The sequence below is a fragment of the Heloderma suspectum genome, chromosome 1 (assembly GCF_057233095.1).
Source record: "Heloderma suspectum isolate Gila_16-S chromosome 1, 16-S_ref, whole genome shotgun sequence".
Taxonomy (NCBI): Eukaryota; Metazoa; Chordata; class Lepidosauria; order Squamata; family Helodermatidae; genus Heloderma; species Heloderma suspectum.
Window position 1 is genome coordinate 82,120,882 of NC_139458.1, and position 128,259 is coordinate 82,249,140.

The window sequence follows — 128,259 nt, forward strand, 5'->3', positions numbered from 1 at the left end:
TGTTTACAACATGGTGACTGCTTCTAAATGTATCAGGGGATATGCACAACAGTGAGAAGTGAGAAAAATGGAGGTGAAGAAAAATGGAGTAGAGGATACCCCTTGGAAAAGGGCGACAGTTAGGAGAAGAACCAGATGCCACTCTGCACCAGTGGAAGCAGTGGAGCTGTGGAAATGATTCCAGGTACTTGAGGATGAGACTGGAGGACAGCCTGCAGAAGAAGAATCACAGGGGAACCTACATGAGAGTGAGCAAGAGGCTGAAGGTCAGTCAAACAGAGGCGATGAAACCCAGGCCTACAACAAGAAGAAGAGTGGTAGTAGTGGGAGACTCCCTGCTGCATGGGATCGAGACCCAAGTATGTCGCGAAGACCCGTGGACTCGCCAGGTATGTTGTCTCCCGGGAGGACGGATTAGAGACATGACTGAAAGGTTTTCTGCACTCATAAAGCCCACTGACAGGTATCCCTTTCTTCTCATCCATGTGGGAACAAATGATACCACCAAGCAGAGCTACGAAGAAATCACGTCAGACTTTGAAGCTTTGGCGAGGAAACTCAAGAACTTTGGGGCCCACAGTTTTCTCATCCATCCTTCCAGTAGTTAGAAGAGGGATAGAAAGGGAATGAAAAATACTCAGGGTGAATGACTGGCTACGAAGGTGGTGCTGATGAGAGAGATTTGGATTCTGGGACTACGAGCTATACTTCCTGGAAGATGGACTGTTGGCAAGGGACGGGTTGCACCTCACAAAGGATGGGAAGAATGTGTTTGGCCACAGCATGAAGAACTTAACCAGAAGGGCTTTAAACTGAATCCTACGGGGAAGGGAGATGTAAAGTTGGGGGTAACAATGGATGTAGGCTCATGCACCACAACGGAGAGAACAGCTCTAATAGCACTCAGTAATAGTCTTCAGACACATGTAGGGAGAAAGCCAGACTATGAAGCACATGGTCTTCGATGTCTACATACTGATGCCCAGAGTATGGGAAACAAACAGAACGAACTTGAACTCTTAATAAAGGAGGGAAATAATGACTTGATAGGTATAACTGAGACTTGGTGGGATGACTCTCATGACTGGAATACAGCAATTGAAGGATATAACTTGTTCAAAAAGAACAGGAGGAACAGAAAGGGAGGTGGGGTTGCACTGTATGTGAAAAATACATATCTCTGCACAGAAATACAGGAGGATGAGCTTGGTAGCCCCATCAAGAGCATCTGGACCAAAATAAACAGAGCAAAGAATAAAAGGAACATGGTGGTCGGAGTCCACTACTGGCTACCCAATCAAGGAGAAGATGAGGATGAAACTTTTGAAAAGCAAATAGCCAATGTTTTAAGGAAGCAAGATGTAGTAGTAATGGGGGAACTTCAATTTCCCCGATATTTGTTGGGAGACAAATTCTGCAAAACATGGCCCCTCCAGGAAATTCCTGACTTGTGTGGCAGATAACTTCCCCCTACAGAAGGTAAAGGAAGGCACTAGAGGATCGGCTATCCTTGACTTGATCCTAACCAATAGAGATGACTTGGTGGATAAAGTAGCAGTTACAGGAACTCTGGGGGAAAGCGACCATGTTGTACTTCAGTTCTTGGTTCTAAGGGAAGCAAAAGCCGAGTGTAGTCAAACGCGTACCCTGGATTTTAGGAAAGCCGATTTTAATAAACTCAGAACAATGATCAGTCAGGTCCCATGGCAAGCAACTCTTAACGAGAAAAGGAGTCCACGATGGGTGGGAGCTTTTAAAAAAGGAATTTCTCAAGGCACAATCACAAACCATTCCCACAAGAAGAAAAGGTGGAAGACAACAGAAGAAGCCAATGTGGCTTCACAAAAAGCTTAGAGATGACCTGAAAACAAAAAAGGACACATATAGGAAGTGGAAAGAAGGCCAAGCAACAAAGGAAGAGTACAGGCAGATAGCACAGAATTGCAGGGATGGCGTCAGGAAGGCTAAAGCTGAGAACGAGCTGAGGTTAGAGGGGGATGGCTTTCTTCAGCTACATGCATAGTAAAAGGTAGAGGAAAGAAATGGTGGTTCAGCTATTAAATAAGGATGGCAAAACGATAACAGATAACAAAGAAAAGGCAGAGGTGCTCAATTCCTACTTTGGCTCAGTCTTCTCCCAAAAGAGGGTCTATGAGCTCCCTGGCAAAGGTGAAGTACAGGCTGAAGGGGCAGGATTGCAGCTTGAGATCGATAGGCATATGGTCAAGGAACACCTAATTACTTTGAATGAGTTGAAATCCCCAGGGCCAGATGAACTGTATCCTAGAGTAATAAAGGAACTGGCAGAAGAACTCTCAGAACCGCTGTCTATTCTCTTTGAGAAATCATGGAGGACGAGTGAAGTGCCAGATGACTGGAGGAGGGCTAATGTGGTCCCTATCTTCAAAAAGGGTAAAAAGGAAGAACCTGGGAACTACAGACTGGTCAGTCTGACATCAATCCCTGGGAAAATTCTGGAGCAGATGATAAAGCAATCAGTTTGTAAGCACCTTGAAAACAATGCAGTGATGACTCGAAGCCAACATGGATTTGTCAAGAACAAGTCCTGCCAAATCTGATCTCATTTTTTGATCAAGTTACCTCCCTTGTGGACTGTGGGAATGCTGTAGACATCATATACCTCGACTTCAGCAAAGCTTTCGACAAAGTGCCCCATGATATCCTGATGAGCAAACTAGCTCAAAGTGGACTAGATGAAACAACGATCCGGTGGATCCACAGTTGGCTAAAGAATCAAACTCAAAGAGTGCTTATCAATGGGACCTTCTCAAACTGGGGAGAGGTAACGAGTGGGGTACCGCAGGGCTCAGTTCTGGGCCCAGTGCTCTTCAACATTTTTATTAATGACTTGGAGGAGGAGGTGCAGGGAATGCTGATCAAATTTGCAGATGACACAAAATCGGGCCGGATAGCGAATACCTTGGAAGACAGAAACAAAATTCAAAGTGATCTTGATAGGCTGGGGTGCTGGACAGAAAACAACAGAATGACATTTAATAGGGATAAATGCCAAGTTCTGCACCTAGGAAAAAGAAACCAAATACACAGTTACAAAATGGGGGATACGTGGCTCAACAACACTACAAGAGAGAAGGATCTTGGAATTGTTGTCGATCACAAGCTGAATATGAGCCAACAATGTGATGTGGCTGCAAAAAAGGCAATTGCTCTTTTGGGCTGCATTAATAGAAGCATACCTTCCAAATCCAGGGAAGTACTAGTACCCCTCTACTCAGCACTGGTTAGGCCTCATCTGGAGTACTGTGTCCAGTTCTGGGCACCACACTTTAAGAAGGAGGCAGACAAACTGGAGAGGGTTCAGAGGAGGGCAACAAAGATGATCAGGGGACTGGAAACAAAGCCCTATGAGGAGAGACTGAAAGAACTGGGCATGTTCAGCCTTGAGAAGAGAAGACTGAGGGGAGATATGATAGCGCTCTTCAAGTACTTGAAAGGTTGTCACAGAGAGGAATGCCAGGATCTCTTCTCGATCAGCCCAGAGTGCAGGACACGGAATAATGGGCTCAAGTGACAGGAAGTCAGATTCTGGCTGAACATCAGGAAAAGCGTCCTGACTGTTAGAGCAATACGACAATGGAACCAATTACCTAGGGAGGTAGTGGGCTCTCCCACACTGGAGGCGTTCAAGAGGAGGCTGGACAGCCATCTGTCAGGGATGCTCTGACTTGGATTCCTGCATTGAGCAGGGGGCTGGACTCGATGGCCTTGTAGGTCCCTTCCAACCCTACTATTCTATGATTCTAAATCAATAATCTGAAAAATTTGCTTATTTGGCCAAAACAGGTTGTAAACATGAGAATTGTAGAGATATAGCAAAAACAATAACCCCTATTATGTGGCCAGATACTACCAACAACTAGTTTACAACTGGCTCATTATAAATGCACAAAAAGCAACTACATGGTAAATGGACATTGGTTGGCACCCAGCCAGTATCAATCCAATACACAAAAGCTACTCACTAAAATGCACACCTCAATATATTTTCAGGCAATAGCCAAGCTCTGGAGAGAAATTCTGTGGGAAATCATACTGGACCACAGACACTTGAGGTCTAATCCCTTCCCAACCATATATATTTGGATTGCCTTGGGCAAGTCAGATTCTCTTGGGCTCAGTTCCCCACTGGGTTGCTGGGAAGATGAATGAGAATTACTGTAAAGCACCGTGGTTACACAACGAGAAATTGTAAGTAATTAATTTCCCCATTCAACATTAATTCAGATTAACTTGGACCAACACAAGTATAATATGTATGTTGCAACATTGCGGCAGCGCAGCATGGCTAGAGAGCAACTCACAAAATGAGCACAGTAGAACAATCCACATGGTACTACATATATCCATCAGTAAACAGAACCCAATGTATTTAGGGCCCTAACTGGCTTTTCACTAGGGAAATGTATGGAATGAAGGTTCAACTTCAAACACAAGAGAGTGTCAAGGAAAAGACACTGTTTGTGCAAAGCCAACAGAGCAAGCAGATTGAATGTTAGGATTTGCTTTTCTTGATAAAGCAGACAACATTGAACTTGCTTGTGTATACTTTATTAACGGTAGAATTGTGGATCTGAGGTCTTATGTCTGCAACCTTCATGTACAGGTGTGTGAGCAGTTGCCACAATCATCCTCAAGCTACATATTTTACACACACATACCTCTCCAAACTGTTTTTTTAACAAGCAGTTAGCAGCTCTGCATGACGTATCTACTTCTACACTGTAACCCGTCAGGCTAAGGTGAAGGAATCAAATGCAGCCTTGCGTAAAGAACAAGTAAACACAACACCCCTCCCTCTGTATTCAAGTCCAGTGTGTCAGGAAGAAGGGTAAATTTTGAATAAATTTTCAGAGAGTTGTACATTGTCATTTTTCAATATGAAGCATCAAAGTTAAGTATAGCCCAGCACTAGCAGGGAGTCTCGGATTCTCATAATCAAGAAACACCTCAAGGAAGTAGCAAAGATGGCAAACAATGTTAAAAAGAGACAATCTAAGGAAGGGTGATTTTCAGTGTTAATGTTCTTCTGTTTTCTACTATGAAATGCAGAGACATAGTAAAAGCTCCCCCCACCCACAATTAAGTTAATGACGTGAATGAAACCTTTCAACATTTGATTCTCTCACCAGCAATCTGAAGTGATCCAATTCAGCAAGTGGTGGTTGCTGCTGCTGCTCATTGAACACATGGTCTTCATATTAGTTGATATGAGCTTTTGATTTGCCTTAACTGATCTCTGCCTGATGAAGGTTCTATAAAACCTAAATGGAACTACAGGGAAGACACACATATTTGTCTTATTTGCACGTCTGAACTCCAACTAGCAGTTTTTAACTTAATAGTTACAGTCTGAAACCCCTTCAAATACCATCCCCTGCTGCCTACCTGGAGTTGTCTGATAAAGGAAAAAGTTGAGTTCTCCTTGGCTGGGAGTGGGCCAGGAAGCTTTAGTGGTTATAACAGTACTTACACCATTTTACTCCAGCATAAGACAACGGAGAGCCAAAGATGATCTTATACCAGATCCAATTATTAGTTGATTTTAAAATCAAACCTTTGAATATAACTGGCATAAAAACTGCCCACATGATCTGGCTGAAACACAGGATTGACGCTTGCATGTGTTACCACTGCAGTGTGGTCTTTTGAGAGCTGCCACATCTCAGGTGACACGCAAGCAGACCCAGAACAGCCTGGCACTGGATCAATTAGAAATACATTTTGATAGTGCTAAAATAATACTTAGTGAAGGACTTCTCCCAAGAAAAACTTCTGGCCTATTAGGCAGAGCCTATACCCCAATCTCTGCAAACTGTTGGTGCTGGGAATCCAGCCACAGTCTTGGCTAAATAAACGTCACTGTTCCCTTCCTTGCTTTCTACACTTCTAAACAACCCAGTATGTTTCATAGCATAGAATAGTAGAATAGTAGGGTTGGAAGGGGTCTACAAGGCCATCTAGTCCAACCCCCAAGGGTTTCTTGACCCTAAAGTTGCCTTCTCACAAACACAAAGAGAGCACATTCAGACGTCCCAAAATTGTTTAAATACCATCACTTAAAAGAATGACAGTCACGTCCCCACCTCCACCTCCACCACCTCGGCCACTGTGCTAAAACCAACCCCCTCCTGAATAATGAACATGTCACTGGAGGAGCCCTGCTCCTGCACAATGATACATTCTTCCTCAGTGTCCGAGAGAGCGATCTCAATGACATCCTTGCATTGGGCAGAACTCTGCTGTGAAGCAATGCAGTGCCCGTTGCTGGTGATGAGGAGTTCCGCTTTCTTGCCAGGCATGGCCACATCTACAGAGTGCATCACCAGCACTGTAGGCTGCTCTGAAGCTGGCAGCTCCTGCAGGCCTTTTGCTCCAGGTTTGGATAGATCCCTGTCTAGCTTTCCTTTGTGCTCAAGCTGGTGACGTCGCAGGCTCTGGGGAAGGGTATAGCCCATGCCGCAAATGGTGCACTGGTGGGGCTTGTCGCCATGGTGGGCTTTCTGGTGGCGCCGCAGCTTTGTGGCTAGAGGATAAGATTTGGGGCACAACTGGCAGCGGAAAGGCCGCTCCCCTGTGTGCAGACGCTCATGAGCTCGCAATGTGTGGGGGTCACGCAGGGCTTTCCCACAGACTGTGCACAGATGAGCTTCACCCGTGTGGGAGATCAGGTGGCGACGCAGCTCGGGGCGCTGGGGGAAGGCATCCCCACAGAAGTGGCAGCGGTAAGGGCGTTCCCCTGTATGCAGCCGAAGATGCCCACGCAGATTGCCTTGCTGGCGGAAAGATTTGGGACAGTAGGGGCAAGTGTAGGGACGTTCCCCAGTGTGGAGCCGCATATGGTTGCGCAGTGACCCAGGGTTGGCCAGGTGCCGCCCGCAGATCATACACTGGCAGGTGGCTGTGGCAGAAGGGCTGGGCTCCTTGGTCTGGTGCGTTTTGCGATGGATACGAAGGGAGGGACGGCGGGCAAAGGATTTCCCACAATCTGGGCAGGCAAAAGGCCGCTGGCCTGTGTGCAGCACCTGGTGTTCCTGAAGGTCACGTTTGGTGCCATAAGTCTTGTGGCACTGGGGGCAGGGGAAAGGCCGCACCCCTCTGTGGCCCAATATGTGTGCTTTGAAGCTTTCTTCTGAGCTATAGCTCTTGCCACATTCTGTGCACAGGAAGGGTTTGTGATCAGTGTGGACAAACTGATGTTTCTTCAGGTGGCAAAGCTGCAGGAAAGCCTTGCCGCACTCCTCACAACGGTATCGTCGCGTACTGCCTGCCTCCCTGAGCTGTGGAGTGCTGCCAGTTTGGCTACGAGGCGGTTCCTCCGGTCTGGGACTCTCCCCCTGCTTGTCCACACAGTCCCTGGCTGTGGACATGACACTGGGGACTTCCTCAGCACAAGATTGAACCTTCAGCACCAGCGTCTTGTTGGCCAAGCGAGCACCGAGGCAGATTGCACTGGCCTGGATTGGCTGTGAACAAGGTTCAGTCAATTTCGTCTCTGCAAATGTCTCGTTCACTTGTTCTGCCTGACCATCCTTTTTGCCTCCATCATCCTCAACTGCAGAGCAGCTCACAAGGGGATGGCTCTCTCCAGTTTGTGCCGTGGCCTCCCTCAGGGACCAATTTTCATTCCTTTTCTTGTGATTGTCGTCCAATCCAAGGGGCAGTTTGGTTGGCAGCTTCTCATCTCGCATGGAAACACAATGGGTTCTGGCTTTCTGCTCCCCAACATTGGGAATATCAGGAGCACCTGGAGATATGAACCAGTAACTATTAGCTCCCTTAACAAGACAACAAGGTAATTACTGACACTTAAAAGTAAAACCACTTGTGTTTCCATGCAGTGCTCCCCTCCATCATGAACACAGATATCTGGCTCAGTGCAGAGGCTCAAGAACCACGTCACCAAAGCAATGCTTTGGAGAATGTCAACAAAGCTAGTCTTGGGCTATTCTGCTTCAATTACCTTGACATTTTAGGACTCTAGGGGGAATATTTCAGCATCTGCTACAAGGTCTTTTCTGGAAGGACTGTTTTGCCCATTCCTACATATATGCACTCTTGGGATCATGAGGATAAAGTGCTACAGTGACAGTTGCATTCTAACAATCCTTTAATGAAGATTGGATTTCTCCAAAGAGCTCTACTACAGAATTTAGAATGTGTAGAAAGAGTGTTGAAATGTGCTCTATCTTTCATAAGCTTTGTTGGGGGTTTTGGTGTCTGTATTTTTTTAAAAAGGCAAAAACAGTTGTACCAAACCAACTTAATCAAAAAGTTGTAGTAATCCTCCCCCCCCCCCAATCACAATAAGTACAGCACTCTTGATCCCACCTCAGAACATGCTTAAAGACAGTCCCCACTCAGCCACGAAAATCACTGGGGTGAGTTTGGGCTAGTCACTGACTGTCAGCCTAATCTACCTCACAGGGTTGTTGTGAGGATAAAATGAAGAGGAGGATCATGTATGCCGCCTTGGGTTCCTTGGAAGAAAAGGTGGGATATAAATGTAGCAAATTTCTTGCTTAAAGGACTCATGCATTTTCATTACCAGAAGTTTGTGTAGTCATTTTTTTAAAAGCACAAAATGTCCTACTTCTGATTCTGCCAAAATGATTACTTTGTTTCCAGGACTCCAGATACAGTACCTGCAAAGGAATCATCTTCATTTCCATCTTGGGAAGCATCTCCTTGCTGTGCCAGCACCTCTATTTCTACACCTGTGGTCTCAGTCATGGCCTCCACTAGCGGGTCCTGCAGCTTTCCCCCCTTTGTAACAAGGACCCCATCTGACATTCTTGCTGGTGCTTTCTTTTCCAGGCAGGCGGGACTGGCCTGGGGCTCTGTGTTTAACCAGTACAGTAATTCAGTGCCAGCAGCAATGGGGCAGCATACTCGGATGTGGAGTTCCCCACTGATCCATATGAATGCCACATTTGCCTCAGCTTCATCCCGGCTGTGCTTCACCAGGCTGTAAAATACATCATGTTAAGTGTCAGTAGCCAATTTGAGTCCAGTCAAAAGTACAGCATTCTCCCAGAGGGATGAGGCACTGCACAGATCTGTTGCATGCCTGTGAGTGAAAAGAACTGCAGTCTGATCTAGCAACAAACAGGTCTGCAGTTTCTGGCGTTTTATTGAATAAGCCACTGGAAAACCCAGTTCAGAAGACTTTTTCTGATGTTACCTTACTAGGAACATAGGAAGCTAACTTGTGGTGAGTCAGACCTTTGGTCCAACTAGCTCAATATTGTCTGCACTGACTGGCAGCGACTCTCCAAGGTTTCAGACTTTCTTTCCCACTCCCATCTGGAGATACCAGGCATTGAACCTGGGACCTTATGCATGCAAAGCAAAGCAGTGTCTAATATTTTAATCCCCTTTCAGATATTGATAATCCTGGATATCAGTGAAGATAGAGAGTCCTCAGGGATTAGTGATAAAGAAGATTAATTATCAAGAAGAAACAGGTGTAGGTGTGTGTGTGCGTGTGTGTACTTTCCTGAAATGTGTTTGCAGAATCAAGCAGGGAACAAAATAGCACACTGTTAGCTAATAAAAAATAAGCTTGGATAGTACCCATGCCAATGAAAAGTACCAATTTAGGGTGTAAAAGACTTGTGACTGTTTCAGTCTTTGCAGTTTAAGGTCACAAGCAGGTATTTTAATCAGCAAAATATTGCTGGTTCATCACCTTGTTGGCCATATCTCCCTGCGCAATGGCAAAATTATATTTAGATTTACTATCCCATTGTTAGGAAGAGGGCCAAGACAGAATTATTTAGGAGAGCTTTTCTAAGTAGACTGGTATTTTATTGCTAGCTGACAAAATTTTGATTTTATTTTTAAAATATTGTTATTGTTTTTTATGAACTTATGCAATTTTGCTTTTCTTCGATGTATGTTTGTTTGTTTTAAAGTGTGATCTGCTTTGAATTTCCTTTCCAGATGGAAACATGGAATATACATTTTCTAATAAATTAGTAGAGAAGCTTTTGCTCATATTACAGCTTTTGCCTCATTACAGAGCTGTTTCAATAGTACAACCTGAGGCATCAAAAAGGCTTATGTTTCAGCTCTCCCCTTAATGCGACGAGAGGTAGAACTGTGTGTTGCCGTACAAAAATCCTCCTAAGGAGAACTTGGCCATCCTTGGGATGTGGGCTCATGCTTCAAATTCATGTTCTGCTCCAAGAAAACCCAAGCCCAAAGTTTGCACTGCCTTATGTTGCATAACTGCATTATATTTTGGTAATAATGTAGGGAAGCAAAGCAGGATGGATAGAGCATAGAGAGCATGAGTGTGGACAGGGAGTACCAGAGAAGGAAAGAAAAAGGAAGCTACAAAGGGAACTGAAACTTAACTTTTCCTGACTACAACCCCCCACCCCACCCCAATTGTTTCTCTTAATAATCAGGAAGGCTAGAAACATTTTAAAAATGAAAACTGAAATTCTCAGGATGCCAATTCTTCGGCAAGTACTTGATTCTTTGCTTGGACACAACAGCTTTGCTTTATAGTTACGCCTTATCCTAAAGACAGAAAATGAAACACCTACTGATTATATAGTTTCAGATGTGGAGCCAGTGAAAGGATGCTGAAGGGAATGTGTGTTACAGGACTACCTAAGTCATTTTCATGGAAAATATAAGCTGACAAACTTAGAAGAGAGGGCTGAGAAATTTGCTACTTCTCTCTAGCGGCAATCATTCTTCCCTAACCTAACACCAAGCATGAGTGGAAGCAAGTGGGTGAATGGGACTGAGGAACTGCCCTCTCAAGGTTTCTTCACAATGACCACTGTTGCACAGCAAAGCATGAGATTTCGTTTCCTGTATAGCATCCATTGCACCAAAGTTGTTTTCAGATGAGAATTTCTGGCCTTCCCTTAACTGGGAAATACAGAGAAGTTGGTAAATGCAACATTTGCTAAAGGCTTTGAAATGAGAAATGTTATTGCTGTTGATTCCAGCAGCCAGGTTGAGGGACATGTTCCATTCTTTCCAGCTCCCTGCCCCTCTGTAGATCCCTGCCTCAACTACTTGTATTTGAGAATGTTCCATGAGCCCTGTTATTTTTCCTTCATTATGGCATTATTTTGAGACATTAATGAAGCATGTGTACTTCTCTCCTGAAGGGCAGAGCAATCCCTGGGAGAATGTCCTAGGGACCACAGGATATAGCAAACTTCCTCTCCTACGGCTGTAGGCACTATAACTGGGAGAGGGGATCTGAATGGGGATTTTTCTCCTCCTGCCCCTTGTAGCTGCCATGGTAAGCTCCACCATAGCTTCTCTCTCCAAGATTGCTGTTGTGATCCTGGAAGAGGTTTGAGGAGGATAGGGAGAAGGCAGGATGGTGGGCTGGAAGGGAACAGAGAGGATGGGGTCTGTGGGATCCACTAGGCCAAACCTCCAGGTAAGCCAGCAAGCTGAGTGGGCTCAGGAGCCCATCCGGCTAAATACAGATGACAGGAGGAACAAGAGGAACAGAGATTTCACCTCTGTCATTCCTCCTGCCCTAAATGGCAGGGCATAGGATAGCTGACAAACTGCTCCGTCTAAACAGCGGCAACCCCTTAGGATCAGACTCCAAGGGTGCAATCCTATGCAGATAGGCGGCCGCCTCCAAACTTGGAGGCGACCGCCTATCCAATGCAGGGCAGAAGCACAGAGGGGATTTTTGGCTAGACAGCCGATTGCGGCTATCTAGCTGCGGAAAGGCTGAGTGGGGGAGGAGGCTGCTGTATGACACACTGGATGTGTCGTACAGGCATTTCCGCTCTCCCCACCCTGGAACGCCCCCCCGCCACACCTCCTTTTGGCTGCTCTGCGCTCCTCTTGCGAGCGTGGAGGACAGGGCAGTTCCATGCTGCCTCAGAGGCAGCGCAGAAGTGGGGGGAGGTCGGTTCTCCGGGAACCAACCTCAAGAGCGTGGGCTCCGAGGTCGGTTCTTGGATAACACGATAACCTATGGCCGTCTAGCCACTGACTAGTGGCCATAGGATTGCTCCCTTAATCATTTTGATCTGTGAAATTACTAGGGCTGGTAACCTCTTAACAGTTCTGTCAAACACTGTCAATAGGAGCGTCACCCAATTAATGCAGCCAATGAAGTGGACAATGTCCATGAAAGCTTATCCCCGTGCAAAATGGGTAGTCCTTAAGGTGCCACAAGACTCATTGTTATATTTGCTGTAAGAGCTACCCCTCTGGAAACTGAACCAATTAAAGAACTCTTAGTTGATGAATCAGATGACTTTTTATTAAGTCTGCATAAATTTCTGTATGAATAAAACAATCATAAAAATCAGACATTTTTTTCTTCACTTTTTGATGAAGCATGTATGTGTTGGTGCATGCACTACCTTAGAAGAGGCATTATCTCCCATATGAGAGGGAGAAGGAGGAATGCTTCTTCTAAGATGCGGCCTGGCATCTATGATGTACTTCAGTAAAAACATTAATTATTTTAATATATCTGCTGCCTGATTAATCAGGGGCACCTTTTTCATCTACCTAAATATTTTAAATCAGGGAGGGAGCAATCCTATGGCCACTAGGCACTGTCTAGAGGGCCATAGGATTTTTTGGTTTCTGGGAACCAAGGTTGGAGCCAGGGCTCTGACTTCAGTTCCCAGAAACTGCACTCCCCACCCCCTCATAGCCAGCACGATTCTCTCCACACCGGCTGTCTCCACACTCAAAAACAAAGCAGGAGATAGGGAAAAGGGGATGGCCCCAGGGGAAGGGAGGAGACTGTAGAAGTTGCATTATGCAGCTTCCTATGCACCGCATGGCCTCCCCAACTCCTGCTCCGAAGCTCCCCCGCTGGCTAGACAGGCAAAATTGTCTGCCTAGCCAAAAATGCACGGCGGGTGAAGCATGGAGGTGAGGATCACCTCTGTACTCCAGCTGCCCTGCACTGAACAGTCGTCAACCTCTGAGTTCAGAGGCTGACTATCTCCATAGGATTGCGCCCTTAATCACATTGACCAACTAAACACTGCAGCCCTAATTTCTACTGCAGTCAATCAATAGGTAAAACATTGCATATATTTTCAGGTAATTATTATTTTCACAGTTTAAATTGAAGAACGTAGGAAAAACCACTAAACCATTCAGGTATGACCTCAATCATATCCCTTATGAATATACAGTGGAGGTGAGGAATAGATTTAAGGCATTAGACCTGATAGACAGAGTGCCTGAGGAACTATGGACGGAGGTCCGTAACATTGTTCAGGAGGCAGCAACTCAATCCATCCCAAAGAAAAAGAAGTGCAAGAAAGCCAAGTGGCTGTCTGATGAGGCTTTACAAGTAGCTGAGGAAAGAAGGGAAGCGAAAAGCAAGGGAGAAAGGGGAAGATATATCCAACTGAATGCAGAGTTCCAGAGAATAGCAAGGAGAGACAAGAAGGCCTTCGTAAATGAACAATGCAAAGAAATCGAGGAAAACAACAGAATGGGAAAGACTAGAGATCTCTTCAAGAAAATCGGAGATCTCAAGGGAACGTTTTGTGCAAAGATGGGCATGATAAAGGACAAAGAAGGCAGGGACCTAACAGAAGCAGATGAGATTAAGAAGAGGTGGAAAGAATACACAGAAGAACTATACAGGAAAGATCTTAATGTCCCTGATAGCCATGATAGTGCGGTCACTGAACTTGAGCCGGACATCCTAGAGACTGAAGTCAAGTGGGCCTTAGGAAGCATTAGTAACAACAAAGCTAGCGGAGATGACAGTATTCCAGCTGAGCTATTTAAAATCCTAAAAGATGATGCTGTTAAAGTGCTGCATTCAATATGCCAACAAATTTGGAACACTCAACAATGGCCGCAAGACTGGAAAAGGTCAGTTTACATTCCAATTCCAAAGAAGGGTAACGCCAAAGAGTGTTCAAACTACCACACAATTGCGCTCATTTCACATGCCAGCAACGTGATGCTCAAAATCCTACAAGCTAGGTTTCAGCAGTATGCGAATCGAGAACTACCGGAAGTACAAGCTGGGTTTCGAAGAGGAAGAGGAACTAGAGATCAAATCGCCAACATTCGCTGCATCACGGAGAAAGCAAGAGAATTCCAGAAAAACGTCTATTTCTGCTTCATTGACTACGCTAAAGCCTTTGATTGTGTGGATCACAACAAACTGTGGCAAATTCTTAAAGTGATGGGAGTACCAGACCACCTTACCTGTCTCCTGAGAAACCTGTACAAGGGTCAAGAAGTAACAGTAAGAACCAGACAGGGAACAACCTAGTGGTTCAAAATTGGGAAAGGAGTACGACAAGGCTGCATATTGTCACCGGGCTTATTTAACTTATATGCAGAGACCCATCTGCATACCCATCTTATATATCTAGACCCATTTCAGTCGGGCTTCAGGCCTGGGCATGGGACAGAAACGGCCTTGGTCGCCTTGGTAGATGATATGAGGAGGGCTCTGGATAGGGGTGAATGCTCCTTCCTTGTTCTCCTCGACCTCCTGGAGTGGTTGGGCATTGGGGACACCGTATTGCAGTGGTTCCGGTCCTTCCTCTCCGGCAGGTACCAGAGGATAGCACTGGGAGAGGAGGTTTCGGACCCGTGGCCACTTACTTGTGGGGTGCCACAGGGTTCCATCCTCTCCCCGATGCTATTTAACATCTATGTGAAGCCGCTGGGGGCTATCATCAGGAGGTTTGGGGTGCAGTGTCATCAATATGCGGATGACATGCAGCTCTACCTCTCATTCAAATCTTCACCAAGGTTGGCCGTAGAATCCCTGTCCAAATGTCTAGAGATGGTGAGTGGCTGGATGGGGAGGAATAGGCTGAAGCTGAACCCTGACAAGACCGAGGTACTTTTGGTGGGAGACAAGAGGAGGCTGGGGGATGTTGACCTGGTGTTGAATGGGGTACGGCTAGCCTTGAAAGACCAGGTCCGCAGCCTGGGGGTCATTTTGGACTCCCAGCTGTCCATGGAGGCTCAGGTGTCAGCTGTGAGCCGGACAGCGCTGTATCAACTCCATCTGATACAGCGGCTGCACCCCTTCCTTCCCGACCATCTGCTCCCATCGGTAGTACATGCCCTGGTCTCCTCTCGTTTAGACTACTGTAATGCGCTCTACGTGGGGTCACCCTTGAAGACGGTTCGGAAACTGCAGCTGGTACAGAACGCGGCGGCTCGCCTGATTAAAGGCAGCCGCCAGCGAGATCACATCACTCCAGTGCTGAAGGAGTTGCACTGGTTACCAGTTGTTTTCCGGGCCAAATTCAAGGTGTTGCTTTTGACCTTTAAAACCCTATATGGTTCCGGCCCAGCCTATCTTAAGGAGCGCCTCCAGCAGCACCAGACAGGCCGCTTAACAAGATCAGCCTCGGATGGCCTTCTCTCTGTCCCATCAGCCAGGACAGCTAGACTGGTGGGGACGAGGGAGAGGGCCTTTTCTGTGGTGGCCCCCACTCTGTGGAACTCCCTCCCTAGGGAACTCCGTCATGCCCCCTCTTTAATGAGCTTCCGTCGTGCATTAAGAACGTTGTTGTTCAGGCAGGCATTTGGGGTGGGTTAGGGTATTTTAGAAAATGTTTTTATTGTAGAATTTTGTTTTAAACTGTTTTTATTGTATGTTGTACATCACCCGGAGTGGCTGGGTGGCCAGCCAGATGGGCGATTAATAAATTTAATAATAAATATATAAATAAATATGCAGAGTACATCATGAGAAGTGCCGGGTTGGATGAATCACAGGTCGGAATTAAGATTGCTGGGAGAATTATCAACAACCTCCGATATGCAGACGATACCACCCTAATGGCAGAAAGCGAAGAGGATCTAAAGAGCCTCTTGTTGAGGGTGAAAGAGGAGAGTGCAAAAGCTGGTTTGAAACTCAACATTAAAAAAACTAAGATCATGGCATCTGGCCCCATCACTTCCTGGCATATAGAAGGGGAAGAAATGGAAGCAGTGACAGATTTTACTTTCCTGGGCTCCAAGATCACTGCAGACGGTAGCTGTAGCCATGAAATTAAAAGACGCTTGCTCCTTGGGAGGAAAGCTATGGCAAACCTAGACAGCGTAGTAAGAAGCAGAGACATCACCTTGCCGACAAAGGTCCGTCTAATCAAAGCTATGGTTTTCCCAGTAGTAATGTATGGCTGTGAGAGCTGGACTATAAGGAAGGCTACACGCTGAAGAATTCATGCTTTCGAACTGTGGTGCTGGAGAAGACTCTTACAAGTCCCCTGGACTGCAAGGAGGTCAAATCAGTCCATCCTAAAGGAAATCAACCCTGAGTGCTCATTGGAAGGACAGATACTGAAGCTGAAGCTCCAATATTTTGGCCACCTAATGCAAAGAGAAAACTCTCTGGAAAAGACCCTGATGCTGGGAAAGACTGAAGGCAAAAGGAGAAGGGGACGGCAGAGGATGAGATGGCTAGACAGCATCACCAATGCAATGAATATGGACTTGAGCACGCTCCGGGAGAGAGCACAGGACAGGAAGGCCTGGCGTGCTATGTTCCATGGGGTCACGTAGAGTCGGACACGACTGAACAACAAAATTATTTTCACAGAACCTTATCCCGTGGGCCGTGGATTTAAAGTCTCCAGCATGAGAGGAAGAAGTCCACTTACAAAGAGTCAGAGCCACATTACAGCTTCTGCACGTAAGATAACCTAGGCACATATGGAACTCACCCTACAGCAGGCACTGTGGCACCTGCAGACACCAGTGCACCCTCAGACACCTTTCCTGGTGCCCGCTGAGGTGCCCTACACCACCCTCTTTTAATTTAAGAAAAATGTAACAAATTTTCTTACTGGCGGCCGAGATCACTTCAAAGTAAAGTGAGGGGCTCTAGCTGCTCCCATCTTCTTTTCCCACAAATGCCTCTGGGCCACACGTGAGGCTTAGAGACATTCTTAAGACTTGAAGATGGCAGGTGGCTGCAGGTTGATGCTTTCATCTGCAGCATGTCCATTTTGAGGCGGTGCCCAGGAGAGTTTCTCAAATTGTCAGATGTGCTCACGAGTCCAAAAAGCTTGCTTATCATTGCTCTACAGCATTCTCTCACCACACCCTCATCTTATTTGTTGGCCTACCCTGTACCTGCTTTTCTTCAGCATCAGGAAAAAGTTGCAACATGAGAAAAATTCAATAGCAGAGCTGATTAGCTCCTAGTGGTGACTGTGAGAAAGTGTAGAAAGCTAGCTGCCATTATAGCAGCTGAATTTCTACATCTGCAGCAAAACTGTTTACTGAGTAAATAGCACCCATTTATCACTGGCTGCCATACTAAAACCTACAAATCCTCCCATGCTACTTCAGACTTTATTAAACACACACAAATATTAAAATGGCCAGAAATGTTATCCCACCTTCTCAAGATACAGAGTAGTAAGAACTATATGCCAGAGCAGCAGCAGACTTAAACACACTTGACTGCAAGTTGGTTGCCTTGCAGAAAAACAGTCATCTGATTGCTCTGTCCACATTCATTTTTCAGATGTGTGAGAAGAAAGTCACTCCCATCATCATATGCTGAAAACTGATCTGGCCACATGAAGGAACAATCAGATGATCACTGCACTACAGAACTTGCAGTAATGAACACTGAAATTGCTGTGTGGCCCAGTCTCATTTTCAAAAGAAATGGCCCTATGTTGTTGAAGCAAAAACATAAAGGGTTTTGGTGGGGTAAATACTAAGGCCTGATATACATGATTTGTGTAATTTGGTTGAGAAGGTTGTAAAGAAGATTGCAAGTTACCCATGTGTTTCTCCTGTTCTTACCTCCTCCAGCTGGATATCCTGTCACAAGCACAAGCCTCTTTCCAGCAAGCTGATGGAAATTTCTAAAAAGGAGAGCAAGGAGAGTCCCATTGAGAGAGGTTGTGCAGTTGCCATGGGCAGATCTTATGCCAAGAATTATTGAGCTATCTGTCTCTTTTATCTGAGGATCACTTACACAATCAAGGTGGCATATTAAAAGTGAGGGTGGCAGACTTATGAAGACTCAGGGCCAAAGTACATATGCTATGTAGGTGGAGGGACGGGGACACCTCTTTCAGCCTAAAGGCTGGATTCAATTTCAGAGAAGCTTTTGGGGGCTGCATTTTGGTGGTAGGTGGGGCTAAAGGCAAAGCAGCAGAGCCAAAGGCAAAAGGAGCGGGGCCCAAATACCAAAAATAACAGCATACTGTAGCTTGAAGCTCTAACTGCCAATAATTAAGCCTTAGGAAAGGCAGTTCAACCTTTCAGAATAAGGGAAAAACTGCACAAAGGCAGGGAAACCACTAAATGATTGATAGTTGGAGGAAAGGGGCCAGGGCTACCTGGGGAACCCCAAAGGGCCAGATTGGGAGCCCAAGAGGGATGGATTTGGCCCTCCTAATTAGTACAATAGGAGGACAACAGGTACTCCTATTCTACTCAAAACAGTTCTGGAAGTGGGATTTTGATGTAAACTCAAGGTAACAGTCATTGGTGGCTTGACACAATTGCTGCAACTCAACCCATGTTTAGAAGAGTTGCCACAAATATGGTAAAGGCAGACTACTGTTTCTCACACCACTGCTGCCTGTAAAGTCACTGCAAGGTAACTGCAACTATGCGTTAAAGTGTTCACCTGTAGCACCTGACAACGCAGCAAGACAAGTTGCACAACTACCAGCTAGCCCACATTTTTATTCAATTGTGGGAAATGCTTGCCTCACTAGATCGTTGGGTGATGCAGAAGACTGACTCCCCCCACCCTTTAAGCAGCCAGTGTGATATCGAAGAGAGCCAATGTGCAGTAGTGGATAGACAATTGGGAGACCAAGAGTTAAAATCTTGCTCAGGTAATAAAGCTCAGTAGGTGCCCCTGAGCAAGATTTTATCTTTCAATGTCACATACCTCACAGAACTGCTGTGTGGATAAAAAAGTGACTGAATTTAAGTTGTCTTAAGCAGTAAGTGGTCAGTGGGAATATATACAAACAAACTGAGGGGACATCATGCCACAAATGGGCATTTTAATCCATGAAATGGACTGAAACAAGTGAGTGTACCAAGTGAGGGCTGAGTTCCAAGCATGATGGAGCAGATATATGACAACTACACTAATGGGGTGGTGGTGGTAAAAACTGACCTCAATCCAGACTGCCACATAGATCAAGGGTGTACAACCTTATCAGTTCTGAGGGCTGCATGTGATGCTGGCTCAGGGGGTCACACACGAGCATGAAGCCTCGCATGTATACGCATGCGCACATCCCAGCGATCCTGAATCAGATAATTCTTTCCTCACTGCTAGCACTGAATGAGGATCTCTGGGAAAGGTCCGTGGAGAGAAGAGTCTCTACTCCTTCCCCTATAGATCCTAATACAGATCACTCTTTCCTTTTTGCTGCTACCAGTGAGGAAACAGCAATCCCTAACATAATTTCTGGCGGAGAGAATTCAGCAGAAGGGGGGAGGGAAGGCATCATTGGGGGCTGCAATTAAGGCCTTGAGGATCGCATGCTGTCCCAAGGCTGTGGGTTGTGCTCCCCTGAGTTAGACAGACAAAAGAGGCAAAGGAAAGTGCAGCACCAGAACCAAATGTATGTACACATGTGCGCACGCATGAAAATAAAAGCCCGCTGGATCAGGCCAAAAGGTCCATCTAGTCTAGCATCCTGTTTCCCACAATGGCTAACAGGATGTCTATGGGAAGCCCACAAGCAATAGCTCACTTCTGCTGTGCTTCCCCAGTAGGTGATATGCAGTGGCACACTGCTTTGGACCTTGGCTTGCACATACCCTCTTGTGACATCATTGGTGCTGTGGTGCCCTTTTTTTCCTCCCATGAAGTACAGAACTCTGTGCCTCTCTCTGCACAGAAAGCAACTGGCTGGTACTTGCAAGCGATGCCTGAGTGACTCTTTCCCACCCCTCTTGCAGCCTGGGAAGGGGCTTGGCCAGTACTTGCAGGAGCCAGCTCCTGCTCCTGCAAGTGCCGGCCAAGTCAAGGCTCCTTCTTGCCCTGCCGACGTCCTGATACTGCAAGCCACATTCTGAGTGGTGCAGGGCAATCCTTCTGCAGGCTGGACTGGACTCCACTGCAGGCCAGAGGTTGCCCTCCCCTGCCCTAAAGGGTACCAGTCAGAATTGGCCAGAAGCAGTAGACTGCCCAAATGAAATCACAGAGGCCATGGCCCGGATACCTTGAATAGCTACACCAAAGACAGAACTTGGCAAATCAGGAAAGCAGAGTTTGCTTACCCAACACAGCTTTCCCCAACCCGGTGCCCTCCAGATATTTTGGACTACAACTTTTATCATTCTCAGCTGGCATGTGTTAGCTAGGAATGATGGGAATTGCAGTCCAACACATCTGGAGACCACCAGGTTGAGGAAGGCTGGGCTACCATGACAAGTTGTGCCTGCTAGCACCCCATTTTAGAAGCAGAGAGGGATCAGATGTCGAGACTTTTACTTCCACCTGATCGACCCATGACGCGAGTTGAGAGAAACGAGAGCCCTCACAGCGGCTTCAGTGCTCTGGAGGCCTGCACCGCCTAGTCTCGCCTGTCGCTCACCGCCAAGGAAGCGGCTTCCTCCTGCTCCTCTTCCTGCGGCCCAAGCAGGCGCAGCAGCATCCCTGGCTGCAGGGCACGCTCCACGCACCACACTCCCAGTCCACTCTCGGCGGACTGGGAAGGGCCCAGGGCCAGGCCCCGCGGGAGGCGCCACGCAGGGCAGCGGAACCAACACCCGTGCACGTCTGGAGGCCGACCTGCAAGGGGAGAAAAGCCAAAAGACAATCAGAGAGCCGACGAGGAGCGCTGCCGCCGCCAGCCCACCCCCGGACCGCTATGAGTCCCCTCACCGTGGCTGGGGGTCGGCTCCATAACGGCTCCCGCTCCTGGACTATTCTTAGGGAGCGGAACGTTCTGCTCAGCGAGCCTCTGTCGCGCCCGGACGGATTTTCCATTCTCACACCAGAGTCGAAAGGAGGCGGGAAAGTGTTTCCATGGAGACCAATCCACTTTCCGGTTCAGAGACGGATGTTTGCAAAGGGGTTTGACAGGCGGGAGCGGCTGCTGGCAATTGAGGGAGCGTTTGAGGAGCGGACGGCACAGTAACTCCGTATTGGGTGCGTGTTAACGGCGTCAGAAGCGGGGTAGCGTTTCCCTCATGACCTAAATAACGCGGTAAGACACCCAGCCCTTGAGGTAGTCGCTGTCCTCGTCGGCGAGCGCCACTTTGAGGGGAGGAGCTTTTGGGGGCGGGGGGGGTTATTCCTGTTTCTTCACGGAAGGGGGCCTAGTATCGGAGTTCGGGAGGGCGCATGCGTCGGGGCTGGGCTTAGCGTGGCGTACTATTGGGTTGGGCTTGGTTGGAGGGTCTCACGTTAAGGGGCCGAATGCGCAGGGCTGTTGGATCGGGCGGCTGTGTCTGTCCTCCCCCCATATAAGTGGATGTCACTGTACTCCGGATTGCCAGGTGCAGACCTTCCCTCGTTTTCGGGCGATCCCCTCCTCAAGCCGCCCCCGTGTGGTCCATTGTTCAGGAGAGTCCGCTCCGCTTTGCGGGGAGGCTTTTGGGGGAGGGGGGCTGCACGCAAGTGGCTGTAGGGAAGAGGGTTGGGTAACTTTACTTCCATGAACTTCATTTAGGCTTACAAAAAACAAGCAGCACTGTTGGCTGTAGAAAAAAATCTAAAATCTACATAGTGCAACCTCTTTATTAGGCCAACTCAAAGATCACAGAAAATGTGCAAGTCTCAGAGATCTCCAGATCTCTTCATCGGGCACAGTGTTAGAAAAAGTGAAAAGATATGGAAATCTTGAAAACGTGCACATATTTTGGGTGATCTTTTGAGTTGGCCTCATAAAGGTTTTACACCATATTAATTTAGGCTGCAATCCTATACACACTTACCTGGAGCTTACTTCTGAGTAGACATGGTCATTGTGTCGTGTCCAGACCAAACTCTGCTCCGCCAAAATGTAGCCACCGCCACACTGCCGAGCTGCGGTTCGACCAGGTGGTAGAAGGATTAGCTGGCGCAATGCACCGTTACCAGCTACGTACTGACCTTGGGGTCTAAACCCTTGTCTCTAAAGCAGCAATCCTATGCACACTCACTTGGAAGTAACTGCCATTGGAGAAAGTGGATCTTATTCCTGAGTAAGCGCACAATGTAGAGAATCGAGCTGCATGGGTTGCGTAGAAAGGAACTTTTGCGTGATGAGGTTTCTCCTACTACAATGTTGCAGTGAGAGAAGAAGCAGCTCTAGAATTTCCTCCATTTATGCAACTTTTAAAGTTACAGGACCCCCTCAGGGTCTGAATAAGGTCATTCTAACTTAATACTAGTTCACATCAATCAACTTGGTGTTCTGTTTTATCCTATTTTGATCAAGGCAATTCTACCATGATTCTGTGGTAAATATACCCCCGCACCTACTTGAGGCTACTGTGTGAACCTTTGTGGCCCAGTCACGAGAAAGTAAGGCTTTGTAATGTCCATAACTAAGATTAAAGAGTGGGAGTTAAATGGTGTGTAGATTTCTGGAGGAAGTAGTGGTAGGTGGCAGGGGCTCAGTAAAATGCACATGCATGCACTAACTCTCATTACTTGTTTGAGGGGGGAAATTGTTAGGCTGTGTGTTCATGTCCATAAGTACAGCATCAAATGAAACTAAGATGGAGCCTTTTAAGGAAGTATTATTGATTTCTGAAGAAGATTCGGAAGCAGGAAATATGATAGGAATGCCAAATGTCCATTTTTATGGCAGTGTCTGCCTTGAGATAATGAGCAAGAGAAGTCAGAGAAGCCTGTTAGAATTCTCATGTCCATTGGGTTTTCAAGAAAAAATCAAAATGAAGCAGAAAGCCAAAAATATTCTGGGAGTAATGGTAGACATGTGAGTTACAAATGTGGCATACTTTTCTTTAAAAAAAAAATCAGGCTGGATTTGCTGTGACACCTCCAGACTTGCTGCATAGGCTGAAACAGTGGAAAACCTCAGTAGGCTCAGAGGAGTTTGGTTTACATTCTGGCAGAAAAGGTGTGGTATGTTTTTAGGCCTGTCACCTGACTCAATTCTAGGCATTCAGCAGATTGTGTTGTATAGGGAGTGGATCCTGTTTTACTTAAGCTGGGGAAAGGGGAGCTGAGGGAGGAACTATCTTAGCTTAACTCTTTTGCTTTTTCCTTGAGGTGTACCATACTGCTGACAGGGTAAGCATAATGGCTGCCTTTCTGTACAACATCTAATACTGTGTGAAGAGAAAATTCAGTGCATTTGGTAATTACTGCAACGTTGGAGGTTCAAACATCTGTAGCTGATAATGTCACATTGAGTCAGTAGAGTTGATGATATTAAAAAAAGTAGAAGTTTCCTTTATCTTGAGCTAATGGCACTCATCTCACTCCACCAGCTGTAAAAACTACAGTTTATTGAAACTTTCCCTCAAACCTCCTGCGGTTAATATCTTCAGAGGGTCTCTTTTCCACATATCATCCTTCAATGCACCAGTCTGGTGCAAGTCATTTTAAGTTGTGGCACTGTCTATGGAATAGTCTCACTAGGGTGACTTGCTAGAGTTAGTAAAACTGAAAAGGAAATAAATTGGTAAGAAACTAATATTTTAAAGTAGACATTTGCGAACTGCTACTTTTGAAGTTTCATGATTGGTCTTACACTCTCAGTTGTTCTATGATTTTTTATTTTGTTACATTTATATAGAAATATACATTTGTTTCAAATGTGAAGCGGTGTATAAATATTGTTAATAATAAATACATAAAATATATATTTTACCATTGTGATGTCATTTAATTATGTTACCTCCTAATGCAGGGGTGGGCAGAAAGTAGCTCTCTAGATATTTTGGATTTCAACTCCCAGAATTCCTGGCCATTTATTTAGAGAGCAATCTTATGCCTCCCAGACAGCATCGGTTGCGGAGTGAGGATTGAATTGTTCAATTTCCTGGCTCCAGTCTCAGAGCCAGGAAATGGTGCTCCCCACCCCATCATAGCCAGCGTGAAGAAAACCACACCAGCTACCTCTCTGCTCTCGGAAAACAGAGCCCCGAGATGGGGAAAAGGGGGTGTTCCCGGGGGAAGGGAGGAGACCAGGGCAGTGGCCGTATAACATTTCCTGTAGTTGCCCCAGCCTCCTTCCCTCCACCTCCGAGGTGCTGCTGCTAGATGGACGAAATCTCCCATCTAGCAGAAATGCAGGGTGGCTGGAGCATGGAGCCTCCACTCTCCTCCTGCCCTGCATTGGATACTCGGCAGCCTCCAAGTTCAAAGGCTGCCAACTATCTGGATAGGATTGTGCCTTAATATATAAATAGGTTATTGGGGTGATTTACAGTACAATCTGTGCATGTCTGCTCAGAAGTAAGTGCTATTGAGTTTGATGGAACTTACTCCCAGGTAAAGGTATACAGTAGAGGTCCCCAACCTTTTTGGACTTGTGGGCACATTTGGGAATTCAAGAAACTGCTGTGGGCACCACCACAAAATGGCTCCGACAGAGGATGTGGTTAGTCACGTAATGGCTGCTGTGGAGGCCTGGCTAGTTAAAGGACAAGTAATTCACCCAAGAAACTGAGTACAAGAAGAGAAAGGGTCTGAATTCTGAAGCCAATCCACATATTTGACCCTACAGAAGCACAACAAAATACCTGTTTAAGGTTGCAATCCTATGCATGCTTACATAGAACCCAATGGGAGTTACTTCTGAGTAGACCTACACAGGATTGTACTGCTCATCCTGTACCCACACACACCCTTTCCTCAGTCTCAAAAGGTAAGAGTTTCCCTACTTTGACCCCAGGCTCAGCCACTTCGTTCCCCATTCTGTGTGTGTGAAGAATGAGAGAAGGGGCTGGGAAGGGGAGGAGAGAGAGAGAGAGCAAGGATAGGGGCTGGGAGCAAGATAAAGAGGTGCAAGCAGAGAAAGAGTGAAGCTAGAGGCTAGGAGCGTGGAGAAACAGCCAGGTAAAGAGGTGTGGGGAGAGAGAGAGAGCAAGGCTAGGGACTGGTACAATGGAGAGAAAGAGTGAGGAAAAGGTTGGGGGAGAGAAATAGTGAGGCTAGAGGCTAGGGTTGGAGAGAGAGAGCTTGGATAGAAAGGTCTGTGTGGTGAAAGATAATTGAGCAGTCCAGGAAGCACCTCTTTCATTCTCTTCCTGCTTGCCAAGCAGCTAATTGGCAGCAGGTTCTGGAAGAGGAACATTTTTCTTAAAAAATCCCCTAACATTTTTAAAGTTTTCTAAAATTTAAAATCAATTTTTGAAGGGGGGCAGGGAGTAGAAAGCTTTGTGGGCACCACTGGAGGTTAGTGCCCATGCAGGCACTCCGTTGAGGACCACTGGATAGGATTGCAGCCTTAGAATATTAAAATCATTAAAGCATATTGTACACTATTTCAGGATTATTATTTTTGTTGCAGAAAAGTAAATTATAAATACTAGAGGTAAATGAAAGCATTTAATATTTAAGATAATGTATCTTTTTCACTGAGCTAATTCTAACTTTAGGGCCTCTTTATAATCCTCTTTTAAGCAGGATGAGTCTAAGGTGAGTTGCAGTATTTGGAACAATATTATTTGGGGGTAATAGTACAGATGTATACCCTTGCTGATTTTTATACAGTGCCTTGTATAAGTATTCATTCCGCTTTGACTTTTCCACATTTTGTTGTGTGACAACCTGGAATGAAAATGGATTTAATTAGGATTTCCTGTCACTAATCTACACAAAATAATCCATAATGTCAGAGCGGGGGGAAAACCTACATATTTTACAAAATGATTTACAGATAAAAAACTGAAAAGTCTTGATTACAGAAGTGTTCACCCCATTTGCTGTGATACCTCTAAATAATTTCTGGAGCAACCAGCGGCCTTCAGAAGTCACATAATTAATTGAATGGAGTCTACCTGTGTGTAATTCAAGTGTCACATGATCTCCGAATAAATACACCTTTCTGGTGTAAATAAAAATACTTTCTGGAAAGCCCCAGGGTATGGTGGAGAGGTTATCTAAACAAACAGCATCATGAAGACCAAGAAGCTATCAAAACAAGTCTCGGATAAAGTTCTGGAGAAGCACGAATCCAGGTTGGATTATTAAAAAAAATTCCCAAACTATGAACATCCCCCAGAGCACCATTAAATCCATTATTACAAAATGGAAAGAATATGGCACAACGGTGTGTCAGGAGCTCCCTAGCTGCCTCTTGCAGTCCCCTCCAATAGCCAACTCGGGACACAGACGACGAGGATTCTTTCCAAGGCTTTATTTCTTTATTAGTTTATGACTCTTACAGATACTAATCACTAGCGACTAAGTAAGGAACTGCACTGGGGATAGATAGCAGAGTAGCCTAAGCTCCAGTTAAGGCAGTTGGTCCCCATTTGAAAGAGAACCGCGGGAAGACACTGAACTTACGGTCTATGGAGAGATCCTCCCTCTTTCCCTTGGGTCCTTGGGACGCGACCGTTGTTTGATCGCCAAATGAGCGGAGCGCCTCGTTTTGGCACCCTCCATCTGTTGTCGCTCCCTGCATCTGCGCCGAGTGTCCAGCAAGCCCCCCTCCAGCACTGTCACTGCCAGGGTCACTATCTCTCTCAGGAATGCTGGCAGGAGGAATCTCTGCCAGCTGCTGTGCTTGTGAGAGATGAGCGAGCTCCTCTCCCACGGATTGCTGTTCTTCCTCAGAATCAGAACTGCTCTGGGGCTCTATGGGCTCAGTTTCCACCCTGACACTGTGACTCTGCCTAAAGAAGGCCATCCACCAAAACTCAGTGACCAGGTAAGGAGGGCATTAGTCAGAGAAGCAACCGATAGGGCAATGGTAACTCTGAAGGAGCTGGAGAGATCCACAGCTGTGATGGGAGAAACCGTCCACGGGACAACTATCGCCCGGATGATCCACAAAGCTGGGCTTTATGGAAGAGTGGCGAGAAGAAAGCCATTGCTGAAAACCATATCAAATGTCATTTAGATTTTGCCAAAGGACACGTGGGAAACACAGCAAACATGTGGGAAAAGGTTCTCTGGTCCGCTGAGACCAAAAGTGAACTTTTTGGCCTTACTGCAAAATGCTAGATGTGGCACAAAGCCAATAGTGCTTATCACCCTGAGAACACCATCTCCATGATTAAGTGTGGTAGTGGCAGCATCACGTTGTGGGGATGCTTTTCATCAGCAGGGGCTGGGAAACTGGCCAGGATTGAGGTCAAGATGGATGGAGCCAAATCCAGGGCAATTCTACAGGAAAACCCATTGCAGTCTGCAAGGGGACTGGGACAAAGGTTCACCTTCCAGCAGGACAATGACCCTAAACACACAGCCAAAGTTAAACTGGAGTGGTTTAAAAACGAGAACCTGAATGTCTTAGAATGGCCTAGTCAAAGCCCAGACCCCAACCCTATCGAGAATCTGTGGCAAGACTTGAAAATTGCTATTCACCAACGGTTCCCATCCAACCTGACAGACCTTGAGCAATTTTGCCAAGATGAATGGGCAAAAATTTACAAAGCTGGTAGAGACTTACCCCAAAAGACTCACAGCTGTAATTGCTGCCAAAGGTGCTTCTACCAAGTATTGACTCAGGGGGGTGAATACTTATGCAACCAACAAATTTGAGTTTGTTTTTGTTTAACTTCTATGCCACAATAAAAATATTTTATACCTTCAAAGTGTTAAGCGTGTTGCGTAAATCAAATGGTAAACATGCCACTTAAATCCATTTTAATTCCAGATTGTAACTATCAAATGTGGAAAAGTCAAAGGGGGGTGGATACTTGTGTAAGGTCCTGTATGTGTTTGTTTAAACCAAAGTTGTTGTATGTCTTTTCAGCACAGCATAGGTTAGGAAAGGACCTTCTTTAAAGAATGCAACAAATTAATGAATGTTAGAGATTAAGGGAACAATCCTGTCGGGATAGGTGGCTGCCTCTGAACTCCGAGGCGACCGCCTATCCAATGCAGGGCAGATGGATCACGGAGGGGATCTTCTCCTCCGCTCTCCAGCCGCCCTGCATTTGCGGCTAGACAGCCAATTTTGCCTGTCTAGTCTCACGCCATCAGAGCGGGGGTGGCAGGGAGGCTGGACAATGCATAGGAAGTGTCCGCACTCCCCTCTCTGCCCCTAGGAACACCCCCTTTTGCCTTGCTCTGTACTGCTCTTTTGAGCGTGGAGCCCAGGGACAATCTATGCCACCTACAAGGGGGCAGGGGAGGGGGCAGGGAGGTGGTTTTCCAGGAACCAACCTCAGAGCATGGGCTTCAAGGTTAGTTCCCGGCAACCAAACAATCCTATGGCCGTCTAGCCGCTGTCTAGCGGTCATAGGATTGTGCCTTTAGGGACTGTTCAGATGTAAAGCCGAATTGCGGTTTGTTGCAATGGCGGCTTCCCAACATGATGGCTAGAGGATGATAGGAGTTGTAGTCCAACAGAACTAGAGAACACCAGGTGGGGGAAGGCTGTGCTATGAGAATAAGGCCTTATTTGCAGGCCTATTTGGATCAAATGACAAACTAGTTTACTGGAAACTAGAATTGGAAGTTACCACTCACTGTGCCCAAAGGGACGAGAACGTGGAAGTTTAAGGCTTCTCAGGGATCGTTCTTGTAATGCCAAACCATGATTTGGTATTGGGTCAGAACAGCCATTTAAAAATAATAGAAAATCCCAATGAGGTTTGTCATTTGGGGATAAGAAATGCAGAAACACAACAAACTGGATATGGGATATACAAGGAGCTTAAATTATGTTTGACTGTGAGTGCTGAGTATTATGAGTTAGAGGAGCTTTGTGCAACTCTTCTTTATGCTGCTGGCTTTTGTGCAAAAATACTCAGTCCTGAATCAGTTTTTTAAAGACTATTTTAATAGATTTTATTTTATAATATAGCGAAAAGAAAAGATGAAGACTTACAAATAGTTTTTAATTCTGTTTGTCCCCAAATGGAGAACAGGCATCGTTAAAAGATCAGTGGTAAGACTGGATATTTTATAATATCATAGGAATAATTCACATATGCAGGTACCGACCTGACTCGCTGCTGAAAATATTTATTTATTTTATTACATTTATACCCCGCCTTTTTTCCTCCTTAAGGAACCCAAGGTGGCGTACATAGTCCTCCTCCTCCTCCATTTTATCCTCACAACAACAACCCTGTGAGGTGGGTTGGGCTGAGAGTCTGTGACTGGCCCAAAGTCACCCAGTGAGCTTCCATGGCCGAGTGGGGACTAGAACCTAGATCTCCCAGCTGGGGTGATATGAATCTTTGCCTCTAGCATTCATCTGTGGTGGACATTTGATTGATGTTGTAAGCCATTAGGTGAGGAATATATGTGATTGAATTCACCCATAAAGCTCTACAACCAAATACCAAATCAGTTTTGTCCACCTGAATGCCCAATAATACTCCACATTCTCTCTCGTCCACTAGTTTAACAGTTTCTGTGTTCAACAACAAGTTTTGATCAACAAGATTCTTCCTTTTCTACATGGTATGCTGAAGGGTTTCATCCTCTTGACAGAGTATCAGTAGCATCTCTGCCTTAATGACTGAGATAAGGATCTCAATTCTATAAGTGCTCTGCCAGTGCAAATCTGGGGAAATGGTAGTTCCCAAGCGTTGCAGCAATCTAGTTGCATTCAGTGAATTGACAGTATTTGGAACCACTTGCTAAAAGTAAGTTGGGGGCTGTCTGCATCTTGCTGCCAAGAATATTGGTTTTTTACTAGATAATTTATCTAGTATAAAGAGAATACAGTGCAGGATCTAGAGTTGTTTCAACGGGATTGAGTCACTGCAAATGCTGGTTAAGGTTTCCATAGAAACTGAGTATATTGCTAAAGGCAGATGGTTGGCTGCAATTTAAGCATGGTTACAGCATTAGCTAATAACTCTGAGAAGCAAAGTGTCCTGCTCTTTGCCCCCACTGAGGTCAGGCCTCTCTTCCAGTGTTTGAGAGTGGAGCAAAGAGTAGCTGAAGTTGACTTCACAGATTTTCCAGGCTTGAATACTTTCTGATCTGTCTTGAAGATTGTCTGCCCATATATGTCGTGTTTTGCCTGGTTACAGGAATGCAACTTGGCTTGTTGCACAATAAGCTTACAGCCATCTGGAGAGTAAAGACAATGAAAGACTGTATATAAGCTTTAAGGAGATATGAAGAGGTCTTGTGCAAATCACAGCTCCCTTCAACAGTCAGAGTTTGGACAAGCACCCAAGGATTCAATGAAAATTTGGTGAAATGCCCAGAGATTCTCCTGATGAAGCATGAATAACATTCAGTGGCACCTTACCTGCCCATGTCTTTATGGAACTGCTAATATGAATCTCTGATATCAGCTGTAGCCTTGGCTCTATCCACATTGTCTTTCTGCCATATGTCACTTTAGGGCTGATGTTTCGCACTGGCTGTTTTCTGAAAAATTCTCTAGTTTCATGACGGAATTGCACTCATGTCCTGCCTCCTGAGAAAGATAATTAACCACATATTTGAAGCCACTAGAGAAGTTAATTATTGACAACAGTGGTGTACCTTTAGTGGTGCTAACTCTAGTCATGCATGTATTATAGTGAATATCCCAAATGCAGAAAATCTTGCCAGTCTCAAGGGAATGGTGAAAATTTGTCATTGTGAAGCTCCAAAAGTACTGGGCTAGTAATGGAATTTCTCTCAAACACCCGAACTATTTGGCTGCTTTTACTGTGGAATTGTTACTGTATGGCCTTCCTGTAATGTAGCATCCTTGGGTTGGAGAATCTGCCCCCCTCAGAGTTACTGCTACTAGTGCTGTGAAAAGTCCCTATGTGTAAGAGTCCTTATCTGGCCTGATAAGCTTTTGGGGGAAGTGATATCTGGGAATTCCTCCAGTGTAAGGCATCATGGCCTGTTGCTGTTGCCAATTCTGCCAAGGCATCACAGGAAATGGGAGCTGTTAAATCAATGTGTCAGAGGGTTGGTGTGATTGTTGCCTTTCTCCGTTTCGGTGTGACCGCTACAAAGAGAAAGCAACCAGGCCACATCTGCACACGAGGGGAAAATGAGTGCAGTGCAACCCCAGTCAAAGCCTTGTTGTCTCCAGTCCCCTCTCATCTTAGATATAAGGGGAGGGTTTCCTGGGCAGGACATCTGTGGCAGTATATAAAGGGAGCAGCTTTGGGGGATACCATTGAAAGTGACTAGTTATGTGTTTGCTGATCTGTGAATCTCTGCAGTCTTCCTTTTAGGGTTTGTACGTGAGTAGCTAAAGCTTGAGAACCATGGAGCAGTACCCAGATCTGCAGGAAGACCTGAGTCTTGAGGATACCAATGAATCTCTTAATCAGCTCAAATTGGCTTCTCTAGATGATAAGAATTGGCCACCAGATGAAGTGCCTGTTTTTCCAAAGTCGGGTGAGTCTTTTTGCTAGTAATGAAAGCTGCAGTAGGGGTGGGGGAAGAGAGAAGGGCCCGTATCCTCTTTCAAAGGGATCCATATCCTGCAGCACTAATCATGGACTCCTTTTAAAATGTTCCCAGAGGGCTTTCTTGGTCTCCTAAATCTTGGGATGTGGGGTTGGGGTGCCTCTTACCTAAATGGCTTGATGATTGCTAGAACACTTCAGGCTGTATGTGCCAAAGAAAGATCTGTCTAACAGTTTAGTGTAGGTGTCAGGGTGTTGTAATTAGTGAATTTGGAATTTTGTAGTGGAGAATTTTAGATCCTTGATTACTTTCTACTAACAGTGTTTTTATACAGTTAAGGCAAACAAGTTGTCAAATGTACTTGCACAATTGCTTTCAAAACATGTCCTTGCTGTTCTGAAATATCAAATAAACATTTGCTAGGTATCACTTTTCTTTCTGTATTCATGATCCACCTGCTCCTTTCTTTTTGCTTCTATACCTTCCTTTAGCTGTTTTGAGATTTTTGGTTTTTCTGTTAGTTGCATTTTTCCTCCTCTTTTTGTGTAGATGACACCAAGGGCTCCCCTGACTCTGTCACTCACTTGCGGTGGGATGACCCATACTATGACATCGCTAGGCACCAGATTGTGGAAGTAGCAGGTAATGGTTTCTTTTCACCTCGTTGTCTTCCAATACAAAAGCATTTTGATATGGCTTAATGACTTGGAATAAAAAAGAATCTATTTTGGACCAACTGGTAGTGGTCAAACAATAACTTGTTTCTCATAGTAGTTATTGGAGATGCTTTTCCTTAGAAAATAGTTGTAATTCTGCACAGGCACAAAAAGCATTATCAGGTCTTATGGACAAAGGCTATGATCCAGGGGTGCGTAAACTTAACATCCTTGTTCCAGTTATAGTTACTGACAGCTGCTTGAAGGAACTGCTGCACTCCAAACTTACAAACTGCTTTATAAACTTCTGAGTTAGGTGCCACAACTGCATTATGAATAAATGGTGACTAGAGTATTGGACTTTAATTAAGGAGACCCAAGTTCAAATGCCTCTTCTGCCATGAAGCCCCCTGGGTGTCTCTTCACTGTCTCTAAAGTTATCCTACCTCACGTTGTTGTGAGAATAAATTGGGCATGGGGTGTGGGGAGAAACATGCATCTCACCCTGAGTTCACTGAAGGAAGGGGGGAATAAAAATGAAATAAATCAAAATAGCATGTGTACACCAGGAAGCATCTTTAACATATTTAAGAAGGTGTCGTGTCAAATTCCCATACTTCTTTAAATTTAAAATTTGGTTGTGAAATGGGGTAGAGCCTCCTATTTCAAGTGAAGCTTACCAAATGGTTGTAACGGAAATGCAGTGGGAACACACAGAATCCTGGATCATATCCAAGCTCTGTTTGTTGTTCTTCATATGGGATTCGATTCTTGTCTGAGTCTAGATCAAAACCATGGTGAACATAATTAATGCATTAATATGGTACAGTCTGATGTGCATTGCTCAGAACTCATTTTGCCCTGGGTTAGGAGAGTGTAGATATAATTGTCATTAGTGGCAAATGTCAAGCAGTTTTAATCCAGGATATACAGGCATCCATAGGAATCTATATGTAAATGGAATGCACTCTAGTTCTCTTGTTCATTGTTTAATTCTAGACAGTTCATTGATTTTGTTGTTCAGAAGATACTACGTTTAGTTGAACTCCACTTTGTAGAATACCTGTGGTAATGTTGTTGGGTTTTTTAAAATTCATTCACTAAGATGTGTTTGTGCAGCCACAGAAACCTTGACATCTACTTTAGTATATTGGGGAAAAATTCCCCAAATTTGGGCATTACAATAAACAAGACGATCCTCCCACCGCAACACTGAAGCTATCTGATACACACTTCTCTAGAAGCAAGTCCCATTGAACTCAGTGGGGCTTTCTCCTGGGTAGACATGTATAGGGTTGCACTGTGAATGCTCTTGGCTTGTATAACCCCATTTACAGAATATGATTTGCCAGGAAAGTTATTATATTCTTGAGATACTGAGAAAATAAAAATAAAAATAGGACCAAACCATACCAAAAAAAAAAAAGGGGGGGAAACATCCAAAGATGCTGTAGAATATTATATTTATTCTCAAAAATTGCTTGATGCCCTTTATAGGTCTTCTACAAGGGTTGTTCCTCTCTTTCCAGCTTTTTGAGGGGAGAGTAAGTTTCCTTTCTTTCACTTTGGCAGATGGACAGAAACCTATTCCTTCACAGGACTGAAAAAGGAAAATCCCCTTGGAAGAGAGCAGTAAAGTGGAATGTGCTTTGAGTTTGTTTTTTTTAGAATAAGTAGTAACATCACTGAAATTGTTCAGTGAAACTACCTAAAGTTTATTTGGCAACTGTTGCTGTAGCTGGTCAGGCTGGAATCTCCCAACTGTTCTGAGCCAGAGCAAGTACCTTAACTCTCTGAACAAATCATTATAGCTTTGTGTTTGCCTGTCCAGGCTGTAGAGGCAATCCTCCTATGGAACATCTTGTAGTAAGGAATCAAACCACAACTGGAAATGCCAGCTATGTAGACTTGCAAGGAAAGAGTTAAGCCTTTTGGAGTTTCACTGATAACTAGACTGCAGAGCTGACATTCCTGGTTTCTCCCATGTGGCTGCTTCATATACATTCCTTCATTCAGTAGCTATTTGTGAACTGCAGACAAACGTGGGTGACCACAGACAGGAATGTGGTGTGTTAATGATTGCTGGCAGAACTGCCTGAAACTGGGGGCATGAATGAAAACTGGGAATTTATTTAGCACCTCTGTCCATTGGCCATTGTGCCAGGCATTACAGCAGTTCCTTGGCTACACAAACCCTTGTCCCCTATGCATGCTGGCAAGTACTCCTAGTCACTGAGGAACGTAAGTGAAGGCTGGGTTATGTCTAGAAAGTACGTGGTAGCTGGGAGGGGAGAAATTAAAATGACAGTTATGTGGCTGAAGCAGCATTTGGTGTGGTATTATCCCTTGGTAGTAATATTTGTTTTGGGTCCTAAAACTGCTGAAGAATCTGGAGTTGCTCTGTGCAGTAAGTACTGTGATCAGGGTAGCCCAAGGAATGATTCAGTCCTCTGGGGCAAAATACCTCTAAACAGCTTTTCTGTGTAGTTTTGATTTGTAGTGTGTGTGACCTGAGAAGTCCTCCAGCATAGGGAGTATCTGCTCTCTCCATGCAGATATGTTGGGGATATATTTCCATTCTCTGGGATGATGAATGGATATCAAACAGTTCCATCAAACAAAGATCTCCAGTGTTCATTGACTAATTGGATTCAAACAAAAAATATCCTCTGGTACGCATTGTATTTAATGTATAATAATAGCTGTATTCCTGACATCCTAGGATTACAGCCAATTGGCAGAACACATGGATGAGCTTCATTGAAAACTAGCCAGTTCTAGCAGCATTGCATGTCTATATACTGTGGGGATTAAATAATGTACTAATGTATCAAAATAAATACCCTTCCATACTACTATTATCATTAGGTTGTTGTTGTTGTTTTGGTTGATATTTATTTGTTTATTTATTTATTTATTTTGAAGTGCTTTCCCTTGTGGACTATATAGTATTTGACTCATTCATTTGACTTAGTATATTATGGGGGGAGTCTAGCATAGTAAAAAGATCAATACCTTTCATGTGACCTCTTTCTTTCTTTCTTTCTTTCTTTCTTTCTTTCTTTCTTTTGAAAGCATGACTTACTTCACTCTGGACCGTACCATTGACTTTCTCCCGATGCTTTTGTCATTTTCCCACAGGTAACTCCCTAGATTTGTCTAATATCTATCACCCAGGTAGATATTAGAGAAATGTGTTAGTGTAGTTGACTTCTGACATGTAGGTGATGGACAAACCTTGAGGAGCTTAAAAGCTCTTTTCTGCAGGCTCCTTCAGCTGTTAAGATGGCTCTGCAAACTACCAGTGCACAATACCACTAGTGTACGTAGTATCTAGTGAATCAGTTCAGTAGTCTTATCGGAAAAGGGAGTGAAAAAGCTTTGCCTTGTATCTGGTGCTTGTGTAGGCAATCACTGCCTTCTCCTCCTCCCAAATCCTCTTGAGAGAGTCAGGGCCCCCTCCTGAACAGTGGGGACTGTGTCATATGAGGATGCAATGTGTATTGAGTTGAATCACCTAAAATCAGGCAGAGGTGTCTTGTGCCAGTGGTGCTCCTGACCTCTTGGACAGGGTTTTGGGGACATGCAGTGGGATGGAGGGGAAGAGAAAGATCAGTTGTGTGAGATGCCTTCCATATACGTAACATTGGACACAATCCTTGAATGCAGCATGGAGATGGAATTTTAAATCTGGAGGCTCTTTGTTTTTCTGCCACAATAGAGGCACGCTGGCAAGGGATATCTGGGATTGCATATATGTTACAATAACCTCCACTTTTAGCAATCGACTGTCTACATAAGTGTGCTTGTCCTGATCAGGCAGGACTAGGGCAGGGCAGTGTTGGTAGGTTGGATTACTATGATATAGATTGAAGGATCTCTGATGCACTTTTCTGCTGGCAGGTGGATTGAATCTCTTCAATCTATAATAGACTCTGTATATTCAGTTACTGAATCAGTTGCTAGAAAGTGTCTAAAACCAAAATAGTACTCCATGTTGCAATCACAGGATCATGCTTCCAAAGCTCCAGTGGGATATGTATCAATTTAGAAAATTCAGAATTGGAACACAATAAGTACCTTAGTGATTTTATTGGAGGGCAGACTGTGCTAGAGCCATAGTGCTGTTTATAGGGAGCCTTTTTTCATATTTGAAAAATCCGGCCATACAGTAACCCTAGTGCTGAGGGTTAAAGTGAACCTTTTTTTTAACCACATATATTGATGACTAGTGTAAACTTCTTGGGTGCAGTGATAACTCTGCGTATCCAGCCTTTGAGTCAGTTCCTGCTGCAATTTATTTGTAATACAACTAAATGAAATGGCTGTTTAGAAACGATTTGATTAGATGCAGTCTCCGGCTGTATACAGTCATCCATATCCACAATGCATTTCAAGGCTGACTCTGTTCCTACTCTTTTCAGATGGCAACCTGGGTGTCTGCTACTGAATGACAGTTTGCACAATGGAAGCAGAAGGTTTTTTAAAATCCTCTAGCTGGCTATGGTGCTTCCTTGTTGAATCAGGAACTGTTGTCCAAGATCTTTGGGAAAACATCAATCTTTGGGAAAACATGGTATTGTCTGATACCAAGCAGTTTCGTAACTTTGGTTTCAAAGAAGATCAAAATGCCATATCTTTCTTGCCCCAAGTTATTATCCAGGTGGCATGTTGTAGGCCTGGGTTGGACAACTTGAGGCATTCCAGATATTTTGGCCTACAACCCCCATCTGCCCTAGCCAGCAGTGGTGAAGGATAATAGGAGTTATAGGCCAAAACATATGGAGAGTCATAGGTTGCCCACCCCCGTAGTAGGCCATGCTGAATTTAACCTTACGCGCCAGTTTTATCTCCATAGGTTTTGGACCCTCAATATTCTTTGATTATTTCAGGGAGCTTGGGATTCAGGAACTATGAAGGTTGCTCGAGTATCATGTGCTAGGGAGCACTAATACAATATATGTTGGATCCCTACTTTAGTGTGACTCAGCCCACAATTTCTATGTGCAGAAATCAGAACAAAGGTTGTTTGCCTTCTCCCCTCCTCAAAGTTTTCTGTCACTTTGGTTGGGTATAGCCACTGCCTTTAGCATACAGCTACACTCACCCATATTCTAAATGCTTTGTTAGAAGCCATTCACCTACAGGGTTCAGGTTTGTGTCTCTAAAGTTCTGTCCGTGCTACCTTATTGTGATAGCTGGCTTTTGACAAAGTGTAGATGTCTCCATTGCAAATTGCTTTATGTGCAGTGGCTAAATCTCCATAATTGTAGAGTAAAACATAAGGCTAGGACAGCTTAAACAACAAATTGCAAGGACACGCAGACTTAAGTAATTTCTTTCTTTGGTGACCAACATTGTAGCTTGAATGCAGACCTGTAACCTCAGAAATAAAGGATTCTATAGTCCCACAACACATTTGTTATTTAGAGTAGTGGTCTCCAAAGTGGGGTGTGCAAGACAATCCATTGGAGTGCATGAACCGCCTGATAGTTGAGCAGCCTCCTGCTGCCCTGACAAACTGCCATTGTGTGCAATGATGGTGGCGGCAGAGGCAGCAGGATGGGATAGGAGCCGAGAGGGAAGCTCTATGGCATTTCTCTCTTGGCTCCAGTCCTAGCCTGCCTCTGCCACGGCTGAGAGCAACTGTGCCAGTCTCTGCCAGGCATGACAGAGGAAGGCACAGTTACTTGCTCTGCCATGGCACTGGAGCAGCTGCCATCCTGCCAAAGGAGAGCAAATTTGCTGACCTTTTCTGTGATGACAAGTGGCTGTCAGAAGTACCCTGCCTAGCAGATATTTTTGAAAGAATAAACACACTTAACCTGTCCCGTCAAGGTAAAGGTGTCGTTTTAACAATGAGTGAGAAAGTAACTGCTTTTCAAAAGAAACTCGTGCTATGGAGAGACCATTTTGAAAATGGATGTTTGGAAATGGTTCCATCAGTGTGTGATTTTGTTGCTGAAAACCATGTAAGTGTGTCACCTATAAAAACTCTCATATTTGCACACACTTAAAAAACATGGAAACTGAATTTTCTAACCTGTTTAAAGATCTTCCAAATAAAGAGTTCCAGTGGGTTTTGAACCCATTTGTTAAAAATATAAAAATGAAATGCAACACCTTTCAATAAGTTTGCAAGAACAACTGATTGACATCAGGAAGATGGAAGTTTACTAGCTGAATTTCAACAAAAAACCTTTGCATAATTGGTAGATAGGATTGAAAAATGAGTATCATGATTAGTAAGCGCAGCCAACGATGCACTTCTTCCATTTGGACCGACATACAGTATCTTTGTGAGGTGTCTTTTTCAGCTATGATAGCAATTAAAACCAAGTATTGAAATAAACTGAACTTAGAACCAGACCTTTGAATCACTGTATCACAAAATGTTAAACCAAGATTTTCAAAAATAATGAAGCATCTTCAATCACATTGCTCTCACTAAAAAAATATTATTCTTAATTTTTTTTAGTGAGAGCAAAAAAGCTTTTTATACCTTTAATAAATAAAATAAATTATTTTTAAAATGTTTATATTATATTTACCTCATCCTTTTTAATTTCTGTTTTTGTGTATATTTTATAATGTACGTAATATATTAGCACAGTAGCACATGTATATAATTTATAAATAAATATAGATATATTGGAAGTGTGTGCTCAAAAATTTTTTACTGATGGGATGCATGATCAAAAAAGTTTGGAGACCACTGATTCAGAGAACCCATTTGAGATTTGCAAATGATTAAACGCAGCTATGTTTTATCAGTATAGATATGTATGAAAAATTTCCCCCCAAATTCTTCACATAGCTCAGTTACAGCACAATCCTATGAATGTCTACTCAGAAGTAAGTCTTAAATGCAATGGGGTTTACTCCCGGGTAAGACTGTAGCCAATTTTATTCACACTTACCTGGGAGTAAGTCCCATTGAACTCAGTGGAGCTTACTTCTGAGTAGTTATGCATAGGTTTGCACTGTAAGCGTTATCTGCCTCATTTTCACATTTAAGTGTTCTACATAGCTGTATTATAAATCTTGTAAAAGCGTTACCTTTTGCTAGCTTTTATCACAAAGCATAATTTAGGTTATCAGGTCTGCATTTCCTTGCCTTTTAATTTTTTCTTAATAGGATTTTATATTGTCTATTAACAATAAGTTCGCTAGGTGACATACAGAAAAAACCCTAAAACCATAGCATATAAAAAATACAAAACAAACATAAAATGGAAAACAGCAGCAAAATAAGATCAGGAACAGAAGTGCCCATGGTCTAAAAAGCACTAAAACATGTTTTTAAAACTGAAAAATGTGGGGACAATAAAAAGGTCTTCATCTGGTGGTGAAAAGACCACAATGTAGGTGCCAGGCAATTCTCTCTGGCTTTTTGGCTTTTATGTGCAGGGTTACACCATTAGGTTGGGGTAACAACGTGAGCTTTTTGCTATGAATTTCTCTGCTTTTTGAAGTATGAGATATCAATGTCATGTGAACACATTACACTCAACTGTTTCCAGTTGATATGTGCTGGTGAATGAGAAGTATTGTGCTGCACTGTAATGTGCTGTCAGTGAAACATTTTTACTTTCACTCTCCTCCAAGGTTTTCCCTTGACATTCTTACTCTCTCCTCTAGTTGCTCAGCAGGAAATTAATTTATTCCTTATGAGGACAGGTTACAAGGTTTGGGGCTTTTTAGTTTAGAAAAAAGTGAGTAAGCAGTGGGGAGGAAGTGATAGAGCTGTATAAAATTACGCATGATGTGGAGAAAGTGGATAGGAAGAAAGCTTTCTTCCTCTCTCAACATCCTGGAGTCATCCCATGAAGCTGAATGGTGGGAGATTCAGGATAGATAAAAGGTATACTTCTTCACACAGTGCATAGTTAAAGTATGGAATTCACTGTCTCAAGATACAGTGATGACCACCAACTTGGACAGTTTTAAAAGGGAATTGTACAAATTCAGGAAGAATAAGACTATCAACAGCCGCTAGTCATAATGTCTATATATTACCTCCAGTATCAAAGGCAGTATGCTTCTCAATACCAGTTGCTGGGGAACATGAGCGGGAGGGAGCTCTTGCACACATGTACTGCTTACAGGCTTCCCATAGGCAACTTGTTTGCCACTGCATGAGATGTGATTTTTGCCCTGTTCATATGTCTTCCACTATTTAGTAGAAGGTTATCTCCATCAAAAAACTACTTTTTTAAAGTGTGCGTGTGAGAAAAGACTATGGCTAACAAGGTGTATTTTTCATTGTAATCTTAAATTGTGTACCATGTACTTCAAAAAATTCTACCAGAACAAACGAAGGTGCACTCAAAGAAATCCTATTCAGGCTTTGGGTTGGTTTAAATAGTAATGTAGAAGTCTAAGAATTCAGTGTGATTTTAAAGTTCAGTTATTTCAGTGGTTGCTGGATAATTGTCATGCTGCACTCCAGCATTAGAACTAGGGAAAGGTGAACCAGGCAGTTTCTTAGCCTTTCTTTCTGCGTTCCTGCAGTAGCTCCTCCAGGGAAGCCACCACTGAGTAGAGGGCATGGACTCTCTTCAAGATGTGTAACCATGTGTTGTACTAGGACTTTAGAACCTTCTAGGGCATTCCTTTGGAGATGTCAGTCCCTTTTCCTCTAGTATAGCATGTTTACTTTTGTGTAATTGATACAGGAACTTCTCCTCCTACTTCTGCCTGGATACCCTGCTGTGTTTGCTGGCTTTCAGGATATTGACCCAGTAATGAGAGATTTAATGTTTGGTTCTGCTGAGGAAGAGGCAGATCTGCCCACAGAAGTTTAAGATGTATGTTTGCACATACAAACATGGTCCGTGGCCTGTCAGCAACCGGGCCGCAGGGGTGTGTGAAACCCCCTCACCTTGGGTCCATGGGCGGGGGGAGGTGATCCGTCCCTCCCCCCCCGAATCCTTGCTGGCCGGCTCTGGCTGCTGGCGGACTTCTGGCCACTGGGACACAAATGGCGTCCGTTATGTGGACGCCACTTGCGTCCCTGTTCTACAAGTAATAGGCTATGTAAATCTTTACGTAGACAATTACTGCAAAGAATAGGGACACAAATGGCGTCTGCATAGCGGACACCGTTTGTGTCCCAGCGGACGGAAGTCCACCAGTGGAACCCCCCCCCCCCCGGTCCATGGAAAAATTGGACCAGTCCCTGGCACTAGAAAGGTTGGGGACCACTGATCTAGAGCATCCTGTTTTCTATATTTGGGGAGCAATGAAGGGCCTTGAAATGGATATATGAACATAAGTCTAAACACTTGTTTCCATCTTTTGCTTTCTAATTGAAATCCAGCTCACTAAAAACAGCCTGACTTAGTAAGGCCATTCTGGTGGCTTGTTCTAATACCCTTATATTGAAGTGCCTCAGAGTCAGAAAAAGTTGCACCTTAACTCAGGCAGAAAGTTGTTGTTTCTGTTTAGTATGAGAAAACATCTGTACAATAAAGAAGCAGTTCTTCCAGGGAAGCCACCTCTGAGCAGAGCCTAGGTTGTAGCGGTGTCTGGAAAAGGGTGCACTTCTGGATTTCTCGGGCTAACAGTTTTTGCTAACAAAACAAAGACAGACCAGTTCTAGCTCTCTGTGTGACATGTCTCTCTGTTTGTGTTTGTACACTGTTTCTCCACTTTCTTCAGCTCAGTCCTTAGGATTGTTCTGGTTAAGGACTTGACTTACTGTGGCATAATGTAATTTTCTTTCTGTTCCTGCAGGGCAGGGTGCATTTCATGGGGTTCAGCCAGGTAGGTGGAGTACTTAGTACTCTTGTCGTTGGCACTTCAGATCATGGCATTCTTTAGCATGAGTGTGGACTGTGGCTGGGTTATCTCACGGGAGCCCAAATTCTGCTAAGCTGAGGGCTGCATCTCAAAACCTCAAAGTCACACTGTGCATTATGCCAAGTAGATTGCAGTTATGCTTCTCTTTTAAACCGATGGTACAGCCATCTTATGGGGCTTGGAAATTCCCTCTGTGTGGACTTCAGCTTGCAGGCTTCACTTTGAGTGCCCAAGTTCTCATTTGTTGGCATCAGTCTTCCTCCTTTTTTTCTTGGATGGCAGTGGGTGCACTATCCATCAGGAAACAAGTCTTCCAGGCAATCATTACTGTTAACTTTCCCACTTTGAATGGGTGATTTTCTTCTACAGCTAAGAATTCACAGGATATCTGACGACTGTGACATACTATTTATCTTAATTTGAAGCTATGGAGGATGGGGCTGCGCTTGTGTTATTTCTGCAATGAGATTATGTTTAGTAAAGCAAACAAGAGTTTTGGGGAACTTGGAATTCTTCATCCTCTGTGACTGGGCAGTAGCCGAAGCCCTTTGCAGAACAGCCTATGCAAGTGCCGATGATTGCAATTGTCTTTCAAATCTGCTTCAGATTGATTCATTCCATGGGTCTTCCATTCTTCATTTCTTCTTGCCTATGTCACTGGCCTATTATATTTACAGATCATGTCTATGATTCTAGGTTTATTCTTACCTTCTGATTTAGATGCAGTTACTGGGTTACATATAAATTTAAAACATTGGCTGTTACCATCTTTTAATGTTTAAATGTAGCCATTACCGCTTAGCTTCCTCAGGCATGTCAGTATATGCTCCCAGAAGCCCTGTGGCCAGGGTAGGAGTGGGGAAGAAGCACATTGAGCTGTGAAGTACTTTTAATTTTTTCCTAGCCTTGTTTGTAATGGCAAGATTGTGGCCACAGCCTAATCATACCCTTATACCTCCAAAAATATAAATACCCAGAGAGGTGCTGGCTTCCCAAAGATGCCTTAACAATTGCCATGAAGTCACTGAACTTGCTGATTGTCATTGTTTGCAGTTTCCTGTCTGTTTAGGTGTTACACCTCGGGTCATTTCAGTGTCCAATTTTAGGACTGTGCCATCAAAGGGAAGGGACAGCTTTCTCCGTTCAATCCAGAGAGGTGATTTATTGTGATACTGATCACGCAGTTCTGCATTCTGAGATCTTCTCTGAGGAGATGCTTTAAAACAGTGTATTGCTTCTTTCCTCACTTAGGTCTACTTCAAATGTTTTTTCTACTTGGAAAGAATCTTTGCTACAGGAAGTGTGGTTGGCTTGCTAACCCAAAATATTCTCAAAAGAAAAAAAAAACTTGTGCTGCACTTCAAACAATGTGATATATGCATATTTGCCTAGATGGAAAGAGTTTTTTTAAAGAAAAAGCACGCTTTGTATTGTAAGCGAGGGTGTATGATAACTTTTTGCTCTATAATAGTGGAACATTTCTAATTTAATAGTCTTGATTTGCAATAAAAAGGTGTTTTCTCTTTAGATTTTTATAGAAGCTGGATACCTGGCTGTGTGATTCAGTGTCTGCCAGATATTATCAAACAGTTTATTACACATTGGACATTGTGCTCAAATTCCAAGTAAGCTGGGCAGCTTCCAGATAACACACTGAAAAGTGTTTCAGTTTATTTGAATGCAGTCGTATAGACATTTATTAGCTTTGCAGGTCTACCTGGTGCAACAGGGCCACATTTATTTTTATTTTTAAAATATATTTTTGTTTTATCTTTATAAATGAAATAAACAATACCAAAAATACCAACAAGCTGATCAATACTACAATTTCCCAGCAATACAATATTCTAATGAGGACACCACAATAACAAAAAGAAAAGGAACAGGAAAAGGAAAGGAAGTAGAGAAAAAGAAAAGAAAATTCTTTCCCCTTCCCTCCCCCTCTCCCTCCCCTTTAAAGGATTAGTTTAAACTCCAATACCCCCCCGGCCTTCGATGCCATTCTATTTTAAAAACTATATGTATAACCTTAACAATCTTACAGTTTAATAAACAACCTTACATTTCAATATCATATCATCAATCTTATATCAAAGAAACAGGTCTACAGTTCATTCCCAGTAACTAATAATAATAATAATAATAGAAGAAGAAGAAGAAGAAATATAGTGTTATATAATAGTAAAACTTAAAATAAACCTTCAGCAATCAGTACTATATTTTATACTAGATGTATAAGTACATATGCACAATACACCCTCAAGCAATAAATTTAAATACAGCATATCATATGTATTTTGAAATGAAAAGAAAAAGAAAAGCAAGAACAAAAAGAAAAGCAAGAAAAGAAGAAAGATAAAAGAGATTAAACAAATATATGCATAATCAGTTATCTTCTGACCTAACCTGGATCATGTAGACTAAACACAAACAGTTAACAAAGCTTGTTTAAAGATTCCAGTTCATGGGGTTGTAACAGAAATCTCACACATTTTTATGTTCAGCCATGCCTCCGCCATTTCATGATCTAGAAACTTCTTCATCTGACCTTCAGACACAATACACAGTGTAGCAGGATATTTTAAGTAATATTGTAAGTTCATTTTTTTTGCCATATTTTTTGCTTTAGTAAATTGCCTTCTTTTATTCGCCAGCTCTTTGATGTAGTCTGGGAATAACATAACTCTATCTTGTTTCCAGGAAAGGCTTCCACCCTCTCTTGCCAAACGCAGGATATAATTCTTTGTGGAGACTTTTGCAAATTGGACTATGATGGAGTAGTCAGTCCCTTTCGCATTTGGCACACAAAATGCCTGCTCAATATCAAGTAAATAATCAGATGGGATAGGGAGTATCTCATGCAAAAGTTTATCCACAAAAATAGGCAATTTTACATCATTAGACAGATTTTTAATCCCAATAATACGTACATTGGATCTTCACGTGAAGGCCTCCAGTTGAGAAATTCTGTCAGAGACATTTTTAAAACAAACTTGTGTCGTAGTTTCATTCCCTGCCACTCGGTCTTCTAGCTTGTTAATTTTCATCTCCATTTTTTGCCATGACCTATTAATTAGATCCACAGCTCCTTGCAAGGTGGTGATGGAATTTTGGATTAAATCCAGCCTTTTGGCTTGCTCCGTAAATTGTGAAGATAAAGTCTTTATCAGAGTGAATAATTCCTCTATATCTTCCGTTTTTGAAACTTTTGACACAGGAGGTACGAGGGCTGTTGGCGGTGATGCCAGCCCCTTTCTTCTCCTCGATGTAGTCATGTTTCTCTCAAACAGATCCTGCAGGTCCTCAGATGTTCTCAAATATTGTTAATATTTCTTAAATCATCCCTCAGGAGTTGTTGATATTTCATATATTATTATGGAACACGTCAGCACTGTTTTCTCCTATGAGATAGGAGTTTCAGAACAGCTTTTTGCGTTGGTAAAGCTCTGGGGAGATAATCCTGGAATCTAGCCCCCCCACTATCTCGTGGGGGGTACGTTTCTCCAAGATGTTATCCAGAATGCTGCCTTGTCCCCGCTTTTAATTCCAGGGGGGAGATGAAAAGGTTTTCAAACCTTTTAAAAAGCTGTTTGAGAAAGCTCCCACAGAGCCCATGGGAAGCTGCCAGAGTGACATTGGTTCCAACCAGAAGTCCAGGGCCACATTTATTTATTACATTTCTGTACTGCCCAATGTCTGAATCTCTCTGGGTGGTTCACAACAATTAAAATCATAAATACAAGATGATAAAATATAATATAAAAGTTTAAAATTACATTATACAAAAATAAAAATATTAACTGAAGCTAGTAGCAGTGCAAAGATTTAAAATACTGTACCAGATTTAAAACAGAAACTGAAAAAGCTAAAAACCTTATAAATGCCCAGTGGAGTTTCTAATGGATATTTTATTTTTGCAGTTCAGCAGCCAGAGGTAGCTTCATCTGGAGTTTAAGCATCTGCCTTCATGTTTATTAGAGCACATATGCTTTGGGACTAAGGGAATTGAATAATAGCTTACTGTTGGTTGCATGCTGAATACTCCCTACACTGACAGGTGGGAATAGATCTAGCTGTGCCATACAGGAATATCCATTAGTATTAGGGCTCATATTTGCGTATAATGGACTATACTCAAATATGCTACTTGGGCTATAGCAGGCATTTGGGGTGGGTTAGGGTATTTTAGAAAATGTTTTTATTGTAGAATTTTATTGTTTTAAACTGTTTTATTGTATGCTGTACATCGCCCAGAGTGGCTGGGTGACCAGCCAGATGGGCGATTAATAAATTTAATAATAATAATAATAATAATCCACAGACTAAGGCAGTATAGAAATGCACCTTGTTGGAAGGTACTAAGGGGCCTTCCTCTCCTGATTTGAAAGGGTGCGTGGGACACTGTACAGGTAACAAGGAAGTTGTGGAGGCAAATATAATTATAAACAGATTTTAATTGTGCAGAGCCTTCTAAATGCTGGGGAACTGGATTTGCCCTGAAGTTGAGAACTCTGATTATCAAAGAAGATAGGTAAAAATGGGATAGTTTAGTCAATTGGCACTGAAATACCTCAGTTACTAAAGGAATCTGCCAATTCAGTGTCATCTTTGTTGGTTCCCACTTGTCAGTTCCAACTCCAGACCTTGGAGTGAAACTATAGTTGTACTAGTGCAAATCCCGTGTTGCAGTGGGGGCTAGTAGCCCGAGAATGATTGGATAAAAATATGTTTGCCCATTTCCTTTGTGACTGGAACAACTTTACACTTTTAAAATTAATGTACTACAAATAAACCAGTGAAGGTGAAAACAAAAAAATACGTTCTTTTTAAAAAGATCTTTTACCATTTCCTGAAGTTTGAGGTTGAAAATACATGAGGCAAGATTTCTATCTCTTCTCCCTCTGATGTCCTTTCAGCTCTTTCTCCTCAGCTTCTCTTCCTCCTCTAACACCAACTGACTCTTCTTCAGCCCCTTTCCCAACATTCTGTGCCTGTCATTTCATTGGCCCAGCACTCTAAGACCTCCCAGGAGGCAGTGTTATTACACTGTGTCACATGTTACATTACATGCACAGTGTGTGGCATCTGCATTAATCTCTCCCTTGCCTCATTCCTCTCCCTTCTCCTTTCCCGAGCAGCCCAAAGCTCAAGCTTTGAACTTTTTTGAAGTTTCAAAATTTTCTGCACATCTATACTGCACAAGCTTTAGTTTAAAACAAAAATGAGCAAAATCGGTTTGGTAGATCTCTAGTTGTAAGCCTTACACTGCCATATTCTTATATAAGGTATGCTGCATTCTGTTGACACCAGTAGCTGGTATCTTGAAGATCCATCGAGAAAGCTCCATCAGCTTACTGCTGTTCTAAAGCAGTAGATGTACGCATAGTTTGATTTTGTGTTTAGCGATGTTCCCACTGTTCCATGCTTTTGTGCTACCATGTTTTGAAAGTCATTTTCTTTAAAAAATGACTGCAAAGGACTTGAACTATTATAGAATGTTGCATTAGTGCAGTTGAGTACTGTAATTCCACACCAGAGGCCACATCCCGATTCTATTTCTAGTTCCAATCTCAGAAATTCACATTGTCCAGGACAGCTGCTTTACAAAAGGCAGATGATGTTCATGCTGCATTTCTTAGTCGAAAGCTGTGTTTATAGAGCCAACAGGTACTGCCATTCAGATCTTGGCCGAATGGGCGGTGTGATCTGTAATATTTCCTGACAACGCTTTTGACAGGGGCCTTCTCTCACAATATTTTGCAGTTTCTGGCCATAGGTATATTGTGCCATTCTACACAGTTGAGAAGTATTTCTGCCTGCATAGAAAGAGATGCAAGGCTGCAAAAGATCACATAGGAATTCTTGCATTAGCTACAAAATTGAGACACACCCAATTAACAGCTAATAGCATCTGCAATCTACTCCAGTGCATACACTGGATGTGCGTACACACTGTTTATGGCCATTGCATTTATAGGAAGCTGTCTGGAAGTCCCTTTGTTAGGTATTTTATTTATTTTTGGGCAACCATGGGATAAACTGTTCGATGTTGATTTTGTGACCTGGCTGTAGTTGTGTATAGTGATTCCAGATGTCCTCTGCATTGCTCGCCTGGTTTTATGTCTCTGGTGGGTGCTCTGTTGTCCTGCAGTGTCTTCTACCTTCGCATGCTTCAGATATGTTCATGTGATGGTATATCTCCCTTGCACCCCCATGGCATTTACCTGGCTGACCTTCCTACCTTTAAGCATGTCCTTGACTTCTGTCATGCAGCTGTTCGCATATTGGTATTTATGGACTGAGTCATTTCTATAGCTATATTATGTGTGTGTGTTGGAAGGAAGTTGGTGGGTGAGAGGGAAAATAGACAAGGGAAAAAAACCTGTTGTCACAGTTAGGGATTTTAGGGGCAAGGGGTGAGTTGTATATTACGTATCTAATTACCACTCTCTGTTTCTATGCTGTGTAGATTGTAGCTCTTTTTCTCTATGTGTAAATGCCATCATCATATACACTGATATTGAACTCAGTTTTCCAATTGCTGATCCTTACGTAGCCAAAATGACACCATCCATGCTCAAACAGGAGGTATCAGCAGGATTGTGCATGCTCAGTGGGTGTGGAATGCTGTCTGAAAAAAAAACATGAAATGGGGGGGAGGGAATGGAATGGCTAGAAACATGAACCAGGAGAATTCCACATTACCCAGCATTTTGTTGCACATCCCAGTTGTACTTGCTATTTGCATCAGCTGTTTACATAATCATTTTATTTCCATTCACTCCATCTTTAGCTTTCCTCCTCCTCCCAAAGTTGGTAGAATTTTCCAATGGCTTTTACATTAAGCAGTTTCCTGCTTGCTCACTGGCCCTGATAATCAGTACATTGCTGGAGGCCTGAGAGCGTAGTGTGAGGGTGAGTATCTTTGTGAGGGAGTTTGGAGTTCCTGAGGCGTTACTAAGTAAAACATCTAAAGATCTATCCGCTCCTTGTAATTATTTCACCTTTTGTGGAAGCATCTCTGTTTGGTGGATTATGTTTATAGTTCTCATTTCATTGTTTCATTTTATTAGATTTATATTCTACCTTTCCTCCAAGGAACCCAGGGTGGCTACATAGCCCTGTCTCCCTTCCCTTATATCCTCCCAACAACCCTGTGGGGTAGGCTAGATTGAGAGTGTGTAACTGGGCCATGGTTACTCAGGGAGCTTCTTGACTGTCTGGGGAGTTGAACCTGGGTCTCCTTGGTCCTAGTCTGACACTCTAAACATTATGCCACCATGGCTGTCAGTTACATTCTGCATTAGATTTGCCTTCATTAGCCATGGGTAAGTTTCATTTGCCATCTAGTAAAAAGTTGTTTACTCAACAAGCTTCACGTGCTACTTGTTCTTTTGAGTGTGGTGGAAGACAGAATCCTGAAATTGTCTTGCGTATTTAAAAAAGAGACAGAACTCTTTATCCTTCCGAGAGCAGAGTAATTGTATAGTGGGTAACTGAAGGTAAACCATGCTGAAGTAGGTAGCCTCCATCATTAATGAGCTGTCTTTGTGGCAGGAAAACTGCTTTCCTTAAACTTCTGTGTATAACCTTATGATGATGATCAAACACCAGAGTCTTGTGGCAACTTAAAGACTAGCAGAGCACAATCTAGTCCTTCCCTCCTGTGCAGAAATGTACATCTTTGTACTCAGAGGAGAGGGTACAGAATTCCTCTCTCTTGTGCATTGATTTGCATGTGTGAGAGATGGATTCTAAGAGGAGCTTCCTTGGATCGAAGTGTATTATGTGATAAGAGCTCATTTTGTCAAATGAGCTGCTTGGTAATTAATTCCAGTGAGAAGCCCAAGATCAATTAGAGTGCAGTCACAACCTGTTTTCCCTGTACAATTTTATTTTACTTATAAAATGTAGAGCTCATCTTCTCATAAGTTTGACCAGGTGGCAAGACCTGTTTTTGGGATCTCCTACTGTCAAATCAATGTTACTGCCGTTAGCCATAGGCAACAGCAAAGGCTTCTACTGATGTTATATGTTTCATATTAGGGGTAATCCCATAGTAATCAGATAACCAGAAGAAACTCATGCTTAGGCATCTATTGGGCTGTCGTGTGGTAGGAACTAGTGTGGTAGGAACTATATTGTCCCAGACCTACTTTGTACAGTGTTAAAGCAGGTATGTTAGGTCATCTAACGTTTGAGGCTGGGGAAGAAATTACAGATTATTTTACAAAGTACATGTTGTATTGGCTTGCTATAGCTACTTCTCATAGCTGGTTTGGTTTTTAGTCCATAATTCCTGAGGTGAGTTCTTAATTGTGTATTTTTTGTATTTTGTTTGCTTTGCTTTCCAGTGGATTTTCTAACACCCCCACCCCCTGGCTGCAGTATACTGGGACAACAGTTGCAAATGGATACACTGGGGGGAAACTATGGACAAGAACAGTGCTCTGTAAATGAATCAGTGACTTCTTCTTTTGCCATCTGTGGGGGAAATGGTTTTTTTTTGCCTTGGAATTGCAAACCTCAGCAGTGTTCACCACAATGTCTCCTTCTCTGGGTGTATTTTAGGCTGCATTTTACTTAAGAGAGCCAAATCAAATTGTCTTCTCATGAACAAGGGGTATCATGGTCTCCCATCATATTTTTAAAAAGGATTCCTCAGTCTTCTCCATCTCTTCCCCTCAGGACCCTTGGATCCTCTCATATCACAGCTTTCTTTAAAATGGAGCCATGGGGGCTCCGTGTGGCAGTGTTGATTTTTATGAAGAGCCAAGCTCTTTGAACTTTCCATTAGCATGACCTTGGAACATTCCACAAAGCTTGCTCCATTACTCACCTATTGTGGAGGCTCCTTGCTTTGTCCTTCAGCCTTCTGTGACATTACATTTTTGTCTTCAGGTGATGACAAGTATGGACGGAAAGTAATTCTTTTCAGTGCCTGCCGGATGCCTCCCAGCTATCAGCTTGATCATGTGAAACTGCTGAGGTGAGTGCTGCTCTAGGGAGCCATCTGATTTGGTGAAGTTTAGTCCTATGATTTCCCCCTGAAATTTCAAACTTACAGATGGCAATGTTTTTTCACTGGCTGTATAATTCCTTAAGCCTGCTGGTCAAGGTTGCCTCTCATCTATCCCACTTCCTTCAGGACCCATATCCAATATCTGTATGCTTGCAATAGCTAGATTTTCCTTGTGCTGACTGCAGGAGGCAAAAAAACCCAAATATTTCAAGCCGGGTGGTTAGCTATGTCCATCTCTCATCAGCTATTTGAAGTATACATTGGACCAGTATGTGGAGAGTGACTACACCCTAGTCTATCTGCACCATGGCCTGACCAGTGAGAACAAACCATCTCTGAGCTGGCTGCGGGATGCCTACCGGGAATTTGACCGCAAGTAAGTGGCTGTGCCTGTCAGTTGTGGAGGAGCTGAGATGCTTTGGGTAAGGACTCAAAACTGTAATGTGGTCTAACATAGATTGTGCAAAGGATGACATATCATTGTAGCATTTGGGGGTGAGAGGTTTGAGCTGGCTTCTCATCTTTCTGACAGCAAGTTCTCTCTTGTCTTTCTTCTTTAGATACAAAAAGAACATCAAAGCATTGTACATTGTGCACCCAACCATGTTCATCAAGACACTTCTGATTCTTTTCAAGCCCTTGATCAGGTAGAAAGCTGTGATGGTGTTTTGCTCTGTGGTTGGATGCACTGTGCTGTGGGAAGGATGGGCTTCTTCAGGAGCTAAGCAGACTGAACAGTGTGACATCTGAAAGTAGGCTTCTAGTAATTTGTGTGTAAGCTTAATGTGATGACAACATCTGAGAGCACCTTTTATTTTATTACCTTTGTATTCTTGCCTTTCCTCCAAGAGGGTTGGGGCAGCATACATTGTTTTCTCCCAATTTTATTCTCACAACAACCCTGTGAGATAGGTTAGATTGATAGTGACTGACCCATAGTCACTAAGTGGGAATTTTTACCCATATCTCCCTTGTTTAATTTCAACACTCTAGTCCACGGATGGGGAATGTGTGGCCCTCCAGTTGTTGCTGGACTGCAACTCCAATCAGCCCTCACCATTGGCAGTGTTGCCTAGGACTGATGGGAGTTGCAGCCCAACAACTTCTGGTGGAGCCGTTCCCCACCACTCTAGCCACTACACTATATTGGCTCTAATTTGAGTATGGTGAGAACTCAGCATGGTAGAATTTGTTCATTGCAAGGATGTGCATATATGTCCTATTTTGTGTACTCTTCTGTCTTTTTTAGACAGTTATTGCTCATTGATGTCCTGTGTTTCCATCATAATTCACAAGCTTCCCTCCATTTTTCATTCCAACTTATGCTTTCGATGTCCACATTGTCTTGCATTATGTAGTCCTCAAAAGCGGGAGGAATGAGGGTGCCATATTCTTGCATATCCTTGAACTTTCTACTGGCAGAACTTGTCCTACAGACCATTAGCTCAGAGATGAGAAGAATCGGTCTCATAGCTTGCCCCTTCCTTCATTCTTTTCATGGTCAAGTAGAGAATTTGGCTTGATGAATGTTGTGTTTTGACGTACACTGAATAACTGTCCCTGCCTTGTAGGGATCACAAGTTCCCAGCTTTTGTTGATCCTGTGCTTGCGTTGTTTGTGCAAGTGTCCCTTAGTTGGCTGGTAGCCCAGGCTTGCTGCAGAGATTTCCTGGCCTCTGTCACAAAATGAGGGGGAAAGAATGAAGAACATAAAGTGCTGTGTGGTGTTAGCAAAATCCTCAAACTGCAGCGCCATCTTTATAAAAAGGAGTAACTAGCAGCCCATTGCCTAGTCTAAGGATGGGCTATTCCAGTCATATAAATATTGCTACTTTTGCAGAGGGAACTGGAGGTTTCACCTTTCAGCTGCTGCCTAAGGGCTTCTTTACAGTTCCCAGCATAATTTTGGCCTCTTCATCTCACGTCTACCATCCTTCCTTGGACCTGCTATCGCTGTCCCTACTCCAACCTAATTTCTTATGTACTGGTTCATCATTTGTCTTGCAGCTTCAAGTTTGGGCGGAAGATTTTCTATGCAAACTACCTGAGTGACTTGGAGGAGCATGTGAAGCTGGAACAGCTGGGGATCCCAAGCCAGGTGCTAAAGTGAGAGCATGCTGTTTGCTTACTCTTAGCTTTCTTGGAGGAGGCTGCCCCAAAGGAAGCTGGGTGAGAGGAGAGGAAGTCGGGGGTGGTGGGTGGTGGGGGCAGCGGAAGGACATTTGGTATAATGCCATGAGCTTCTGGGATCTTAGCAAAAGTCAAGTTCCTTCCTGTTCATGTTTTGCTTCTGTTTCCTACTATCTTTGTGTTGGCTGCTTTCTCAGAGAGATCTATCTCTTTTCACACCTTTTAGCTGCTGCTTGGGAGCCAACTCTGTTAATTCCCTGAATCAGGGTTCTGTGTTGCTGCTGCTGGAATGGCCCTCACTATTTATGGTGCCACCTCTAGTGCTCAACAGGCCAGCCCTGCTTACTCAAAGTACACACTCAAGCCCTTAGCCCAGTTTCTGTCCTCCCAGTCTCTCTATGTGCTCTGTGTTCCCTCCTTTCAAAGACTGAGCCTCTTGCCTTCATGGTCTATTATTAGCTTCCTCAGTAGTGTGTAGTGGATACTAGGCTGTAATTGTTGGGGATGTTAGTGTAGGGACTTGCCAGGACCTCTGGGGCTTGGGTTCAGTGGGCACCAGCTAAGGGGACAGTGGGCAGCAGCTAAGCACTTTCAGTGTAGGATAGGTTGACTCCATACATACAGTACATGTCTCTTTCTCCAACTGTAGATATGATGAATATCTGAGATCACTGCAAAAGCCCTCCCAAGCGCCTCAGAAAGTAACACCACCCCGCCCGCCCCTGCCAAACCAACAGTTTGGAGTTTCTCTCCAGTAGTGAGTATTCCCCTCTCTTTATTTCAGTTGGTGGTCCAGCAATGCCTATACTCTTATCTGTGGATAGTTCTGGAAATGGTTTCCAGTAGAATCTACAGCTGTGCTTAGTTTTCTTCTGCCAGTTTGAGCTGCCAAGATGAGGCCCAGAGAGATGTTGGAGTTTAGGTCAGGTTCAAAGATGCCTTTAGATTACTTTTCCCAGATGCTATAGTTCTCACATGACTTTGAGAGCCCTGCTGCCCAGGGTCTGAGGCCTTGCTTGCTGCAACATTTAGGCCAGGGATCCGGAACCCCTTTTGGCCTGACGGCCAAATTTCACTTCAGAGAAACTCTCGGGGGCTGCATTCTAGTGGTGGTTGGGACCGAAGGTAAAAGATGTGGGACCACAATACCAGCATATTGTAGCTTAAAGTTCTTACTGCCAATAACTAAGCCTTAGAGAGGATTTAAATTGTTTAGAATGGGGAAAAAAACTGCACAAACACTGGGAAATCACCAAACGATTGGTGGTTGGGGGAAAGGGAGTGGGGCCAGGGGAAGGGGTGTAGTCTTCGATGGAACCCTGGAGAGCTGGATTGGGACCCCTGTTGGATTAGATTTGGCCTCCAGGCCTGAGGTCTACACATTTGATTTATATTAAATAAGTTGTAGAGAAGAAACCAGGGGGATCTAAGCTTCTCCTTTCTTAACAGCTTAAGGGAGAAGAGTTCAGACCAGAATCCCATACCACTGGTGGTCAGGGAGACCATTGCCTATCTACAGGAGCATGGTGAGTGAGCTCAGAAAATCCCTGTTTTGACTTGTCTTGTGCCAACTCCAACCCCCACCCCCACCCCCACAGCACCATTCTGTATTGAATGAGTTCAGACTTCTTCGGATGAGTTAGCAGCATCCTGCTTAAGCTCATTCTCTTCCCCAGTCTACATTTTAGTATTTTTCTTCAGATTGGAAGCAAGTCTTCAGAAAGTCAGAGCAAAACTGAGCAACAGGGAGCTGAACCGCTGTAGGCATCCTGCTACCCACGAGCCCCAAATGCCTTCAGCATAGCTCTTCCTAAACATTCCTCTGTGGAACACTTCCTGGAACAGTGGGAGAAATTGCCATTCTCTCACTTCACTGTGCTTCAACTGCCTGGAAATGCTCGCAGTTCTTAGGGTTACTGAATGCTTTGGTTGCTCATGTCTCCAATGATAGATCTGCTCTGAGCTCTTTTTTCTTTCCTTCTGCTCCCAGCTCTTACCACGCAGGGGATTTTCCGGCGATCAGCAAACACACAGACGGTTAGAGAGGTTCAGCAGAAATACAATATGGGTATGTGCCTGCTTTGTCTTCCATATTTCTGCTTAAACTACTCCCCTCCATCTTCCCACTATTCCTTTTCCTTTCCTTTTTGTCTAGGTCTTAAATCTGCCCTTGGCACATAGAACTTCTGTCAAACCACAAGATGTTTTATCTTTGAATAGGTCTTTGTTTGGAACTTGGCTGGAAACCAACCAGTTTATTCCCTTTGACATAAACCTGTTCCAGTCTAGATCTCCACCCACTGGGTAAAGGAACTGGCTTAGCCTGCGATGGCAGTTGTATTTGACCAGGGTATAACATATATCTCATCCTCTGAGGTGTGTCTCTCCACCTCCCTATCATTTCCTAGTATTGTTTGGGTGGTTCTCCAAAGGATTCTAGTAATTGCTGGTTTGGAGGAGGATTGAGTGCCACTGATTCTCTTGTTCTGATTGTGTGTGTGTTATCTGCCCCTGCCATGTTTCCATCTCATAGTCTTTGGATTAGTGCCTTACCCTGTCTGGTGGAGGAAGTGCAGCCCTTCCACAGCCATTTTGTGCTCTGGTGGTGGCTCTGAACCAGTCTACTCTGTCTTACTCAGGGCTGCCCGTGGACTTCTTTCAGTATGAGGATGTGCACCTCCCTGCTGTGATTCTCAAGACCTTCTTGCGGGACCTGCCTGAGCCTCTCCTCACCTATGGTCTCTACAATGATGTTGTCAATTTCTACAGTGAGTGGCTACTAAGGCCTGATCCCATAGCAGGAAACCCCTCCAGATTTGCCCCACCCATACTAAAAGTTTGGCTCTGTTACTGTTACCCAAGGCAGTATAATGGAGCTCCTGCTGCCTGGCAGATTGCACCCCCTCTGCAAGCCATTTCTCCCCATGCAAGCTAGAATCTTGTTTCCTGGTGCACATGCCTTACTGGTTTTCCTTTCAGGTGTGGAGGAAGAAAAGCGTGTAGATATTGTTCGCAAAACACTCCAGACTGTTCCAGAGGAAAACTATCAAGTGCTTTGTTCACTGATGTCCTTCCTTGGGCAGGTGAGATCCCTCAAACCACTTCTTCACACAGTGCATGCTTTAATTTTTCAAATTTACTCCCACAAGATGTGGAGATGGCAACTGGCTTAGATAGCTTTAAAGTGTGTCTACAAAAATTCATGGAGGATGTCTATCAATGGCTATTAACCATAACAATTAAATGGAACCTCCATGTTCAGAGGCAGTGTACATCTGGATACTAGATTCTGGGGGCAACCAATTGGGGGATGGGATTACCTTGAGTCTCCTAGGAATGTAGCTACAGCTCTGGGAAGTAGATATAACGTATGTTTGATAGAAAATCAACTTCCAATGTGTAAATGCAGTATCCTACCACCATATTTTGAAAAAAATCAGATAGGTTACCAACAGGAAGAAGTAAGGATGCTGTGGGCTATTTAGGTGTTAGGTATATGTTAACCCAGGGTTGATATATCATGGTGGTCTGGAAGAAAGAACATAAGCTAGTACAGAGTGTCTATTACAGGACTTGCACAAGGACCACTTTGCGGTCTGTTCAGACTGGCACTTTCCATACATGCTGTCCACCTTACTTCCAAATCTGTGGTTTAAGGAGTGATTCTGGACTGTGGCAATCCGTCTTGAGATTGTCTGCATTATCTGAGTTTCATTTTTGATAGCGAAATCATAATACTATATATTTATCTATTTCTCACATTTGAATTCTGTGTTCTTCCAAGAACCTCATGGTGGCATTCATGAGGCTTCTCCCATTTTATCCACACAACAACCCTGTCTTTTATGTGAGACAGTGTATGAGATAGACTGGCACATGGTCCCAAACTCTTAACTACTATACAACACCAAATGTATTGGTTTTGCTTTGGCTTATGAATTTTGTGGAATACATAATATACAAGTGAATAAAGAAAAGAGAAAGGAACTTTAGCACTGTGAGATGGAGGGCATCCCAGAGCAGAATAAGAAAAGAAGAAAAGAAAATTCTGATCTGGTTCACGGTGCAGCTCATTGTGATTTATTTAGCCACAATGAGCTGTGGGGCCCTTGGGCTCCACTTTGCATATCCAACCCCAGCTTAGGGGTTGTTGTGTCATGTGAACCCGAGGAGCTCATATGACACAACCTTTGCATAACCTATAGTCTGTTCTAGGGTTATGCATAACCCTCACACAGCCCACACTTGCCAGGTTCACATGACATGACAACCCCAGAGTGGGGGTTGGGTATGCAAAATGGTGTCTGCACGCACCCTATGTGTGCTGCAGCCTCACCCTGGGTTAAATAACCCACAGTGGACTGTCATGTGAACCAGCCCTTTGTCTCCTTTTGGGAGGCCTTTTTCTTATGTTCTTGAATGCCCTCATCTACTGAGAGAGATAAACATGACAGCCAAGCGTCTGTGGCTTTTAACATTGATCACCATTTACTCTGTCATATAGTAATTTTGTTATTTTGCTCCCCAAAATCTTGGAACCTAAATGACAAAACAAAGAGTAGGTGAAAAGTAGGTTTATGCCATTAAGCAATGGAAGAAAATAGTTGTGGGCTATGTTTTCCAGCCTGTGAAACAGCAAGAATTCTTGTCTCCATGTTTCAGTGTCTTATCTGCAAGCATACTCTTCATGTGTGGCTTGCTTGGGATCTCCTGTTGTGCTTTGAGGATATAATCCTAGGATTTCCCATAGGTAGAATATAGACTTCACTAGGTGGTAACTGGAAAAGACAGAATCAAAGCCCTGTTTATCTTTAAAGTGACTGGAGTCTTTTCATTCTTCCTCCTTCTATTGCATGTAGGTTTCTGCTAACAGTGACATCAACAAGATGACCAATGCTAACCTGGCAGTAGTTTTTGGCCCAAACCTGCTGTGGGCCAAAGATGCAGCCATAACCCTCAAAGCCATCAATCCTATCAACACCTTCACCAAATTCCTACTGGACAACCAGAGGGAGATTTTCCAGAACCTGGAGGCTTGATCTAGAGCCTGCCTGTGCTAGCACACCCTGTGTCCGCTGTGATCATCTCCTTCCCTCTCCTTCCCCATCCCACTTTTCCCATCTATCTTGTTATGGAGCCGTGGCCAAGTCTAGGGAAGCTCCAGGTGATGAGCAGAGTGAAAGAGGGCTTGGGGATGTTGCAGGTGTGTGTGTGTGTGTGTGTGTGTGTCTGTGTGAGGGAGGGAGGGAGGGAGGGAGGATCATGTGGGGTGGGAAGCAGGCCTCCCCACCTCTAAAAATGCCTTGGCGGTCCTGTCTGTCTGGGATCTTAGTGACCAGACTGCTCTTAAATGCTTAAGTTCCCTTCCATTCCCAAGTTGTTCCCATTAAAATGCCTCTCCTTGGACCCCGGTACAATTCCCACCTATTGGTGCCTGTGTGATCTGGACTAATAAATGTTGCTGCAGTGGCCATTTGGCAGGGAGGAATCTGCTTCAGTTTCTCTTCTCTGGCCAGGGTTGGGTCTCCACATGTACCTAAGTTCAGGCAGTTCTGAGTATCCCTCTTTTGGAAGGCAGTGACTTCTGAACAGAACCAGCCTTCTACCCTTGATGGAAGAATTGACTTGCAGTTCTAGGGCAAAGCTAACCCATAAGAGAAGATTGCACTGTCCTGAGAGTGCTCACTTTTCTTAACAGTGCTTAGAGAGTTATTTGTACATTTCAAGGAGTTCTGGCAGTTGTTGTAGGTACTGTTAGAATTTCCCTGCTACTATAAGGTTATCTCCCTCCAATATTATGGAACCCACTTACTTCTTTGCAGTGCCCTCCTGCAGTAGACTGTCTCTGCCAGCAGGGTTTCTCTCCCAAACTGACCTTGTCAGTGAGCCTTTCTCTTTTAATTGGGAACAGCGTTGTTTTTGTTTGGTTTGGCAGGGGGGAGGGGCTTTCCCCTGACCTGCAAGTTAGTAGGGATCATACAGGGGTTGTCTGCTGTTCTGATATTAGATCCCCAAACTGTCAAAGCCCAGATTAACTCTTGCCCATTCCCGTGACTGAAGCACAGGTACTGTATGTGCAGACAGGCATCTCTGTTCCTCACTGCAGCTATCTACCTATTGGGATTAGAGACCTCAAGCAAAAGGCTGATTGCTGAGGCCAAACTTTATACAGGAACCACCCTACCCTATATGCTGGGCTTTCTTGTGCCAAAGTTGGGGGAGGGTGAGCTTTCTTATTCAAATACTCTACCTTCAACTCCTTATTGGGCTCAAACAGTTCTCTGACATTGCCAGAACAGCTGTGATACACCCTTGATTTCCTTGGAACATGGAGGTATGAAGTATTGCTGTCCCTTTCTGTAACCTAAGGATTATTCTAGCCCTTCAGAATAGCTAGCTCGTTTTTTGCCCATCTGAACTGTTTTAGACCAGGGAGCTGAGCCAGTCTGGGCTCTAAACCAGGCTCAGTCATTGCCCAAGCACAGGTGTTCTAAGCCAACCTCGTTTTTATAAAATAGCAGTTTCCTTTTGGACCCTTGCTTTTAAATAAAATGGTAAGGGTACATCTTAATGACGTCTTACTCCCAACTGTCTTATGGTTATTTTGTCCACATCCAGCTCATAAGCTGACCCTGTAGAAGAGCAGGTTCAGAGTTCACAGACTTCTAGAGAAGTCAGCGGTGGTTTTTACACCTGCCCGGAACCTGTACCCTCCTATCCCAATGAGGTTACAGGGAAGATAGCAAGAAGGTGTTTTGTAAGTGCATAATTGGCCTACTGTTTTAAAAGCTGAATAAAGGCTGTGCTGTGGTTTGAAATGACAAATGGTCAGTGAGCACCAGCAAGTACACATGCCCATCGCTCAGCCATGTCCAGTGAATTGGCTCTAGCCATTGCTGTGGTAGTATTTGGAAGGATTCCAGAAACAATCTTGAGATGACTGGGGATGGCAAACCAAGGTGTTTGAAACGGAACGGTGAGCAAGTTGGAGAAAGATCATCATCCTGCATAAGGATCAGTCTCTGTGCTGTAGACAGTGGTAAATCCGACAGAATAGAATCTTAATTTCAAGCCTGGAACAACACATGCTGCTCTTGAGAGGTGGTGGTGCTGGAATTCTGATTCCAGCATCAGCTGAGTCATGAGGACTTTTCACCAGAAATGCTAATTGAGGAAGTGAAAGGTTATGGGATCATCATGAGCCCTTGCCTTCTAGTGTCTCTTGCACATAATACAATTTAGCATGGGGAAATGAGGAGCGGCCTGTTGATGAACCTGCACCCTCATTGGCCTCATTGCTTCACATTTTAGAAGCCCATGAGCCTGTTGGGGTGCCTTGCTGACAGCCACTGTCTAATCTGTCTTTTGTGGTGTACCACGGTGAATAGAGGCTAGGTTCTGATTCCAAGTTAGTTAGTTTGCTTGTTCTTGTTCAAAGTTCCCAAGCAGAAAGGAGAAGCAACTGGATTTCATGGAAATAGAAAAGCAGAGGCCCAGGAACTTGAGGAGCTGGGCTGCAGGTTCAGCCACTACACTCAAATGCTAACTCTGGACTTGTTTCAGGATTAAGGCTGGTGTAGCCCTGAAAGGAAGTCTCAGGTCAGGCAGGGAGTAAGCCGAGTGTTTTAGGTAAGGATTGCCATAACTGTGCAGTTACACTTCCATAAATTGCACACACTTCAAACTCTTGAGTGTGACTTTTTTCTACTGCCACATTGCAACACTCTGCATTGCTAGGAACTGCACACAAGGAAAGTGCACCCACAAAACCAACGTAAATAGCTCCGTTACTTTCCTCACTTTGCTGGAACTGCCAGGCAGTCTGGAACATATGATTGCTTTGCCTCGTTATTTTTTTCTTCTCATTTTGCCTTTTCCAAATCTATTACCACTGTGGCTGATCTGTGGAGCTGTGCTGGACCCGACTCCACCTTAAGAGTGAAGTCCGGGTCTTTGCCAGTTAGCTTTGCAAACATTCCCTTCCAAGTTTCGATTGCTGATGTGTGCTGTCTGAGTTAGGGTGGTAGGCATCTAAGCAGGCAGCTAAAATCACTAGAGGATCAGCATGTCATGGGACCAGTTACATCCTTCCTGCCTCTTGTCAAAGAGGCTGATAGCTGGTTGGATGGTCATGGCTACACATTCTGTCCCTCTGTGCCCTTCCAGTGGTACACCTGTCTGAGGCCCCCTTGCTGCTTGGCTTCCATGTTAGATATTGACCACAATGCTTCTGTGGGTGGAGCACTCAATCTCCACTTATCCCTTGCTTGCCTGATAAAGCCTGTTGGTGTCTTAGAACCCCCTAAACACATTCTGTGCCCTCAGCTCTAGCAGTCAGTCTTGTGTCTGTACTGAGAATAGCTTTTGGGTGATGCTGAGGATGCCTTATGGTAACTCTTTGCTGACTCGACAGAGATCTTTTATGGCCAAATGACCCTGGTTGCTTGCTCTGTTTCCGGGGTCCTGATGCACGGATTACAGCTTTGCTTTTTGTTGCTGTTATTTCCTGTGTTTTCATGACTGATGTTTGTTGGGAGCAGGGCTGGGGTTTTTACTGTGACATTAATTCACACACCCATGTTTATTTCCTTCTAATGGTACCAATCTTGTATCTCACAGTTTGCACTTTTTGTACTTCAATAAAACCCAAAGCCAATATCAGATCTTGGTGTATTTCTCCAACTTGTTTTGGAACTAGTTTGCAAGAGAAACTGGATAGTATTATGCACCTGGCTCCTGCTCAAGCATACAGTACATGGTGAAATGCAAATTTAATCTGCTTCAGGAAAAGATTGTTTGTTCATCCTTGAGCTTATTACACTGCCTTTGTCCAGTGTAGTACTAGCTAGTTGGTGTTGTCGTTCAGTCGTGTCCGACTCTTCGTGACCCCATGGACCATAGCACGCCAGGCCTTCCTGTCCTGCACTCTCTCCCAGAGTGTGCTCAAGTTCATTACTAGCTGGTACAGAGCTATAACTTGGTGGGGGTGGCATTGGCCTGCACCAGACCCCCCCCCTTGCATCATTGCCCTGCCCCCCCCCATTTTGTCTTTCTCCATGCCCCCAGCAAGAACCTGGCTTTACACAGCGTACTATGGGGGTGGTGTGCTTATCTAGCAGAACTGTCGCTTCATAGCTGCCTCTGCTATAGTTCATATAGTTTATTTAAAGCATCAGGTTTATAATCTAGAAGACATGACAAGAGGGAGGGAGGGAGGAAGAAAAGCGCAAACTCAAGCACTAGTTCTTGAGAAGCCAGTGGCAAGAATGTTGGACTGGGAGCTGGGAGATCTGGGTTCTAGCCCCCACTCAGCCATGGAAGCTCACTGGGTGACTTTGGGCCAGTCATAGACTCTCAGCCCAACCTACCTCACAGGGTTGTTGTGAGGATAAAACAGAGAGGAGGAGGATCATGTAAGCTACCTTGGGTTCCTTGCAAGAGGAAAAAAGGCGGGATATAAATGCAATAAATAAATAAGTTCCTAGTTACATTTTCCTTATAGGTGTTCTTTTTGGCAGGGAATAGCAAAGTAAGCTTGCTGCAGCCATTCCTTCTCTGTCCAACTTATGGGAACAGGTTGATGCTCTTCCTAGGAGCCAGGGGGTGCAGTCTCCCAGTGGTCCTTGGTTCCCTGGCTGATGGATGAGACTAGGCTGAATCACTGAAGAGCTCAGTGATTGCTAAATTCTCCGGCCTGGGCTCTTGGCAGTGATGCCATTGGGCCTCCAAAGAGGAAGCTGGGGAGGGTCCAGCTTCTTAAGATAAAAACTGCGGCACCGGCCTCTCCCCATGCAATATGAAGAGATGTCCCTACTTGGGTAGAGGGAGGATACTTGTTACAGGGCAGTGTGGGAGACACAAATTGAGCTGGGGTTTAGATGTGGCTCACAAGCTGCCAGTTCCTTGTCTCTACCAAGCGCATTAATAAGAGCTATAAATAATTTTTTTTCTAATCCAACCAGGCTCAGACTTACAGTTAAGCACACAGGCTATGAAGGTTATTTGTAATATGGGATTGCATCACTCTTTGTGTAAGAATGAAGATAGTAATTATACTGGTTTGGAAATATGCCCTCTTCCCAAGAAATACGAGTAGCTAGTTTAAAATGATACATACTTGAATGTAAGCCACAGATCTTGGGTGGGCCCCTCAATAATGGGGATCTAGTGCCATTCTGAATATATTTGAATTACTAGAGCACAACATGCAAGGATGTTTACATGAAATAGGCTCAGATAGTTGGTTATTTGATAGATATGAACAATTTATAAGTTTGTCTAAATGTACTCTGCAAATCTCATTTTTGAACAGGATAAGATTATTTAATGCCCTTGTTTTCCAGCAAACCTACAGATGTATTGAGTAGTCTTTGTGTTTCTTAGAGCTGTCCTCTGCCTGCACTATAGGTCTCACTTTTATATCTTTCCCCTTCAAAAAGCAACAACCTTAAAATAATGAGAGAAGAAAATGGTGATGACATTGTTGATACAACCCACCTGGGGTTGGTTTGAGCCCCTGGTGGGTCATGACTCCACTGATTGGAAGTCCAGTGGTGTACAGCTCTTAACAAATAATGATACATTGTCCATCTATAAAAGTAACCAAGAAAAGAAAAGGCTCAGTTTAATTTGACATTCCTCCCAATTCTGACTTTCTACCCAAGGGCTGTGCTACTACTAGTTAGTATGCCAGCTACATAGATAACGTAGTGGCTATGATCCAAATAAAATTATTCATGCTTAAGCCCCATGGAAATTAGTGGGACAATTTAGTTCTGACTAATGTGCCCTATTTCAATAGGATGTGTTTCACCCATTCATATGATCTGAATGGTATCAAGTAAGCCACTGTAAGTGTCCAAGCAAATAAAATCCACACTATATAGAATTTCAGGGCCTTGATAACACACAGTTAAGGGTTTTGCAGAAATGTGCAAAGACCTCTTGCCACAGCTCTCTGACTTGGGTATGAACTTTATAGTGGATTAAAAGTCTGAAATGGGTGGGTGTGAGGTAGAAGTTAAGAATCCTGTCATAAATAAGGTCTGCTAGTTTTCCCCTGGATAAGGATAAAAGTGACTGGATTACCAAACTGGCTGCTGTATTAGGTAATTCTCTCAAGGTCATGCCCTTCCTGGCACAGTTGAGCTTTAAACAAGTACTACCTAAAGCAGTATGGGGCCGCGGTGGCTTAGTGGTTAAGATTCTGAACTGCAGACTGGAAGGTTGGCAGGTCAGCAGTTCAAGACCTGAGTGCCGTGTGACAGAGTGAGCTCCCGTCTTCAGTCCCAGCTTCTGCCAACCTAGCAGTTCGAAAGCAAGAAATTGCAAGTAGATAAATAGGTACCACCTCAGCGGGAAAGGTAACAGCGTTCCGTGCACCTCGGTGTTCAGTCATGCGGGCCACATGACCACGGAAGCATCTTTGGACAGCGCTGGCTCTTCGGCTTAGAAATGGGGATGAGCACCGCACCCTAGAGTCGGACACGACTGGTTGGGGACACCTTTACCTTACCTAAAGCAAACCTATGTGCTGATTTGCTTCCTCTTTAATAGCTGGTCCTGGGACCTGGCAATTGTTCTTCACACTTGTTCACCAGAGCAAAAGAATGTATTCTGCTACTACTAATACTGTGACCTCTATGGAGACATAGAGCTGCAAGCTCGAGGCTGTGTCACCTGGCCCAATATGAAGACACTACAGTGTTCCACCTTCAGGTGTGCTTGGGTTCCAAGAGAGAGAAAACAACCCAAAAAGTGTCACTGTCCACTCCCAAGTAACAGTGTATTGAAACCATGCCAGTCAGATGTTTGTTTGCACAAATTGCAGCAACACAAGCATTTTACAGTCCCTTTCCTGATCATAGGCAGGCATGAAGTTAATAATGCTCAGTTTACTTAGTAGGTAGCTCTACACCTTGCCTGCTCTAAGCTATAGTGCTTGTGTGACCTCTCACTGACTCCCTTTCTTTCCCCTCTCTCAACCGTAGGTGCACACTGTGGCAAGGAGCTATTTAAGAAGTATTGCTGTTCGTGGCCCTAGAAACAGCACACTCTAAATGTGTTCATGAAGCAAATTTTCTGAGCCTTTCCATGTAGTCAGTTTATTGCACAATACACTTGTAGTCTTCTCCAAGCTTCTGGTAGTGCATCCATTACTAATGTGGCTGTGTGAGAGTTGCCAAGCTGTAATGGAGATTTGATTAAATAAGCAATCCAATTATTTTAATTTGTCCTGCCCTTCTACAAAAATACAGTCAGGGCCAGAAATATTGGAACAAGGATAACTGTTTTGGCAGTTGGCCTCTGTACACCACCACATTGAAGTTGAAAGGAAACACACCCAGATGGGAGCAAAGTCAGGACTTTCAGCTGTAATTCAAGGGGTTTGACATAAGTGAGGCACTAACCATTCAGGAAGGACAGCCAGTGGCATACACACACACCCATCGTTAGTGTCTCATAAGTAATGGAACAAACCAACATTTCAAACTTAAGGATCACCTTTAATACCTGGATGAAAATCCTTTGCAGTCAATGACTGCCTGAAGTCTGGAACCCATGGACATGACCAAATGCTGAGTTTCCTCCCTTGAGATGCTTTGCCAGGCCTTTACTGCAGCTGCCTTCAGCTGCTGCTTGTTTGTGGGTCTTTCTGCCTTCAGTCTTGCCTTCAGTAAGTGAAAAGCATATTCTATTGGGTTGGGTTCAGGTGACTGACTTGGCCAGTGAAGAACATCCCACTTCTTTGCCTTGAGAAACTCTGGGGTAGCTTTTGCTGTATGTTTTGGATCATTATCCATCCACAATATGAAGCGGCGTCCTATCAGTTTGGCAGCATTTGGCTGAATCTGAGCAGAAAGTATAGCCCTATACACCTCAGAATTCATCCTGCTGCTTTTATCAGCAGTCAGGTCATCAATAAACACCAGTGACCCGGTTCCATTAGCAGCCATACATGCCCATGCCATAACACTGCCTCCACCATGTTTGACAGATGATATGGCATGCTTTGGACCATGAGCTGTTCCTTTCCTTCTCCATACTTTTCTCTTCCTATCATTCTGGTACAAGTTAATCTTGGTTTCATCAGTCCAAAGAATCTTATTCCACAACTGGGCAGGCTTTTTTAGGTGTTTCCTGGCAAAGGCTAATCTGGCCTTTCGGATCTTGAGCGTTACCAGTGGTTTGCATGTTGTTGTGAAGCCTCTGAAATTACATTCATAAAGCCGTCTCTTGACTGTAGATGTTGACAATGACATGCCTACCTCCGCAGGAGCATTCTTGACCTAGTAGTTGTGAAAGTGTTCCTCTTCACCATGAGCAAAATTCTGCGGTCATCCACTTTAGTTGTCTTCCGTGGTCTTCCAGGCCTTTTGCTGTTGCTGAGCTTGCCAGTTAATTCCTTCTTTTTCAGGATGTTCCAAACTGCTGTGTTGGCCACTCCCAATGTTTTTGCTATCTCTCTGATAGGTTTGTTTCCTCAGCCTAATGATGGCCTCCTTCATTCACATGGACACTTCTTTGGGCCTCATGTTGGGGGTTCCAGTGAACAGCTGCCAAATGCAAATGTAACACTCAGAACCACCTCCAGGCCTTTTATCTGCTTGACTGGTCATGGGGTACCCAGGAAACAGGCCACACCTGGCCATGCAGCTGCTTGTCAGCCATTCGTTCCATTACTTATGAGCCACCAATGACGGGTGTGTGTGCATGCCACTGGCTGTACTTCCTGAATGGGTAGTGCCCCACTTTTGTCAAACCCCTTGAATTACAGCTGAAAGTCCTGACTTTGCTCCCATTTGGGTGTGTTTCCTTTCAACTTCAATGTGGTGGTGTACATAGGCCAACTGCCAAAACAGTTATCCTAGTTCCAATATTTCTGGCCCTGACTGTAAATGGCACTCAAGGCAGTTTTAATGAACTCCCCTAGCCACACCATTTTGTGAACTTTTAAATAATGTTTTAGGGTTTTAAAAATTCTTGTTTCGTTCTCAAGTGTAAATACCACAAAAGCTACTCTTCTCTCCCAAGTAGATGGTTGCATATTTCTCTCCTGTTCTGGATCACCACCTACCCACATTTTTATTGAAAAGAGTGTGACTAGTAGCAAATTGTCTTTCATTCTGTGGATGTGGTACTTATATAGCAAGTTTAAAAGGTGATCTTGGATTAGGTTATCTTTCCTCTGGTAGCAACATTTTTAGGTTAGAGCAGTGCTCCTCCATAGCCACCAATGTAGCTCATGGGAGACAAAAAAAACCCTTCAGGCATTAGAGAGTAGTAACCATGGAAGGGGATGTAGAGCTGGCTGCACCACCAACCTCTCTGTGTCAACAGGGAAGATCTGTAGAGACACTAACCATGTTCGGCTGAATGCAGTTAGCTTCTCTTCAGTTCTTCCCTATCAACACAGGGAGGTGGGGAGTGGAGCTGCCCCATGCAACCCCTCCATGGTTACTATTCTTTAATGGAGAAAGTCGTAGAGCTACAGTGGCTGTAACAGAGAAAGGCAGGCTGCTTACCTTTAACTGAAGTTCTTTGAGAGGTCATCTGTGCATTCACGCATGTGGGAAACTTCTATACCTGAGGAACGTTTTTGGCGGGAACCCTCCCCCACCGTCCTACTGTGCATGTCTGAGCAGATTCCCGCCTATATCCACAGTTCCTTGGGACTGCAGAAATATAGTCTCTGATCCGAGGATTCCTTGGTATCAATATCAAGAAGATACCGACGCCAAAGAGGGGACAGTGGGTGGGTTGTGTGAATGCACAAATGACCACTCAAAGAACAACAGGTAAGCAACCTGTCTTTCTTCGAGTGGTCTCTGTGCATCACACATATAGGCAATTAACAAGCCAATTTACTGGAGGAGGGTAGGTGTCCTATTGGAGCACAGAGGAGGGTACCAGTCTTCCACATGCACAGTCTGATCGAGCATGCAAGTCCAACTTACAGTGTTTCACAAACATCGATGGGGTAGACCATGTTGCAGCCTAGCAAAGGTCCTTTAGAGCTACCCCCCTCCCAAAGGCTGTTGATATTGCCATAGCTCGAGTTGAATGCGCTCAGATTCTATGCAAAGGCTCTAGACTAAGCGGTTTGTACGCCAGTGTGATGGTCAGCACTACCCAAGCAGCCAGTCTCTTGGATGATACAGGGAGTCCTTTATTAACTCTTGCATACCACACTATCCAATTTTCTGAATGCTTCAGTCCTAGCTCTGTAAAAAGCCAGAGCCCTTCGGACATCAAGGTGGAACATCAAGGTTATGCAAACATTTCTCCACGTCCAAAGATGGTGACTGGAAGAATGCCAGAATCAAGATAGGTTCATTAAGATGAAATTCCAAGACTACCTTAGGAAGGATGGCAAAGTCTGGTCAAAGGACCACCTTATTCTTGTGAAAAACTGTAAAAGAAGTGTTCATATGGAGGCGGCACAACTCACTCTCCTTCCTAGCTAATGTGATAGCCGCTAAGAAAGCTACCTTCCATGACAGTAGCCAAAGGTCAATATTGGCCAGGGGTTCAAAAGGTCTTGATGAAAGAGCTCACAATACTGGTGAGAGATTCTGTTGCGGGGTTAAATCCTTCACTGGAGGGACCAAATTCCATAATTCATGCAGAAATTGCTTGGTAAGAGGATGGGTGAACACCGAATACCCCTGCACCTGTCCCCTCATCGCTGATACAGCAGCAGTATAAACTCTAACCAAGAAATACTTCAGACCTTTTTCAAACAAATAGTGGAAGAACAATAGGATGTCCGAGGCTGAACTTGAGGAAGGCAGAAAACCCCTAGAAGCAGCAAAATCCTCAAACCTTGTCCATTTACTACGATACGATTGTTGCGTAGATGGTTTTCTCGCAGCATCCAATACCTGCTGTACCTGCGATGGTATGAGTGAGCTGCCCTCCCTTACTGAATTCTCCATGCCGTTAACTTCAGAGTGTGTAGATCTGGGTGTCAGATCCATCCTCAAACCTGAGAGATTAAATTCTTCTGGAGTGGAAGATGGAGAAAATCTCCTCCGGCCATCTTGGACAGAATTGTGAACAGTTGGCTCGGCCACCAAGGGGCGATCAATAGACAGTTGGTCTTCTCTGCCTTGATCTTTGCTATCACCTTTGGTAGCAGAGGAAATGGGGAACAGAAATAGAACAGTACTCCACTCCACTGCAGGAGAAAAGTGTCTCCCAATGACAGGTCTACAGACAGCTGACCCCACTGTTGGAACAGGTGACGTAAGACGAAGGAGACATCTCCCACTCGTGAGATGTTTGGTAAGTTCAACAGAGAGCATCTGTCAAAGTGTTATCCACCCTTGCAATATGAAGCGAGGACAAAGTGGATGTTCCTCAGAATAATCCAATCGAAAATTTTCAGAGTGAGACCCATGAGTTTGGACAAATGGGTGCCCCCTTGTTTGTTTAGATGCCAGAGAATGGAGGTGTTGTCCGTCAAAATTTGGACTTGTCTGCCCCATAGATAGGTGTCAAAAGCCCTTAAGGCCTTCCACACTGCCAGTAACTCCAGAAAAATGTGAGCCCGTCATTCTGCTCCCGACGATTGGCTCTGTTTCTGTAGTGGCCCACGGTGGGCTCCCCAACTGAGAAGAGAGGTATCTGTGATGAGCACCCGAGATGGGGGTGGCTGGGCAAACAGAATACCCTGACTGAGATTTCTGGGATCAATCCACCGATGGAGAGAGGAGGCAACATGTTCTGGGATCTGGAGCCGGGTTCGATGAGTCTCATTGTGAAAGACTCGGATAAACCAATTTTGTAATGGCCACATCCACAAGTGAGCCCACTGACACAGTTGCTGCCATGTGCCCTAAGATACATTGAATTGTGTGAGCTGACACATGCTGATGCTGGTAAAGAACAGTCGCCAAAGAAATCAACTGATGTACTCAGTCCCAAGCGCGACCCTTCTTCGAGGCCAGGAGTGCTCCAATAAAGGAGATAACCTGAGTGGGGACTAAAGTCAACTTCTCCTCATTGATGCAAAGGCCGAACACTACGAAAAGATTCTGGATGACTACGATGGCCCGATCCAGGGACTCTTTGGAAGAGGCTATGAGGAGCCAGTCGTCCAAATACAGATAGAGCTTGATGCCCTTGAGATGGAGGTGCGCACAAACAACTGTGATGCATTTCATGAACACCTTCAGGGCGGTTGCTAGCCTGAAAGACAGGACGTGGAACTGGAACGTGTCGGGTCCAGTCGCAAAACATGGGTACTTCTGATACGACTCCTTGATGCCAATATGGAAATAGGCGTCTTTAAGATCCACCACCGCAAACCAGGGCGCAAACCAGACGCCCTTCCAGAGGAGAGGGAGGATTGATGCCAGTGTAGTCATTCTGAATCTCTTGGGCATGATAAACTCATTCAAAAATCTTAGATCTAAAATTAGACACAGCCCTCCTTCTCTCTTGGGAACCATAAAATATCAGGAGAAGCTCCTGTCCTTCTGAGCATGAGAAACGTGTCAAATAGCACCCTTCCTGAGAAGCGACTTCATCTCGAGATGTAACAGTTCCAACGGTGAAATTCGAACTATTCCCACAGGAGGGGGGGACATCGAATTCAATCTTGTACCCTTGGTGCACCATCGCCAGCACCCAAGAATCCAATGTTAGCACCTGCCACGCTGGGAGTAAGAAAAGAGAGACGAAGAACAAGGCAGGTGGAGAGGGGATGGCACTCAACCTCTCCAAGTCAAAGACGCCGCTTGGAAGAAGTGTCAGGTTTTGCACAGCATTGACAGAATTTAGAGGAAGTATACTGTTTCCTCTGTTGCTGCTGCTGCAGTTGGTATCAAGGGGCACGGTCTGTCGATTACCTCTGGAAATATGGCTGATGTCTTACAGGCCCAGGCATTGGTTTAGACAGTTGTTGCTGTGGCTGTCCTATGCCCATCTTCTTCGCTGTTGATCTCACGTTCTGAAATGAATCCATCCGGTTGTCCATTTCAGAATTAAATAGGCCATCACCATCAAAAGGTAGGTCTTCTATTTTAGACCTGGCCTCTGATGTTAGTCCAGCCAAACAGAGCCATGCATGTCGATGTAAGGCTACAGGGCGTACCATGGATTTTGCGTTACTATCAGCCTTGTGACGGGTGATATTAATTTGCTGACGAAATGTTTGACTGCTTCTGCTTGCAACATTCTGGCCAGCTCCCTCTGGTCTTCCAGTAGGTTAAGTACATAACAAGTCCATCTTTTCCCATAAAGACAATTGGTACCGCAACATCATTGCCCGATAATTTGCAAGACGAAGCCCTAATTCTGTGGAAGGATAGAGTCTATGTCCCATCAGATCTAGTCTGCGCCCTTATCCACTGGGGAAGCATGCAGCTTCTGGGAACGACCCTGAGCTGCCTCAACAATTATTGAATTCGGGCATGGATAAGAAAAAAAAAAGCTGAGTCTTTTTCTTACACTTTATACATTGATTCGAGGTGCTTCAAGGTGGGGGCCATCAAAGATGGAGTATTCCAAGTTTGCTTTACAGTCAGGAGGAGTGTGGGAAGAGATGGAATCGCCACCAGTACAGAGGTCTCCATATACAAGGCATCAAAAACTGGGTCTTGAATATGTTCTGTAGGTTGCTATACATCAACTTCAAGTGACTGCGCCATCCGTAACACCTGCTCTGAAAAATGAGCCATATCTTCTGAGGGGGAGGCTCTGTCTCGAATGCCAACAACTTTGTCTGGTGATGAGATAGACGGAGACACGGAAGAATAGGATGAGGAGTCTGATAATCTTCCATAGACTCCTGAAAAATATCTCTTTGGGGTGTTTTTTTCAACTGTGCACATGGTATCGGGACTTATCCAAGGAGGACGAGTGTGGAGGGACTGGAGGTGGCAGTAAAAATATATCGTGATCAGGAGGGCACAAGACTGTAGCTGAAGGGCCAGTTCTGTACTGAGGAGAAATCGCTCCTAACAATCTGGTTCGATCACAGGATAGATTGTAATCTTGACGCAGTCACCAATCTTCGCATTGGTAGGGTCTTGGTGGTGGCATGGACCAGGCAGAAAGTCCATCCCAATCTCAATGCCGATCCGAGTATTCATCCTCATGATACCTTAGTGGTGATTGGTATCAAGAAGCAGGATCCCTGGTGAGAGCAGATTGAGGCTGTCTGTACTGAGGGGAGTGTGGTTCACGATCCCGGATGCTTGTCGACGGAGATTGCGAGCATCAGTCCCAAGGAATGGAATCAGCTTGGTATCGTACAGGAGAAATATCCCTGATCTTGCCTTCGGAGGCTGTAGAAAGAAGTTCCAAAGGAACCGTGGTTGTTGGTACTGACGAAAGCCTTGGAATTGGTGAATTCAGACGAGGGGGAGGAGGAGGAATGTCTGACTCCAAAACTCTTGGAAGAGTCTTTTTAAGTTCCTTCCTCTTCTTTCTCTTTGGCCCAGCTTCTGACATCAGCTTATAATGTTTAGCCTTTTTTGTAATCATTTTGGCTATTGTAAAAGCCAAAGAACGACCCAGTGTTGGAGAATCCGTTCTCCCCACCTCCGAAGTTGACTGAGGGTGGTGAAACTGTGACTGATTGCAGCATCCCAGTCCTCTCAGAAGCACTCAATTACGGATGAGACTTTCGGGTATCCACTGATTCCAACGCCCTTTTCCACAAAATGGCCTTTAATCTGTCCACGCGATTTTTATAGGCTTCTTTGGAGAAGGACTGGTGATGATGGCATGTTTCTACAACATGAGATTCCCCAAGGCACAGGAGGCACAACAAGTGTCCATCAGAAGGGGGAAGTTTAGCACCACAGTGGATGCACTTTCTGAAGGGGGCTTTTAATGCCATACGCTGAAGAAAGAGAAAAACTAACAACCACTTTTTTTTTTTTAAGATAACAAGAACAAGAAAAAAGATGAAGAAAACACCCCCAGCACTAAGTCACACAGAAAAATTTTGCAGACAACATTCCTGAAGAGGCAGCTGTGATGGCAGTTGAAAAGGAACTGAGGAGATAGGCGGGAACCCACTCAGACATGTGCAGTGGGACGTTTGGGGAGGGTTCCCGCCAGAAAATTCCTCAAGTATAGAAGTTTCCTGAATGGGACTCCGCGCAGGCGCAGAGCCCATATGTGTGTGTGTGACGCACAGAGACCACGAAGAAGAGCCTAGGCCAATTGCTTCTCTACCTCATATTTACACCTTTTATAGTGGTGTGTGTATGTCTCTCTCTCTCTCTCTCTCTCAGAACATACATGTGCTGCACTTTCATGGTAGTTCTAGTACACAAGATACTAAGCCTATAGTCCTAAACATGCTTATTTGAGAAGTGCCCCACTTAGCTCATAGGGTCATACTTCTGAGCAAACATACATAGCAGTGAGCTGTTAAAAGGTAGCATATAAAGCAGCACTTAGAAATAGCAGCTGAAGAGCTGATTTTTCACTTTTTTAGCAGCTGTACTACTTGTCCTGTTAAAATTTGACTCCTTAGTAGGAAAGATGATGATCACACACATACAGGGTGAACTGAGGGACTCTGGCTGACAGCTGAATTAAGAGTAACATACATAAAAGTTTTATTTGAAATTATATGAATACATGTAGAAGTATTCTGAAAACTATTACCAAATAAATGTAATTCAAGACCCTTCTCCCTTCAACCAAAGCATTTGTAAGTTGCCAGTTTATGTATAAGTTCTTATTTATAGCAGTACATTGCAAAGTAGGTGGTCATTAAAACAGCTTCCTTTGAAAGTCTGCAACAGCTGAATCTATCCCATAGCAGGACTGATCTAGGCTAGTAAATTAACATATTAAGTAGGACTTAAGGAATAATTTACTCTGAGAATGAGCAAAAGTGCCAAGACTCAGAAAATCACATAGAAAGTAGTATGTATTTTGGTGTAGGTAAAACCCAGCAGCTCAGCACATTCAGTATCTATTGTAAATGAATAGCAACAGCAGTACCTCCATGGTAGTTCTATTCCTCAAAGCAGACGTTGTGACCTTGGTCTAAAATTGTACTGACAATAGGCAATCTGAACAAGAAATAACTGTAGCTAACTTCCCTTAAGCATCATAGCATTTCATTGTGAAGGTAAGAACTAGAAAGAGGTAGTGCCGTGATACAGGAAGAATCATCAACAGGAAGGTGCACAAAAACAACAACCCAGTAACTTAGCAAGCTCTACATAGTTGGCAGGTAGAGAGGCAAAATGATTATCACAGCAGGATCATGACTTCTGCAAGCAATTTACTTACCAGGAGGCTGCTGGCTGTCCCATGCAGTCATTTACCTGAACATGCTCTCCTGTACGGCATTATTGTTAATGCTGTAATGCTAACCTGTTTAGACAAGGAGGGCTGGCTCTACATCAGCACTGTCCCTAACCTTGGACAAATAATTTGACACCTCATGGGTAACAAAAGGAATACCAATCTCCTTGTATCCACATTCCAGACTGATGAGAAGGATAAAGGGTTTGGCAGGTACTTTGGGACTATGGCCCTAGATCATGCAGACATCTTAACTAAGGTTTGTGGTATTACTCTCTGGCAGATTCACTGGAGGTTTCTAAGGTAGTTTTGATGTCAATATCACTCCTGGCAGAAAACAACTACCAAGTAATAATTTAGGTCACAAGTGGATTTGATTGTGTTTTTCATGACCAATGGCATGTAATGGTATCTCCACTAACTGCTTTGAATACAAATTTCAAATGCCACTTTTGAATCTACATAAATAAGCATCTCACAATTTCGGTTAATAATGGAAAACATCAGCATGCTAGAAGGTAAGAATTTTAACCTTCAGCTCATTTCTATGCAGCAGCACGGGTTAGAAAGCTCCAGAGGCTACATGGTTATACAACTGCTGTCATTTATTTAAACCCCCCACCCTGCCCAACCTTTTTATCTTAAAGAAGAGAGGTGTGTAATTCAGGAAGTTAACATCTCACTATCTTAACCAGGAAACCGTAAAGGTCTTTCAGGCATAAAAGGCCCATAGTCATAAGAAATAATGTCAAAGATAACGGAATCAAATATAACAGAGGAACAGGGAGGGGATAAAGAGGGTCTTTTTTTCTCAGCATCTTACAGTGCAATCTTAAATGTGTTTACTCAGACATAACTTCTACAGAGTTTAATGAGATTTACTCCCAAGAAAGTTTGCACAGGATTGCAGCCTCAGCTTGGTTTTTGATAGCAAAAAGGAAGGAGTTGTGCCCAGAGTCCTGCTAATCCCTGAGCTCATGCTTAGTGTCTTGTCTCTTCCCTTCCCCATATTTGGTGAAGGACACAAAGCAGGCAGATCAAACACACAGCAATGCCAGCCAACCATTGCTCAATGGCTAGGTCATTACAAAAATAAACTTTTAGCCAATCAAAACCCAGCCGATTAAAACAAGTACCACAAACCTCTTAAAGTGTGCTTCTATGAATAAGCTACTTTCTAGCTGACTGCAGATCACAGAGAGCTTATTTTACAAGCCTGTCAGAACCCAGCTTTTTAGAAATTTCCTGCAAGTTCACTGTACCAACATGTGCATTTTATTTATGATATCCATGGACCCAAACAGGGTGTAATGGAAATCAACTCAGTCCTCAGAAGAGATCATTTACTAGAATAACCATATCTGTTTCTGAAAATACATGTTATGGTTTACCCTGGAGGATGAGCGGGGGTGGGGAGAGAAGAGAACAGGGGTTTTTGGTACAGAACTCTTGCAGTGACAAAGGACAGAGCAGCCTATATGGCTGCATAACAAAGTGAAAACATCACATACAATTTCTTTAAATATAGGTTTCCTTTAGAGTAATAAATATTTCTTGTTTATTTTATTATAGAGCAGCAACATCTAGGGGAGATAACTTTGGACTAAGGACCCCTAATTTAATAACCCTAGAGAATTAGGATTCCAAATTCATATTTACAACTACAGATGGTAAGCAGAGCCTGTGAACTCTGAATCTTCTCCAAATGCCACAGACCTGTGGCCTTGGGGATGTAATGTTTTGACATACTCTCTGTTGGCAGGTAATACATGAAAAGCACTACTTTCAGCATTCTGTGGATTACTTCCCAATTGCGCATCAGGTAGGGAGGCTGGGCCCCTCACTTCCTATTTCCCACACATAGATGTGCAATATTGTTTGTCTTGTTTAGGGTGCCAAAGGTGACCATTGGCTCCTTGCCTAATGTCTTAACTGAACTTACTAAGAGAGGCCAATTCTGCAAAGTGGTATTTTGAACTCATACTAGCAGAATCTGTCCAATGCTCCCAAGACGGTTATGTACAGTTCTTTCTGCTTGGTGGTATTGTAGATCCAAGTGAAAGGAATGACCTCTGGAAACCAGATCCTACAATCTTGTTGACAGAGGAAGCAGTAATTTAGTCTCAGATGAGAGAATGAAAGGGGAAAATGTGTGATCTTGTTTCCTAATGCACTGTATTACATATGAACTTTCCACTTTCTAGGAGGAAAGTGAATTACATCCATCCCAAGGCCAAGTTCAAAGAAATATACACCATAGTTTCTGCATCTGACAGAGCAAAGCAATCAGTGCCTACTAAATGGGTGGTGGTGGTGTGGGACAGAAGATGACACTAAGGAAAGAAAGGCAGGATATATGGGCTTTCTTTTTCCAGGTGTACAAGAGGAAGTTCAATGCTGCTGTCAGAGGGGCTCAGCTTTACTGTAAAGTCTCTACAAAGGCATCAAATTCTTTGACATTTTTCTCATGGACAGCCAGTTTCTCCGGCAGTGAGTCCTGTGAAAACAAAGAAAAATTCTGAGCAGCTATTTCAGGCTGATCTAAAGGCAGCTTTGAATCAATAGATGGGTTCAAAAAACCATTCCTATTAATCTATGTAATGCTCTCAAGCTCAGTACCCAGATCTCCAAACCTGTGTGCAGAACATTCTCAGAAAGGAGCAAAATACTGTAAACAAAATATCATCTGGCTAAGGCTTGGTCCTGGAGTTGTGTGTGAGAGAAAAGGAACAACAGGTGCATGAGATCTTGGTCTCTGAAGTTTCCTGAAACAATAACCATCAGCCAGCTGCTAAGAGACAGGTAGGAAAAAACAGTAAGATAGGGAACGTTAAAGACCTTATATTCAGATACAGCTCCAGAAAGAAACAGAGTGAAAAGGAGAGTGCTGTCCTGGGTGAAAGACAGGAACAAACTGAAGGAGGGGCCCAAGATCACTAGCACTAAAGATCCTAGTCATATGATCCCTCCCTTTCCTGGGTGATGAGGAAGACTTAAGCTATTGCTAGATGCCTCCTCGCACCAAACTAGGAAAGATATGTTTACTTGACCATTCGTTGGTTCACATGTAACAGCAAGCCAGAGCATGGCTCTGTTGAATCCTGGGTTGTCGTTACATGCAATCCCGAAACTATTATTACATTTCTATACCGCCCAATAACCAAAGCTCTCTGGGCAGTTTACAAAGATTACAAACTTGGGTTGTTAACCACAAACAATCCAGGAAAAGAAACCATCATTTGTTGTTGGGTTGTTTTAATGTCCTCAGGTATTGGATCTTGTCCAGAAAATCCATTCAAATCACCCTCCTAGGGTGTTTTAACCTTTCAGATTCAAAGCCAAAAGCAAGCTATTTAGTTCACATGTAATGGAGTGTGTGGTGGTGGTAACTGGGGGTGGGGGGAGAAACAGATGTCCTGTCCTGCAACTTCAATGTGTCCTCCACCACAGGAGAAAAGAAATGCCAAAAAATTGAAGGGGAAAAGATTGCAGACCTTATTGTCTGTATACAGTGCTATCTGTCATATGATATACTTATCAAAGGCAAGAATACAATGCTGCTTACCCCAAAGAGCTTACAACCGAAAATAAACAATGGAGGGAGGGAGAATGTGGTCTGAGAAGAGAGCCTAGAGGCTCCATGTACATGTTTGTATGTAGGGGAAAGCAAAGGAGAATGGGAGGAGTTGTGATAGGTTGCAAGATATTGGGCGGGGGCGGGGGGCTGAGGATGATACAATTGGAAGTTACAAGCAATGAAATAATGGGTAATGAAGGGTAATAGGGTAATGAAGAGTTTGTACTGGATGTGGAAGGGGATAAAAATCAGTGGAAGGATCTTAGAACCAATATTGCCTAGTCTAAGTGACAGGAGAGGTGAATGATTTTGGCAGCAGAGTTTTGGCCAGGGTTGGGCGAGAGAGAAGAAGGATGCTGTAGCCAGGGAGATCACGAAAGCAGGAACCACACTTTTAGTTGAGGGTACGAAGGGGAACAGAGAGATTTTTGCAATATTATGAAGGGAGAGACATTGCAAGGTGGCAACTGACAGAGCTGGCAAAGGAGAGAGAAGAATCAAAGTTAAAAGCTAAGTTGAGTAGTGTCAACACTAAAATGGAGAAGCAGCTGTCAGTTTCACCCTCTGCAGCAAATCCAGCTAAAGTTCCAACTTAGTGAACCTGACATGAAGATTCTTCATCAGTACCATCTTGAAACTAATCAGTTTTACAAATCCCCTCCAAGTCCCCTCTTTGGCTAGTTCTCTCTTTTCAGGATGAGTACTGTTGATAAGGACACAACATGGTATTGACATGCTGGAGTGGGGGTGAGGATCAAGTTGTGTTGTTGCTTATCTAATAGGTGCCTGGGATGCTCATGCAACCACTTCCTAGCACTTCCATAGCACTCTAAACTGCCATGTCCCTAGTAGCTGGGAAAAGAATAGCATTTTAGCAAGACTAAAATAATGTGATTTGAGTGCTGGGAAAATATAGTCCCCAAACAGAAGCAATTCCTTGTGAGAAGGTAACTGGATCCTGCACAACAAGTGAGCAATAACTGTGTTTCTGCTGTTCTACAAACTGGTAACCTGGAAAGGCCCTTACTGTTTGAGATAACCAGGGCTATGAACATGGCAGGCACCATGATGGAATGCAAACTAACAGCTTCTTCCTGTACCGTAAGTTAGAAATCTGACTTAAAATCTCAGTCAAGGCCAAGCACTCTTAGGATGAAGGGAAGTCCTGCATCTATAAGGTCCTAGGAGTGTATCACGTTTCTAATGCAGAACAAGGATACACTTCACAAGGTAACAGCCAAACCAAAAATGTCCTTGGCAGCTGTTGTAGCCATACTTCACGAGAATATTATCCTGTACTAGGCCTGTTTCTGCTTTATTTGAAAGGTTTGGGGCCAAAGGCATAGAAACACTGATGACATTTCATGGTATTTTTATGTACCACTTCAGAGTGTTTTAAGTATTTCACATATGTTATCTCAGGAATCCCTACAACAGTCCTGTAAGGTAGATAAAAATTACTATTCCCGCACTATGTGTGTATTGGGGTGGGGTAGGGTAAAGATGAGAGACAGTAGTTTGCCTAAGGTCATCTACTTTCAGAGCACCTGCAAGAGACAGGATTTGAAGTGGGGACTCCCTGGTTTACAGCTCAGTCTCTTTACTATGCTATCATAGCTTTCTATCATATTAGAGAGGTCCTCTCAAATTAGGCTGGTTTGCATAAGTTGAGCATGGAAGGTTCCTCATAGGATCCCTACGTCCCTCACAAATTGAAATCCCATTTTCACATACCAGATCTTCTGCCATGGATTGAGCCCCAATGTCAATGGAGAGGCTGCTGAGCTGAGGAGGATTCTGAAATTCACGGTAGAATGTGCCCAGGTCCATTGGGAGGATGTCATCTTTAGAAAATGCCGGTTTCTAGAATTAAAGGGACAGATGTCAATCAGCTCTACATAGATAACCAACAATTTTGTATTATCAATAACAGCATATAATTGAGCATCACTTTCATTTTTCTCTGATAAAAACTGGTCATTTGCCTGTTCTCTGAAGTGTGTGCACATCTCCATTAAAGAATACCTTAGACAATGCTCTTTGTTTGTGCCACAATATAATCTGTGCAATGGGGATAATCTGTTGAAATTAATTTGGTGAAAGGTCCTACTTTCAGGCAGAAGCCTGTGCTAGACAGCCTTTGTTGTAGTCCCACAAGTCTACAATTGTTTCAGATCCCTCAAAAGTTCCATTGCTTTGGACTTCTTGTTTCTTTCTAGTGCAAAGAAAGAAGCTCAGTCTCTCAATATTTGGGGGGCCATGTCAGTGTATTTCTGGGTCTTTTAAAGGAATATTCAGAGAGATTGGTCCCATATTGGTTCTTAAAGACACCTTTGTTCAAGGAATTTTATCGATATTCATTGTCAATTTAGCATTTAGATTCTTCTTCAGACACTGATGCTTTAGCAGAAAGATTTGTATATGGGTTTATGGACTTACAAAATCTACCATAACAAAATCGTCATGGATGTTCCCACTGCTGCTGCCACTGGAATCCACTGAGTGTAAACTGCCCTGGAGGGGGGACTCAACTTCTGGAGAGTCAGGAGGATTCACCTGTTGAATAAATCCAAGTGTCAGACCAACATACCCAAATACTGATATGAGGAAGTTAAGCAGATGTGAGAAGCTAGCTTTTCAGTCAGAAAACACAGGCATGCTAATGCCTGGATTAGGAAATTCAGTGCTGGGAAGGCAGGACTGAGAAGTGTTGGCAGTACATACCATGGGGTCATTCTCTTCCAGCTCAAAGTGCTTGGGAGCAAACATAGCAAAAGGAATGTCCAAACTGGCCATTGTCACCTAAAGAGGTTCAAAAGACAAAATCTAGTTGTATGTTCTCTTTCTGCCTAGCATGCAACATGCCACTGCAAATCTAGGCTAGGATCCCTGAAACTTGTCAACCCAAGTTCAGAAATAAGAGAAATCTAAATGCTGCATAATGTTATGCAGATTGCAGCCAACATGGCCTATTGTTTTCTGCCTTCTGTGTCAAGTGACAGGAAATTTCTTGTGCTCTTTCTTTCCTGACGAAACAGCACACCATGAAACCATGGCAGGACAATGAACTTAAATTACCTGGTTGATGGGTTTGTTGACAAAGGCCCCCACCTTCCGGACAAAAATGGTCTCCAAGAGATCATGTGGGGACCCACTCTTTCCTTCACTGCTGTTAGATATCGTTTCTGTGTCCTCACTAAGAGATCAAAGAGAGAGAGAGGAGTGATTTAATTTACTCATCAATTTCTACACTAGCAGTGGGGTGAACCACTGCTGCATCAGTGTATATTCTATTATTATTATTATTACAACCACTACCACTACTTCTACTTACTTACTTATTTATTTATTTATAAACTGCCTTTTACTGGAGGTATACAAGGCAACTTACACCACAACTAAATTCATTTAGATTGTAAATGTGAATAAGGGATAGACCCAGTTCATATGTAACAACCAATCACAGGTTAATTAACTCATGGTTGGTTGTGGCTGTGCACAAGTGAGAGCGCTGCCTCCCACCCTCTCACTGCTTCCACTTTGCATCTGGTTTGGCAAGCAACCTAGGAAAGCCCTGTTCCTAGATTGCTTGCTGCAATCCCTAAACCCAGCACTGTTGGTTGTTGAGGCAGAAATAACACAGACTTTTAACCCAACAACAAACCATGGAGTGCAAAGTGGAAGCAGCGAGCAGGTGGGAAGTAGCATGGTCACCTGTGGCCCCTTTAATCCATGGATTAATAAACAACCTATGGGTTGTCATTACATGCAAGCTAGGCCATTGTCTTATTACTCATCTTTGTAAATCACTCTGGGAGCCTTGTTTGTCTAAAGAGCAGAGTAAAAAAAACTTTAAATAATAAATAATCATAGCAAAGTCTTTCAAAAATGTGTTTTGAGGTTACTTGAAGCTGCCTGGAGGTTAGACTTGATGGTCTTATAGGCCCCTTCCAATCCTATTCTATGATTTGTATCCTGGAAGATGGCATATAAATAATTGTAATAAATACATACATAATAATTCATGATTTATTCCTGTCAAATGTGATACATTTGTTCATCTAGATTTGTACATCATATTTATTCATGCCATATATAAGCAAATAAAAACCAGGGTTACTTTCTCTAAGCTTATAGAAGCTTTTTAATTTTAAAAAGAACTGGAACGTACTAACATCAAGAAACTGAACTTAGCACCAACATTAGGTGGACCGGTGTTAAACAGTTTTACAGCTTTACAATGGAAGACAAACTGTTTGTACTATTAGTTTCAGCTGCGGACTAGATAGCTCAAGGCCAGTTGCCTGTCCTAAATCTGGCCCTGGAATTGCACATCCCCAGGACAAGTAGCCATGTCACACTTAGAGAATACTATCACTTTCCCGGTGAATTAATCTGCAAAAGGCAATCTTCGTTCTGGACCCAAGTCCATGTGACAAGTATTGGGCTTACCCCTAAGACAAGCTGTGCCAAGGGGAAACAAAATGCAATTTGAGTGAAGCAGCTCACTCTTGTTAGAAGCTGAAACAATGCTTTAGCACCTGCGTCCAGTCATTTTACAGAAACTGGACTTCACTACCAATACTACAACCTTTTGTTTGACTTCTCATATGTGTTGCCAATGAAGTGTCACAAGGTGGAGATGACAACAAGACTAGCTAAATCAGTTTTTCTCAGAGTATGAAATTAACCTCCTAAAGTGGCACAGGCAACTGCATGGCAAGTCCCAAACTGCCCCATAGCCAAGACTTCCTTTCCCTCCCTATCCTCCCACCTGGCTTTTTGTAGTGTTCTTGATACAGTCAAGAGGTTGTCAAACTAGGCAAAAACTGCCAAACCATATGGCTTATGTAGACATTTGGGAGGCTTACACCATTTTGTCTTGATCTGGGAAGGCTTGCTATGACAAATGTCAAGAACCATATATCAAAAGTTCTCTTTTTTATCATGTAAATAGGAACCTGGCAATCAGTGTGCCATGTAAGCCTGGGAGTGTAATTAGAAGAGATTCACTTAAGCAACAGACCTTAAGAAATCAAATGGCTAAGAAAAATCCAAAGCACAGGGAAAAAAAGAGCTGACCAAAACTGGCAGTTATACAATCTTACCAAATTACACTCTGAGCACTTATGCTTCTAATTGGTGCAGAAACTGGTAAACGTTCTCCAAAGACCAAAATAATAGTAACCTTTAGATACTGCTGCATCACTAATAATGAAAGTGACAATAATTAAGGACTGATTGATGTTGTTAAGTTACTGAATCTCAGCATATATTATTCACACCCTCTGTGTGTGTAGAGGTATTTTATTATGAAAAAGTTGTATAATTCCTAGAGATGTTAAGCTCCTCTAATGATCTTTGTAACTCCCTCTTCCCAAAATTACTGGTCAATGTAAGAAAGCAGGTTATATCCATGTAAATTAATTTCCATTTTTAAAACCTGTAGCAAGAACATGAGACACAATGGCGGAATGGAATACCTACCTACTAGATGGAGTAACTGCAGAGTAGTGGCCCCCATCCAAAGGGATGCATGTTACCATTCTCTCATGATCGGCTTGAGTGCCATGTATTGGTTGGTTTGGAATCAAAGGCACTCCTCCCTCCTTCCCTGGAACAACCAACTGAAGTAGAAAGAGATGTCCAAATAAGACATTTTAGTATTTGTTAAAAACAAAACAAAACACTGCACCAGAGGAAACGCTTGATTCTGCTATTTTGTCACAAGGGTTGGTTCACTCTTGATGATAGGTAACTGACAGCTGGGCTACATGTCATACTAATGATATGAGAAGCAGCCTGATTCTGCCTGTTAAAAACCTTGAAGGCTTCCTACCACCAGTCAAAGAAAGCTGGAGAGGATCACAGTCAAATGTATAGGAAAATTGAGAGGGGAAGAAATAGAGGAAATCAGAAGCCAAGGTGAGAGGTCACTCGCAACGAACAACTGACAGAGAAAGCAGGACAGTAGCTCCACATTCCCCTGTGTTTGACTGATACCCTCCAGTTTTCTTTGCGTGTTGGCAGAGAGCCTTCAGAGTTCTTAACAGGCAGAGCTGTGCTGCTGCTGACAATGTTAGCATAACGTAGCTCAGCTCCCATTGTATCCTACAAGTAAAACAGCAATCTTTGGATTGTGGCAAGGGGGAAGGAAGACTAGTGAGAAATCTTCTTAATTATTATTTTGTCTTGACTTTAATTTATTTGGATTTGTATCCTGCTCCATCATCAGGGACATATAAACAATGTAGAATGACATCAAGGCACACCCACAACGTAATCTAAATATGATTAAAATCCATACAACTCCTTTCCCAGGCACCATCTAAAATACGTTTATTTATTTGTTACATGCATATCCTGCTTTTCCTCCAAGGAGCTCAAGGTGGCATACATGATCCTCCTCTTCTCCATTTTATTCTCATGACAATCCTATGAGGTAGGTTAGGCTGAGAGTCAGTGATTGGGGTCGCATGATCATGGAGGGGGAAATTAGCCATGATGGCTTATTTCTCCTGCTGCACATGCCGGTTACGTTCCAGGGGAATTTGCATAATTACCCTTGCCAGCATGGCTTGCCGTGTCATGTGAACTCAACAAGAGTGCCTTGTTGCTGTGGTTAATAAGCCACCCAGAACCCATGGGCTGTTGTAGGGTTCTGGGCTGGCTTATTAACCACAGCAACAAGCCACCCTCGCCTGGTCTGCATGACACGACAAGCTGTGCTGGCGAGGGTAATTATGCAAATCCCCCTGACACGTGCAGTGGGGGAAATAAACTACCGTGGCTTGTTTTCCCCTCCCTGATTGTACGAACATGCCCAGTGACTGGCCCAAAGTCATCAAGTGAGCTTCATGGCAGAGTGGGGACTTGAACCTAGACCTCGAGTCCCAGTCCAGTACTCTAACCACAATTAAGCAAAACAATCTCACAGCAGTTCCATAAAATGTTCAGACTTGGTGGTGAGTATCCAAAAAGAACAAATCAAATTCTATAATTCTGAGATGCCTACTGAAAATAAATCTCCAATTCCCCATCTTAAAGGGTAGACTCACAGAGGTAATTTACAAAGAAATGCTCTTAGTATGACATCATCAGAGAAGACAGAGAAATAACTTGCTCTACCTTTGTGACAGTGCAATTATGTGCATGTGAATAAATCTCAACTCCGTTTATTTCCTGCATAGTCACCCATAAAAAGAATGCCCATTAAAACTGCACTTAATGTGAATCCAAAGCAGTATGAGATTAGCTTTTCTTGGTAATATTAGAGGTGTCCACCAACCTGCAGATTTGACTCGGACCTCAATTCGGAAAATGGCCCAGTTCTGCCTGAACCAGTTCAGAGGCCAAAACCAAGCTGAGATTCAGAAATCTGAAGCTTCATGCCTCCCACTGGCTATCACTGGGACTGGCCCATGATAGTATTACACTAGTGCTTTATAATCTGTACTGGCTGCCAGTCCATTTCTGCGCCCAATTCAAAATGCTGGTATTAACCTACAAAGCCATAAATGGCTTGGGACAGGGTAACCTGAAAAAGCATCTGTTTCCATATATATATGGAATATATATATATATATATATATATATATATATGGAAAGATATATGGAAAGATATATGTATCTGCCAAGACTCAAAAGATCATCTTCAGCAGTTTAAGGCTTTTTTTGTAGTGAAACCTGATGGCATTGGAAGAATGGCCATCTCGTGGTCCCATCTTTGCCCTCCCCCCAAGCACAATGATTGAAGCCTCTAGTAAAATGTGTTCTAGGATTAGAAGGGGGACCTCTCAATCACTCAACCACTCTCCCTCTGTTCATTGGTGTTTTAGAAAAATGGGACACAAAAGACGCTTTTTGGAGAGGAGGCATAATATCTGCATCCCCAAGCACAAATTGGTAACAAAGCCCCGTTGTGGCTCAGCTGGTTCTGGTGGCTTCAGAAGGAAGCCCTCTTCACCTACAGAAGCTTGCTTTGCCTCTGAAGGGGCCCAATTCTGCTTGGGCTTTGTCTGAAACAGGTACACATCCCTACCTAACATCATGATCTTTTCTAACTATAAGCCTAGCTCCTTTGCCAGTGTGATGTGAATGGGTAGAGGAGCATGTCAAGAGTTGTAAGGAATAGTGTTAGCTATGCATGAGATGCCTCAGCCCTCTAAGAATACCTGGTGAGGATGTGCAGCACTCAAGCCGCCAGCAAAGACTACTGGGTAGCCCAGGTCAGCTGATCCAACTCCCAGGGCTGCAGGCTGATAAGGAAGACGAGAGCTGGAGAGCTAAGAAAATGAGAGCGGGGGGAGGGAAAGGGAGAGAAATGGAAAACCCCACACAGTCTGAATAATTTTCAGAATTATTGGACAAGGCCAGGAAAAGAAATCAGATTTGAAGTATAAAACAGTAGACTGGAACTGTGGTTACTGGATTCTAACACATATATACACACACGCTTGCAAAATTCATCTATCCATCACGTACTTTTTTTTAGAAGAAGAAACGGCCCCACTGAGTATAATGGAAGAATTTACTTCCAAGTAGAGTTTAGGATACTAAGGACCAATTCCCAAAACTGGATTTTGCTTTAAAAATGGCACATAACCACTTATAAATGATGGAAAACGCCTTAATGTAGTTTGAAGGATAGCACAAAGGCGGCTACAGCTTGCCCATAACATCCCAGACAATGGAGCACTCACTTGAAAACTACAGGAAACTAAGGTAAATAGCAGAAGGCATTTCCCATTGAAGGGCAAGGACCTTGCATGGGTCTACTGCATGTTCCCCAGATTTTCCGGACCTTCCTAAATGTCAAGGACTTCATTTTTCAAAAGCTGAATGTTATCCTGTTCTCACTCTTTCCAAGAACTCACCAATTCTTTATAAATGTTTATCAGTGAACTTCTCCTATGGAGCATTTTCCCTAACTGAAGAGACATCATCCCTTTCCCTTCATTACACTCACTGTTATTTATAGGTACATTATCGTATCCACACCCTCTTGTACAGACATTATCAGATTGAAAGACAGACTAGATTCCAAACAGCATCATCATGTGCAGCAGGGCTTTGAGGCTCCCTCTCCTAATTGTAGTCCTTGCACAGTCCAACAAGTCATTCCAAGAACTTGGGAGATATCTGCGATTCAGGAGCTGGGATGAGAACAGAAAACTGGGGAAGGCCAGAAACACATGTGGAAGCATTTGTGTGTGTGTGTGGCTATTTGGATCCAGCTATGGTCTGCTGTGATCTAACAGAAGATTTAAATGTCTCCCTGATCTCTCCTTTCCTCAGGCTCTACAATTCCCACTGAATCAAATTACCATGGCTTATGACAATGTTTTCCATTTTAAAAAATAAAGTTTAACTCACTGCTGACTTAAAAAGATCAACAAAAGAAACTTTACAGGGGTGAATGCCAATAAAACGGTAAAGGTAAAGGTGTCCCCAACCAGCCGTTTCTGACTCTAGGGTGCAGTGCTCATCCCCGTTTCTAAGCCGAAGAGCCAGCGCTGTCCGAAGACACTTCCGTGGTCATGTGGCCGGCATGACTGAACACTGAGGTGCACGGAACACTGTTACCTTTCCCACCGAGGCGGTACCTATTTATCTACTTGCAATTTCTTGCTTTCAAACTACTAGGTTGGCAGAAGCTGGGACTGAAGACGGGAGCTCACTCCGTCATGTAGCACTCGGGTCTCGAACTGAAGAAATATATTTTTTCTTAGTCCAGTTTAGTTCTACCTCTCAGCAAATTTTATCTGGAAAAACAGTATGTGAACAACTGCAAAAGAGAACTCTGATCTAGATGGTTTTGATTTTTATTTTAAATGCTAATGGGGATTTTTACTATGAGTAGACCTCCTGTATACAAAAGATATTTGAGAAACTGATGGTAAAAATTATTCAGGGTAGTTGGTGATTAATAAATACCTAGACTTTAATCAGGGTTATGTTTTGCCAAATCCAGCAAAGTTAGATGCAATTTCACGGTTAAATGCTTAAGCACATACTTAGATGTGTAAGTCCCACTGACTGAATAGAACTTAGGCACAAATAATTTTCACTGGACTGCACTCATGATATTTGACTATATTAATAATTGTCATATTTATTTTAATTTTTTTCCAATTTAGCAGTTTTTGGAATTTTATGTTTACTTTGTTTTTTAATGGTTTGTTTCTTACGTGTTCTATAATTGATACCAACTGTATAAATGAACAGAGATAAGGGGACTTTCAGACGTCAGCTGGTGCCACCAAGTCTGTTTTGTTGTCCTCCTCTCACATCTTTGGTGGAACATACTTTAAAACCTTTTGTCTGAAGAGAGCTTCAGTGGTGATAAAGCATCATTAAGTCTGTTGTAGACAATCTGTTGCTTTCTTCCGCCATCTGTGGTAGAACCTAGCTTAAGAGGTCTGCCTTTTTAGGGTGGACGCCAAAGCGGAGATGCCCTTTGAGGTGGCATGAGGGCAGGGCCACTCAGTATGCCATATTGAATTCTGCCTTGAGGAAAGCTATGGCAAACCTAGACAGCATAGTAAGAAGCAGAGACATCACCTTGCCGACAATGGTCCGTCTAATCAAAGCTATGGTTTTCCTAGTAGCAACGTATGGCTGTGAGAGCTGGACTATAAGGAAGGCTGAGTGCTGAAGAATTGATGCTTTCGAACTGTGGTGCTGGAGAAGACTCCTACAAGTCCCCTGGACTGCAAGGAGGTCAAAGCAGTCCATCCTAAAGGAAATCAACCCTGAGTGCTCATTGGAAGGACAGATACTGAAGCTGAAGCTCCAATATTTTGGCCACCTAATGTGAAGAGAAAAGTCACTGGAAAAGACCCTGATCCTGGGAAAGTTTGAAGGCAAAAGGAGAAGGGGACGGCAGAGGATGAGATGGCTAGATAGCATCACTGATGCAATGAATATGAACTTGAGCACACTCCGGGAGAGAGTGGAGGACAGGAAGGCCTGGCGTGCTATGGTCCATGGGGTCACGAAGAGTCGGACACGACTTAACGACTGAACAACAACAACAACAACAATTATTTATTAATTATATTTTTAATCTGCCTAATACCCAATGTTTGTACTCCTTCAATTGCAAGTGAAGGACTACTGGGCAGCAGAAGTGACTAGGGCCACTGTCTTGCTGGGCCATCAACTGAACCTGCAGCAGCTGCACTAAGAGTAGAAGGATGTGAGGATTTATCATTTCATTACAGGGTTTTTGTGCTATTTTGTGCAGCCATGTAAATGTAATAACCTAATCTAGTACGCTCAGTGAGCACAGACATGGCCAAATTTGCTGACAACACCAAATAATTTAATGTCGTTAAAACATAAATGGATTCTGAAAAGGTTTAAAAGGATCTCTCCAAACTCTCTTTATAGTCAGGGCTATAAGAAGTGGGAAAGGTTTGTGCGGATATCAACTGTGAATTTGGTAAGTTCACAGAAAAATGCAACCTGAATGAATTTCTCCCCCATCCCTATCCAGAGCATAAGAAAATGTGTATGTCACATGGAAGGAGGGCTGCATGGGGAATATGGGAGGCATGCATAGACCTCCCCTTTCCAGCAATGGCTCTGTGTACTGCCTGCATGCACACACATTCATGTGTACATTGTAGGCAGGAGAAGGAGACACAAGGTTCCTATTGGGCCCTGTGGGAATCTTCCATAAAAGAGCATTTTGCCAAAACCTGGGGTCATAGAGATTACTGGATTTTGAAATGAAACATGATGGTGCTTGGAAATGAAAAGTTGTATGAGAATAGAAAAGAACAGTTCTAGGACATTTAAATGTGAAAAGATGCATCTTTGTGTAGGGGAATGTATACATAAAGTTAATATGTCTCAAATTCTTGCTACCAGATACCCTAAAAGTGGTTGGCTTGCTAGAAAAACAAGTATATCCATTGTCCAGTTTTGGGGAATATGAAATCTGATAAGTTTTCTTAGGTTAACATTCACTCTGTCAAGCAATGTGATGAGCAGGAATGTGCATTCAGCAAAAGTGTACGAACTGGAATTCTGAGAATCTCATTAAGAAAGGTAATTTGTTGTCTTTATAGTGGCAGGGATGACCATAAATGGGTTGGAGCATAGGGCCATCTATGCACCGTGCAACTCCCCCTTCCCTTCATCACTCCTCTTTTCCACACCCAAACAGATATCTGTATCTATCTCTAATATTACATGAATGGATATCTGCTCATGCAATGGGAGTTTCCCTTTAGAACAGATTGTGGTGGGCTGGAGGGGATTTGATCTGCTAATGGTAGTGTCCATTCTGCTGGTGGAAGCACACTGGATACAGTCCGTAATTTATTTGAACAAACTATTCTAAGCATGACATCTCTTTTCAGGGCAGCGGGAGTACAGAATATATGTGGGTGTGACAATGGCCCTTCAAAGGTGAAAAATCTTGTTTAATCCCTTCACCATGGCCAGCTCAACAAAACATTACAGCAATTTCCAGAAAAAGTTATTTTCCACAAGGCAATCAGGACTTTCCTAAAAGTTTTCCCTGGATCTTCTTAACAGCAAGCGAGCATTACTCCTTTGCAAATTCCCTGTTCCGTGATGAAACAATAAATGCAATAACTTTAGAAACAATATTTTCTTTTCTTTCTTTCGCTTTCTGGAACGTTATCAAGAATTGAAAAGATGTTGCAAACCTCTAAGTAGAACAAACCCAAAGGCCTGCTTCATTATAGGCTAACCAGCCTCATAGGGATAAAGTTAAAGCAACATTATTTATGACTTACTGCAAAAACATTTTTTTGTCATGTACTTTCTGGTTTTTAAATTTGTTAGGCCATGCACACTTTTCTACAATGAACTCACTTTATGCGAAAAGGCCAGCCCCATCATAGGGCCCTTCAAGGTATCCATCACCACAGGAGGAGGGGTCTGAAAATGTGCTTTAGTGACAGTAAACACACACTAAATAAAGACAAAGACACACAAAAGAAAACACAAAAGGAAGAGAAAGAAAAGGTCTTCAGAAAGAAAAACTGAAGAGAGTTGGATGAACTGAATGCTGATGAGAAAAGTCTGAGGTCAGAGTTATTAGAAATGTTCCTGCATGTCAAGTGTCACAGAATTGCAGGAGCACTGCATAATTTATAAAGGATTTAAAATGTCAGGGAAACTGTTATCCACTTCACATTGAACTGATCCCAGTTATAGTTTGCATCAAAGAATTCATTGCAGATCAGACATAACCAACGACCCGAGACTCTGTTCCAAATTAAGCTGTATTTGGAGTTATTGACCTTACCAATGACTAGGCTGAATGCTTACTGGTGACAACTGAGGGGGCAGGCGGGGGGAGAGCCATATAAAGTGGAGCTCACTCAAAGCCCTCATACATCCCACTGATCAAAAACATATCCATTTGCACTAGGTTTAAAGGTAATGTGCACGTTTTAGAGAGTCTGGCTGCACTAGCCTTTCATTTCTCAACTGGTTTTGTTGAATATTCCCATTCTGAAATTTATCTTATCCTATGGTTACAGAACAGAAACCGAAAAGCCATGTTTCTTCAAACTTAAATTGCTTGAGATCACAGCAGTACTAGATTCAAAACTTTTAAGGTCAGGTTTGTTTTGCGATATTTTAATTAACTATCAAGAAAGTCTATAAGGCAGACTTTCACATCCACATCAGGTAGTCCACATCAGGTAGTCCCCTGCTGAACTGGTGCTTAAAGCTAAATCTTGCTCCAGCACCTGCTACACAGATACAGGAGCTCTATGACTGCCTTTTACATTTGTCCAAGAATGCTCCAAAACTACAAAATGGGAACCGGACACTAATACTCTGATCCAGAGTGAGGCAGAAGACTGTATGCCCCTTTCCTCTTGTCTAAGATTAAGATATGACCATCAGCGTTTTCACAGAACTGTGTGCATCCTAAGTGCTACATGACTTCTTCTGTCCCAACAGCATCCATTTGCAATTGCATCAGGGAAGATCTGCACTCAGAAAGTTGTTTCTACATCAGGACTACTCTTGTTGAATTGGTGTTTAAAACTAAATCTTGCTCTAACACTTGCTACACAGAAACAGGCACTCTTTGACTGTCTTTAAATTTGTTCAGTTTTGCACAGCCATTGGCCTGAATATGCAAAGGCTTTTAGAAGGTACAGAGAAAAGAAACTGATCCATCCTTAAATATTTGACAATTGCTAGGTATAGAGGATTTTTAAAAATTCCAGCTGAATGGGGAAAAAGTGAATAATCTGAAATCAGTAGATCATAAGAAAGATTGATTTAGATCCTAAACTGTATTCTGTGAGACCCATGCCAAATTGTTGTTTTACGTATAAAACAGGCATAATTGTTTGTAGTGGTAAAATATATGAACAAGGAAATATAACCCCATAGGCACCCATAGGCACACACACTGGAAGCCCACAACTATTTAGTTTTCAGCAACATTCATTTCTGTATTCGTCTTACAGACTGCAAAATTTTCAATAACAAAAGTGGCTGTCAGTGATTGTACACTGCCTCTCTCTCAAAGAGGCATGCTGGGAAACTTCTAAAATTGACTCTAAACATTACTTACCTGGGATGGCGGAGAAGTAGAGAAAGAGGTGGTGCATGCTTCTTGGGAGTCTTCCACTGATGGGTATGCTACTGCATTTTCCTCACCAGCTGTTCTGTAACAAAACGAGGGGATAAATTTCAAAATGGGGATGTTCAATAAAACATAGATATGAAAACTGACATAGACACTGCAGGAAGAAACCAGGACATTTGAGTGGAGTTGAAAGGAGAATTATGAAGGAACTCTAACTCTTTCCTTACAAGGGCTGGAGGAAGCACTACTACGGTGGATTAAGTCTTTTTGGATTTGATTTGTCCTGGAGAAGTATGAAACATTACTCTTATACTTAGGGTTTTTTGGTAGGAAGACTCTTTTGATAAATCTGGTCTATGCTACTAGCTGCAGTGAAGTAGTTGTAGTGATGCTCACAAAAGCCAATTCTAAGCACTTTGGTATTGCTTGCACTACAACTATTAAGAAAACGCTAAGGAAGGAAAACTGACTTAAAAAGAAACAACTTGTATAGCAGAGGTATCATACATTAACATATATGAAAATATATTAAAAATTTGGAATCATGCATGCTTTCTCACGTTGACACATGAGCATGAAACACTAAAATGGATGCTTGAAAGACACTTGTGTTTTTTTCCCCCTCCTGCATGTAATTTCATGTAGCATGAAGCATTTTCATTCTGCATAATGTATAATCAGGAAAAACATCAACAATACAAAGGAGACTTCTCAATGTGTGAACTTTGAGAATTCTCTGGGCCACATTCCATCCACCCACTTCTCAGAATAGGAAATACAGGCTTTTTTTATGAAGAAAGTGAGCAGGACTCGCATCCTTTTCTCCACCCAGCAGTGCATGCTGTAAAGGCTCTATATTTGGGAATAACTGCCTTTACCTATTATTGGTGATTCCTGTTTCCTCACCTGTAATTGCAGGGGTGCATGGGTGAGGAGCTGGGATAGGGACGGTCCACAAAGTGATCAATGATAATCCCCATGATAGGTGGGGTCCTCTCAAACTGCCTGCAATGCAACAAGCAAATGGTGTTATTCATAAGACTGTTTTCCCTCCTCTGCTGCAACCCCAGTTCTGGCAGCCAGGGTGCATCAGCTAATGGAGAGCAGAGCATCGCCACAATTCAACCCTGCAACTCCACATACGAACAAGGAATTTGGTGTTCAGGAGTATGACTCAGGGCTACAAAGTAACACCACTCTTCAAAATCCCAAACCCCCAGGATTGTGGGCTCAAGAAGTGGAATGTTTCCTGGAAAAGGTGGTTTAGTTTAACTATGATATCCTCACCTGGTAGACATGAAAGCTAGGTTGATTCTGTAGGCACAGGACAAAGTGATGGTGCCTAATGGCGTACCCACTGTCCCAACACGGACTGTCTGAAATCCTATAGAGGCAGAAGAGAAATTGGGAATGTCACAATAATTTTATTTTAAAAAATTAAAATGTATTTTAAAAATTGTCAGCAACAAAGATCAAGGCTGTTTTGCTATTTTCCTGTACTTGGATGACCGTTCCTGTCAAAGTTCTCTCATTAGTCTTCCAACCAGCAACAGTGGGATGATAACAATATGTTCTCCTGCAGCATACCTGATCTCAGTCACACGTCTTACTAATAAATCTTTATTATATAACCAGCATCTTGTTTTATTATTTTACTTAATTTGCTACTCCATAATTCTTTATTTACTCTTTCTATTTCCTCGATTACCTTTATTTATTTATTTTTTATGTTACTGGTATATGGTTTGTCAAAAACAAAAGCTTTCAGCTAGTTCGTGCATTACTTAGTCATACCTTCTCCCAAGCCACTCAGTTGCACTTCTCCAAAATATATCCTACAGTAAGGGGGGGGGGAGAGAGAGAGCACATATTACATAAATTTATTGATTTATTAGATTTATATACTGCCCAACTGACAAATGCCCTCAGGGCAGTTTACGATAATAAAAACCCAAAGCTATAATAAGTTATCAAAACAATAATGCAGCTGATAAAAATATAAAAAATGAGGAAGGACAGAAGAGACCTAGACCTCCTAAGCAAAGATTGCTAGTCACTTGATCCCCACCTTACCTGGGTGGTGAGAGAACATAACCCATAGCTTGGATGCCTCCCTCACACCAAGAGAATATTAAAAATTAAGATTTTCAAAACATTAAGAATATTAAAGAGAGAGCAGTAAAACAGATAATAAAAATAACAAATGAAAGATTAAATGCCCGCTGGAAGAGGAAGGCCTTAACCTGGCATGTAAATATATACAATGAAGATGCCAGGTGTATCCACAGACAAGGCACACGGGGGCCACTAAAGAGAAGGCTCTTTCTTTGGTAGCTGCCTGCCACCCCATTGTGCCTTGGAAGTTTATTTTAATACTCAGGCAGGAACAAATAGTAGACCGTGCTTCTTCAGGTAGACTGATCCTAAGCCAATTAGAGCTTTAAAGGTTAGCACCAACACGTTGATTCAAGCCAGAAACTGACTGGCAAACAGTAATATCAAGTAGTATAGACCCAGTTTGCACAATTAAATGACTCATGGTTTGTTAACCATTTGCTGGTTGGGAGGGAGGGAGTGAGCTGGCTGGTTCCTGACTGCTTGCCTGCTTCCAGCACATTAAACAACCCTGGGTTGTTCTCCATGACGTCTAAACTCAGACTTCTGCGTTGCTGAGGGAGAAACAACCCAAAATTTTAACCCAAGAACAAACCACGGGTCAGAGAAACATCTGAATTTATCTGGATTCTCATCAAGTTGCCTATTTCAAGTCATGAAATCATAGGTATTCAGATCAGACTATTATACTTTTTTTTTTTTTTTAACCCTCACACATATTTTTGTTTGCTTGTATGGAGAGAGGAACAATCTGCTATTGGGGTCCAACAGACTCCTTTAAAGTTCTAATTGGACATAATGATTGATTTCAAAATGACTTACTTTAGTTTAACATAAAAATAATTTTATTGATATCATATTCCCAAAACTTAGTCTAACACAAACACTACTGGGGTACATTGGACCCCACAAGGTTAACATATTCCTCACTGGGCTACCAGGAAGCCCTGGAAGAGACAACAGAAGAGAAAACAAAACAAAACAAACAAAAAATACTGGGCTCACAGAAAATAATGGAAGGAGTCCTGTGAACTCCAGTCTCTTAATAGGGGTCCCCCACCCCCAAGAACATTACAAATATGTTGCAAGTTTGCACTATGAGAGTGTCAACTCCTGTGTCAAGCTAAAGTCAACCTGGAACATAATTAGCCCACAAAAGTAAATTTACCCCAGGGTCTTTATAATGCAATACTTTATAATGACGGGGGGGATGTTTAGAAAGAGAAAGTACTTTGTTTTAACAGAAACAGAAATGATCTACTCCAGTGCTCTTGAAGTAGCATAACCACCAAAAATGGAATTTATGATAAAATCAGAATGCTATGTTACTTTCCTTAACCTATTTTGAGAAGTTGCTGGGGATAGAATGGCCTCAATTAGCTAAGGTACTGGTGGTTTCACTTTCCCATTCATTTGGTAACTTGGATGCCTGATGGCTTCGTAAATTAAATGTATTTTTTATTGAAAAGGGGGAAGGGGGGGAGAGCTGAAACACCACAGGACAACTGACCCCGTAACTCAGCCTATCCCAACCTAGTCCAGTCCAGATGTGTTGGACTATAACTCCCATCATCCCCAGCAAGCTGGCTGAGGATGGTGGGAGTTATAGTCCAACAAATCTGGAGGGCACCAGTTTGGGAAAAGCTGTCATAAAGTACAGGGCGTATGAAGTGGTTCCGGTTTAAAGTTACTTAATGAGAAAGTTATCTAATCTTACAAAATAAACAAGGTTGTGTTATTATATGGGATACATACAAAAAATATTGCAGTTCTTTCAGAAGCACTACTGAGGACTTAATAGATGGCTCTTAAGAATCAGATTTTATAACTGTACTCTACTATACATAAGATTCTGCTAGACATGAAAAGTAGGTTATTGGCATTTCTATGCTGTGGCTGAATATACATTTCTGATAACTTCGCTTCTGTGCAAGTTAACCATTATATTCTGTTCAGCAGCTGAGGCTGAGAGCATTGCACCAAGGTTGGTGAGAGGAGAAGGAAAACTGCCAGATCCTTCACATTTTTGTTCCATGAGCAATGCAAGTAGTTGGGGAAAGCAATAAGTATTATGCTGGAGCCTGTGTTCCAGCATAATAATTATGCTCCTGCCGTAAGTCCCACTGAAATGAATGGATGATACAAAAGAACAGTTTTTGACAAACTGCACTCTCTTGACTATTTAGTATAACAATTTTTGTGATGAAAATTCCAACTCTGTCTCACAATCTAGACAAAAAAATGTTAACAAGAGCCTCAAGGAAAAAAAGAAGCAAGAATACACAGATATTCATACATTGTAGACTTGCTTAGTAGAATGTAGTAAATCGTAAGTTGGATACTGGTAAAAATGAATGTATCTTTATAATATTTTAAAATAAGAGACAAAGAAGAAAAAAATTAAGGGAAAAGGCATAATGGGGGGAAGAGTTCTATTTTAACTTTTAGGAGAAATGGGGAAGCAGGCTGACTATTGATGGAAAAACATTATAAACATATGAAGAAGCTACAGAAAAAAAGTAGAGACTTGAGCAAGAAATATACTAAGAGGGTGGAAGGAGTGAATAGGTGCATATAGTTCTACTGTTTCAAAGGATTATCAGAGTCAGTTTACCTGTACAATATTACATATTCATGACCTTGTTTCCTTGAGAGTCGGTATGCAGGAGTCACCCTTGTTATAGCAAGCAAAGACTTCAGCAATAGAGACAGCCTGTTATACACAGTGTAGGAAACTTTGATTTCTTTATCACACCTAAAAGCATACATAAGGAGTTAAACATTTCCAGTGAAGTGACAAAAATTATACCAATAGTAGTTAGAGACCATGGGTTGTATCCAAACTTATAGAGTACCCACTGAAATCAATGGGACTTAAATTAATGTCTATCTTAAGTCCCATCAATTTCAGTGGCTTTGCTCTAAAGTATGTCTTTGACCCTGTTTGCATGTCACAACAATTTCTGTGTTAGTTAATCCAGAAATTGCCAGGGCTGAGCAGCAGTGAGTGAGTGTGCTGCCTCCTGCACACTCATCGCTTCTGCTTTCAATCAACAATCCAGGAACCCCCATTCCTAGATTATCATAACATCTAAACCCAGAATTTTGGGTTGTTTAGGGCTTAAACAACCCACAGTTACCCCAACAATTGCCCATGATTTGTTGTTGCCGACTTAACTCTGGGTTGTTTAACCCATAAATAACCCAGAGTTCTGAGTTTGGATGTCATGGTAACAACCCAGGAATGGGGAGTTCTTGGGTTGTTGATTGAGAATGGAAGCAACAAGTGTGCAGGAGGCACCGCACTCACTCACTGCTGCTCGTCCCCGACAATTCCTGGATTAAACAACTCAGGAATTGTTATGACGTGTGAACTAGGTCTAAGTCTGAATTCAACCCCATGAAATTTTGGATCTGCTTTAGAGAATCACCCACATAAGATACAAGCAACTGGGATTACAACCTGCCATTAGGCTAAAAAAAATGGCATAGCTCAGGACACACAGATCTATTCACAGAATCTGCATAATTTGTTCCAATACAATAATTATCTCATTTCAATAGGTATTTCAAAGGTATTTTCAGGAGTTGATAAAAAGACCCATGCATCAGAATTACACAATCACTGCATATTTGTGAACATTTTCTAGCATATTTTCTTATATAGTTCATAGTTTGATAAACTACGTATCAATCAGGAGTGGGCAAAAGATCACGATCTCCTGACAGATCTCTGGGTGACTTGCAGTATGTTGGTAAGGGCTTCTGACTTCCATCTGAATAACAGTAGCAACAAGACTCCCTCACCCTGCTGCTGCTGAAAACAAAGAAAAGTTTTGTGGCGGGGAAGAACCAGGAGTGGGGTTTTGTGTGAAAAGGCTGAGGGCTTAGTTCTGATAATGGAAACAAATTGCTGGGCTCTGATGTGCTCAGAGGTACCCATTACCCTTCTTTAATTCTAAGTGTATGTCTGCCTACTGAGCCACTATACAAACACTTGACTCCAGTTGATGGACCTCAGGGATCTAGTAAAAATAAAAAAAAGGAAATCACACAAGCCTGAAGTCTGCTTATTTCTGAATTAAATCATAAGTTCCTATGTAATGTTTCCATCTGAAGGAGAAATTAAAAGCTATGAAGCAACAGTTGTAGTTACATTTGCCTAAAGCAGAATTTTAAATATTCAGAACTAAACTTTTGACCTATTGCAGTTAATTGAGCCCCAGTTTTTCCTACATTTGTCAATCAAAACAGGCCACTTAAGGGCACATAACCATGGGTCATCAGAAGGATTTATTATGGAGCTTTCTGTCATCTAATAATATCTCGTCTCTTTGGTCCAGGGTAGATTGAATAATGTCTAGAGATAAGTAACAGAAAAGCTTCTAGGAACTTTGTAATGTCCAAATGTTCACAGTCAGGGACATTAGTTGAGGAAAGACGTTCAGCTGCAGTCATCTTACTGTTGCTTTCCGTTAAGTGTTTTAAGAATACAAGCAGAGAAATGGGAAATAACTCTTGGTGCTTTCACCTATGGATGAAATTCCCGTGCCCATAGGCACTGGGTTGGCCAGGAAATATTTGCTTTTTGGACAAGAATCAGCAACACACACTTACTTTTCATTCATTTCTAAACACCAGATTTCCAGCTCCATGGAATCCCCCTGCAGTGGAAAAAGGAATGCTAAAACAAAACCCTCGTGGGGATAATGCTATTGCAGTTGATTTGTAAAGAGATTTTTTTTAATGAACAGCAAACCTTTGCAAAGAGTTGCAAAACAAGTTTCTCATCATATGACAGATCAAATTAAATATCATGTGGTTCTGGGGTGCTCTGTAAGAGGTTGCATTTTTAGCATCCTATATGTTATCATAAACTAAATTTGTAGCTATAGTTTGCTTCCTCTGATTTGCAATTAGGTTGAGGATGTGTTTATTAAAAAAGGAGTCAGCATCATTTTTTGCCCCTGTGAGTCTGACTTCCCTTTACCTTCAGATGACACAACATACTTGCCTCTGCAGTGAATGAGATTTTCCTCATAAGTTTAGCCCCTCACCATATGGTTCTGGTGGGCTGTTTATTTTCTCGAAGCATACAAAACCTTCTATTTCATAACCATCATACAGTTTTATTACTATTTTCTTTAAAAGCCCAATCATTAAGCTAATAAACAGATTTGAGCACAGGTAGCTTCAAAGGGGCAGAACCTGTCCCCCCAAGCTTGATCCTGAAAAGAAGATCCTAAATGTGACAACAACATGGTGACTGCACTTTCCAGAACAGTGCAGCTCCTGCTTTTCTGTATATCTAGACTCTCCTTAAAAGTGTCAACAATGATGTGTTAACAAATTGTTATATTATATATCACATGCATAGTGTGAAGACGTGTAATGAAGCTTGACATGAGTCTTTAAAAGTGGAAAGTTGGCAAAAGAGGACCATATTTTTGTTTAGAGTTTACCTCAGAGGTTTTGAGAGAGATTTCCACACACATTGACCGCCCAACAGCAGGCAGCTGTCCCGCCAAGGCTTTTTTGGCTTCATGAGTAACTTCTGGTATATCTTTGATTGCCAAGTTGAACTGCAAAATTAAGTGTGTAGACTTTAATTTTCAGGGACTTGTTTGAGAAACCTTTCCTGTGACACAATGAAAGAATTTATGTACTAGAGCTCAACTTGCAGCAGATTAGTATAACCCATGATTGCAGGACAAAATATCCTTTGCTTTAACACACTGCAGATTACTAATAACTGTCTTGCTTTCCTTTATCATATTACTGTAAAGCAGGTAATACACCCAACACAAACATCCTTTTGCTTTTTTCTTGTTCTGTCAATTTACCACTCCTCTCTAAATATTTTTTATCAGAACCACAAACATTGCCATGAAAGACAATGAAGTTCTAACCAGAATCAACCATGGAGGTAGGAACTGCTCAGATAAATCCTATATTTGTATACCCAACTCCAGAAAAGGACAAAGTTATACTGTACTTAGTTTAAAAAAACCCAAAAAAACAGCATGTATTAACATTTTTGCATGAACCTATTTTTATATTTCTTAACATGACAAAACAAGTTAGGGAGTCATGGGACTGCTCAAATAAGGAATACTGTTTACCCAATCAGAGCCTGTTGGCGATGATGATGATCGAGTGCAGATCTTTTCTCCAAGTCGGGCTTGGACAATCACTTGTACAGTCTGAAAGAGAAAAGATGCTTACTGAATACATGAGAAGTACTGTTACTGTAAAGCAGGGGTACAGAACCTCAGGCCCAGGAACCAAATCCGGCCTTCTGGGGTCCCCAGAAAACCCCACCCCCTTTCCCCCAACCACAGATTGTTTGGTGGTTTCCCAGTTTCTGCATATTTTTCCCTTCTAAAAGGCTGAGATACTGACAGCAAGAGCTTTAAGCTGAAATATCCTGGTAGTTTGGGGGCCTGCCCTTTTGCATTCCGTCCCTCACTGGAATGTGACCCCTGAGAGCTTATCTGAAATACAATTTGGCTCTCAGGCTGAAAAAGGTTCTGCATCTCTGCTGTAGAGCCTCATCCCCCTATATGATGTTATATTGAGAAGAGATTAAATAAAACACAGATGCAAAACTAATCACTTTGACTACTGCAATCTTTTTTTCTAATCTTCCAATGTGGCACCTTGGCCCCATCCTTTAATCCAGAACTCTGCCACCAGAATCATTCACACCTCTTGTTGCTCTGACTATATGACCATATATGCTGACCCTACGTAAATCTCTACTCTGGCTTCCTGTCTGCTCCTGGATCTAGCACAAACTCTTCATCCTTCCCTTCAAAGCCCACCCTCCCTCTGCTCTCATACTCCAATTCATCTCTGTCTGTGACTTTAGCTTACCCATCTTCAGCCCCCTCAGACACCTGAACAACTCTGTCCTTCTGCCCTTGCTGCTCCAAATGCCTTGCGAAACACCTATGTGAAGTCACCTCTCTTACTTGCTTCAGATCCCTCCCCAAACACACCTTTTCTGTGAAGCTTTTCGCACAACCCTTTAGTCCTCATATCCTACTCTGACCAAGCCTAAATATGTATAACTGACAGAAATGCATTTCTTCCTCATCTGCCAGGAATTCCATTCCTCCCATTCCTGTTGTCTCCTGTGTTGAATTTTAGACTGTAAACTCCTTAAGACAGCTCCTTAGACTCTTCAAAGCACCATGTACATTGACAGTACCGTTGTTGTTAAAATATGGTTCAGTTCCATTGACAACTACCTATGTTTGGTATGTAACAGGCAGCTTTTTTATGTTGATATCCTAATAAGAAATTGCTAAAATAATTCCCTAAACAAAGTTGTGCCTTAGCTCCTGGAAATTTGGAGCATCTGGCAAGAGCTGAACATTGTTGTTCCTCTGTTTAGAACAGCAATCTTGCCAATTGTGCAGATATTAAACTGATCCTAAGCTGCAGTCACTGTGTGGCTTCCTGCTTCATCTACCTGGAATCCTGATTCCAAGTTAACCTCTTTCCTTGTTCTTATAGGCCAGAGAATTATTTCCTGACTCAAAGCATGTGGTATTCAGTCCCAAGGTCTAGAGACAAGTAATCTGCATCCACACAAGACAACCAAACAGAAGGTTGGTGTATACAAAGCTGGATGCAGGAGACTACTGTGTTTTTTAAAAAAAAATTTGCATACTATAATCTTATGTTTTCAAAACCTATTCAATCAAAGTCAGAATATAGCAGAAAATGCTGGATAAAAAGGCTTAAATGTTGCATTAATAATTTTTTCATTCATTAGTGACACTGAGATAACTACAGGGAGTTTGAGTTCCTTAAATTGCAACAAAAATGCAGAAAAACTATACTAGTAATAAATAATTACCTTCAAGGCAAAAAATTTGATGAACTTGTCCAGGTCCTTCCTATCCTGGGAATTGAGATCAGTGTCCATTGCATATGGAAATCTGGAATAGAACAGGTATACTTTTATTTTTGAGGATTTAGAGATCCCCTTGTATTATTAAAAACCATTCAAGGCCAGTGAACTTCAGTAAACTAGTCTTAAAGAGCCCGCAAACGTATCTTCAAAAGTTAGTAACTACTAGGGGAATAAACGTATATGATTTACACCAGGAGTGTTGAACCTCTTTCAGCCTGAGGGCCAAATTCCAATTCAGAGGAGCAGTTGGGGGCTGCATTCCAGTGGTTGACAGGGCTGAGGGTAAAAGTGCAGGGGCCTAAAACAAAAACATTCCCTCCCCCAACATATTGGAGCGTAAAGCTCTTGCTTCCAGTAACTAAACCTTAGGAAATGCACTTCAACATTTTAGAAAGGAGAAAAACTAAACAAACGCCAGGAAACCACTAAATGAAAGGGAAAGGAGGTGGTACCATCTGGGGAACTCCGAAGGGCCCAATTGGAACCCCAAATGGGCTGGATTTGGCTTCCAGGCCTGAGGTTCTGCACATTTACATTAATACACCATAGACTAACATAAAGCAACCTATGAAGAGAATATATACTAGTAAAAGTTACATTTTCAACAGGGGCAAGCTATGTGTGCCTTTTCAGAATCAGCCCAGTCATGGCAAGAACTGGAGCAAAAAAGGATCACATTTAATTTCAACTGCTGAACTTGCTAGAGCTAAGTAACAGATGAATTAAGTCATTATGCACAATTTAAGAAAGCTACCACATTGTCACAGCCCAATTGTTGTTGTTGTTCAGTCGTTCAGTCGTCTCCGACTCTTTGTGACCCCATGGACCATAGCACGCCAGGCCTTCCTGTCCTCCACTCTCTCCCGGAGTGTGCTCAAGTTCATATTCATTGCATCGGTGATACTATCTAGCCATCTCATCCTCTGCCGTCCCCTTCCCCTTTTGCCTTCGGTCTTTCCCAGCATCAGGGTCTTTTCCAGAGAGTTTTCTCTTCGCATTAGGTGGCCAAAATATTTCAGCTTCAGCTTCAGTATCTGTCCTTCCAATGAGCAGTCAGGGTTGATTTCCTTTAGGATTGACTGATTTGACCTCCTTGCAGTCCAGGGGACTCGTAAGAGTCTTCTCCAGCACCACAGTTCGAAAGCATTAATTCTTCGGCGCTCAGCCTTCCTTATAGTCCAGCTCTCACAGCCATACATTACTACTGGGAAAACCATAGCTTTGATTAGACGGACCTTTGTCGGCAAGGTGATGTCTCTGCTTCTTACTATGCTGTCTAGGTTTGCCATAGCTTTCCTCCCAAGGAGCAAGCGTCTTTTAATTTCATGGCTACAGTCACCATCTGCGGTGATCTTGGAGCCCAGGAAAGTAAAATCTGTCACTGCTTCCATTTCTTCCCCTTCTATATGCCACGAAGTGATGGGGCCAGATGCCATGATCTTCGTTTTTTTAATGTTGAGTTTCAAACCAGCTTCTGCACTCTCCACTTTCACCCTCAACAAGAGGCTCTTGAGATCCTCTTCGCTTTCTGCCATTAGGGTGGTATCGTCTGCATATCGGAGTTGTTGATAATTCTCCCAGCAATCTTAATTCCGACCTCTGATTCATCCAACCCGGCGTTTTTCATGATGTACTCTGCATAGAAGTTAAATAAGCAGGGTGACAATATGCAGCCTTGTCGTACTCTTTTCCCAATTTTGAACCAATCGGTTGTTCCATGTCTGGTTCTTACTGTTGCTTCTTGACCCTCGTACAGGTTTCTCAGGAGACAGGTAAGGTGGTCTGGTATTCCCATCACTTTAAGAATTTGCCACAGTTTGTTGTGATCCACACAATCACAGGCTTTAGCGTAGTCAATGAAGCAGAAATAGACGTTTTTCTGGAATTCTCTTGCTTTCTCCATGATCCAGAGAAAGTTGGCAATTTGATCTCTAGTTCCTCTGCCTCTTCGAAACCCAGCTTGTACTTCCGGTAGTTCTCGGTTCGCATACTGCTGAAGCCTAGCTTGTAGGATTTTGAGCATCACCTTGCTGGCATGTGAAATGAGCGCAATTGTGCGGTAGTTTGAACACTCTTTGGCATTGCCCTTCTTTGGACTTGGAATGTAAACTGACCTTTTCCTGTCTTGCGGCCATTGTTGAGTGTTCCAAATTTGTTGGCATATTGAGTGCAGCGCTTTAACAGCATCATCTTTTAGGATTTTAAATAGCTCAGCTGGAATACTGTCATCTCCGCTAGCTTTGTTGTTACTAATGCTTCCTAAGGCCCATTTGACTTCACTCTCGAGGATGTCCGGCTCCAGTTCAGTGAACGCACTCTCCTGGCTATCAGGTACATTCAGATCTTTCCTGTATAGTTCTTCTGTGTATTCTTGCCACCTCTTCTTAATCTCATCTGCTTCTGTTAAATCCCTGCCTTCTTTGTCCTTTATCATGCCCGTCTTTGCACAAAACGTTCCCTTGAGATCTCCGATTTTCTTGAAGAGATCTCTAGTCTTTCCCATTCTGTTGTTTTCCTCGATTTCTTTGCATTGTTCATTTACGAAGGCCTTCTTGTCTCTCCTTGCAATTCTCTGGAACTCTGCATTCAGTTGGATATATCTTCCCCTTTCTCCCTTGCTTTTCGCTGCCCTTCTTTCGTGAGCTACTTGTAAAGCCTCATCAGACAGCCACTTGGCTTTCTTGCACTTCTTTTTCTTTGGGATGGATTCCGTTGCTGCCTCCTGAACAATGTTACGGACCTCCGTCCATAGTTCCTCAGGCACTCTGTCTATCAGGTCTAATCCCTGAAATCTATTCCTTACCTCCACTGCATATTCATACGGGATATGCTTTAGGTCATACCTGAATGGTTTAGTGGCTTTCCCTACGTTCTTCAATTTCAGCCGAAATTTTGCAATAAGAAGCTCATGATCTGAGCCACAGTCAGCTCCAGGTCTTGTTTTGACTGACTGTATGGAGCTTCTCCATCTTTGGCTGCAAAGGACATAATCAATCTGATTTCGATATTGACCATCTGGTGATGTCCATGTGTAGAGTCGTCTCTTGTGCTGTTGGAAAACAGTGTTTGCTATGATCAGCGTGTTCTCTTGGCAAAACTCTATTAGTTTTTGTCCTACTTCATTTTGTACACCAAGGCCATGCTTGCCTGTTATCCCAGTGATTTCTTGACTTCCTACTTTAGCATTCCAATCCCCTATGATGAAGACGACATCTTTTTTTGGTGTTAGTTCTAGAAGGTGTTGTAGGTCTTCATAGAACCGATCAACCTCAGCTTCTTCGGCCTCAGTGGTTGGGGCATAGACCTGAATTACTGTGATGTTGAATGGTTTGCCTTGGATTCATACTGAGATCATTCTATCGTTTTTGAGATTGTACCCCAGTACTGCTTTTTCCACCCTTTTGTTGACTATGAGTGCTACTAAGGGATTCTTGCCCACAGTAGTACATATGATGGTCACCTGAATTAAATTCGCCCATGCCTGTCCATTTTAGTTCGCTGATTCCCAAGATGTCGATGTTCAATCTTGCCATCTCATGTTTGACCACCTCCAGCTTACCTTGATTCATTGATCTGACATTCCAGGTTCCTAAACAGTATTGTTCTTTACAGCATCGGATTTTATTTTCACCACCAGACACATCCACAGCTGAGGGTCCTTTCGGCTTTGGCCCAGCTGCTTCACTCTTTCTGGCGCTACTTGGAAATACCCTCTGCTCTTCCCCAGTAGTATATTGGACACCTTCCGACCTGAGGGGCTCATCTTCCGGCGTCATCTCTTTTAGCCTTGTGATACGTTCCATGGGGTTTTCTTGGCAAGAATACTGGAGTGGGTTGCCATTTCCTTCTCCAGTGGACCACATTTTGTCAGAACTCTCTGCCATGACCTGTCCGTCTTGGGTGGCCCTGCACGGCATAGCTTATGGCTTCCCTGAGTTACGCAAGCCCCTTCGCCACAACAAGGCAGTGATCCATGAAGGGGCACAGCACAATAGCAGTCTGCAAAGATGCATCGATACCTCATGCCCAGCCTAGGATGTGCAGAGCACATTTTCTGCTGACCTAAGGACCTGGAGATTAGAGTAACAATTGGCTAACTGGATTCCCTGGGGGCACATTGTGCAAATGAAATGGCTTCCCAATTGGGTGGGCAGTGCGCATAGGAACCAAAAATGCTATAGGTAGTACTGCCTCTTTATGACAGAGTTTGAGAAATCCTCCCTCAATGACAATTCAGTGGGGAGAGAGCCACATAAGCCTTGATCTTGTCTCAGGTCAATGATCCTATGATGGTATGGCTGATACTATGTCCTGTAACAGCGTTGCCTGCGTGGATATGCAGCCAGAGCTGGTATCTGGCATGTCACATACCTTCTGTAGCTACGTGCCAAGTGAGGATAATAGTCAAGTATCTAAGTAGTGCTAGTCTATGAAAGCATATGCCACAGTAAATTACTTTGTGCCACAAGATTCCCCTGTCATATATACTTCAGAAAATTTCACAATGACACTCCTTGCAAGACTATAATGTTGTTAACAATGCAATGGGTTCTACACTGAGCAAAACAGCAAAGTACATCTGAATAATGAACACTGTCTCTGCTACAGAAAAGCTGTGTGATCTTCAAGAAACTATTTTATCTCTTGATACCTGAATAAAACCTATCTAGTTATCATGAAACCATAACTACTTGAACATGATATAAAACAAAAAGAGGCATTAACATATTTTACCTAAGCTGTGGTGGGAAATAGTACATATGTCTGCTTGCCAAAATGAAGTTTCACAAATCAGAATTTGACCAAGATACCGATCATGTAAATACTTTTATATAATTTTAAGAGAACACTGGAAGAATGAACACAACTAGCAGTTAGTATTTTTAATGGAAAAGTAGGGTATAAACCTAACAAATAAAGTTGTAATACATTACACAGTTCTCAGTGATCAACTGATACAGAACAGAGCTGGTGTGTGAATTTCAGATTATTTCTTCTTCTTCATAGAGGATCACCCAACATCATCAAAATGGAGAGATGTTTGTAGCTATGAGCTTGACAGGAGCTCTTGGGTTCTATCCTTGAGAGTCAGTGTGGTGTAGTAGTGAAAGTGTTGGACTGGGAGCTGGAAGATCCAGGTTCTGGTCCCTACGTAGCCATGGAAGCTCACTTGGGTGACTTCGGGCCAGTCACAGACTCTCAGCCCAACCTACCTCACAGGGCTGTCGTTGTGAGGATAAAATGGAGAGGAGGATAAAATGGAGAGGAGGAGGATAATGTAAGCCGCCTTGGGTTCTTTGCAAGAGGAAAAAAGGTGGGATATAAATGCAATAAATAAATATCCCTGGAAGTCTCAGTTATTCAGAGAGTCAACTTTCTTGCATACTTTTTAATTATATTTTTCTCTTGATGAAAACCAACATACATAAACTGCAGCATTTCTAAGAACTTATGAAGTAAAGGATGGCATTCCAGCAAAATTCAGACATGTTTCTCTGTGATGGCCTATTTATTATCTATTTTAGACATATTTGTGCTTTTCTGCATGGTGATTATTTCTTCAGGGCCAATTCTACTCTAGGCCCTTAACTTCGGCTGTTTTTAGTGCCTCTTTTCTGCAAAACTATAATAGGCCTGCTGCCTATCACAAAGTAAAACTTTAATGGGATTTATTTTAGTCCAGATATATGAATCACTTCCTGGTTTCACTCTTTTGTATTAATAAGCAAATGACGGGGTCTTCAAGGGATAGTAGTCACCAATCATATGCAGGAAAAAGGGGAATTATCACCTTTGTCAGCAAAGGAGGTACTACAAGTGAGTAACCAGTGTGTGTGTGCACGCGCACACACGCTATGTGGGTGAGGAGACAGGAGCCACCCCTGCAGAAAACACAAGCACCCAAGCTTATAGTACCCATCACCTCCTTTCTGCCAACTGCAAGCTCCCAGTTTTTAGAGCATGGGAAGGGGAGAAAGAAAGGAAAGACAGGTGAAGCTTAAGCCCTCTTTAGTTCCTCAACTGAATACTTCATGGCTTCATGCTCTTTTTCTTTCTGCTTTTGCCAGGCTGTTGGATTACATTGTCACAATTTCAAATGCAAAGGGAGACTAAGCAGCTCTATGTATGTGCATGTCTTCCCTGAAATATGGAAATTTACATTACAGTGGTGGTCATTTGCTATCAGAGATTGCATGCATTAAATGTATAAATGGGAAATGGGAACCTTTAACAAACCCTGCACAAAAAATCTGGCTTCTATTGTATTAGGGTCTGCTATCTTGATCTCTTTGAAATCAGTTCCTAAAGCCAAGAATATACTCTGATACTGCCTTCCCCAAGCTGGTGCCCTCCAGATGGCCATGCTGGCTGATGGGAGTTGTCATCCAACACATCTTAAGAGGACCAAGTTGGGGAAGTCTACTCTGACGCAACCACATTCTCACTGCTGTGAGACCTAGGATTTGAAGGTTACAGGATGAAGCAAATACACATTAAAATAACTAGTTACACTGATATTGTGGAAGGCACAATGTTGTTCTAATAAGACATCTTAAACCTTCTCAGCAATAATGTACTTTGTGTTACTTTCTTTGGCTGCAATCCTGTACCTACTTACTAGGAGTATGCCCGACGGAATGCAATGGGATTTATTTCTGAGTAAGACATGTATATGACTATACTGTTTGTTCTTCATTCTGGCAACTCTACTCTTTTCCTCCTTGTTGAAAAATAAACGGAAATAATGGTGGTTAAGGAATAGGTAACCCTGATCCATATAGTATTTTGTTGGAAAGACAAGATAATATGTTGGTCATGTCTCAGGGCAGTGATGGCAACACAGAATCTTCACAAGGTTCTAGACTATCAGCAATACTTTGTGATGCCCAGATTATTCACTCTGAATAGGCTCTTTGCTTTGGTTCAGAAGGAACTCAGTGGTACCATGGGGTTTATATACAGGAAGTCCCAGATTTAATACCTAGTAAAAAGGAACTCAAGTACCTGTGAAAAACCTCTGCCTAACAACCTAGAAAGCTCTTGCAGTTCAGGGTAGGCAATACTGAGCTAGAAGCAACTCCCTATGAGATAATTCTATATTTCATAATGCTTTCCAATTAATGTTAGCATTTCTTTTTCCAGCACAAACTGCTTGAAAGACACAAAATCTTAAGAAGGATCCTGCTTAACATTCAAAATAAAAGTCAGACTCACAAACTGTTTAAGAATCTGCTCCCCATTTGCTTATCTACTCATATTTTCAGAGGAGCAGTTGCCCTGGCAACAATTGCATCACCATCTCCCAAGAGGAACAGGGAACACTAGCCAGAGCTCCAAGTTAGGTGTTGACACTTTCAGGAAACATAATTATCCTTGAATTCAAGTCCTGTCACATCTACTGAATGCCACCTCACCATTAGCCTTTCTTGGGCCCAGAGGATTGACTGAGGTCACCACGGCACCAGTAAAGATAAGGATACAAGGTCTCAGCCTGGTTGGTGCCTGGATGAGAGGCTACATGGGACCTCAAACTAAGCTGTTCTGAGCTTCCTGAAGGAAAAACAGGATAAATGTAATAAACAAAACAGAACTTTATTCACCAACATGAAAAACTGACTATATAATACAAGTTAGACCTGCAACAAAATATTGCAGTGTGGAGTGTTCCTCTTGTACACAGTTCCAGTCAGTCAGCCATGGCATCCTGCATAATTATTTCTTTTCCCCTCCCAGCTGGTTTTCTGTCCCCTCCCCACCCCACCCCACCCCACCCCACCCCAACCCACCCCACCCCAGTCAGTCAGTCTTCTGCAGGCACTGAGCACACTCATTCCTCATTGGGCCGGTTTGGGGGAAAGGGGTGAACTGCACTGTTAAATTTAAGATTTCAGTGGACTTCAGCATGCTTACATTGTGTTAGATTGTGGCCTCAACAGTTAGAAAAGTCTTGCATTACTTCGGGCTCATTGTTGACTGAAAGATTTAGAAATGTCTCAAGATCACATGGTCATATCACATGATGAGGACAAAGTAAAAACTGGCAGCATGACCCCGAAATGCCCACATGAGGTAATAATTGTTAATGAAAACGGGCCTTGTGTTGTTAGAACTCTTTGGACACTGTTGCTTTACATAATTAACAACCAATTTCAAACACAACTGGAGTCAAGCTTATCAGCATTGCTATAAATAAAAATCTATTTGCAAAAGTTCATACAATAAAAGCAAATACATTATAGATATAATCATTCAACACCACATATGTTCAAAACTAGCATTGCAGCTGGATTTAAACCTAAGGTGATGCACATGCAATGTCATATTTTGATGACATCATTTAAAAAAAAAATTTAGTGGATTTTTAAGCCAACTTTCAAGATACATTATTCTCCCAAGGTGGTTTACAATAGTCTGTAAAACAACAAAATAACACCAGAACAACCAGTATTAAAATACTAACACATAGTATGAACACACAGAGAAAACACAATAGAACATAAATAAGTAAATTAAATATGATAAAAACAACTGCAGCAAATAAAACCAGTAAAACAGTGGCAACCAGTAAAACAGTTACAGCACCACAAATAATCCAAAAGCTGACTGGAATAAAAAGGATTTAAGAACTCACTTAAAAGTCAAAAAAGAGGGGGGGCAAACATATTTCCCTCAAGAGGGTATTCCAGAGGTGTGGAGCCACCACACAAAAGGCCCTGGTACATGACAGCCTAACATCTCTTGCAAATGGACCAGAAAGCAGGGTCTCAGGTGCCGATCTTAACACTCAGACAGGTACATAAGATTGCAGGTGATCCTTCAGATAGCTTGGTCCCAAACCATTTAGGGCTTTAAAGGTTAATACCAGCACCTTAAATTTGGGCTCGGAAATGACTAGGTAGCCAATGTAACTGAAACAGAATAGGTGTAATATAATCAAAATGCCTAGCTCTTGCAAGCATCCGCATTGCCACATTCTACACCAATCAAAGCTTCCAAACCATCTTTATGTAGCATACATTACAGTAATCCAGCCTGGATGTAACCAATGCATGTGTCACCAAGGTGAGATCTGCCTTTTCTAGATAAGGCTACAGTTGGTGAATCAGCCAAAGCTGGTAAAAAGCATTTCTGGCCACTAATGACACCTATACCTCCATAGGGAGCACTCACTCCAGGAGTACTCTTAAATTATGTACTTAGCCCTTTAGGAGGAGGGCAACCCCATGGAGGACCAGTTATACTCCACCATCCAGATGAGCCGATTTCCCAACCTGCAACACTTCCATCTTGCCTGGATTAAGTTTCAGTTTGCCCTCATCCATCCCAAAGCTGCTCCCAGGCTCCTGTTCAATATTTCCACCAAGATTAAAAGGTGGAGAAGAGAGGTAAAGCTGTGCATCATCTGCATACCGATGACACTTCAGCCCACACCTCTGGATGACTCATCCAAGTTTCATGTTGATTTTAAAAAGCATGGAGGACAAGGTAGAACACTGAGGCACCACAAAGGTCAATGGCCAATGGGAGGAATAGCAGATCCCAACATCACCTTCTGGACTCTACCCTGGTTGAAAGCTAGAATGGAATGGATCTAAATGATTCGTTTCCTCCGAGGCCACCTATACAATCAAGATTTTCTTTTCAGAGCAAAAAAGTGGGTACTGAAAATTTTATGCCTGGAAAGAAGCAGTCTTCATGACCAGATTGTCCTTACTACCAGTGTTCCATGCATGAGATCCCTTACCTACTCCAACGCATACAAAACCCGTGAAGATGTGTGTGTATCTGAGGTGCAAGAGGCAATTTATTACCTGAAGGGGGAAGGCTGAGGTGATGGCGCGGGGTCTCATTCCGGGTAAGAGCCCAGAGGCTATACTAGCCCCTCTGCATGGCCAACCCCAGGTGGGGCTTCGAGAAATCTTGATTCAGAGGGCGGGAAAGTGCCTCTTCCTCCTCCTCGTGTGGATCTTCCCGATTTTCAGATGGCGGAGGGGCCAACGTCTTCTGCGGAAGGGTCTTCTCAGTAACCCAACGAAGAAACCTTAACTCTAAGGAACCCAGGCTAGAGGGCTACCCAGTTCTCGCCTCCGCTCTCACCGGGCGGAATTACAATGCTGCCCAATTCCCGCGTAGGACAAAGCTTTTCGCAGCCCAGTCTCGGGAGCGAGGGGTGCCAACTCCTAGTCGCCTGTTTCCACCAGGAAGACGAACAACGGCGGCGGGGGGGGATGTAGTGGCGGTGGGCTTTAGCCCTAAGGCTAAAGGCCAGTACCCGGGCCCTGCTCCCGCCGGGATCTCTCCCGAGCGCTTGGTCCTCCCCAGTGGGGTGGAAATGACCGAGGCTGGCCCACGAATGGGGACTCCGGCTCTGTCGAGGAAGCCCCTACGCGAGCGAGGCCTGCACCGAAAGAAAGGGCGCCCGCTCTGTCCGCCCTGCGACCCGGCCTCTCCGTCAGACGCCGCAGCGAGGCGGAGGTGCCTCAAGACCGCAGCCTCCCCTAATCTCCCGCGGCTGCTGCCGTCTCCGCCGCCATTCCTGCTGTTTGTTTTCATCCGCTTCGGACAAGCGAGGCAGCCGGCTGCACATCCGTGGCGGCACTTTCCGCGCGAAGAGAACGCGACTAGCCTTCCTTTTCTCTCCCCGCGGAGACTTGCTTCCCCACCCCCGGAAGCTAGCTAGGCCTCAGCCTTTAATATTGGCGGCAGGCGGGGCTGGGGGAGCTCCCAGCTCCGACAGACAGGCCCGTCTCGGGAGGAATCTGCGTTTGGGAAAGAGCAGGCTGGGCGCCGTGAGGGGGGACCGGAGCTCCGCCTCGCTGTCGAGGGACACCGGGACCGGCTCCCCTTGCGCCACAGGGGTAAATCTGGGGCTCGGAGAGGGAGGTGAACACGTAGCATTTTTTTCCCCACGCCACAAAACAGGGTCGATGTCTCCCCCCCAGCCCTCAGTCGCCCCGCTCCGAACCTGGTAGCTCCTGCCAAACGCCCCCGCCCCCGACATTCCCAGGTGACTCCTAAGCAGACTCCTCGCCCCTCTGTCTGCTCCTCATCCCAACAAGTTCCTCTACTGGGGTTGCGAGATGCTTTGTTTAAAGGATCCTCCTGCACTGGGGATGCCAGTTAGCTCATCCCTGTTGCAGGGTGGCTCATTTTTAAGATAATTTCCAGAGGGCTAGCCATGTTAGGCTTTTGCAGCGAAAGTAACAGAGTTTTGTGGTATCTTTAAACAGCTTCTGCCTTAATAAATGTATTAGTCTCTATGGTGCCACGGGACACTATCATTTTGAAATGTTAAACTCTCTCCGAGTTTTCCCTTCTCCAGGAGCATCTCTTATCCTCGCTCCCCACGTTAGTAGTGTCACATATTCATGTTTCTTTAACATTCTTCTCTCGCTAGCACTCCTTTACCTTCCATCCTCAATACTTTCTTTAGAAAAGTGGTTCTTAGTGGCTCAACCTAGAAGCATATCTGGGAGCTTGAAAGCAACACATTGTTTCAAATAAAACAGAATGGCCAACTTCTGTATTCTTGGTGGCCACTCTATTCTTCAAACTGGTCTTGGGCTAGAAGTGTATTTTGCTGCATAACTGATTCCCCTAATAAAGCTGCTGCCATCTAGTATTAGGACTGTCATGGTAACGGATCATATGTGCTCTGGCATAGTTACCTTCAAATATATAGATTACATATTACATAAAACATCCCAAAGATTTAATATTGAAGTTGGGAATATCTCTGCTTTTTATAAAGCTTAAAATAGGTTTAGTTTCCTTACAAGTGTAACTGTTGACATGCTTTTAAAACACATTGATTAAAATTCAGTAAGACCATCACGGGCTAGAAAAATGGTTTAGGGTCTTACATGCCACCAATTGGCCATCTCTGAAATAAGGTAAATACCTTTCCCACAGTGCACACTGGGAATCCAGGGACATTGCAATGTACAGAGAAAGGCTCCCCAAAAGATATAGTTTGGTTAGATGGGCCTGTGTGCATTACAAGACAGAACAGGACATAGACACTGACATGTCTGAGGTATACACAGTTCCTCACACATTCCATCAATTTCCCTCAAAATGTTGTTATGGATATTAAGAACACATCAGTTACAATAGTTAATTGTGGGCGTAACAATTAGCAGTTTCACATCAGAAGGAGTTTTCTAAATAGATGTTCCGGCTTATCCGTTACTGACACAGGGTAATCTGCTACACATATGTCAGTTTCCATTACTTTTGTGTTAGCGTTCCTCTTTAATGGTAATCACTTGGTAGCAGGAGCCTGTGTTTAAGTTGGGACTTTTCCTGGCAATGGGTGTATTTCTGTTATATATAATGCTCAGTCATCACTCGCTTTCTGTAGGCCCTTTCCTTCAGCACACACTTCAGTTGTGGAGAAATTTGACATTGGACCCAGGGGCAAGCGGGATATTGGGAAGAGAGTGGCCACTAGTAAGGGGGGGCTGCTTTTTCAGGATCGTATCAGGGTGAAAACTCGTACCAGTTTGAAGAGGGTTAGACTTTTCCTGTATAATCTGTTATGCATCCACAGGATGAGTGAAAGGACACATTAAGAATCAATAGCCACAGCAGTTGGCTTTGGATGTTTCTGTGCCTTCACATGATTCTCGTGTTTATTTTTGGCATAACTGCAGATTAAGATTTTGGGCTACATTCAGCATTGCGTGAGCAAACTTCCATTTGCGCAGTGGAATTTTCCTGTCCTCTTCCCTCCTGTAGCCCCCATGAACTTCCAAAATCTTCTCCAGAGGGTCCCTCAACCCTCCAACACAGATTTGGGGAGGCTGCAAGGGGGAGGGGCAATTATCTTTGCCAACAGTTGTTAATCTGTTGACAAATAGAAATGGATTTCATAAATTGTATGGTAGTGCATGGCCTCTGCTGCACAGATAGTAACCAGGCAATCATGTGATAGAGCGAATTAAGAGTTTAAAGTATTTGGGTATCCCGTTCTCTTCCCAGAATACTTAGAAAACTGTTTACATTAAAACTGGAAGCTGTTAGTACATTGGAAGTAGTCTTATGCTGTTATTACCAGCATGTAAAATTTCCAAAGCCATGTGCATACAAAAATGCTTTATGGGATAGAACTGTGGGAGCTATATAACATTAATGATCTTAAGATCATAATGCAAAACAAATTTTAAGAGCCTTGTTGAGTCTACCTACACATACTTCCACAGCTTTAATCAGAATAAGTTTGGTTTCCATTCAGTTACATCTAGAGCAAAGTATTTATTCCCAATAAATTAGCCCAAACTACAGCTTTCAGAGAATTATAGGTTCTCTATACTCTTTCTTTATGAAAAACCTTCAGAAAGGGTATGCCTGTCTAGAAGCTTTTGGCTGCCTACCATAATTAATTGGCTCCATCACTGTGGTTTTTTAGAGGACCAATTGAGACTTTTTGTGTGTACAGCAAAAGAACTAATAAGACATATTGGGCCAGTTGTATGACATGACAACCCACCATTATTATTTATTTAATAATAAATTATTAATTTATTGGGTTATTTAATCTGCAGGGGGGCGGGGGCGGCTAACATTTTGCATATCCAGCCCTAGACCAGACCATGGCTTATATGGGGGTTTAACCCTCATGTAACCCATGCTCACTGGGTTTGTACGACACAACAACCCCTGAGTGGGGGTTGGATATGCAAAATGGCACTGTGGGTGTTGCAGCTTGCCATGGGTTAAATAACCTACAAAAAAAGTGCCATGTCATGTGAACCAGGTCACTGTATGATACTATTGTGAGAGAAGGGGTTAACAATCAAACCTTGTCCACACGTTCTGAAACCAACCTATGAGTATATGAGAAGGGAAAAATACATATTTGATACAGGAAAGAGCAGGTAATGCAAATTACTTTTTAACTTTCATTCTCTTTTCAGCAACTGAACCCAAAAGAACAGATAGCTTCTCTAGTACAGATATAACTGTAGCCTTACAGGTTATATCTGATGTCAAAGTGGCCCTTCTGTTGCCATTTGATTAGACTCCTACTTACCTCCTTTCTATTCTAATTACAGGGAGTCATTGGCAGACAGGGGGGAAATCAGGATAGAAAGAAATAGTACTTATTTTGTTTAAAGTTCAGTTTTGCAAGATTGGAACTCCCTTTGGTTCCCACAACAACAGCTCCTCTCAGACAGTGTGTGACGGACTTGCTTAATAATGGAGGAGAGCAGATGGGTGGTGCCTCTCTGATTATGTAGCATGCTCTTGTAGGTGCATAGTTTCATTACATGTACATATTCTAGACTTCCCAGAGTTTTAGATTTTGTATATGCTGAAAGAAAGAAAAAACTATCCTGGGAATATTGAGGGAGTACAAAGTTCATAGACAAGAGTTACAACAAAGTAACTCTCAGTTTTTCAGTGCTGCATGTTTCTAAGAATAACACTAACTTAAGTATCATTGATTCACACCCTCATGCCTAGTACACTTTAATTAATTTTATACACCAACGCAGAAAAGAGAAACAAACTTTCCTAAACGTGCTTAGCTGGTTCAGAGAGAACATAAACATGACACTAATTGCATGTGGAATATGTACTCTACAATTATACGGTTGCATATGACCCAGGTCAATACTAATTGTGCGTTCTTGCACTCTGAATTACGTCCCATGGCCCTGTGCAAAATTATACATAGCTTCAAAAATTTTCCACTGTAACTTTGCCAGAACCATGACCATGATTCATTGGACCTTTGGCTGAAATTAACAGCAGAATCCCATGGAGATCTCATTCCCATCTTGCCAGTAAAGCTTTATCTGGTAGGATTTAGGAATGTTAATAGAACTGTGGGAAAGTTTATTATATTTCTCTTGCTTGTGTTTTGTGAATTGCATGTTCAGTCTCACATCACCTGGAGTTAATATGCAGTAAAATCAGAGCGTACATTTATGAATTCATTTTGAAATCCCATTCACAAATAGTGCTACTTAAGCCAATGGGTGTATTCGTGCTTAACTGAACTAGGATGAAGATGGCAGTAGGGAAATGTAAAATATTTTCAGCTACGTACTAAATTTCCTTATTTTGGCTCCAATGCAGGTGAGTACAGAGAAGATCAACCCATCATGGCTGTTCCCATAGCAGTTCTTGATTGTGATCTCTTGCTCTATGGTCGTGGACATAGAACACTTGACCGCTTCAAGCTGGAGGATGTCACTGATGAGTATCTGCTGTCTATGTATGGCTTCCCACGTCAATTCATTTACTTTCTGGTGGATCTTCTGGGTGCCAACCTTTCTCGTCCTACCCAACGATCCAGGGCCATCAGCCCAGAGACACAAATTCTTGCTGCATTAGGTTTTTACACTTCTGGTTCTTTCCAGACTCGCATGGGAGATGCCATTGGCATCAGCCAGGCCTCTATGAGCCGTTGTGTTGCCAATGTTACTGAGGCCCTGGTGGAGAGGGCCTCTCAATTCATTCATTTCCCAGAGGATGAAGTTTCAGTGCAACATCTGAAAGATGACTTTTATGGGCTAGCAGGTATGCCAGGGGTACTAGGACTGGTTGATTGTAACCATGTAGCAATAAAGGCACCCAATGCTGAGGACTTGTCGTATGTGAATCGAAAGGGCCTTCATTCTTTAAACTGCCTGATGGTGTGTGATGCCAGAGGAATGCTACTAAGCGCAGAAACACACTGGCCAGGCAGCCTGCAAGACTGCACTGTGCTGCAACAGTCAGCCCTCAGGAGGCAGTTTGAAGCTGGGATGCACAAAGATGGCTGGCTACTTGGTAAGTTCATTCTGGTGGCTGACCTCTTTGAAAGTCTGTTCTGGTGGAATTTCTGTTTGGTTCACTGATAGCGTACTTATATCACAAAATTCCCTAGACTTTAGTTCTCCCGCTATGAAGATTAAACAAAAAAGGTTGAACAATAAACCTTTAACTCTGATCCCTTTGTTGGATGGCTGACTTCAGATGGATGTCCAATTTTACTATCAGCTACTGGAGATCAGACTAGAATCTTCTGTTCCTATTTGATTTGTGAACTCTCATTTTTGTGTTTGACAGGTGATAGTTCTTTCTTTCTTCGGACTTGGCTAATGACCCCTCTGCATATCCCTGAGACACCTGCAGAGCACAGATATAATATGGCACATTCAGCCACTCACCATGTCATTGAGCGATCATTCAGGACAATTCGATCCCGGTTCCGTTGTCTGGATGGGTCGAAGGGCACGTTGCAATATTCTCCAGAGAAAGCCAGCCACATCATCCTGGCTTGCTGTGTGCTTCATAACATCTCTCTGGAGCATGGACTGGATGTATGGTCATCCCCAACAATGGGACAGATGGAACAGCCAGAGGAAGAATATGAGCATAAGGAATCACTTGACTCTGAAGCTTGTCGGGTTCGTCGGGAATTATTGCTCACTCATTTTAGCTAATATAATGAGATGTACCAAGTTGGATTTAAGAGAAAATGTGGAAGCAAACACAGTAGATCCTGGTTTTCCTTAAAATTTCAGCAAAAGAAAGCAATGGAGATGGGATTATTTATAGGTACTATGGGAGAAAACAGTGCTGAAACAGTCATTTTGTCTTTGGAGAATATTTTGCAACTAATAGAGTATCTTGGTTTCATTGTGCATGTTCCATCTGAGTCCATGAATGCTCAGTATTTCAGTACATTTTATTTTTAATGTTTTGCCTTATTGGAAGATAGTTCATCAAGGGCACAAATATGAGAGCAGAGAGGATAATTGTCCTGGTAAAATGTTGTATGTTTAAGCATTGCAAAATGTGATATAAAAAAATTGTGTACAGGGTAATCAGATTCTAAACCATTAAGTTTAAATAGGGAGCAATCCTATTTGGATTGACGGTCCATCTATCCAGTGCAAGACAGGAGGTGTGGTGAAGAGTGGATCTCCTCCTTGCTCCCCCCCCCCAGCTTTCACAGCTAAATAGCTGATTTCAGCTGTCTAGCTGTAGGACCTCGGAGCTCGGGAAGCGGCAGCTGGACGACACATAGGATGTGTTGTACTGGCATTTCCGCCCACCCCACCCCTGGGAATGCCCCATTTTCGCCACTCCATGCTGCTGTTATGAGTGTGGGGCTGATCCACGCTGCTTATGAGGCAGCGCAGGAGGGGGTGGGAGTCGGTTTCCAGAAACCGACCTATCCTATGGCTGTTTAGCTGCTGACTAGCAGCCATAGGATTGCACCCTAACTGAAACTTATTGGAAACTTGACTTGTACACAGTGATAAACTACATAAGCATTCCTTTTTTCTGCTACATAATTTACCACTCTTGTCTGCCTTTATTAATCTAGCAGCAACTGCACTTCTGAAAGGGAATAGTGCAGAGTCCTTTGTTTCATGTAAAAAATTATAATATTTGTGCTAATGTATATTAGATTTCTCAAAGGGTATGGAAAAGTATTTACAAATGCAAAAATGGAAGGGGAGGCCCAAACGTTTTTGAATAAGGAATATTAATGTGAGATGACAAATATAGGCAAATGAGTTCATAGCTGGTTGCAGTGGTTTAGAACATTACAACAACAAGATGGATTTAAACTCATCAATTTCCCATAGCATAGGAGAGATCCTTTATATTAACATAGACATCTACAACTTTAAAAAGAGCCACAGGAGTAACAACAGAAGAAGGGGGGTTGGGAATGGAGAGAAGAATATGCAATTATTTCCGTTACACATACTTAGGCTTAGTTATGGGAAGTTATTGGACTGGATGTTGTTCCAAAGGGTTTATGGAAAAGGTGGGTTTTAAATAGTGATTTATTACATAAACAGAGAGAAATAATTTTGCATAATCACCTTCAGGCATAATCGACAATTTAGCATCAACATTTTCTTCATTGTAAAGGACGTAACCCAGGCCAGGGGGCCCTGAACCTCTGGGCCCTGGTAAAGTGTTCCCTTTTTAAAATTACATTTCTATACCATTTTTCTGGTTTACAACTTAAACCATTCAAGATGGTTCACAACTTAAAATAATGTCTTATTATTTACAACATATTATCCACACTGTTACAACACTATACTTGCTCAGTGTGCTGAGATCTGAGGAATTAAATACGAAAGCAGGATGCAAGTACATCATATTTGTTATGGTAAGACAGTAATCTGTGCTTTCAGGTTTTAGGGCTAAGCAAGCCAAGTATAATTACACATTTCTAATTAAATGAACATAGAAGAAATAGTGGATATAATTTCACCTTTAAAGACTTTGGAGAAGATTTTATATTAGATATTAAGTAAAACAATATGCTTTGGCCCTGTGTTAATACATAGATTGGAACAGGGGAGGGAAGAACAGCTTGGTAGTCTGCTTTGTGGTCCAGTTAAGACATGGTAAAATGCCCATCATTAAGTGAAAGTGTTTAGGGATTACTTTCCTTATTTTACTGTGCTGTAGCTTGCACCTCCACCTAGGGATACCTGGTTCCCCAATTTTGATTCTTGGGTAGCTGTCTTTCCCTCCCTCACACAGAACTTGAAATGTGGCCAAACAACAGTATTTATTAACATTAACAAATAAGAATAGCATCAACAAACCCATAAATATTACCTAAGTTCAAAACTCCACACTTCCTCCCAAGTCTAGATGTGTCAATATGACTCCGTTCCATTTAATCTTACTCATGGGTAATCCAGGGATGCAGACTGTTATTGTGTGTAGAAGAAAGGCATGTTGTACGGGCCCCTGCCTTCTGTACACACAGACATACTGCACCCCATGAGGTACATGTTGGTTGATATTGGATCACTGAGGATCAGATGTGGTGGGAAGCAGGCAGGATAGTGTCAAATGTATCCCAAAATACAGCTTGTTTATTTTGTCCCATAGAATTCAGTGGGAGCTATTGAGGACTGAGCCAGTTACTATTTACATAGTCTGTCCTCCTCATCCACACAGCTCTACCCAGGATTTCCTTTCTTGATCATGATAGCTAGAGTTATCTGTTTTATTTGTATGCTGCCTAGAATCGCTCTTTTAAGCTTATTTTGTCATTTTATGGTGCTTATTGTGAACTGTCCTGACAGTGCATTTGATGCAGCATAAGTAAATAATAAATAAATAGAATGTGACAGACTAGCGATGCTTGTTGTCATTATTATAATGGGCAGGGAGGAAGATGAGCCTGTATATTATAGAAACATTATGGAGCAAGGTGCAGGATATTGTAGAGTTGGAAACGTTGCAGAAAAGGGTAAGCAAAGAGATGAGGGAGATGGAGCATCTTCCCTGTGAGGAAAGGCTACAAAGTTTGGGGCTTTATAGTTTAGGTGCAGGGAAAGGAACTAATGAACATTGATAAAAACTACGGTGCAGTGAAAATAGAAGTCTGTCTGTATATTTGTCTCTCTCTCAACACTATTGCCCAGGGCCATCCAATCAAACTGATTCAGCAAGCGATTCAGGACAGACTAAACGTAGTACTTCACTCAACACATATTTAATTTGTGGAATCACTTCCACAAGGTGCGTTAGCTTAGATGGCTTTAAAAGGGGATTAGACAAATTCATAGAAGAGAAGTCTATCAGTGGCTATTAACCATGATGGCTATATGGAATCTCTGAGTTCAATGGAAGTACACCACTGAATACCAATTGCTGTGGAGCACCAGTGGGCGAGGGATATTGCCTTCTGGCCTTGCTTGACCACTGTGGGCAATGGGTGTGTATCCAATGTTAGTCTAACTTTAGTCCCATCAGTTGTAATGGGTCTACTCTAAGTAGGACTAAAATTGGGCGCAACCCAGGATGCTGGATTAAATGGACCTTTGGTCTGATCTAGCAGGGCTCTTATGGCAGCATCCTATGGAGATTCTCCCCTGTGTCAAAGATGGTGGGGACATATTCTGTCCCCACCCCATCACAACAGTTTCCTACTAGTACACTGAAGAGTGAGTGGCAGCCACTGATGTGCATGACAGACAGTAAAAAGGTATATTCTGGAAGATCACTGAGGTGGAGGCTAAACCTGACCCATATTCCTAGTTTCCATTTCTTAGTCACTCTGGACTGTACTGGGTGAGCAAGTTACAGAAAGCTGGGAACCAACTATTATAAAGAAGAGGAGGAGAAAAATTTTGAATTCATTTGTAGAAAAATGGATTCCATATTCTCAAATGTATTTTACAAGGTATGTAAAGTAATTGTGTAATTGTTTGCCATAATTATATTTTAAAACATGCAGTAATTCTAGGAAGATGTGCTGCTGCAACACTGAATGAATGTATCACCTGTCAGTTTATCAGTCTACTGTTTAAGCAACTGTGCTAATATATGCTAAACTCAGAAACCAGTCTAAGGCAAAACTGATTAGGAATGAGAGAGCCTTATGAAACTCAATCATCTGCAAATATATAACAGATTGTTGCTTAAGCAGGTGATGTAGGATCTTAATTAAACACCCATCCTTAATTATATTCGTGTTGTAATTATGATGCATCAGCTCCTGATGAGATCATGGCAGAACTGTCAGTGACTGTGAGTGCTAAGAATAAAAGGAAATTATAAATGGAAAAAAACAAAGGGGACCTAGTCTTAACTTGTGAACTGAGGTAAGATCCTCCATGCCCCAAATCTCAGAAAAGATTATTTCATATTATTTGTATTTAACAACATTCTTCACATGTGTCTTTGTAGCTGCTTGGATGTTTGAGAAAAGGTGTACACCTGTGTACATTATCATTTGTTAAGATTACACACGTCTATTTCACTGTGCACACACTGTTTGCTTGTTTATTGGACATATAGCCCTATCTTTTAAATGTTGAGAAGCTATATTCAACAGCAGATTTCTGACATACGTATAAATGATAAAATATACATGTGCATGGTTAATAATAAAGAAATTGACTAATTACAAACACTAGAACTATTTGTAATGTGAATATGTGGCTTCAGGATAGAAGTGTTTATTTATATTCACCTAATTTCAAATGATTTTTCACTACAGTTTTAGTTACTGAGTGTGTTTATTTTATCTCTTTGTTCCTCTTGCCCATTAAGTAGGTTCGTTGCCACTACACATGAAAGCATATGAAGATTTTATTTTAAAACATGCAATAATTTGATTCAATTCACTTTTGCTACTACATTCGTAAGTGGGACAGGTTTAGATGTAACAATATACCAGAAAATGTTGACAGCCTCAGTATTTTCTGCTCCCCACCCCCTTGTTATCCGCCATTTCTGCTTTGAAGGTCAAGAGACGGGAAATAAGAAATTATCATTCCCTGCTTTTTGAATTTGGAAGCCATTATTGCTGAACAGTAATGAAGTCAAAGTTTCCTTGTTTCAGAAGGAAGTTTAGTCTTTCAGGTACAGTTCCTGAAGGGACAAATACTACAACCACATCTAGCTCATTGGGTCAGTCACTGGTACTAAGAGGTTTGGTCTTTTGATTTCTGACCTCATTAACAGTGATGCAATTAGTTAATTTTAAATTGACAGTCTTACCTCCCCCGCCTTCCTCATTAGGTGGTCATTTATATTAATTAATTTATTTAAAAAGGTAATGCACTAGCCCTGCTGTGTTTGGGGGGCTTCCTGCTCATTCTATTGAGTTGGGCCCTGGTCTTATTTTATTTATTTATCTATCTATCTATCTATCTATCTATCTATCTATCTATCTATCAATCACCCATCTGGCTGGTCACCCAGCTACTCTGGGTGATGTACAAGCATATAATAAAACAGTTTAAAACAATAAAATTCTACAATAAAAACGTTTTCTAAAATACCCTAACCCACCCCAAATGCCTGCCTGAACAACCACATTTTTAATGCACGGCGGAAGCTTATGCCCCCAAATTTTGTCATGATGGCACCACTGCTTATTAATCAGAAATGTTTTCAATTCAAGTATAATACTCAGATTATATGAATACTGTTTGCTATTGTCCAGTGACTTCAATAATAGTCCTGATGCAAAGTGGGCTGTCTATGTAGGACTAACATTGGATACAACCCAGAATGTTGGACTAGGGTTGGGGAGACCCTGCTTAGCCATGAAGTTCACAGAAAAAGCAATCCTATGTCCCCTAGACAGCGTTTGAGGGAGATAGGATTTTTTGGTTTCCCAGCTACGAGCTTGTAGCTGGGAAACAGTGCTCCCTGCCCCCTTGTGGCTGGGGTGGAGAGAACTGCACCACCGCCACCTCCGTACTCATAACACGGAGGAGTGAAAATGGGGTGTTCCTGGGGGCGGTGATGGGAGGAGACTACGGAAGCTGTTTTAGACAGCTTCCTATGCGCTCGTCAGCCTTGTTCCCGCCCCCTTCCTGAAGCCATACTTAGATGCGTGAAAATGTGCATCCAAGGCAAAATGCAGGGAGGCTGCAGCACAGAGGGAATCATCTCCTCCATGCTGCTTCTGCCCTGCATTGGATAGGTGGTTGCCTCTGACTCCAGGGGAGGTCGGAGGTGCCCGTTTATCTCTGTAGAATTGTGTCCTGCGTAGCCTTGGGCCAGTTACTATCTCTCAGGCAGCCTAACCTACCTCACAGAGTTGCTTTGAGGATAACATGGGCAGGAAGAGCCAGGCATGCCACCTTGAACTCCTTCAAGGAAAGGTTTCCAGAGGGTAGCTCTGCTAGTCTATTGCAGCAAAAACAACAAAGAGTCTTGTGGGACCTCAAAGACTAACACATTTATTCGGGCATAAGCTTTTGTGGACTCTAGTCCACGAAAACTTATGCCAGAATAAATGCATTAGCCTTTAAGGTGCCACCAGAATCTTTGTTGTTTTTGGAGGAAAGGTGGGATACAAGTGAAACCCATCCTTCAGTTGTTGCTCCCAGTATTGTTAGAAGAATGGTAAATCTAGCATGCCTGTGTTTGCTGGCACCGGGTGGGGTTATTACCTTCCCCCCTCTCTGTCTAGAACCAGCTACTGGAGCATGCTCAGTAAGTGCTCTTCTGGGTGGGCTGGCTTCTTTGCGAAGATTCCAGCAGTCCAGCCTTGCTCAAGAAGAGAAAGTTGCTCCAGAGGGAAGGCCTGCAGACTCTGGTATTCACAGGCCTGCTTTGCTTGTTTTTAGGATACAAGCAACTAAGAATGAAGATTCCTGCGCAAGAAAACTGCAACAACTATTAAAGGACTGTGAGCTCATTGTGTGTGTTTTTCTTCTGTGCCCCCTGTTAATAACTGAAGGAAACTTGTGACTTCTTTGCTGCTATGGAGCAATAGCAACCGGACTGTCAATAATATCAAGAGTATTACTATCACTTGACTGTGTATTACTGTTCTGTGTATCAATGGGAATTATTTCTTTTATTTGAATATACATTTAAATTTGATCTCTGATATTGTTTCTTTTTTTTGTTACTGCAAATATGGATGGGAATCACACAGTCAGAAAAGACTGAACCTGCCCACCTCTCCTATCTAATGCAGAGATATTGTGGGTTACATAAAAAATAGCGCACGAAAGGGACAGTGCCATCCATAATTGTAAACAATAATTAGTAATTTTAATCCCAAGTATAAGAAATTTTCCTTGTGAGGTATTTGTTTAAAATACTGCTGTAAATATGGAACTATATCAACACTATACGTTTGATCCAGACTTCTCTGTTAGATTGAGTGGCACTCATCCTGCTGTTACAGATAAGGAGCTGATGCATGTTTTAGGAGAGTATGGGGCTGTTACTGGATTTAAAAGGTAGTCAGCAAGGCATTACTATCTGTGAGTACAGTAAAGTGTGTGCAGCTTGAATGCTAAGAAGAGATTGTAAACAAATTAAATGGTAAATGGAGTGTGTTTCCTATGGGTATAAGAAAGACCCTTTCTGGCCATTCCTTAACAGAAGGGAACCTAGGTGATGAACAAACAGTTGGCACTCCATCTACACCCCTTCAGCCAGGAACACATTTTCTTCCCTTGATGCACCAACACATTCTACATCCAACTTCACCATCCCTGAAGGGGTATCTAGAGTAATAGTAGAACATGTAATGAAGTCTGATGAGGCCTCCACTGCCTATGATTATGCATCCTTCAAACTGAAGTGTTTTTCTGGTCTTTCACCAAAACTTCCTAGTGAGGTAGATTTTGATACATGGAAGTTTCAAGTGCAACACCTACTAGATGATCCAGAAATCCAAAGGAAAAAAAAGGAAGTTAATTGAGAGCTTAGCCCCCCCCCCCAGCTTTGAATGAAGCTTTAAATGCAGGTGAAAGTTCCACTGCAGAAGAATGTTTGATGCACCTAGAAAAGATATACAGTTCTGTTTTCAGCAGTGATGAACTCTATGCTTAGTTTTTAGACTTTTCAGAAATCTTCATAAAAACCCTTTGAATATCTGAGATGATTAAACAACTTCTGGAGAAAGGTAATGGAGAAGAAGACCTGGATGCTGGAAAATCTAGAGGAGCTTGCTCATCAAACAATTCATTCGCGGGTGTTGGGATGAGTTCCTGATTGTGCAGCTCCATCTGTGTGATAATCTAGATACTACTAATAGTTCCAAGATGCCATTTTTAGAATTACTGTACCAAGTCAGACAATATGAAGAGGAGAAAGAACTGAAGAAAACAAACAGGTAAGCCATCATATACATCTAGCAGTTCATGCCATATAACTGAGTCAGCAAATCCTGTAACCTCTGCAGTAAGAGAGTCAAGGGAAATAGAAGACTGACTGACCCATATTGAGGAAATTATTGCCAAGTTAATGGAAAAGCCTGCTACTCAGAAGAGGGTAGAAAGACCAAAACAAGAAAACACCAGGATTTCACCCCCAGACAGACCTATTTCAAATAGCAGTTGGTTCTTCTGTTGCAACTGTGGAATGGAGAGTCACTCTAGGACTGAATGTACTAAAGCAAGCAATGCTGAATTAGTGCAAAAGAAATTAATTTCTAGACAAGAGCAACAGTTATCACACTAGTCCTTGAAGTCTTCACAAACAGATGAAGATGTCAAAGCTGGGGCAAAACTTCAAGAAGCCACCCACAAAAGTAAAAGAGTGAACAGGGTGCTAAGTGAACTGGTGGGAGACCCATGCCATACACAGATGTTTATAGAAGGAGTACCATGTATGTGCTTAATAGAGACAGGTTCTCAGGTTACCTGCATAACTTCAGGATTTTACAAGCAGCATTTGTCACATATAGAATTGCACCCATTGGAAGAAACACTTCAGATAACAGATGCAGGAGGTCAAGAAGTCCCTTATCTAGAGTATGTGGTTGTTCAGGTCAACTTTCCTAAAGAAAATTGTGGAACAGAAAAGTGTCAGATAGTTTTTGCTCTAATATGTCCAGATTAAAATCTTCCTGCTGGAGTCCCAGTTATTGTGGGTAGTAATATCCTGTGGAAATGTAAGGAAGACTGTGAACAAATAGCTGGCCCACAATTCATGAAGAAACTGAGGACTAATGCTATATGGGCCAAGGCATACTCAATATGCAAAGAGCAGGAAAGGATGCAAAAGAAAGCTACCAGGAGAATAGTAAGAGCTGTAGAAAGCAAAGCAGTAGTAATACCTTCCAGTGAGGTAAAAAAAGTCGCTGGAACTGTAAGACAACCTTCAGGAGAAGGACCATTCAAGATGTTGTTAGAAGATGCAGAAAACAAAAATGTCCCTGGAGGGTTGGTCCTAAAAACTCAGTTTGCCAAAGTTTCTGCTTCTTTTAGTAAAATCACTGTACAAATACCGAACGCA

The 128,259-nt window shown here is 43.0% G+C and overlaps 4 protein-coding genes across 19 annotated transcripts; 2 read left to right on the forward strand and 2 right to left on the reverse strand.

The window, feature by feature from the left end:
* Positions 1-4,570: 4,570 nt before the first annotated feature.
* ZNF408 (zinc finger protein 408) lies at positions 4,571-20,995 on the reverse strand. Its single transcript, XM_084850043.1, has 5 exons — positions 20,876-20,995; positions 20,586-20,782; positions 17,815-17,876; positions 8,685-9,007; positions 4,571-7,786 (listed from the first exon to the last, which is right to left on the reverse strand). Exons 1-5 carry the CDS (start codon positions 20,895-20,897, stop codon positions 6,114-6,116), a joined length of 2,277 nt encoding a protein of 758 aa, XP_084706169.1. The 5' UTR covers positions 20,898-20,995; the 3' UTR covers positions 4,571-6,113.
* Positions 20,996-21,045: 50 nt separating this feature from the next.
* On the forward strand, positions 21,046-61,724 carry ARHGAP1 (Rho GTPase activating protein 1). Of its 5 annotated transcripts, none has more exons than XM_084850163.1 (13): positions 21,046-21,200; positions 31,261-31,438; positions 32,000-32,092; positions 50,812-50,899; positions 51,177-51,308; positions 51,493-51,579; positions 52,939-53,037; positions 53,711-53,818; positions 54,511-54,587; positions 55,052-55,129; positions 55,701-55,829; positions 56,041-56,144; positions 57,921-61,724. In XM_084850163.1, exons 2-13 carry the CDS (start codon positions 31,306-31,308, stop codon positions 58,098-58,100), a joined length of 1,308 nt encoding a protein of 435 aa, XP_084706289.1. In that variant the 5' UTR covers positions 21,046-21,200; positions 31,261-31,305; the 3' UTR covers positions 58,101-61,724. The 5 variants fall into 5 exon arrangements, with proteins under 5 accessions (XP_084706289.1, XP_084706299.1, XP_084706309.1 ...); XM_084850173.1 differs by having other exon boundaries at positions 31,273-31,438; XM_084850183.1 differs by having other exon boundaries at positions 21,046-21,142.
* Positions 61,725-73,616: 11,892 nt separating this feature from the next.
* On the reverse strand, positions 73,617-113,116 carry ATG13 (autophagy related 13). 11 transcript variants are annotated; one of them, XM_084850079.1, is made up of 18 exons: positions 112,368-113,116; positions 102,499-102,580; positions 100,754-100,834; positions 100,094-100,213; positions 99,249-99,295; positions 97,246-97,386; positions 94,311-94,351; positions 93,804-93,900; positions 93,423-93,521; positions 92,502-92,595; positions 90,773-90,871; positions 86,095-86,205; positions 83,408-83,547; positions 80,999-81,116; positions 80,645-80,722; positions 80,360-80,476; positions 79,655-79,783; positions 73,622-76,840 (listed from the first exon to the last, which is right to left on the reverse strand). In XM_084850079.1, the coding sequence occupies exons 2-18, from the start codon at positions 102,565-102,567 to the stop codon at positions 76,763-76,765; spliced, it is 1,659 nt and encodes a 552-aa protein (XP_084706205.1). In that variant the 5' UTR covers positions 102,568-102,580; positions 112,368-113,116; the 3' UTR covers positions 73,622-76,762. The 11 variants fall into 11 exon arrangements, with proteins under 11 accessions (XP_084706225.1, XP_084706260.1, XP_084706205.1 ...); XM_084850099.1 differs by lacking the exon at positions 90,773-90,871 and having other exon boundaries at positions 73,617-76,840; XM_084850069.1 differs by lacking the exon at positions 73,622-76,840 and having other exon boundaries at positions 79,469-79,783.
* Positions 113,117-113,223: 107 nt separating this feature from the next.
* HARBI1 (harbinger transposase derived 1) lies at positions 113,224-121,673 on the forward strand. Of its 2 annotated transcripts, none has more exons than XM_084850217.1 (3): positions 113,224-113,439; positions 117,643-118,338; positions 118,618-121,672. In XM_084850217.1, exons 2-3 carry the CDS (start codon positions 117,669-117,671, stop codon positions 118,992-118,994), a joined length of 1,047 nt encoding a protein of 348 aa, XP_084706343.1. In that variant the 5' UTR covers positions 113,224-113,439; positions 117,643-117,668; the 3' UTR covers positions 118,995-121,672. The 2 variants fall into 2 exon arrangements, with proteins under 2 accessions (XP_084706343.1, XP_084706354.1); XM_084850228.1 differs by having other exon boundaries at positions 113,259-113,414; positions 118,618-121,673.
* Positions 121,674-128,259: the final 6,586 nt, after the last annotated feature.

Bases quoted from the DNA above. Each gene is read 5' to 3' on its own strand.
- ATG13 (XM_084850069.1), bottom strand. From the start codon at position 102,567: ATGGACACTGATCTCAATTCCCAGGATAGGAAGGACCTGGACAAGTTC. The intron at 94,352-97,245 runs GTAAACTGACTC...CCCTTACTGTAG, and splicing joins GAATATGTAATATTGTACAG to GATATATTTTGGAGAAGTGC. The intron at 93,522-93,803 runs GTGAGGATATCA...GTTGCATTGCAG, and splicing joins CTAGCTTTCATGTCTACCAG to GCAGTTTGAGAGGACCCCAC.
- ARHGAP1 (XM_084850163.1), top strand. From the start codon at position 31,306: ATGGAGCAGTACCCAGATCTGCAGGAAGACCTGAGTCTTGAGGATACC. The intron at 51,309-51,492 runs GTAAGTGGCTGT...TTTCTTCTTTAG, and splicing joins TACCGGGAATTTGACCGCAA to ATACAAAAAGAACATCAAAG. The intron at 56,145-57,920 runs GTGAGATCCCTC...TATTGCATGTAG, and splicing joins TGATGTCCTTCCTTGGGCAG to GTTTCTGCTAACAGTGACAT.
- ZNF408 (XM_084850043.1), bottom strand. From the start codon at position 20,897: ATGGAGCCGACCCCCAGCCACG. The intron at 17,877-20,585 runs GTGAGCGACAGG...TCTCCTTTTTAG, and splicing joins AGGAAGCCGCTTCCTTGGCG to AAATTTCCATCAGCTTGCTG. The intron at 9,008-17,814 runs GTAAGAACAGGA...TGTATTTTACAG, and splicing joins AGGATATCCAGCTGGAGGAG to CCTGGTGAAGCACAGCCGGG.
- HARBI1 (XM_084850217.1), top strand. From the start codon at position 117,669: ATGGCTGTTCCCATAGCAGTTCTTGATTGTGATCTCTTGCTCTATGGT. The intron at 118,339-118,617 runs GTAAGTTCATTC...TGTGTTTGACAG, and splicing joins CAAAGATGGCTGGCTACTTG to GTGATAGTTCTTTCTTTCTT.